This window comes from Argentina silus, assembly GCF_951799395.1.
Source record: "Argentina silus genome assembly, chromosome: 5".
NCBI lineage: Eukaryota > Metazoa > Chordata > Actinopteri > Argentiniformes > Argentinidae > Argentina > Argentina silus.
In genome coordinates, this window is record NC_139659.1 from 10761024 (window position 1) to 10902735 (window position 141712).

Genomic DNA, 141712 nt, shown 5'->3' on the forward strand with positions numbered 1-141712 from the left:
ACATATGTTACATGATGAAGTCATAAAATGTGTCGGGTAATGATATTCATTTTGGACCAATGTGACCATAGGTAGTGTCATTACCTGAATGTTGTTACTGTTATTTATGGGATCTGAACGAAAATCACAGGTTACTGCTTGTTATCTTTACCAGTACAGTCTTTGCAATTATTCATGATGTTCAGTGACTTGTGCTGGAGTATCGTCACTGAAATGCTGTTTTGTTTTTTTACCATTATGGTCTGTTCATACATTTGTACATTATACAGAGATTATTTGACTATGTTGAACATGCATATCGTTGCTATTAAACAGTGTTTCAAAAGCTGTGTGGTGGTGCAACAATCATTTCGCTTTCACAACTAACTAGTTCCAACTGCTCTTAACCATTTTTATGTGTTGTCAAATGACACAGCGGTTTGCAGATAGCGATCCAAAATGCAAATTGTTTTACCATCTGCTTTAATTTCCATATAAAAACAGATACAAAGATGGTGGGACAGACAACCACGACACATGGTTCTTACACAACAAAAAGCACACATGGTTTGACATGGGAACTAGAGTTGAAAAGTTGTAAAAGTTCAGACCACAGCTTATGAAGGCAGAGTAAAGATTCAATTCAACAGCATTGCTATGAGGCAGAATAACTATATAATTAAAACAGTTCAGCTAGCAGGACATGCTGTAATAACGTATCCTCATACAATTCAGTGACAAATCAACCAGGGACGGACTGGGACCACAAAAAACTGATCAACACAACAATGACCTGGTCACCACTACAATGGCACAGATTTGCAGAGTAGGCCTGTCTCCTCACAGCATGCTTCAATCCGTCACTGAACAAAACACGTTCACACAGAAGCCAAAATGATCATCATTAGTAGACGCCATTGTATGTATAGTCAGAATACGATACATACATGCCAGTCAGTTTGCCATTGGTCTGTAGTCTCTCCTGAGGTATCTGCCCCTCACCTTTTCTTTCCTTATGATTTACTTTTTAAGTCATTTTTTTCTCCCCCAAAACTGTGGTAAAGAGTCAAAGCTGTGTGATATAACCACCCCATTCCCTAACTGAGGTATTGAATCTGTCAATCTCGTTTGGTCTCTCTCCTCACTGTGGTGTACGGTGAGTCTGCTGTTTAGTCTACCTCACTGTCATCAACCTCCAAGCTGACGTAAGTCAACTATGAACCCCTTGCTCGCTGTAGAGAGGAGTCCAGGCTGTGTGTCAGCTGTAGCTGAAGGCTCTCCTCACTGTGGTATAGAGTCCAGGTTCTCTTTGAGTTTGCGTGTCATGCTAGGGATCAGGTTGACATGGTCGTCCACACAGCTGCCCACACAGCTCTCCATCAGGGCTCGCACAGCTGGCTCCTTGGCTCCAGAGTCAAACAGGTCCTTAGCCTTGTCATTACAGTGCATGGTGCACCTAGTCAGCCGATCCTGGGTAAAGGCACAATTTGTCAATGTTACAAACTTCTGCAATACTAGGTGCTTGTTTGTGACAGTCCAAAATGGTGAGAAATGCTGATAAAGATGAGCAGCCCTAAAATGTAACACTTTATTAGTAGAATCATCATTAAGGGATTTGAGAACATTTGAGTTTATTGATACCTCAAAACACAATCTGAACACACACCTGAAATTTCTCTAATTCATTGGTCACCAGTCCTTGAGCCTGTGCCAGAGGGGTGTGACAGCGCTCGATACAATGGTGCACCTGAGACATCGAGTCCGTGGAGCGATCACAGCACTCAGCACTGCACTTGAACATGCGACCCTGGTTACACATGCACAGAAGAGGTCACTTGACAAGTTGCCACCAGATATTGTTGTTGTTCAGATGATAGACTGTGCAAACATTGGAAAGATCTGTGGCTTGCAATGAATGAGTGATTTCTAAAATAAGTATGTCCATAACGAATATGTACAACTACACTCCAGTTGCAGGTACATGTACACTTACTTGCATCTTGCGAATGTGGTCCCGTTCTAAACTCTGCACCATTTCTTCGATCGAAGTCTGCACACGAGATTGATGCGCTTCAGCCATCTCGAAGGTTGATCTCACTCTCAGCAGCACAGATATTCAAGCAAAGAATTGCTTGAATGCAACAATATTTGTTTTGACTAAAGTGTACTATATGCACTATATCCACTAGAATTACATACAATGTGTTATTGCTAGATTCAAAACCTTCTTGTATTACTGAATCAAAGTAAGGTCACCTCGACGAAAAGCATGCTTCATGGTAATAACGTCAGCTACGTCATTTCCTGGCCTTGTTCCGTGTTGGCTACGTCTGTCAAAATTCCGGTTCCGGTCGTTTTCACGGTTGCAGCGCGAAGTCTGCCCCGAAAACACTTTGAACTTTACTCAGCGACTCTTGTATTCCTTTCTCACAGACTCCCTTCGACTAACCTACTAGGTAGCTGTCCAAGTAAGTGAAACATGTACCTAGTTTTAAAGGTAGTGATAAACTCGTTGTAAAACTTTCTTCTGAACTCCTGAATTCTTCAACTCAACTTACTTTTGAAACGGTGAGCACTACCACTGCACAGCACGGGTTGATATTAGTAATATAAAATATGCTATGACCGATTTATGGATACCTGACTACGTTTAATGTGTTGGTCAATCCCATTTTTTGGCATAGTAATTGAGTGACATTACTACACAGTAGGCTACACTTTTGGTACAGTTCCTGCTCAATGGGTCATGGGTAAATTTTTCAGTTGTGACTAGCCTGCTTGATTATGTGAAGAATCATACCAAAGTGACATGTTGATGAATGAACTGAATGTGTCATATCTTTTTCTTCTCGTCATTGAATGATTGTCTTCACAGATGTCCAAGCCTGTAACGAATTGAATGCCAATGATGATTCTGAGAAACCTGTCAATCAGGACACTCCTGTTCTTGGGGCTATGTCAAGCTGGACGGCGGAGTCTAGCCTCCGCTCCAGAACTCAGAGATCCACCCAAAAAGATAGGTAAACCCACCATAGTCCTCATTCCACTGCATGTGTCAATGGCATTATCTAGTCAGTGGTGTGTGGCTACATGTTGACGTGGCATCAAATGCACAGCTTAGGCAGGACTAATGCATCAATTTTTAAAGGTTATTTTTTGAGTGGGTCAGTCCCACTCTGTTATATTTTTCATTGAATAGAGATAGTGAAGAAAGACAGGAAAGTAAGGAGGAGAGGGTATGTCAGTAGGGCATGGGCCGGATTCTAACCCATGCCGACATGGGCACATGTGTGCACTGTAGGCCATGGTGCTAGACCATTGGACCACCCCAGGACACATGCATCAGCTTTTTAGAGAGATGTGCATGAACCAACATTGATTATTCTATAAGATATGTCATCTCTTGGATTTCAGGTGACATTTAGCTTTGTTTTCTCATTTTCAGCTGTGGTTGGAGCCGGCATCGGTGGGACAGCAACTGCTTACTTCCTGAGACAGGAATTTGGAGCAGGGGTGAAGATTGATGTGTTTGAGCCGGGCACCATTGGGGGGCGGCTGGCCACAGAGAAGATCGGAGAGTACGACTATGAAACGGGAGGTGCAGTGATCCATCCCCTGAACCTGCACATGAAGCACTTCATTGACAAATTAGGTGAGACACATCAAATCAAAATCAAATCACATTTTATTTGTCAAGTACATCTCATACAGTCGTAATTGACAGTGAAATGCTTTGGGATGCTGCTCCTCACTCAACGACAACAGTTCAGCAACAATCAACAAGTTAACACTAAGAGTAATACAAAAAAGTGACAATAGTACTTGTGCAAATAATATGCAATAATATTATGGAATTCTATTCCATAATAGCTTTTTCTCAGATACTGTCATACACAGGCATACACTAATTTGCTTATATAGCATGAACAGAGTGATTTAGTTGAGACCAACACATTAGATATAACTAAATACATCACCTCTCTCCATTCCCCATGTTTCTCCCAGGTCTTTCTCAGAGGCGAGACCTCCCTTCCAAGATGGCCATCTTTGATGGGAAGGAGCTCACCTTTGAAGAGAGTGACTGGTTTTTTGTGAACTTCCTGCGCTTACTCTGGCGATACGGGTTCAACTTCCTTCGCATGCAGATGTGGGTGGAAAGTGTTCTGGACAAGTTCATGAGGTGAGTCTATACTTTAATCAAATAAGTTCAAACTTACACAGCCTTTTAGTATGAAAGATGAATATCATTGCAGAGAGAATACTGTTCACTTTCCTTATTTATTGGGAGGGGGTTTTTGTGTTTATTTTTCGTTTTTTTTCTAGGATTTACCAGTACCAGCAGTTTGGCTACTCCTTCTCCAGTGTGGAAAAGCTCCTTCATGCTATGGGTGGTGACGGTTTCCTGACACTCGCCAATCAGACACTGGAGGAGGCCATGTTGGGGGAGGGGTTTTCCCAGAGCTTCCTCAATGACATTGTAGCACCTGTCACTCGTGTAAACTATGGTCAAAGTGTTCGTATCAATGGCTTTGTTGGTGAGTTTGTGGGTAATGAGGCGGACAATCGTTTTGTTTCCGTAGATCGTCAGTCCTGTTTATTTGCAGCGCATCGACATTCAGCTGTGTGTGTCTGAAACAGTAGTTTAGATCTATTTTCTCCTTTCTAGGGGCAGTGTCTCTAGCAGGGGCAGACCCAGGCTTGTGGGCAGTGGATGGGGGTAACAGAAGGGTGTGCTCAGGGCTCTTGTACAACAGCAAGGCTGAGCTTATCCCAGCCAGAGTCACTGCCATCTCTGTCAAGCTGCGGCCATCCAAGTCAGGTACATTATGAACGCATACTGTAGATAATTGTGACATGAATCTTCAGAATAGCCTACTACACACCCTTCTCTCTCCTCTTTCTCTGGTTAGGTAACACACTCAGTTTTTATGAGGTGAACTACGTCGGGGAGTCTGGTTCCGCACACTCCCTGTATGACATTGTGATTGTGGCCACACCTCTCCACCAGGGCAAGTCTGACATCACCTTTGCGGGCTTCTCCCCGCCCATCCCCTCTCATTACCCTGGGCGCTACCACCAGACTGTGACCACTATGGTCCATGGCCTCCTGAACGTGTCCTACCTGGGGACCTCGGAGAAGCCCACGCACTTCAGAGTGTCAGACGTACTCACCACTGACAGCAAGGGCTCCGTCATCAATAGCCTGAGCTCCATCGACCCGGTGCACATCCCACCAGGTTACACGCGGCCCCCGGCCAGCGAGAGCAAAGTGTGGAAGGTGTTCTCCCCCCAGCCTCTGTCCCAGGAGCAGCTCCAGCACATGTTCCTGTCCCGGGACTTTGTCTCTGAGACACGGTGGCTGGCGTACCCCTCGTATAACCCACCCCACCGCAGGACCCCGCCGTTCATCCTGCATGAGCGCATGTACTACCTGAATGCTGTGGAGTGGGCGGCCAGCGCCATGGAGATGAGCGCCATCTCAGCCAGGAACCTGGCGCTGCTGGCACACCACCGCTGGCACAGCCAGGGGGGCAAGATTGACCAGGAAGACCTGCATACCCGCCTGAGGGGAGAACTGTGAGGGGGGCGGAGGGAGGGAGGGATAGCGGGTTAAAAAGAGGAAATGAGGAGTATGAGCAATAATACTAGTCGTAGATATTCCACACTGAAACACTCCTGTCTGGTGAATTCTAATCTAGGGTGGGTTGTACTCATGATTATCATCTTAACACTAAAGATAAACCCACTATTTTTTTTTTATAGAAAAAGTCAACTTGCATAATACATCACCAGCAACATTAGATCTTTTAAAGTCTTTGAGAAAATGTGGAACAAGGTGATATTGTACTGTGCTAGAATATAATGATCACTGTGACACCAGCATGGTAAACTATGCTGTACTGCAGGGTAAAAGTACAACTCTTGTTTAGTGGATGTACTGTACGGGTCTTGAACAAACTACAAAACCTTGGTTTGTAATAGATTAGAGCTCAGTGTTCATAGCGTTGTAATCTAGATGGCGCTACACCTAACTTTCTGTCGTTAGAAATGAGCACCAAATATATTTGGATAATGCACCTTGTGACTGATGTCCTCAGATATACTGTCTGTATACTGGATCCATTTCCACGTGTCCCTGCTGTATTGCAGGGTTTCTACCTCTGGGGTAGTTTTTGTTTGTCTAAAAAAATGAAGTATATCTTCAATGACTAATTGATAGTTGCAATGAAAGGATGGTATTTGATTGACAAATTGGCCAACTGATAATCAAGTGATTATCAATCATTGAACAAACCCATTAGGTCCTGTGCTTTTAACACTTTTTTTATTTATTAAAATTCGAAATATAATGTTAGCCATTAGGGACTACCTATTCGCACTGATCCTTTGATGTCATTTGAAAATGTTTTGTGGTCTTTCTTACCACATTTTAAAACTGCTATAGTGCCTTTAAAATGACTAAGCAATACGTCTTTATTTCTACTAATAGAAAATATTTTGTGTGTCTTTGTTGTCTGAGATGAGAAAGTCTTCCACTGGGACCAAACTTGGATTTATGATTAGAACACAAAGTACATTGTTTATAAGTATCCTTCAGGCGGATTTGAACAAAGACAAGATCATCTTCTAGCCTGGGAGATAAATGTGTATTCCCTCTCTCACCTGTCTAGAACTGCTGTGATAACATAGTTGAATCAGCCTTTCTAATGCACATTTAGATGTTTTAGGGTTTCTATAAGGTTTTCAAGAGTTTGTTAATTATGTGGTAGATGTACTGTACAACCATATAGATGGTGCACTTTAATTGAGAGAATATTGTTGAATTAACACCAAAGTCACTAATGTTAGATTACTAGAGAAAGGTTAGTTTGAGCCTTGAGAACTGTTTTGACATTTAATAATGACAGCATTTGTAAAACTGGTATTTGGAATCAGCATTTGTAACTGGGATGTCTTTTGCCTCTTTTGACATGGTTTTCAGGAAATAATGTAAAACCTTCAATCATGTTGTCATCCATGAATGGGAGACTTTTTGAAATGTATGTTTACAATCTTAATAAAATGGGTGACAAAAATGGCAATTGTGATTTCCTCAGGCTACTATTTTGTACTGTTGAGAATGGTGCTACTTAATATGGTACTTAGTATATATATATATATATATATATATATATATATTGCAGACACATTGTGTGCACATTGTTTGCATATATGCAAATAGCCATACCTGTGTCCTTCTTTTCAACAAACCAGACATTTGCCTACAGTGCAGATAAGAACATTTAACCTCTGCCACAGGTCAAGTTGTAAGATGACACAGATGTATCAACGGTATTTCAAGAGATGACCAAGAAGTTCAGGACTCATACACACATTCACAGTTACAAAACAAAATGGGAGCGAAACTGAACGTTGTGTACCAAAAATGACATCAGATCATTGTGCACAGTGGATGAATTGTCTCCTAGACTGTTGTCTCCTAGACAACAGTCTGCCCCCCACATTAGAACACAGTGTCAAAGATGCAAAGTAAAACAACCATTTTTATCCCAGAGAGGAAATGAACATTGCTTTTGACAACACTGGCAGACCGTCCCTCGTCCCCCCCAGACCCCTCCTTTCCAAACACACACCAGCACCCCAAATAAAGGGCCATCTGACAGAGGAACCGACAATGGGTGGCATTCACGCCCAGTATAATGACACGTCTGTGTTGTGCCCGGGATGTGCCACCCAGCTGCCCTCAGGTAGGGAGAGACAATGGTACCACAGCCGCCTGTCCATGCAAAGCATGTGATGACAGTGAATGTATAAGAAGCCACTCGGTGACAAAAACACAACACACAGTTTGGACTGACACCTAGCACCTTCTAAAGCCAGCCAGGGAGCCAAGATGAGAGTCCAAGTGCCCATATTTCTCTTTCTCGCTGCGGCAGGATTTCATACTGGTAAGATAATTGAATGACATGACATTACATATTAATTTTTGTAATTTCAACAATTTTAAGAGCCATTGTTTGCTTTATACTTCTCCAAGACTGCTGGTGGACTGTACCGTAGTGAGCATAGTGAGTTCGATGCTGTTTTGTAGATGGAGATTTTATTTTATTTTAAGGGTTGACACAGGTTGCAATATTGTTTTGATTAGTATCCTCATGGGAATTGGTGAAGTACATTTCGTACATAAAGCTTTTGACTGTTTTTATTTGTGCTTTTATTAGTTATGTGTTGAAGCTATACATTGGTTGCCGTTTGTTGCTTCATATCAGTCATACAGAAGAGAGAAATCAAACTGGGATGTTGCATCCTAATGCAGATCCAATTTTGCAAGATCAATATAAAAATGCATCAGGTAATAATAATACCTGTATTACTGTAGTAATAATAATACCTGTATTACTGTAGTAATAATAATACCTGTATTACTGTAGGCAACCTACTTTATCACTCAACAAGAGGAAAATAGTTTGACTTGGTCTACTGAAACAGTCTGACTAATAAATGTCCATGGTTTTTGTAATTATTATGAATATAATAATGAAATAAGTGTGGATTAATCTGACATAATTAATTACTTGTGACATCCTCAGCTCTCACCGCATCCCTGGAATCTGCAGAGAAAGAAGACACATTTGCTGAGGAAGGTAAGAAAGGTCATTCATGATGATGATGATGATGATGATGATGATGATGATGATGATGATGTGGTGGTGGTGGTGGTGGTGGTTTGCATCACTGACAACTCGTGCTACTTAATTCTAAAACTCTCTCACCCTCTTTCCAGTGGGGGAGCTTAGCGCACTGCAAAAGAGAGGTAAGATAACCACAATAATCTCTTTAAAACTATTATCTTTCATCATACTTTCAATTTAAAATGCAAAACATCATATAGCAGTATCAGCGTTCATAGTCCTTTTATAACACTACAGATACAATGGTAGTTTACACTGGAATGTCTCTCAGCCTTTTGCTCCATGAACAGTACTTTGCATATTATTTACTTCCTCATTTGACTGAACGTATCTCCCCCTGCCTGCAGTAGTTATCTTCCCTACAGTAGTACGACTGCTCATTGCACTCATGTTTGCATTAAGCAAAAACATTCTCCGCCCTCTCCTCTCTGTTCTCAGATCAGATGGAGTTTGAAGCAGCTCAAATGAATGGTAAGGGTGGAATGCAGTGACCACAGGCCAAAGGCTCAGGGCCATGATCTTTTAAGGGCCTGAATGGTCTCTATGTCCAAACAGGTATTGAGTTGGTTCAGTGGTGTTCTTCTCCCAGGTAGAATGACAAATTGACATTAACTGAAATAAATTGACATTAACTGAAATAAATTGACATAATGCAACATAATGCAACATTAACGATATGTACATTTCCGTCCATCTACAGAGGATCAGGACAGGGAAGATGTCCGCTACTTGGGTAAGAGAATCATTACAAGTTATTAAAAATGATGTTGTTATAATTTGATTTATTAGGTTCATCAGGGTTGTCATTATGGACATTTTTCATCTTTTAATTGTTCTTTTATAGAGGCTGTTCAAGATGAACATACAGATGGTAAGAAGTCTGCAATAATACATTCATTAATTTGACTATTTATATTGATATAAATAAAAATGTGAGCTACTTATATTATTGCACTCATATCCACATACAATATTACTCATATAAAATAAACTTAACAGAGAAAGAAAATGCAGCTGTCGAAGAAGAAGAAGATGACACTGGTAAGGGAATATTGCATGCCATGTATGACAAAACACAGAAAAAACATTGGTTACTGACTGCACATGTGATGTTTACATCTTTACAATGTAAGATTATTTAATGTGTTCATGTTATTTTCCAGTAGAGGGAGACATAAACGTGGAGGCAGACCATGAGGGTAGGGAACGGTTGAACATGTTTCAAATACACACCTCTAGATGGCATTCAAGTGTTTTTAGACACATGGATTGTGTCTTCATAGCAGTCAATGTACTGCATTAATGGTTATTAAGTTCATTATGATCAAAATTATATATATATATATATATAGATTCATTCAGCAACATATGTCATATTCTCCTATTCCAACAGAATCAGAATCAGATTCAGAATCTGAGTCTCATGAGGACATAAGTGAGTACAATGGCTCTCCAAATGTGTTTATTCTCCCTATTCAGAAACTTAAAGTATAGAAAGAAACATTGTATCCTATGTCATTCCTATGTCAAAATTTACATTTTAATTTCCTAACTTGTTTCCTAATTTTTCATAGGTATGAGGCAAAAGCGTGGTAAGCATTCCTTCCAATGTGTTGGAGAGTCTCACACAGGCAGTGTTGCATAACCAGTTAAAAACACCAAATGACACATGATATGTAATAAATTGTGTTATTGTGAAGAGTTAGATTTATGCTCATAATTGTTTTTGGTGCAATACCACACAATTGAAAATAAAAACACCACACGAAATTATCACACAACGCACATTAAACAACGCCCATTATTCACTCACTCCAAGATTGTGTTTTCAATAATCTTAATAATTCTGTTCCTTTTTAGAGCATCATGAGGCTGAGGACATGGGCAATTTAGGTATGATACATGATACATACAAGTCTTGTACCTTTTGATTACAGTAAAACACTAGTAGAAAGATTTCATAATGTTGTCGTCGTCCCCACCTTTTTCTTTTCACAGATGAGCTCATTGAGGACTTAGCCACAGATGAAGGTGATCATTCCTAGAATGTCTTCCCTATTACATAACATAATAGGGAAGAAGACTTTGTCCTAGACCACGAGTCACTGTTTGTCACTAGCAAAGTGTGTGTGTGTGTGTGTGTGTGTGTGTGTGTGTGTGTGTGTGTGTGTGTGTGTGTGTGTGTGCGTGTGTGTCTGTCTGTGTGTCTGTCTGTGTGTGGCTTGTTTAGGTGATTTATCCGTCATAAGTCTGTCCAGTGAAACATGAATATACTTTTACAACACAGTAAACACAAATAACTTCCCTTTCTACAGTTGTATAACAGCTGTTGGTTAGGTAACTAACTTCATCCAGAAAGTAAACAACATATTTTATGACACTCAAGCTATTTGTGCATTGTAAAAAGCAATCATGACTGAGAACATGAACACCACTTGTGTAATTGTTGTACAGTTAACAATCTACATTACGGAAAATTGCTTATTTTATGAACTATGCCAGTCACTGTAAAAAAACAAGTGAATGTTATGTCTGTTGTCAAACACATTTCTTTTCAGGTCAAATGTTCTTTATGGGTTTATGAGCAAAAACATCCCATAATGCATCTTAACATAAGATAATAGCCAGAAGACTTTGTCCTAGACCACAAGACACTCTTTGTGTCACTACCGAAGAGAAACTATTTGATTCTCTGTCATCAACTCCCAGGTTTTACAGCATGGCTTCCAGTTCACAGGCAACATATGATTGTTTGTGTGAATGTTGGACCCTCTAGTATTTGAGTGTATCTAGGACAGAAATCCAGGGCACTCAAAGACGCCTCTCCCCAGGTGCTCATTGTGCTTGATTTATACTGTATCATCTGCTCATGCTATTTTTGGACTCCAAGATGCACTGTTCCTTTCCTACCCAGCTAGGAAAGTCAAGAGAAGGTATATTTTGGACAAACTCAATCGAACCAAGGTTGCTAGTATTCAAGGTCATGTGCAGTCTTTCTTTAGCCTCTGTGCACTGATTACTCAGAATCAATTCATATAAGGGTATGGAAAAAAAGCAATTTAATGTGGCACATCACAACTATGCGATCCAATTTATGGGGTTCACCTATGCAAGAGGATGCACTTTGCTTGCTACTCTATGGGCAAAAGGCCCTTAGGTTCTAAATCAGTGGTAGACCTATACACACCCTCTACGCACAAGAGTGAGTCAGCTCACATGTTGGAGGCCAAGAGGTGAGAGGTGATACTGCCTTGGGAGCCTTAGGAGAGTAGTCATGCATCCATGTGTGTGTGAGATGAACCCTAAAAGGATGCATTGTCTTTTCCTGCGTCACAGCTGTGGTGGAGTGAGTCTGTGAGGGCATCGTTTGAGAGGGAGGCGGAGCATGCAGACATATCCACCTACCATTACAGGACCTGAGGAACATTGTGTAGCGGAACAGTTTACTGTCAATAAAGAGGAAATATTTCACCAGTCTACATCACAGCTGTGTGACTGTAATTTATGGTTGGTTATGGTTATTACAAGTGCTGTGATTTATGTATTGTGTCCCTTTCCTATCATCATACACCATAGGTAAACATAGAAAAGAAGACAATGAAAACAGAGGGGTAGGTTTCGATTTTTATTTTATTTTTTATTTATTTTTTTCTCTCTCCCAGTCCAGTCTCAGTGGACATGGGAGTGTATGCTGTCTGTGCAGAACAACAAACCAGTCTTTTCTTTGGTACCTAAAAAAAAGGAATTAAGGCAACTACAGCATCTATAGGTCTAATTGCGTTTAGTACTGCAGCTCAATAGCCACTATTGGATGGGATCCTAGCGGCGGTCTAGGCCCCCCCTCATTCCAACAACAGCGCATCTAGGGCAAGGTCCACACCACACAACCCAGGTCCAAAACAACTCCAGGTTTAGGGTTCTACTCTGCCTCACACCAATTTCATCAACCGGATACCAGAACTCATATCACTGAGGTTAGCAAGAGCAACCCAACAGCGTATGCAAGACAGTATACATTCCACAGAGCAAAAATACAGGGAAGTAGCTGTTAGAATTTTGCAAGTTGGAATTGCAAAACAAATAAACTAAAGGCTTGAGCAGAACTAACGCATTACACCGCCTAGTTTGATGCAATCAAGTTTTACAGGAAATTTAAGGTCTGGTTTCATTTGAGATTTTCCCAGCATTAACCAACATTCGACCAATAATTTTGTTCAGATCTACCTCAGTGTGTTCAGGTAGAGGTCTGTAAGCATAGAGAATGTAGACTCAGAAGAGATACAGTACTGATGAAAGGTAGACGGTGTCGTCCTCAACGTTTTATAATGATCCCTTTAAAACCATTTGACTTTAACCACGAGGACACGGCTTACTGAGGATTACTGGGGAGGTTTTCGCCCGTTGTAGCCAAGCAAACCTCCCATTAAAATAATAATGATTGGTTCTTCTCATTCATGTAAGCCCTATTTAGTAAGGTGAGAGGCTAGGGGCTGGTTTCACAGACAAGGCTTAAGCCTAGTCCTACACTAAAAAGCATCCTCACTGGCAATTTGCCATTGAAAATGTGACTTAGTCCAGGACTAGGCGTAAGCCTTGCCTGGGAAACCGGTCGTAGGTATCCTAGAGACACCAACTCTGCACTCATAACAAAAGCATATGGCAGAAAGAATCAGAGAGGGTCAAATCCACACCCAGGTGTAGCTTATTCATGTTGAGCCTGTCCCGCTACAGAACGTAGTTAGTTAAACTAGAGAACATGTGATAAAAAGTCATTTTAATTCTGTAGTAGATTAAGAAAAAGAAAAAAATCTCAAAGGGATCATTTTAACATGTTGAGAAAGCTGAGGCCTGATCAGCCCAGAGAGGGCTTGCAGCCAACTCCAATATGCTTGTTTTTTTTCTTCCATTTTTGATATGCTTCTCTTCAGTCCAAAGGTTCTGTTTATTGGCAACGCCATAAACTGAGTTTTATCATGAAAAGGCAGGGGCACTAATCCTCCTCCTAAATTCACGGGGAATACAAGGTGATCAGATCCAACACACAATTCTTAAATGATTAGTGACAAGAGACACGCAAACACTCACATCCTCGACAATGGCATTTAAAGTCGGAAAACCACACCAATAACCTCGCTTTGCACCTACAAAATACTGTTTTCTCTAGGTTACTTTCAGCATGTGTTATCTATGACTGGAGAAATACATCTGTCAATATATGCTAATACTGCATTGTAGTTGTTCTTTTGTCATCCTAACTTGTAAAATAAGATTAAAAAACATGAACATGGTTGTATGTACATAATTACAATAAAAAAATGGAAGTAGTGGAGTATCAGAAAAAAGAACTCATTTGGTTGATGTTTTTTTGATTAGATATTTACAGAATCATGAGCATTGAAAAAGCAAAAAAAAAAAAAAAAAAAAAAAATACAGCAAAGTCAGAAAAAACAGTGACAAAGAACACAAATGTTCCCATTGGAAGTGATCTGGCGCAGAAACAGAACAAACACAACCATTAATTAAGGTTGAGAATGACACAGCCAAGAACCACAGGCCCATATCACAAGTCCTTTTTTTCTTTTTTTTTTCCTCATTATAAAAAACACATCTCTTCTTTTTTATGCATTTTTTTTTCCTTCGGGTATGTTGCCTAGGGGCGAACGGTTTACGTCTCCGCCCTCCACCCTGCCTCCCCTCTTCTCCCTTCTCTTCTGGTGTGAGCTGGCACGTTCTCTCTCCTCCCCTGCGTTGGGGTGCCAGCCAGGGCTCACAGGATGACATAGGTGAAGATAGCCATGATACCAGCGCTGATCAGGCCAGAGATGGGCACCGTCACGAACCACGCCATGAAGATGTTACGGAACAGACGCCAGTCCACAGCCTTCTTGGAGCGCAGCCAGCCAACCGCTACCACGGAACCCACCTGGCAACCAACACACACACGCGATTAACTGTCTCACTTGTCATTATCCTCCACCTGAGAGTCATGACAGAGCATGACCCATTAAGAGGGCATGGCCAACTCTGCTCTGAGGAAATTCATCAATACAGTTGTGAAGCAAAGTGTTAAAAGGTAAAAACACAGAACTTTCCAGAATGTTTGTTGTGAACATAGGGATTTTCAGTTCTTCAAATGAAAAGTAGAAGTTCCAACTTGTTCTACTTTTCAAGTATAAAATCGGACATCCTCCTGTTTACTGCACCGTTCTTTTCCCATTACGCAGCCCCCCTCCCCTCCCCTCCATGTCTCCAGAGTCTAGACCACAGAGCCTGCCTAGCTTACCTTGCAGTGGGTGGTAGAGACAGGCAGGCCAATGTTGGAGGCAACCACAACGGTCAAGGCTGAGGCGAGTTCAATGCTGAAACCACTGCAGGGGAAAATAAAAATCAGACTTGTTGAGTCACTGTGTGGTCCTGTGTGGTTGTGTGTGTGTCCATCTAGGGATATTGTGTAGTCTGGTCTCATTTTTGAGATCTGTAATGTCTGGGGAGGATGTGGTTCTCTTTAGTCAAACAGCGCTTGAATGCAGAAAAGTAATAAACTAAGGAGAAGCAGTACTGGGATAGTCTGGTACCTTGAGGGGGTGATGGGGGTGAGGTCCTTGCCCATGGTTTGGATCACTCTGCGACCCCAAACCCAGAGCCCAGCGCAGATGCCCACTCCTCCGTACAGCAGCAGCCAGATGGGTGTGGGGGTGTTGGAGGTCACTGAGCCACTCTGGTACACCAACCACAGAGCTACTAAGGGGCCAATCGCATTACTGCAAGAGGAGGAAGAGATGGGGTTAACTTCAATAAGAATTCAACCCAACTAGTCACAAATACCAGATCAACCACTGTTGACAGACAACCAACCCTCTTTAGAAAGCATGCAAATGACCGATGCTAACTGACCTCTACGAAGGGACATACCTGACGTCATTGCCTCCGTGAGCAAAGGAGCCGAAGCAGGCAGTGAGAATTTGGAGGAACTGGAAGAGTGAGGAGACCTCAGGACGGTCGCGGTCCAACCTGTCATCCTCCAGGGAGCTGTGGCTGCTGCCTGCATCCTCCTCCACCATCTCCAGGGTCACCTCGCCCTCCCCCAGGCCCTCGGGAGCCCCGTGCTCGGCCACGGCGTTGCAGTAGCTGGTGTAGCTGTCCATGCGGACGCGCTTCCTCTCCTGACTCCCCGCGCCCGAGGCCTTGTCGCTGTCCTCGCTGGCGCGGAACTCGCCCTCCTTGTGCCGGTACTCACCGTGCATGCCGATGATGGCCATGGTGTAGGAGGTGTAGCTGTTGTTGCGGTGGATGGGCCGGTCGCCTGCCTCTCCCATGCAGTCGCCCACCTTGGCCAGATGGAGCTTGTGCAGCAGGTCCTTGTAGAGGCCAGAGTCCTTGTGCACCGTGTGGTACTGGCTATAACCGTTGCTGGGGACATGGGCCGGCCCATTGCTGAACTGGACCTGACTGTTGAACTGGACTTGATTGTTGATCTGGACCTGTTTGGCGACTGAAGAACAAAAAAAAAGACAAGAAGGTTTCGTTGTCAGGGAATGACACAATTCAGGGAAAGTTCTGTTCTTGCTGTGTGTGTAGGAGGAAGGCTGACCAACATCATTCATGGAATATTTGACGCCCTTTCCTCACGATTCCCAACCCGCCAACCGAGGCAGACTAAACTCCCCATGACTCACACTTACCACTGCCGTTGCCGTTCTCACAGTCCTTGGCGTCCTTGTTGTCGACATCATCAGAATCTCCAATGTCAAAGGTCACCCTGCGCTCCTCAGGGGGAGGTTGGGGCTGAGAGTGTGTGTCCTCTTCGGCAGGGGAGGCAGGGGAAGGAGGTGTAGAAGGCTCCTCGGGAACAGGCTTCAGGATTGGACAGTGAGCCTCTCTCAACTCCCTCTTCTCCATCAGGGGGCTCTCAGAGGGGCTGGAAGACTTCATATCTCCTGGAAGGAGAGAGGGAGAAAGAAGGTGGGTTAGACTACCTGGGTCGTGTCGACTGTATAGCGAGGTAACATGAGTAAGCACATATGGTTCTTATAAAACCACAGCACTGGGGCGTAACAAGAATTGCATTCCCGGACCATACGAAAGTATGTCCAATTCACTGAGAGCAAGTCAAAGTGTTCACAAGAGCGAATAAATGGATTATGACCTCATGACAGCATATTGGCACTGTACTGGCGGTTAATCCTTTACATGCATCCGTCACATGTAGACAGTCAAAGTCTGAATGTGAACAGGTCTAACCACATCTTTGTGTGGCGTCAAACCAGTTGATACTCAATGCAAACAAACATTCTGCCGCGTGATAATACTAAGGACAGTTTGGTCTTCCAGCCAGTTGACATGATTGCATCATCAAAACTGGTTCAGACAGGAGGGGTCGGTGTGCTAGCTGCTAGCAGTGTATTTTCAGCTGGAGCCACGTCAACTGTCGGCATTGCTTGAGTCACCCACAGCTTTGACACCATGATGCAGTGCCAACTCAATGTCAACCTTAAGTCAGCCCAAGACTATTTTAGTCAAGGAGGTAAAGGCCAATTAGTGGATCACTATGACCCAAATAGGTTGCCTGTGTCTGCCAGTCTAGGTCAGCCACAAACAGACCGTGTCAGTCCAGATTGACCTCAACAACCTGGTATTTACCTTCCTAAAAGAGACACAGTCAGGTGCTTCTGTCAAAGTCAAGAAATTGTTCATTATTGAAGTGATCTACGGGCTTAATAAATGGGCTTAGTTTTAATCCTGTAGCACCATGTGATAGGGCACAGTTCTGGAGTTTAATAGGTAGTCCCAAAAACTCAAACAAGCCAAAAGAAAAACGATGACAATTACTTTTCTCAGCACAATGTTGTGGCGCTTAGATTTATTGACACTTAAATCTGACTCATATTCAACAACCAAGACTTTTTTGGTAAGCTTAAAGAGTGAAGGGGTAGTTAGGCCAAATAAAACACTTCCACATCAAGCAGATGCTTTCATGTTTAACAGCCTCATTTAAATCCTTATTCCGTCTGATGGATTAGATTAAACCCTTGGCTCGAGACGTTTGGAGCCACACATACATTATTACTAAAATCCCTCAAACACTTGGCACTTTGCTCAGTGGCTCATTTAAGGGACCAACTATCTAGCAGTGACCCATGAAACTGCTTTTCCAGGTATTACCATAGCATCTCAGGCTACATCTTAACAGTCCCTCCTAAAGACCTCTTCACCCCCACTACAAGTTTCTCTCCTGTTGTTGAATTAAAAAAAATAAAATAATAATCCTTCTTCTAGCATTGTGACTGCCTATGGCCCCTGGTCTGAGCATTGATTACTTTATCTTATGATGACTGATGGATAGATGATTCACTTACTTAAACAAATTTATTTGTTGTAAGTCGCTTTGGATAAAGGCATCTGCTAAATGCCATAAATGTAAATCTCTAACTAGGGGAAAGAGCACCTCTGAAAATAATATGGGCGAAAGATGAATTAGCATATTATAGAACTGCCCTAATTGGCACATGGTACACGAGGACAGAGGAAAAAACAAAAAAAAACAAGATACTTACGTTCAATTTTCTTCTTGAGGCGCGGGCAGACAACGAACCAGACCAGCAGTGCGGTCAGCACAGCGCAGCCCAGGGAGACGAGCAGCGTGCCCCACCATGGGATTTTATCAAAGCCCAGCACTGGAGGAGCCACAGGGTTCCGCAGAGAGACACGTGGGAAATAGGAGGAAAGGGAGTTTTGAAAACAAGGCAGCAGGCGCTACCTTTCTACAGGTATACAGTATAGAGGACAACAAGCACTGAGAGAGTGGATATTCCATCTGGGGCTTTATCCATAGTCGCCATTGAATTACAGCTGGGAAATAGTCTCAATTTAAACAATGTTAATTCACATATACAAAGTAAAAATTGTTTTAGGTTTATCATGATACAGAAATATTGTAATCATCATAACTAGGCTATACATTTTCTACTGGAACATGAATGAGACTGGCAAATAATCAAATAAAAGGGTAAATTGCCCAAATAATTTGAATGCTACTTAAATGAATCTCTACCTTAACATTTTCCATGGAAATATGGCGATCATGAGTACATCTTCCCTGTCAACACTAGCTACAGAGATGAGGAACTACAAACAAGTGGCAAATGTCCTTGTCAAATATGGTGGGCATGTGTGACTGTGCCCCCGTAGATGAAGTTATGCAACGCCTTTAGGGTGAGAGGAGTGTGTGAATGACCAGGGATGTTGCAGTGCCCCCCCCCCCCCCCCCTCGTGTGTCCACCATCTGCACAAGGACAGGCAGTGCCTTAAAAAGTTAGGTGAGCAGGCTGAAAAAAAAAAAGAAAGAGAAAAAAAAAAAAGAAGGTGCCTTCACTTTTACTTGAGTGTCCGCTGTAGCATGAAGGGCACCCGCTTGCCAAGACTGCGGTACCAATGTGTGTGTGTCACCGCAGTGTTGTGTGCTGGCAGGGATAAGGGACCATTACAGATTGTATCCTTGGGGAAGAACCACCACAGACATGCAGTGGGGAAGATCAGCATGTCAGCAATGTGGTCAGGGAATTGTTTTTAATAAAAAAGAAGAAGAAAAAAAAAAAAAGAAATTCTCACTAAGACTGCGGTGACCTTGGCCACACAATAAAAAGAAGCCCTACTATAGGCTGGGATGTGAAAAACAAACAAAAAGGAAATGAAGGCTAGGGCTCAAGAGATAACGATGTCTCGGCTGTGGAGCTTGCTGAAGGGCAGAGTCCACAGTGCTCCCTCCCGGGTACAGACTCACCCGCACATGCGGCTGCAGGAGACTGCACATCAGCGATGTGTATTTAGTTACGCAACACACATCCACCCCCTCCAGGAAGGGAGAGGCAAGGCAGACAAGTGGAGGAGAGAAGTGGAGACAGGAAAGGGGCCGTTCAAGTTTTTTTTTTTTTTCCTTAGGACAGCTGGGCCTTCTTTCAATAGAATAACAAAGTGGCAGTGGGACATCCCAAAACAGGTGCGACCAGACACCAGATGGGCGGGGACAGGATAGGAATTGGGTGTCAAATTAGGAGTGGGCAAAAATAAGCTACCCCTGAAAAGGAGAGATAATGGGGTCTGTGTATTCAGGATGTGCTGAGGGATATGTATATGTAGACAGTAAGTGTTGATAACCTCATAGGGGGGGGGGGGGGGGGTCACATCTCTAGAGACAATGAGGGGCAAAAAAAAGAAAAAAGCTAGCGATGGGCTAGGCGTGTTATAAACACACCCACACAAAAGGGGCGAGTCTACACCACAGCACGCAGTGGGATGAATGAGAGAGTGCTCAGGAAGTGGAATTTAACCACGGCTGCGTTCCAAACCCCTCCCTGTAACCTCTGTATCCCGTGGCCTATATTACACAATAACATAGTTTGTTGTTTTTTTCCTGACTGCAGTTCAGCACCATTCCTCATGGCAGTGACAGTTAAATGACGGTTTATGACTCATTATTGGTCGAGAAGGGTTTGTTGTTTTGGCCAATTATCTCCTTTATTGTCCATGCGTCACTGTTACCACCAGTAGTTAAAAAGGTATAAACTGTATATGAACTTCTGACTAAACTGAATTTCCCCCAATTCAAGCCACTACAAAATCCTTATCTTTTATAAATGCTTATCCTTTCCTGACAAGACACCTTACACGACTAGACCTTGCCTACCAATCAAAACATCCAGCATGTTCTACTCTGTAGTCTTACACAACCTAATTACATACTGTGTAGAGATACAGTATAAATTCAATGCCCAATAAGCCATTTCATATCTACTCTGACACGACGTTGGCCTCCGCTTACTGCATCTCAAAGTGACAGTGCATGCGTCGACAATGTACCGTCAGATTTTGAATGTCATATCGCTGGCATGTTGTGTAGATTCATGGGTCAGTCTAATAACCAGTTAATCTCTGCTGTGTGATCAGTCGTTTCCATTTCCCTGATTGTTTGGTGTCCCCTAAGCAACCAATGCCACCCGCTGTTTGTTTTTCAAAGGGGAACCCAAGCAGAAAATGTGCATTCTAGCTAAAGCGTACTGAAACACACCGATGAGGGAGGGTGAGGGTGTTATTCTCAGAACCGATGGTAGTCTGAAAGGCATAAAGGCACATGGGGATAGGAAAGGTCATGAGACAGACCAGTTTTTTCTTTTTACAAATAAAGAAAACTATTCTCAATGTGCTGTTGGTCTCAACGTGCTGTAGCTCCAGGGGACGAGTATTTGCTTGGTCGGTTACACAAATCAAATGTGGACTAAATGTTGTCATGGGAGCTGGTGACACAGCCCTTTTCTCTGTTGGTAAAGCCTTTCTCTGGTCCTTTCTTCCATAGTACAGTTTCTGAATGACCAAACTGAGCTTTTTTTGGGGGGGGGGGGGGGGTTGGGGTTGGGTGATTTACAAGCTGTTGAACTTCCAAATGTTGGTGGGTCTCATGTGTAAATGATCCACTTTGACCTCTGAATTCCCACATTCATTTTTCACCCGTGCTGACTTGATCTCTGGCTGGAGCGTATACTGGTACAGGAATGTTCTGCCAGATGCCTGTGTGCTTTCACACCACCACGTTTAAGTAAAGCCAGAGAAACAGGGAGTTCTAAAACTGAGGACCAAATGTACAGTCCTTGACTCCGCCTCCCACTGCACCCAAGGCAGTTAATGGGACTGCATTACCAGATCAGTCACCACTAAAAAACACTGTTATGCAACTCGCCAAATTCAGGCAGCTATAAGACCAAGACTCTACCTTTCATCTTCACTATCCATTTAGAGTCCTGTATCTACCAGAGCCCCATCCATCTCAGAACAAAAGACTCCCTCATGAGAGGAGACAGCTGATACCTGTTCTGAAATAGTATAACCCACTTAGATATCTTGCACCTAGATGAACTGTACCAAAAGAGGAAAATGGGGGGAAGGGGCTGAAGTCCTCCTGCCTTGCTTAAAATGTGCCATCCAGCCACTTATGACATCAGGAAGTAATTCCTTAAGTGTGGCCAGAGATCAGGATTATCCTTGTATTAAGCTGGCTCTATTACGGCCAGAAGCAAAGGTCTAAAATAGTGTGCCTGACTGTGTGTGGCGATCTCAATGTGCATTGGTACAGTATACGTCAATATCTTGTTCCCGCTCTAAATCACTCCCTGATCTCTGCTCAGTTTTCCGTGGGTGGGAACAGCCGATAGCTTTTGAAATGGCAGCAGGAGTGAGATCTCTTCATCGAGGCACCCGACAGTAAGAGGTCCCCCATGTACAGCACCCTCACATCTAGGTGAGAGTCACACAACTGTACGGTCTATGATTGACTACGCAGAGCCTCTGCTGTGAGCACATGTGCGCTCTCCTCTCTCTCTCTCTCTCTCTCTCTCTCTCTGTGTGTGTGTGTGTGTGTGTTCTGGTGTGCGTGTACGCACATCAGTGCATATCTGGTCATACTCTGGCCTGTAGCCTTCATTTAATGGCCCAGGCCAGTTGACTTCTTGAATTGTTCGGCCCTGCAGGTAGAAGAAAACAAAGGAGCAAAAGTAGCTCATTTAATAGGGTTTCAAAACTAAGAAGAACAACAAAGTACTTTTGAGCATGACATTTTTTTTTAACATATGCAGTGCTTACAATGCAACTAGTGACACTGTGACAAATTATGGCCATTGCAGTTAACACTCCCTCTTTACTTCATTTTTTCCTCCTCCGTGTGGGAAAGGGGGCAGACATTGACGTCAAGAATAAAGAGAAATCTTATTTCCATGTCCCTGTTGTGCTCCTCTCTGCAATTTCATTCCGGTTATGACCCACATAGAACCACACTCGAGAAAGCCCCAAACACATCAGGTTAAAATAACAGGCCTTGTCTGAGGAACAGTAAACACAGTCTGGTTCAGTCTGGAATAAGTGTGGGCATCCGGCTGGCTGAGGGAGCAGTTTATTTTAAGCCGTGGCTGCAAGCAGGCATGCAAGGTGGAGGGAACAGGTCAATGATACTCACTTGGAGCTCCAGTGTACATGATGGAGAACAGGTTGATCCCCATGGTGATGGCATAGAAGACCGGCAGGGCCTTCAGTCCGTTAGGCACTGGGTCTTTCTACCAAGGACAAATACAAAAGCAGAGCAGTCAGAAACACCTTGCCCACACTGTGATACATAGTCACCCCATTGTACTGTCAAGCTTATGTTTGATGGCAGAATAGGGGGTGTGACAGTAAATTTGATCTGACATTATGGCTGTGATTACACTAATGATTGGTTACCTCTTCCAAGGGAACAGAGTGGCTTTATCCTTTGTTTTATAATGACCTTGTTTTGATGTCTGGGATGTAATTTATGATCGGGAACATACTCAAAAGTTTTTTCTTTTGTTTTCTTTCTTTTTCTCTCTCTTTTTTTTTTTTTTTTTTTACAAGTCTAAAAGGATGTCTTTGATAGGAGTCAGCTTACCTTGTGCAAGATGAACATGCGTACAAAGTAGAAGACGACACCTGACATGATGCCAGACAGAAGAGGAGAGAGGAACCAGGAGGCGACTGTGGAGATAAAAACAATTAGCATGGCACAGTAGCAGCTATTTCCATTATAGCTCTGTTCCAGAGCAACACACCAAGTGCTTGCGCCAGAGAAATGGGAAACCAAGGGATTCATTGAGTAATTACTTCCTGTTTGCCACTTTCCCATTAACATTGTCCTGCATAGCAGCTGTATCAGGAAGCAATTGCTTGTCAAGTCTCTCCATTTGAACTTGTAGTGCTGGCACACACTGGCTCGCTCGGAGGCATGACAATGTAAAACACGGCTCTGGAACATGACCATTTGCATTACTTGTACAAACATTTCAAACCAAAAATAAACGCCATAGGAACAATAGCTGTTCATCCAATTCGGACAATGGGGGATCTCTCCCAAGTAAGCTTTGGTCAATAGAAGCTGCTGACTCACCGATTCGGAGGAGCTCCAGCCACCTCACCCCTTGACTACCTCTGGCAACAAGAGAGAAGCCAATGGTAGCCCCCACAATGCAGTGAGTTCCAGAGATGGGCAGCTTGAGAAAGGAGGCGAACAGCTGCCACACCGCAGAACCTAAAGGCAGAATCATTCATTCGTTAGGGTAAAATGTCATGCGGACATCTTTAACTCCCCAAAAACAGACAAAGTTATGTTTTAGAAAGCAATACCAAAGAAATACCCAATTTTCAATAAATGCACATTGACCCTAGAACAGTCCCAAAACAAAATCAAAACCACTCACCAAACATGGCACTGACAGACCCAGCCATGAGCACATGTTCGGAGCCGTTGTACATGCTCACGTCGATGATGCCAGTGCGGATAGTCTCGCTAACCTTGGCCCCAAGGAGCACGGAGCCCACTGTCTCAAACACAGTGGCGAGGATGCAGGCCTGCCGCAAGGTGACCACTCCAGAGCCAACTGCCGTACCAAAGGAGTTGGCAACGTCATTGGCTCCCACGGAGAAGGCAAGGATGAAGGCAATGACAAAGCCAAGGATCAGCAGCCACATGTACTCTGTTAGCGGGCCCTGGGTGGCAAGGCCTATGGTGGTTACCACCATTGTTACGGTGGCTACAGTTGCTGAAACCATTGTGCGTGATTTGTTTTTCTCTAGTAATGGATGATTTGCGTCACAATCTTTAAGGGAAAGTATCAAAATAGATTTGTAACTTTCAAAGCAGCTAAATTAAATAAGAGGTATCAATGTTAAACAATAACTTATCTTCTTCAGACCCTTACCCAATAGGGTTTTTAGGGTTAACTGTGTGCAAATATGCTATGTTCCTGATTGAACAGCAATAGTTATGGTAAAGAAAAGTATAGAATGTGGGCGTATTGCTATCCTGTAATTGTACTCGTTTTGTAGTTTCTTTGGCTCTGAGCTATCAGGCAGACTGAACAGACACCCATTGTGCAACAGTTACTCGAGGTGAATGGCAGTACATCCTGGAGAGAGAGAGAGAGAGAGAGACACACACAGACAGACACCTTTGTTACATAACCGTTTCTAATCTAAAACAAACTCAATTGTTTCCTCCCATGCTTGAGGAACACATTAATCCAGATAAAACATTAAATCGGCAAACATTTGTTCAAAACCGCCAGGACAACAAATGATGGATTCAGAGACTGGAGAGAGGGTCAGCTGATGGCCAATTTATTGTTGTTAGTTACAGGCTTGGGAGCAACGAAAGTGAAAATCCATAGTCAACATGACTCCGCACGCATTGCATGCTGGCAAATGACAAAGCAGCAATTATGGCTGTTACATTTGTAGAAAAAGAATCCCTCCAATCCACTCTCTCTACTAGTCCTTTATCATAAAAAAAAAGTGGAAGTAGCAGTACATTTCCGTAAGTCTCCAGACAACGCCCATCGAATAACTTGCTCTGTCGATGGCATCATAATTAATCGCCTACACACAGTTCAGATGGTATTTAGTTCATTTTGAATTAATGTGTAGCTCGATATGTCGGCGAGCAAACTTCACTGCATGTCACGTTGTGTAAATGTGGACCCCACTGGTCCGCCTGAAAAGATTAGCCAATGAAGGAGGCCATTTTGGGGGGATGTCGCATCATGAAGCTAGCACTCGAGACATCAAAGCTAGAGAGATTTAGATAACAGGTCATCATAGTAAGCATATACGACCATATTTTACAACATTGTCACTGTTGGCAGTGATGCCTGACATGAACTGACAATGTTTACCGAGCAAGCTAGAGCCGGCCCCATCTAATAGAGCTAGTAGAGATATGAGCACGTGTCGTCATTCATTCAATGACAATGATGCCTCCCACCGTGGCATCTAGCTACGGAGTTCACAGAGGCAACTTCCTCAACACCAAGAAATCAAATCAAGCAAGCTAATCACAATTAAATATACGTAACAACCGTATAGTCGAATAAAACATGTTGTTCCTAGATGAACACGGACAATTTCATAACACAAGAGACATAATATTCTGGGAGTGGGCGCGAGTCATGTTTACGTAATCGCTAGAAACATTTGATAATTATTCAACTAGTAGGCTAACATTATAATATCACTAAGTAGACTTTGGAATTAACGTATTCTTAGTTTATTCTACCAAATGTAGTAAGCTAGTTAGATGGTAACCTAACGCTTGAAAGCTGACAGGGTTCGACTAATCCCTGGAACGAAAACGTTGCATGACATGTTCTATGCAGGGCTGTGTGTAGGTATGGTATTAGATGTGAATAACTTTCAGAAATGTATGTACCGATCAGAAACCGCCAGTAGAAAAATAATTTAGGAACGGTAAACAATAATAAAAAAAGACCCCAATCGCTCGATTCCATTCCAGGAACTACACAGACCCCACAACTGACAGTGCGAATGCCGGAAAAAAAAACGGCTCAAATTTTACTAGCACTTGAAACAAAACAACATGACAATGAAACAAACTAACTAACACAATTAAAATGAAAGTATCAACAATATTTCATAACTTACCACACGTCGTAATGTTGACAATGAAGAGCGACTACTAGCAGAATTTTAGCCCGCGCACGACACAGCGCGGGATCAGGAAACAGCTCGCTTAGCTCGCTTGAAAATATATTTTAGCAACAAAAATAAATCAACGAGTAGTCTTGATGTTCCGTCTAGTGATATGTTTTATCTCGAGGTAACAAGTCGGACAATCTGCTATCAGAATGTTCAGAAATATCTAGTTTGAATGGATCACGACCTGTGACGGCACTTGCGTAAAATTTGCCGGTAGGAGGATGCTGCTCGTCTTTATGAGAATCGGTACTCTCAGTACTCAGTAGATGGGTGGTGCTTTGGCCATCAGCGTCATACCCCGCCCCCACACAATATGCACATACAATGTACCGTCATGATTCATTGATGACAAATCTGCTACTTTATTGCACTTTCGTGGCACAAAAGAACACTTCACAGCCATAGCTAGGTCCTATATTCCTCATATGATGCATGTCACACATTGTAAAGAACAAAAGATACACCTGACATGTGCAGTAAACGAGCCAACTCAACTAAACTCAGCTAAAAAAAACAAAAAAACCGTATATTGTATTTTTAGGGTAAGGGTTAGGTCAGTTACTACAACAATACAACGAATGACGAAAGTTCAGTCAGTCACATCAAATACGATGACATAAGAGTCGGACAGTGAGACGGGATAACACATTATGGGGCAAAACATTGATCGTGTTTGAGAGTATCAATTTTGAGCAGTTTCTGAACAGCGCCATTCAATACCTGTTGCACGAGGGGTTGTGTGTATGTCTGACTTGGTAAAACATTTCGCCTGCTTGAGATGTACGAGAGCCCCACAGTCACTTCTCACCGATTGCTTCTCACACACTGCATGGAGCAGCAAGTGTCTTCAGGGGCACTTTTCATGACCAATCAGAAATGTTTTCTTGACAAGTGTGCTTGAATCAGGAAAAGCCCTATATGCAGCAATGTGTAGAGTGTGGTATGATCATTATGGTATTTCAGGGATCTATTGATTGCACATATGTTCAGTTGATGGCTGTGTTATGTGGTGATTATTCAAGGATAATTCATAGGAGGTTTATTGAGGATGTCTATAGGTGTCATGTTGTCACTGCCATGTTTTCAGAATTGCACTCCATTGTCCAATTTTAGACTGCACAGATACACTGCCTCTGCCTTTTCTCGCCTAGCCTCGCCTGGATTCTAGTCGGGTTACATTTTGAAGTCAAACAAGCTCGCTCTCTGCCAGTACTGCTGGGCTTCTGCTGTAACAGCGCTTTGGTTGTTGAACGCCATCTGGCGGACTTAAAATCATATCGGCAAATATGTCGTTTTCGTGCTCAAAATGGTCTCATTTTGTTTTTACTATTTTAAAGTGCATGCATGTTTTTTATTTATTTAAAAAAAAAAAAAGGTTAATTATGTTCTTTTGAATTCAGCCATATATTCATAATGATTTATAGCTAACTTATAAAATAGGCGAGGCGCTTGCATAGTCTACTTTTCACCTTTCTTGTGGTCCTTTCAAAGCAGAACATCTCAACCCATCTTTGTCTCAACTTAACTTGCTTGTGCACGAGCAGCTAACCTGGGGATAGACAAGAAGCAGCGCCTATGAAAATTGCACTGTAATAACCAGTGACCAATGAGAAATGTGTTTTTCAATCAAGGAGGGACTCCCGACTGGGCGTGAGGTGTGCGGGCTGCCTGTCAGGTCAACTAGCTACAATGAGTGCGTCCAAAAACCTAAGGCACGGGGTTAAAAGTACGATGTAAGTGCTGAGCTAGTGAACTAATAATTGAGCCAAGGGAATATATTCGAATTTATAGGGATACAGTACTGCACATAGATCGCAAATTGTCATGATTGTTGTCGCCCTAGCATTGTCTGTCTGTTGGTAACACTCAGGTAGCTGCTCAATGTTGGTTGGATCTCGTGCTCTTACGCTGCGATTTGGGTAAGCTAGTTTAGCTAATGTCAAACAAGTTTGATTATGAACCATGAACGTTCATAGTTTGTTGTGTCTGTAGAACTATATGCATTACAGTTACATTATATCAATTACAATTTAGCTAATTGTGTGGACTAAGTGCGCTCTATATTGTTGTTGGCTAGCTTATACTAGTAGGGAATGAGACGGATTTGTATGCACATGATGCATCATGACTGTTATTAGTTAATTAGTTTGTTATATTTTCCCAATGGCAGCGTTAGCCATCTACTTTATGACATTGCAAACCCCCTGTTAAATATCAAAACTGCGCTTGACTCAAACTCAAAGCAACTTGCTACCCAGTGCCATCATTTCTACCACGCGCTGTTCTTCAGATTTTCAGCAGTTGCTCAACCAGTAAAGTCAGATTACGACCACCAGTTAAGTTACATATAGCGCGTGAAGCGTGAGATCTTCTTGCTCCATTGGTGGCTAGATATATATCATTCAAGTATAGCGATTGAACTTGCTCTCGCATAACCAGCAGCATGTTTCAGTCTATGCAACGGCGTCAGATCTGTGAGATCAGTGTGCGTGCTGTAAGGTTTCAAAGCAACCGTACAGTCTCGAGAGAAGGTATTGGCAAGGACAATGGCAAATCTGGAACCACCGGATGGATGGGCCGACGTATGGGCCTGTTGTTGTCATGGCTCCAGCGATCAGGGGTGGGCACGAGTGAAACGGTTGGGTCTGGCAAGAAGAAGCAAGGGTTGCTGTCGATCTTAGCCAACCATTGTAGTTTTGTGACCGGACAGAGGCTCAGACGCGCTTATCAGATTGGAGAGCTTTACTCAAACCTGTACTCCGAGCGAACCAGGTGGACAATAGTGGGAAGCATATGGCGCCGACTCCAGAGCAAGCAGGCCCCATCGGGGAAGCTGGTGGCGGCTCTGGCCGGTGTCTTTATGTGGGAGGATGCGAAGATACGAGATGAAGAACTGCGCAGGTATATGATGGTGCTAGCAATAATGTATGAGGCTCCTGAAAAACACATTTATGTTTTTAATGATGTGCCACATTACACACACTGTGATTCGTCCTTGTTTACATATTATGCAGGTTTGCAATGTGACCTTGCTCAGTAAGGTGTTTAATATGATTTAGTATGAGGCTTGTGCTAAGGTCTGTATGCCTGCTTCCTTTCCTAGGTGTGGACTTGAGCTGCAGTCATTAGAGGTCGTGAAGAATATCAATGCTTCCTCAGAGAAGATGGTGGGGCAGGTGGAGGAAGGCTGGGAGGTTGTTATGGAGAAGAAGAACTTCAGAGTGTGGAGGCGGCCCATCCCAGGCAGTCACTTGTGTGAATACAGAGGTCAGTCAGTCTGCATTCCTACATTCTAAGCCATGCATACACAGGTAGAACTATACTCTTACTGTGTTATGCAGTACTTTCTCCATGAGGACATCCGGCTTCTCTAGACATCTTGATGTTATGCTTTTACGCTCTTTCACCTCATACTGTTATTGATCAAAATCTACGTCATCATTAATACCTTCTTTCTCTTCACCTTTTTACAGTTCTTGGCTCTTACAACGATGTTACCCCAAGACAGTTCTTCAATGTTCAGGTAATAAGCGAGCTTCCTGTGTAAAACAACTGGACTTGGTGTGATAGTAAACCCAAGTTAAAGTGATTAAAGTAATTGAGGACACAAGTGATATAAAACTTGTGTCCTCAATTAATGGGATGTCAGATTCTGTTCTACTCAATTGTTGTGTGCAAGCACCTTTCATCTCTAAGTGATTTGTGTGCTAGTGTGTGTGTATTTAGCATTAGACATGTTTCATGTACTGAGGCCACCTTTGCATACGAGTGTTGGCTTATCTCTTGTTTCAGCATGTTCACTCAACTGACCTTGCTAAAGCCTCAAGGTTTGCGTTGGAAGTATGTAGCCCTACAGCATGTGTACTGTCTGTCATGCGTGTGGTATATTTAGCTTCAGCTTCTCTTGTCTCACACTCTGCCCTTTGCCCCAGTTGGACACGGAGTACAGAAAGAAGTGGGATGCTTTGGTTATCAAGCTTGAGGTGGTGGACAGGGATGTCAACACTGGCTCTGAAGTCGTACACTGGGCTACACATTTCCCTGTAAGTTTCTACCCTCTGCCAATACAGATTAGAAATGCAGAAATTGTACATATCATTGTGCAAAATGCATATCATTGTGTGTAGTAGAATTTGAATGTGGGGAACTCTGGCTCTCTATTAGTGATCTCTCTCTCTCTGATATTAAAAGATCAATTCTAAATTTTTGTGAGTGCAGCATATGCTTGCAGTGCTCAAATGGTTCAATTTGATTTCTGAATATATGGGTTTTAACAAGTCATTGAGGCCCTGACCTAGTTATATTCTGTTAAGACAAATGGTTGTTTCCCTGAATGGTTTGTGGCAGCAATTAATCACTCCTATACTTCCTGTTATACTGTATTTAACATGTGGTTCTTGGTGAGTGGTTTGATATGTTGGTTTGTCTTTTCACAGTATCCTTTGTACTCAAGGGACTATGTTTACGTGCGTCGCTATGATGTTGACATGGAGAATAACCTGATGGTCTTGGTCTCCAGGTGAGTGTCCAGTAGTCTTAAAGCCTTTTCTGAATCAGGGCGTAAGAGTATAGCCGTTTTTATTTCCAGGGGTTATTGGAAATGATTAACCATCTCTTTTCCTCTTTTCTCCTCCCTCCCCATTCCGTTTTTTCCTTCGGTGTCATTTAGAGCGGTTCAGCATCCCGGAGTCCCAGAAACTCAGGACTTTGTCAGAGTCCAATCATACCAGTCTAAGATGGTCATCCGCCCCCACAAGTCCTTTGATGAAGTGAGTGGAGGATATCATTTGTCTTCGTCAACACAGAGCAGGCTTTTCCTATCTGTTGGTTTGTGTGCAACCATTGCGTGGTGAACAGTACTTAACCTTGTCATGTTGTCCTGCTTTACAGAATGGATTTGATTACCTGCTGACCTACAGTGACGACCCTCAGACGGTCTTTCCCCGGTACTGTGTGAGCTGGATGGTGTCCAGCGGTGAGTTCTCTTCCTCATATTTCACTTCACTATTTTTTTCGATCTCTGTGATTGATTGTGTGTAAAAGCACCTTTCAAAGGACTTGGGCTACATTTTTATTAATTCATAGTGCATTTACATGCCCATATATGGAATCATATACATTTTATAGAATTTTATTTTGGATCGCACAATAGGTCAGGGATAGTTCTTTAGCCTGAGGTAGCTGGGCTGCAGAGCTAGTTATTGTCTGTCTGCTGGTTCAACATGACCAACATCGGCATTGTGGTTCAGGCTTTGTTTGCTGCCTATAATTCTGTGACCATTGAACATATGACTAGTTTTATGTGGTTGTATGTCTATATATTATCTCCTGGTCACCAAGCTTTTCTCCCCTCCTTCATAGGCATGCCTGATTTCCTGGAGAAGCTGCATTCTGCAGCACTGAGGGCCAGGAACCTAGAAGTAGGCATCTACGACTACGTAGGGGTCATAAAGCCCAAAGACAGCAAACACCAGCCCAGCACAGACCGCCTTGGAGGGGACAACACGCGCACCGGGGGCCCTGGGCAGATCTACGCCTGAGGAATTGTGTCTTTTCAGACAGGGGCTCAACAAGAGCATTTGAGCCCTCTGGAGAAAAGACTCCCATTTTGCTGCCGGGAAGTTGCCATTGGTGGTGCCCGCCTTGCCACTACTTGTGTGCTAGCCAGCCGACCTCCTGAGGGTAAACATGTCCCTCATGCCTCCTTTTGCAAATAGAAACTGCACCAATGAACACCGAAGACTGAGCCAAATGCTTCCCCTATTGTAGATGCTGTTGCCAAAGCATTGTTTCTCTCCATCCACCATTTCTTTGTGTCCCTTGTCTGTCCACATCAGCACTGCAATATCTGTCTGTGAAGGCTTATATTGAAATAGTTCATAATAAATAAATAATATCTATGAATTAAGAGTTCTGCAAAACAACATGCAGTGATATCAGGAACTTTATTAACAGGATTTGGAGCTGGATGCCTGGCATATTGACCTCCACAGATGAGTGAAAGGGCTTCTGTGGTCTCTAATTCACATTTTGGTGATGGAATGCTTTTTTTGCTCTCTGCAGAGCTGAGGTTTCTTACTCTGTCTGTCACGCCTTGTCGTTGTGAGTGTTTTAAGCTGCCAGGTCACTTCAAACAGCCTTCAGAAGATGACCACTCCTCCTGTCCACAGGGGACATTGTGTCTTAGGGCAACTGCAGAATCCTCAGCAACTATGGTACAAAATGCTCTTTTTTTTTCATTTTTTTTTCAGTTTCCCCTCCACTTGTTGATGTTCAAATGCCCTTACCAGAAAAGCTATCAGCATGTGTCCTTGTGCCACCTCATAAGATAACAACTATCTGCATTTCAAGGGAGTGGGTGATATGACTGATTAAACTGTGTTTCTTACTCTGGTACAACATCAGGATCATTTATGGAACACGTTATTAACAGATTGCACTATAGTTTGTACTACAGAAGACGTAGAAGTTAGTGTTTGCTAAATTGTTACTGTACATTCACAGTAAGATGTACCTAACTAGTAGTGCAAGACTTTTGCTATTACTGATACAATTTGGAAGGCACAGATTTTCTAACATGTACCCTTTACATCCATTTGTGTATATATTTCAAATATCTTATGATGGCATTTTCTGGTTTTGTTTTTGAGTCTTGAGTGTTGATAGGTAAGAATACCACGTGCTCTGTGGGAAATATATAAACAATGAGAAAGCTCTATGTTTACAGCCCAACAATCTGGCACAAACAACGTCACACCTATTTGTGTATGCAAAACAAAAAGTGTTATTACTTATATTGGTTAAATCAGACATTCTTCTTTGAAAGTTGTCTTTAAAAGGCTATGAAAACAGATTTTTGGTCGTAATGATCCACTAATAGAAATGTTTAAATTCCTCTTAAGTTGCATAGCAAAGATTGCATTTAAATTGGTTCAACTATGAGTAATTTTTTTGTAGTTCATTGGGTCCCGCATGTATTATGTAACTTACTCCTATGAAGTCCAATTTGTGTATAATCCTTGTGTGTTTCTTGCTCTGTAAGTACTTATTCTATCATCAGTATATTACTGTTTGTAAGTGTAAAAGAAATACAGAATGCCTCTAGTTGTTCTTGACCTCCGTCTCGATGGTCAGTAGATATGCTATGAGATATGTGGAAAGCATATGATTTTTGGCTTCTGTATTGGAATAATTGTTTGCAATGTTTGAGAATGTTCAGCTTGCGAATGTTACACATTCTGGTGTGCTTTCACTTATTCTTCAAGGCACCTGAGTCATCTGCAGTACCCCACAGTGGTGTGTCCAATAGCTCTTTTTTCAACAAGCAGTCTCACAAATGTTTCCAATGCTGAATTCTTCAGAAACTGTGTGAAAATATCAATAGAAAATGTATTATTTAGTGCAACCAAGGAAGATGTCGGTTGTACAGTAATTGGTGGTTTAATGTGGAAATGTTGAAATGAAGCAACTAATCAAACACAATAAACCAATTTTAAATAAAGTCGGTGTTGTTTTGCTTATTTTGTCGATGCTTTATTAAAATTTTAACTGTGACAGGTGCTTTATGAGAGACAATATTCTTATTCTCCCAGGTGGCTGAGACAGGTATGACCAGGGCATCATCAATATGTAAATGTGACATAACACCACCCACAGTGAATGTGCAGTGTGTTCAGATGAAGTATAGCCTGACCCATTATAGAACACAGTCTGTTATTCCAACACTACCACTCAATCACGTCCTTAGCAAGGTCATATTCCCCAGACTAAAAAGATCTGGGCTGTGTTCCAGTTCATAGGGATAATCCTGATTCCTGATGAGTAGAACTTTTTGGGGATGCACAGACAACAGAGTCAACAATTTTTTTGATTTTCCCGCAATCCTCACTCTACTCTACCAATGACTGTTGAGAAGACTTGATCCATTTCCTGTATGGTGTACACCTGTTGTGGTTCCCTACGGTTACACCCAAGTTGCATGTCACTTCGAATTCTCCCGAGTCCCACAAAACATCAAGGGTGAGTTCCAATCGTGGAGTTATTCCCTGAGCATGCCACTGCACTGGGTATTCAGCCATTTTAAGGGAGATTCCAATCCATAGGGAATTAAGATGTTGAGTTTAGTGGGTGAATTAAGATCCTGTCGGAGAAGGATCATGGTTAATTCGATTTTAGAGGGAAAACACATTTCCTCATTGTGACCATATGACAAGACACGGTTCAGAAAATGTGTTTTAGTTATGCTGGATAAGCTGTCATCCTCTAAGCAAACCCAGTTAGTATATACCTTAAAACAATAGCCATTTTATGATACATCCCTTAATCATAAGAAACATGGTTTGGGCACATTTGTATGACCTTTAAATATTAGATAATATTGACATTAGAAGCTGGCTATGTACTGTATATTTTGAAGAATATTGGGGAAACTATTTCTATCATCCATTTATGAAGCAAAGCGTTAGTTCAATCAGGGCACTCTAGTTCAACGTCGCAGCTGTCCATGAGGAGACAGGACAGCTGGTTCACACGTATGCAAAAACACCATCACATGTTCAAGGGACACGTATACGTTTCCTCCATAGCATCCAACAGTTATGACCCACCACCCCCAGCCTCCACCCACTTGGTTGCTCTGTATGTAGCCTGCCGGGGGGGGGGGGGGGGGGGGGGGGGTTGACAAGTCATGTGCTCCCTGCCATATTGTATACTTGTATGTTGTGGTTGTTTTACTCCAGGCAGGGAGCTCTACAGAGCGGAGCCATCCAATTATGCCAAGCTTAAATGTATTACCATTTTCATGCAAGAAATATTTATGGACTGACTGAAACATTAGATAATACAGCTCTTTGATTCTGCCAAGATTGTATCAAATTTCTCCAACACCACAAAATTGGATAGAAAGACAGCTGAATAAATGTGAAAGCATGCCCACTATACTGTATTTATGTATGTTGGACTGCAGGTTAATGTATACTGTACAATGTACATTTGTGCCAAATGTGATACAGTACATGCATGTCTCAGCAATATGACTCTCAGAGGCTAAGTGTCCACCGTCTTAATTGAGTACTCTGATATTGTAACATTTGACCTCTATTGGTTGAAATTAAGTGCGAGCACTTACAGTAATTGATTGTGTCTACAAATCAGCCACATTGCAGCCAGCCAGCCTGCAGAAAACCACAAAACTGCTTCATCCACAACAATTAGACAAAACCCATAACCCCCCCCTAGAGTCCCATAAGTCTTCATCTCCTTTTGTTCCATCCAACCCCCCTCCATTCAACACACTGACATATTGATATAGGTAATTCACTCTCTCTTTTTAGAATAATTTATTGGGAAACAATATCAATGAAAATGAGAATATGTTCTCAGTCAACTTACCTGGTAAAATAAGGGTTAAAAAGAACAAATACAAAATCACACTGGTCACACATATTGGAAGTGAACCCCCCTCCACCCCAGAATTATTCCTGTCATCCCCTTCCTTCGAATCTGAATAACAAGGAGTCATGGTCAAAATGTGCTAAGATATGTCCTTAGGAAAATCATGCATAAGCATAACATTGTGGGCTTTGGACAGTGACCTTTGATCTCTCACTTCAGCTCCACCACTTCTACATTAACAAAATTGATATTTAGACAAATTTGACATACCTCTTTTCACTGAATATCAATTTCAATTCCAAGTATAGCCTGCACTTATATGGGTTCTAAACATGCTAATAAGATGGGGTCCCTAGTCCAATTTAGAGATTACACTGGAGTGACATTCGAAGACAGGAGAGGAGTGCTCACAAGCCTCCAAAGTACTTGGCAGAACCATGGACAGGAAAAGCACTGCATGGTTAGATCAAGCACAATGGTGTCCTGGGCAAAAACACACAGCGGGGGTGATGTTCAAGACATGATACAGCATCCTAAATCTGGTCGGTTTAGGTCTAGATGGTGGTGTGGTGAATCTCAAATATCTACCTATATGAAAAGAACCCTAAAAAAGTACATTTGGATCACTTTTAAAAGGCATGCTGAAAGGCTATGCTGGTCTGCTCATCATGGATGGCTATGGTCATCAGTTGTAGAATCTGGAAAGAAACTTTTAGCAGCTGGCATAAGCTATTTCTTGACGCTTTGGTCCTCGAATAAGTCAATTTTCAATCCAGGACACCTCCACGGCTCCACGGCATTGATAGCCCAGTAGGAGATATGTTGGTGGTCCATTGGCATAAGGGAGGAGCTGCAGACCTGGACTGTGGAAGTGACACCGCCTTACACACTGTTGAGGCGGGGGGGGGAAGTGTTTGCGATACAGTGCGGCTAGGGACATCTGCAAAATTAAAAAAAAAAGATTAGTCATAGGTCACACTCTCACTGCGGGGAAAAGCGGGCTCCGCCCTTCCTGCGCACAAACTGCGACAAACCCCGCCCTCCCGTCCTTCACACCCAAACCAACCAGCCACCTTTGTACAAAATTTACTCACCAAACATTAAACATTTCCTAAAAACCCCAACATGAATAACTATAAGCAAAAAGGAAGGGGTTGTTAGTGAAATCACATTGTCCAATGTGTTTTTACAGACAATCAATGGAAATGAAGTTTGGATGGAATGATGGTCATCTTGTTAGACAACATCAATATCTCCTAAAGAGGACAAGCTCTTTGGTCCTGTATCTAATAGGCAAAGAACATTCAATGTTCAAGGGCAAAGATTGGCTTGGGATGGTAGACGCAATCATATCACTATGGTCCATCTGCAGATATTTGCCATCTTATCAGACCAAAGACACAACCGACTCTGACATTGTGGTGTTATCGGTCGCTGAACACAAAGTCAGGATCCAGACAGAGACTGGACCTGTGAGGACAGCCCCATCAGTGGGTTTGACAATCTTGTTACCTCCATTCTTTTCCATATCCCCGGGGATATCTTATTGAAATGGGAAGGATGGAGTGGTGATAATCAACTTAGAGCTCTAGCAACTAAACCACTTTGTGTGATGAAATGAGACAATTATGCATACATAGGAGAGTGATCAAGAACTAGAAGGGTGACCAAGAAGAGAGTGAGAAATGAGATTGGTAATGCATTCGTTTTGTAGACAACTAGTGGGAAAATGGAACATGGAAGGTTGATGTGTTCAGAGAAAATGGAGAGAGTTTTGTCGTTGTGGGAGATGTTTCAGATGACAAAGTATGCTTGGTGGGATGGTATGTTTTTCACGAATGGACGCATGATTTCATTCATGCTGTCTTACCTTACTTCCGTAGATTTTTGTTGATTTCTCAATGGTTTAATTTACATTTTTCTAGGTGCCCTAAACTAAGGGTCTTTCACTTAACTGATAGTTATATTCATCTTAACTGTAAACCCTATCAATCTATCAGATAAAGTATAATTTCTCACCCTCCATCCACTGGACTTTCATGAAAAATCTGTCCTCTTCCACTCAAGGCACGATGATAAAACTAAAATCTAAAACAATTGTTAACTCAGGGATACCATGGACCAAGGGTCATACAAACTGTCTGAAGAAAATATCAAGACGATAAAGCAAACATGAAATTTAAAACACTCAGAATTGTTGTCATACATCACCCAAAATGTCACTGAAGCACTCCAACTGGTGTCTCTGGAAAGTCTCACCCTTCAAGTGTGTCTATCCATGCATAGACCCACTCTCTCCATCTCTTGGTCCCAGAGCCGATGGTGAGACGCCCAACTTGGTAAGGTAGAGGTGAGGGTGGTGAGGGAGAGCGGGTGCTCAGAGGTGGGTGTCTCTAGTCTTCCGGCTGGCTCAACTGGAGACAGACTGTCCTGACTGCATCTCCTCCAACACCCCCCAAGGCCCTACCCCCTGCCCCTCCTTCAAGTTAGGAGGGGTTGGTGATTTTCTCTTGGGATAGGTGGACTGGCGTGAAGGACTTGGGCACGGTGGGATTGGATGTTGGATGGGGAGTTTGGGGGGGGGTCTGGTTCCGCATTTCATAAATATTAATACAGAGTCCTCCCTCTCCGAAGGGGCAGATTCTTTAATTTCGTTAGAGGGGGAAGTGCTTTATTCACTTAATGGCTTTTATTAGTGCCCGGTCTTCAACTCTTTCATTAGCTAAAGTGCTGCTATAATTTACAGGGGGAGGGGGGGTGGGGGGGGGTGGGGGGATGGTGTCCGAGGACCGTTGCTCCTGCCGCTGCTGGCCAACAGTGCTCTAAACCTTTGCAGCTTTTCACTGAAAGAATAGGCTTTCTCTCTAAAAAAAGACTGCAGCCTATCTCTAACATCCCAATACGCTCTCTAGATAAAGTCCTTTTCGTACCATTAAGAGGTTTGTTATGGAAAGTGTTGAGGGCAAATGCCAGGTGTCCCTTTATGTGCCAGATTTGTCCTTCATTGAAACATCAGTGAAATTGAGAAGGGTACTCTTACAAGTACGCCCATTACGCATTGTGTTAATGACGATTTGGCTAGATCTGTAATCACAATGTCAAATCCCCTAGAAGAAAAATGAGAACAATTATTTTTTCATTATTGTAAATGGAGTAAACTTCAGCATTTCTGTGATTTCAGAAATGCTACAGCACAATGGACAAATCACTGCCTTTCCTATGTCTAACAAGACAGAATAAAACAATTAAACACATTCTCATATGAACAAATTATTCATTTTTATGCCTTTTTTCATTTTGTGAGGTCTAAAAAGCAATGGTAAAGTATACAATGGCATATTGCTATATTCTAAAATGTGCCTAAATCATGTTGTAAAAAGCAGTTTGAAAAATGTTGGTCAGATGATACTTTGTCAGATGCGTTCTTTAAGGAGAAATCTCCTCTGATTGAAATATAACATTTTCTGTGATCCCTTAATAATTTACCAGAAGAATGTCCTGGGCATCATTCACAGCTAAAATAGCGTGTCTTCTCTGCAACTGCTAACATGTGGCTATTGTATGGATACAAAATGGCTGATCCATTTGATCCAGCTGGTTGCAACACATTGGCACATAATGCGTACAAACCATAGTGCTTCAAGATCTGATGAAATGCTATTCACTGCTGTCAGTTATGGGTAGTTCTGAACAGCTGGGGTAGAATGTCCCCAGACTGTGTCTGAGTGAATGAACTGATTAACCTGAGTGACCGTCCATGCTGGAGAAAGGGGGGTGGGGTGGCAGCCTGAGTGAATGCCTGTATCATCAATGTCATATAAATCAGAATGGTGGACAGGCCTTTCAAATAAAGCCTTTGCATTTGGCACAGTGAGACAGACTTTGAATAACCAATGTCTCATCCCAGGGTATTTCTGCACATCTTGGGGAGAAGGAGCAGGGCGCACATCCATGTAACCGCTTCCAGGGACATGATTTGATGGTGTATTATTTCATATGACCCCACTCTCACCAGACAGCTATTGATATAGCATTACATTAAATGGTCTTTTTTTAAACAAAAATGTGTGTTATCAAGCTATATCCTTCACTATTCAAATAAAATAATCCAACAAAATGAATTTGAATGTAATTAATGCGATACAATGCATGTTACAATAAAATGGAAATAGAAATAGCACATTAGTAGAAGCTCTAGCACAATAAAACCACACAATGAAGAAAATAAAAACAGAATAAAAAAAAACATACAAGTAAAAAGGTGACAGAGGCAGCTAGTCATTTTTATATGAGGTTTTTATTGATTTTAATTTATTTTTCGATAGATGATGTGAGACCTTGCATTGGATAAGGGAGGGAGTTTTAATGCAACTTTGACATTCATATTTTTTCATTTTCAAATTCCAACATAAAATTGAGAACCACAAGACATAGATGCTCTCGCGGATAGGCTTTTTACATTTTTTTAGATGAGCAGTAGAGTATTCCATTTGATGAACGGGCCATGCGATGAATTAGTCCTTTTTACTTCTTCACCAGCTGGATAACATCCTCGTCGTCCATGACATGGTCTTTACCCACCTTCTGGGGATTGTGTTTCACCGAGGATCCCCACACTAGCGCACTGCAAGGAGGAGGGGGAATGTTAGAGAGCAGCATCTGCAGCAATGTGTCATTTGTGTGGGTGTGTGTGGGTGTGTGTGTGTGTGGGTGTGTGTGTGCACTTACCATCCTAGGGTAAATCAATTGGAAATATTGCACCGTGTACATACAGATCTTAAATCCATATATCAAGCAGGGTTGGTGGATAATTCGAATTTTAATTCACTTAATACAAGAATTAAACATAGCCTATTGTTTTCCTATAGGTTTTTTCAAATGATGAATTTTAATTGTAATCCCAACCCTGATATCAAAGCTTGAGAGAACCAAAACAGGACAAATCAATCATAAAAGCACAATCGCTGAGCTGTTTAAGTAGTTCGATTGATTGATTACAAGTCCGTCCTTGAAAATCCATGTGAGGAGCAACATATTAGCAGAAAGAGCCATTAGAGTATGATATCGAACTTACTATTTGAACTCTTTCATGAGGTTTTTGTGAATCTTTAGGCAGAAGTCCTCTACAGAAGTATACTGATCAGGAAGCACGACTGGCGATGTGTAATCTGGTAGCTGGCCTTTAGGTTTGGTGTATCTGGAGAGGGGGGGAACACATTCAAATCAGTCAATATGGGATAAATACACACTTAGGCCTATCTATATATATAACAATTGTGTGTGTAATATGGATTCCACTTTGTTCAAAGTCTCATAAACCCTCTGCAGGCTTCCTAGAAGGAATACTTGAACTCCTTCAGCCCTCTCTAGGGACAGTTGGCTCTAGTACCACTTACATGCGCACTAGCTGTAGGTAGTCCCACATCTTTTCCAGCAGGTCATCAAAGTTCCAGCGGTGGTGGGCTGAGATGGGCACGCAGTGGGGCACCTTGTAGATGATCTCCAGCTCCTCGATGGAGATCTGGTCGATTTTGTTGAGCACATAAATGACGGGAATGTACACCCTGGCAGTGGCGGAGGGGAAACAAACAGTTACGTTCGTGGTCTGTAGGGGGAGATGTAGCTCAGATGGAATGGGCAAAGATTCGAGAGCGAGGAGAGGTAACCCAGCCACTTACCGGTTTCCCTCCACCACATCGATGAGGTCATCAGCGGTGGAGTCGCTGCGCAGGGTGATGTCAGCATTGTGGATCTTATACTCAGCCAGGATGCTCTTCACTGCGTCAGCATCCAGCTCACTCTGTGCACACTAAAGACAGAGAGAACAAGACAGAATATTAACACGTGACAGTTGTTGAGCAATGGGGAGGGCCAAGACTACTACTACTTATAACCAACCTCCACAGATAGACAGAGAGAGAGAGAGAGAGAGAGAGAGAGAGAGAGAGAGAGAGAGAGAAAGAGAGAAACAAAATGGAGGTGTATCTGTTGTATGGGAATGACATACCGTGGCGGTGAAGTTGATACCTCCTTTGTCCTTCTTCTTGAAGCCGATGTTGGGCGGCTGCTTGTTGAGGCGGATGCCGAAGCCCTCCAGCTCGTGCTCGATCAGCTTCTTATGGCCGAGGGGCTTCAGCACATCCAGGACTATTAGGATCAGGTTGCAGGTTCGGGCCACTGAAGGGAGGGAGGGAGGGAGAGAGAGAGAGTGAAACCACAGGCATATACAGACAGGCGGGAGGATATCAGACCACCACACCACTGACACATTTACAGCTCTGCATGGAGATAGTGGCCACATCACCTGACACTAAACCTCTGCCTTAACGCGGGGCTTTGTGTACGAGTGTGACATTGCAAAACCTGGGAGCGTGTGTCTGTATTCTAAACGATGGTTTGCGTGTACACGAGAGAGCATTTGAACGTTACGATGCTTCCCTGTCGGTACTCACCTGCTATAACCTGCCGCCCTCGACCCTTGCCATCCTTGGCCCCCTCAATGATTCCTGGGAGATCCAGGAGCTGGAAACACAACGGCAGAATAAGCATCCCAACAGATGACATTGAAGAAATAATGACACAGCTAAAATCACAAGTGGCGACTCAATTCCCTGTTCTCACTTATTACGGATCATTCAGGTGCAGTGTGGGGTGCCTCGTCGTACCTGAATTTTGGCACCCTTGTAGCGAATCACTCCTGGAACTGTGGTGAGGGTGGTGAACTCATACGCGGCCACCTCAGAGTACACACCTGCCAGGTTACTGAGCAAAGTAGACTTGCCCACCGAGGGGAACCCCACAAACCCGATACGGGCGTCACCTGTTTTTGCCACATCAAAACCTAAAAATAAAGCAAAGACAAACATGTCAATTACAATATGAACTTCTACTGCTCAACATGTCACAACAATTCCCACTGTCACTGTCCCAGTCCCACTGAGTTGATGTCAGAGTGTTGTTGCTACTGGTTCTTAATCAGGCTACTCAATCGCAGCATTACTTAGTGCAAGGCTGTTTGTCTGAATCAAAACATGCTGAGGAACAAAGTACATCAGTCAAGTCTCACCTTCCCCCGGGCCTCCTCCCCCGCCGCCCTTTGGTGTGATGAGTTCTCTCCTCAATTTAGCCAGACGTGCTTTTAGCAGCCCCAAGTGGTTGGATGTGGCCTTGTTCTTCTGTGTCCGAGCCATCTGTCAAACAGAGAGATAGATGCTTTCAGTTCATTCATCTTTTACACAACACCGATCAAGTCTGACATGAAGCGTCAACCATCCATCTTTAAAGGGGCAATCTGGGATTCGAAAAATAACAAAGCGGTCACCCCGTCTTTTTTTTGTTAAACGGGGATAGTCCTGGATGCAAGGACTGACCATCCATGAGATTAAAAAGAAAGTTTTAACCATTTTATGGAGCTATACAGCTATACAGTTTGTTTACAATTACAAAAAATAGAGTAAAACAAGCTTAATTAATTTGAAAGTAAAAAGAAATATGTACCAATCACAGATTTCGCCTTTACAGCAGGTGCAAGTGATAAGATACATGACACACCATCTTAAAAGACCCTATTAAACATCAATACCAGAATGACTGTCTACACAACGTCCTACTATTCCATTTTTTTTGTTAAACTTGAGAAAGTTTGGACGATAATCATAACCTTCTTACAATTCAATATACTATATTACACAGATCCTCAAAGCATAGATGAATAATGACAACTTGGCTATCATCAGTCATATCTACTCTATGCAGATGATTGACTCCTATGAGGATTTTGTGGAACTGACAACTCAGCATTCACCAATAACTACACCAGCTACCTATGGCCGTAAGAGTAGGGGTCTGACTTTTAGGAGACACCAATGTGCACAGACCTAGCATGTAGCTATGTCCATGATATGATTTACACTAGTACAAGACGAATTGGAATATGCTATTAGCTACTGTGTTAAAACCTATACCTACACCTACTAGCCAGCTAAAGCCAATAACTCGTACCGGTTTAGAGTCGGCCTCTCATCGACAACATGTTATGTTACAAGTTGTTATTAAAACAGAAAGTTGTAACTCAAGTGAAACTACACACTAACTTGCTAGCAAAATGACATGGCCTGGGTAGCTTAACTATACAGCTACCTAGCTACCGGTAGTTAGCTTGCTATCTGCCACACAGCAATTTAAGCGCTAGTGCCAAGCTAAAACGTGACAGATTACTAGCTAGCTAACATTCATGTAGCGTTAACTTACCTCGGACTCAATTTCTGCTATTTTGGCGAGTAAACTCATTTTGTAGGTGGTCCTTGGATATTATCCCTTAGAACGATGAAACTATATTGATTGTAAAGTTGTTAAGTTGTTCAAAATGTACCCAGCAAGCACACAAGGCTAACGCTAACACTCATGCTTCGAGCTGAACCTGTGGCTGAGGTTTGTCGGTTCTCGCGAGAGACAGTGGCTTGGTAACTTCCGAGACTTTGGCGCCCTCTACTGGAATTAAGTTGTTTGCTGACATGATGTGCATATTTGTTGCAGAAATTCTGCATAGGCTGCTTATGTTGCTCAAATCCAACATTCTAAATTACCTGGAGTTTTGGGGGATTTAAATAGAATCAATGGGATGTGTTGTTCAGAGAGAAGCTTTATAACAGCTCTTTGTATTTGACACACACACACACACACACACACACACACACACACACACACACACACACACACACACACACACACACACACACACACACACACACACTTTGCCCAATTGGTAAGCACAAGCATCTGATAAATATTTTCATTTTATTGTTTTATATTTCGTTCGCATACAGTACATAATCTCTCAAAAAATTGTCTATGTTGCTGAAATTTCTGGATTGACTGCCAATGTTTTAAGATCTGAAACCAAAATAGTACATCCAACACTGTAGTTGGATTTGAGCTTTTGGTTGGTTGGGCAAGGTCATTGCAGCAAGTTAAATAGATGAGTGACCACCAGGTGAATGGTACACTTGTCTAACATCTGAGATCCTTGAAGAGGGTGCATATTGCCAAAATGTGCATAAAAGGTGTAGGTTTACCTTTCCCTTTACGGCTGTTGCTGTTGTAGCCAAGCTATTGCTGTTTAAAACAAAAATGCAAAGCTTTATTGACAATAAAAACATATCATCTTGCCCAAATTAGAGCTTTTCACACAACACATTCTTTAGCTTGGCCCAGGGATAAGAAAATGCTGTGTAAAAATCAATTTAGAATATTTCCACATCAATATGTGAAAGATTCCTTTTTGCAGTTTTACATTCGACTTCTCAACCTGATAACAGCCACACATTTAGTGTGGTAAATTATCAGGCCCCGTCCTCCAAACAAGATTGCTATATACATTCTTCCTCAACCAGCAATGTTTATTGTACTATAATTGTCTATGATGCTGGAAGAGATAAGTCAAACTTGTTCTGGAGGACACAATTATTTTAGAAACTAGAGAGGCCAGATCATGGTGGGGTTTATGGGAAACATAGTCTCTTAGCCCAGGTCCTGTAGGTATATACTGAATGATATGCTAAATATGCTGAATCTTGTCTCAACCAATTCCATGTAATATCTACAGTGTCCCCCCTTTAGCATTTGCTTGTAAGACTTGTGTGAAAGACATAAGTTGTAGGAGGTGTGCTTGTCCTCATGAAAATATAAAAATATGCATTTTCATTTAAAAGCTATTGTTCCTGTGAGTTATTGGTTCGCATCCACCTATTGTTGCTCAGTTGAGGCAATGACCAGCATAAATAGCATAGGCCTCCAGGACATGGGTTAAGTCACATTGAGTAAAGAGCAGTGTGTTTGTGATCATTGAAAATCACTGTTTCTGTTGCTTTGTAGTTTGAGGTCTCTTTGTGGTAAACAGCACTAGGGCATTGACTTGAGGCATCCGCACTAACCCAAACCCAATTAATTGAGCATTGACTATAAACCCATGCCCAAACATCTAAAATAGTTCTTCTTTTAAGGAGCAACACAAATGTATATCATACGTTAGTCAGCATTGAAGTGCATTGATTAAAAAGTAAGTGCAAGTACAGATTCAGATGCATTCATTTTGATAACAGGATTAAATTGTTTGCAATGTGGCCCCAAAAATAGTCATTCTACAGGGGCACTCTGCAAAAGAAAAACACTATAGTTGATGCTGTTTCTAACCTAAAAGATATATGCTTTTTTCCATGTATTTCAAGCTCTATGGTAACACTGAGTGTCAGTGTGTAGGAGCATTCGTGCTGCCATCTGTCTTCTGTTCAGTCATGTCCATCATATATAACACTTTTTCCTCAATAAAAAGTATTATTGTAATGCTTGCTGGTTAACATGTCCCACAGTTGCTCAGCTTGCTTTGACGAACACAGCATCTGAGTCAAGCCAGCAGCAGCACAAAGTCAGTGAGAAGCACTATTTTAGTGCAATATTTTCACACCAGGTAACCTTGCTGTCCTAAAACTGGCTACTTCTGCATAGAGACGGAGTATAGTTCTTACCACAGCCCCATTGAAAGGCCTAATAGTTTTTACTGAGGAAAGCATCACTTTCTATGGTCAGGTCACCAGAGCAAGGATAACAACATCTTTTGAGGTAATAAAAAACAAACAAACAGCATGGAGTTATCCTTTAAAATGCATTGTCCCGGTCCCTTGGATTCTGTCATCAGAATTTGGATAATACTTATTGAAACCATAAGGCTTTACAATAAATGCAACTTGGCCATATGATGGCAAAAGTCTTCTGCGGAGGTTCTCCCCTCGGACTCTAACTGCTCTCAGAGGAGGTGGGCGGCGCCGTGGAAGAAGACCTCCGTCGGGACACTGACTGCGAGCGCTCGGGGCTGTGTTTGTCGTACGGCTGGAGCTGCACCTCAAGGAAGTCTCTGTGCTGCTGGCTGATGACCTGGCTGATGAGGCCAGGGAGGGCCTGCAGGTTCCCCAGCAGAGTCTCCAGCTTGGTTTCCAGGAGTGCGATCCTTTTCTCCATGTCCTCTCCTCTCTCATTCAGGTCTGAGATCAGGTCATACATGATGTTCTGAGTCTGGAGGCGGGGGGAGAGACGATGTCAGAGTCAGAGATGGAGGGAGACAGAGACAGCTGAGGGCGATGATGTGTAGAGGTAATGTAATACTGATGATGTGTAGAGGTAATGTAATAGTGATGATGTGTAGAGGTAATGTAATAGTGATGATGTGTAGAGGTAATGTAATAGTTCTCCCTTTTGAGAAATGAAGTTGTCTGATAGAAACTGACAGAAGCATGAAATTGCTATGAATAAAATAAAATAAAAAAATAAAAATTATTCTAAGTAACTATCTTATTTGACAAATGTGCGTGTATACTGTAGTCATTCTACAGGCTATAATTCTGCCCTGCTGGATCCTCCAAAAAAAACTCACAGTCTGTAGAAAATCCCAGACAAAAGTTCTGTATGTGAGAGTGTGGGGAAGGGAAGAGAGATCGATGGGGAGGACGGTCTTGAAGTGCCCTCCAATATTAAAAAAATATGGAATATTTACTCTGACAAAATGAGGCTGTTAGATCTGCCCAGCTGATCAACAATTACATTAAATATAACAGCTCAGAGCTGTTTATGCAGATTGGCCAGACATTTCATCATGACAACAAACACTGAACGATGCAGAAGATCAGCATAATCAAACCAAAGAAAATACTAATTAATAACATGGAAAAATAGGTGCTAATTGTGTTGTATACACACTTATTAACTTTTGCTCTTTAAAGTAAATAGTTTTTCCCTTGAGACATGACATGTTATCAAACACTGTGAGACATCCACTTGGGAGTAGGGTGGGGAGTGAGTGGGTTGCTGCTGTGTGCTATGGTATTATTCAGCTGTAGAGTAATCACTGGCAGCCTGGAGGCAATGCTATCCATCACTTACGTACCTTGTCTTATTCGCATTTGTGGCAGGAATAATGGGCTTGGTTGCTTGTTTGAATCACAGTGATCCACTGAGGGCCAAAACAACACTGACAGCTATTTAAACTACAACTGGGGCAGATGGCGTTTCACTGTGTTGCATCACTAACATCAACACTCATAGATACCTGTGATGTTTCAAACAATGTTACAGAGGGATGGTTTTCTGAGGATGAACAATGAATTCAGAATGTACAGTATATGTTAAGTACCTTTATTATACTGGGTATCTTGATAGTGCATGAAATGAGGAATCAAATGTATAGTGGAAAGACACACAGATGAGTTTACCTCATCAGTTAATCATGAAATGATGAAACAGGAATGCCTGTATGCTGATGACATAACACACTGTGGAAGAGCTGCCGGCCAGAACTCAGTGGGGAGTTATTAGTGAACAAGTATAGTGAACGGAGGCACAGAAATGCTTGGGTAAGCATAAATGCCTGTACTGAATATTGTGAGTCTGAATATTGATACTACTACTACTGTCACCAAAACCACAAGCACAAGCAAGAAAGAATGGTGGAGAATTCCATTGTGATTGTATTTCCCAGTATAATATTCTACATTATATTGCCTTACATTATAGTGCATTGCTTGCAAACATATCAAAAGGCTTACTGTATTTCATTTATGCTAGGTTGAGTGAGTGCATGCTTTGTGTTGCACCTAAAAATATATGTTAAATACCACAATTGTAGAGAAACACTGATATCAGAGGGATTTCATATAGCTTTGCAGAGGCTATGTAGCTGCCAAGATATTTTAAGCCCCATTATACAGCTCTATCTATCCACTGGGACCATGTACTGGGATGATTAATGCTATACTGCCCTCTGATGGCGAGAGGCACTTGTGACAATGATTGAAGATGGGTATGAGTCATCTTCCCTAATGTCACACCCTCTCTGTTTCACAGCACAGGGTGGTTGGGTGATATTAACTAGTCTTTCATGACATCGTGGCCTCTGACTGATTTGACCTTGATTTGATCTCTCTCTCTCTCTCTCTCTCTCTCTCTCTCTCTCTCTCTCTCTCTCTCTCTTTCCCTGTCTCCACTTCTGGCTGAATCATCACATCACAGCGTGTCTCCCTTCCTAGGTTACTTTGTTTCTGCTGCGTCAGGTTGGCGTAGAGCCTGGTCTTTCCCTAAGGTTTCTCTATTTCTTTTTAGTGCATCACAAGATAACCATGAACAAAAACGATCTGCTTAAACAAAGCAATGTGTCCCTACTCATCCAGGGTATGTTCATCTTCATACAGTACATCTTTACCCAAATACTGAAGAGATAGATACTTTGTAAAGGCAAATAAAATATAGTTTGACTTACCTATCAGGGTAGGAAACATGATCTCACATACTAATATGCTACTGCTATGACTGAATCATATTTCCCACCAATTTTGAGACTTCACCCAGTTCAAGGAGTGGAAATATAATGTTGTTTCTTGTTTTGTTTCCGTGTTTACTAAGCAATAACCTCATTTGTGAGAGACCTATCCTATGACATGACATTGGTAAGAGATGTAGTTCAGAAACTGCAACATAGAGAGAACAGGTTGGGATAAATTGGATCACACAAAAACATTCCATGATAGTGGGACAGCCATGTCCTGTACACAGTACACAGCTGGCCCTATTAAAACGCCTGTCTGTTTATTTGACACCTGTAGACTTTGTTTATATGTGAAAAGGTGTTACTGGTTCACCTAATTAGCTCACATCACATGCATACAATTCAATAATTCAAAGCAAAACAAGTAGCCTAGATCAATAATACAATAAAGACCAAAAATAAACAGAATATGTGACAATTGTCAGCCTAGCTTACCTTAGCAAGGTCCACTAGTGAGTTTGCTTGGTCATTCAGCTTGCGTTGCTCCATTTTAACACTTCTCAATCTGAACACAAGACCATTCAAAACCCCATACAAGTAGCTGATCAGTAAAAATAGGCTTGACAAATCTGTGCACACACAAGGCATACACATGAAGAGCACTCCTAGGACATGCACAGGATGTGTGTAGAGAATGCAGGGATTGCAGGGATCAGTTTGATTGGTTGAGCTGCATGCAAGTAGAGACCACAGAGGGGAGGAAGCTGCCAGCAAAGAGAATGAGCCCATCACTAAATCCTCTGGCCTGAACCGGACAATAACAATATTCTGCATACTGGAGAAGGGTTCAACTGGCTGGATTTGGATCTTACAGAATTCTAAGGTATAAGCAGTTGTATAAATATTCATACAAACTGTTAAATTGCTGCTTAATATTTCATCCTAAGACAAGGGAGAGGTTGCCCTGTTTGACTAGTGAATTATTGAATCTTTCAAAAGGCCACAGATATTTCAAACATGTTTCTATTTAAATTCTCAAGATGCAAAAACACTTTAAGTTACTCAGTGAAAGTAAATGGCCGCACAAACGTGGATAGCAATTAATTTGTCAAAAAAGTGGCCGAAAACATAAATGCAGTAGAATTATCATAAAATAAAAAGATGATTACAGTTTACCAGCACAATATACATGTACAACTGGTTTAGCATATCTGTGTGAGAGTACGCCTAATAAAAGAGAATATACTGCAAGTTTTTTCATATCAAATCTCATTCATGATGATTGTGTTACTGACATTTATATGCTTCATAGTGGAAATCTTATCCAGTAGGCATAAAGCCTCCACCAGACCAGTTGAAAACACAAAAATTCACTTCAAGACACTTGAAGAGCCTGAGTGAAATTAGTCACTTTCGTTCATCCATACAGCTTGCTTTAATAATTCACATCTCCTGTTTAGTTAAGCTACTAAAGCAAGGCTTTTTCATCCACACTCTCTGGGGGGGGACAGTGTCTCTGGCCAAAACAGCAACTGTACAGGACTTTGGACCACGCTTGAGTTCTCGACATACTGTATCCTGGTGCTGTTTTACTGCAATCACCCATGCATACTAAATAATTGTGGAACCAATACACAGAGCTGGAAGAAGGACATAGCCCTGTTTTTCTGTCTGATAAAACCCAATGCTCTCAGACTAATTGAAGCAACTGATTCGATGGGCGTTCAGTTAACGGCTCTAATTGGACTGTGTGAATTTGATGGCACACAGTACTGGAGATCCACGGGGAGAATATTAGGCTCCTTTAGGGACTCTCTGCTGATTGGCCCAGATCCATCCATTCTCATGCAATGGAGCACCATTGTTAGGCATTCCGTACACAGGCAGAGATATGAAGGTAAGATGATAGGTTAGATCAACAGGGGGCGCCACTTGAGCCACTCAAGGACGCTACAGGCAAAGGAGGATGCCTATTACAGCGACACAGAAGCTGAGTGTTTCAGAAAGAGGCAGATTCTAAAACAAGTAGCCAAAATCATTGCAACAAAAAAAAAAGTGCACTTTTATTGTTCAAATAATCTGGCAAGATGAAAGGAAACAGAAGGTAATTTGGAGATGGTAAAATATATTAGAGAATCATCATATATCTTTGCAGTGGAGATGTAAGACCTGTCAGAATTCTGCATTTCACGGTTGGATGACCAATAGCTGTCAAATGGTGTTGATGAACAGGGAAGGCGGAGGTCCGAATCTGAACATAACCTGCCCCCATCATACTCAATATTCTCTGTCCCTCTGTGATTCAGTGTTCAGAGTCCTAGTTTTCAATAGGGTGCCTGTGTGCTTTGCTATTCATCAGGGGAAAAACAGCTACGCTAAGCTTTTCAATGCCCCTTTCAATCCGTTAAGGCAATCTGAATAGTGCTGCACCATAGATTTTTTCAGGCTGCTCTCTTTGTCATGACCCCAGTTTACCTCGCTGTGGGAGGAATGATGCTAATTTTTCTTTCGCCTAATGGACAGTGAACAGGGCCCTCTGCGGTCTGTCTCTGCCTTCCACTGGCTGTCCTGAACTACTGGGATTTGTGCTGAGCACCAGCATGAGCCTTGCGCTGTGTCAGTTATAGCGCAGTGTCTCGGGCCAAAATCACGAAGGGGGCTCCGAGAGCTTTGCTCTGACCTTCCCCTCTGAGGTTGTGTCCCTGTTTCACACTTACTCTTTGACTGAGCCACTGAGCCAACAGCCAGGCACGTGCAGCCTGTCCTGCTTCCTTCCTTCCTTCCTTCCTTCCTTCCTTCCTTCCTACACATCCCTCCTTCGCAGCAGGGGATTGTGAAACTCTGCTGCTAAGGGTAATGTCATTCTACGGAGGACAATCAGTATGCTTTCCAAAACAAAACAAAAATCCTCTCATCTCCATAAACATATTGTGAGACATCTGATTGCATACATGCACCATGCTAGTTGTAGTCAAATGCATAACGCCATCGTCTCCCTAAAATCTGTCAATTCTGCTGGCAACCTGTGATGGAAATACATACTTAACCACTGTCCGTGTCGCTACGAGTCATCCAAGAGAGAAATGGAGGAAATGCGGTTGCAAATGTAGTTACAGGCGCAACAATGGTTCCATAAGCCGAAAGATGACCCCCTGGCCCTGGTTGAGGTGAAGAAGACTGATAGGAGTTGTAAACCTGACCTGACAGATACATGATATACTGTGGTTGTAGCAGGCCTCTCTCTGCTCAGGAGCACTAGTGGTCATCCTTCGGTTCATGAAAGCACAGTTCATTGGAGTTTAATCAGTGGCTTTCTGATTAAAGATCAAATTTTCATCACATTCATGCAACAATGGAAAAAGAAAAACACCCTCCGTCACCGATAATTGAAATTCATGTAAGGAAGAACGGAAACGTTTACTATGTGTGTGGCCTCTCACTAATGAGGTGGTGAAGGTGCTTGCATTGTTCGTTAAGTTGGCCATTGTGTAATGCTCTGAAAGACATAAAGTAGTGCTGAATTGATTGTGTTGTCTTGCTTTCACAAAAGATGCCATGCTGGGTGGCAGCAGTACTGCATTACATTCATCATGCTGATCATGGAATATTCTAAATGAGAAATCCTGAAAACTGTCTATAAGTGATTCCATGTAAGATTGTTGATATATGTTATATATGATGGTATTATGAATTTCACTTATCAAATGAGGAAGTGTAATTTTTAGTCACATCATTGAGTTAAAAGACAAGCTCTCATTTGCATGCACACAACATGTCTGTAAGCTACATGTGAGGCGAAGACTTACTTTCGAGCTCTATTGCATTGTGTCGACACAAACAGGAACAAAAGGAAACATAAAATAGACAAATGAATTATTACAACATCAGAGAAACGTGTCCAGATGGCAGGATCAGTCTCCTCAGGCCCCGGTACTGCAACCCTCATCCCACGCCTGCCTCTCTGAATAACAGCAAGAGCACTTTAAAAACTATCTGAATATTAATATCAAATCGTTAACATGGTCATTATCATCAGCAGCAGGGCCCCACCTCTTAGCTCCGCCCCTTAGGGCCTCACCTCAAGCCACCATGAATAGCAACGTAATCACCTGGTGAACTTTGTCAAATTCCAAAATTCTGGTTATAGCCTTGCTACACTCTCAAATTCTTATCCTAATCCCGCCCCACAGACTGGCCTATCTTTTCAGGCATGCAGTAAGACGGGCCAACCTTCCTCAGAAAACCAATGACCAGATAGCTGTGACTGACACGTCCTCTAACATTTACCTGGGTTTTGTCCAGAGCTGGGCAAAAGCCTCACTTGACCTGTTCTTACCTGTTCACCCCCCAGACCCGTCTCTGACACAATCTTTGGCAGTGAAGGATTACTCGAAAATTTTACGCCCTCTCAGCTGATCCAGCTCAGACCAGAGGAAGTAATATTTTCAGCTGATGTTTACAACTGCCTCAGGACAGGTCACTGACCCCTGACTGACCCCTCTTCAATCCTCTACTTGAGGAACAGGCTCGCTCCAGGGCAAACCCTCTCTGCGACCACTGACCAAAAACACACTATTCATCACAGCCCACACCCGGAGTTGAACCCTGTGGCTGGGGCCACGGGCATCACTTAACACACACCAGGGTTTTTTCTACAAACAGATCCACGCCCTCGTCATATGGCATACTGAGTCTATAAGAGGGGAAATGGACATGATCACCATGCCGTGTATTTGTCCTTGGCTGCAGAGAGAACTGCAAGGGTCATTTTACAATTTAATCGGGTTCTTTATAGATTGTGCCAAAGCTCCGAGGGTTTTCCATTATTAGCTTGTCCTAGAGACGGGAAGGTTGACATGGAATGCTGTCATTAACACAAATAGCCTGAATACAGCAATAAAGTACCCAATAACCCTGACAGAGTAACTATGACCAATGCCTATAAAACAACACTATTTTGGATGGGGGTTGCAGCAGCAGCCAATACTCTCTATCTAGGATCCCTTTAAAAATATAAAAGTAATCTAAACCCCTAATGTCTATATGACAAAAAAGGCACGTTCAATAGAATCATGAGCAAATTAAAGTTGCACATAGGAGAACATCACACAGACCCGTTAACAGACATAAACACATAAAAATACATAAAACATAAAATAACAAACAGTGAAAATTTCCCTTGAGCATGTGTATATAATCAATCTGATCATGTTACTGGGGAAACCAAACTTGATCTCAAAAACATGAAAAGAGTTTGTATGATTGTCGGTTGCTTGAAAGAAAAGGAAGTAACTGGGGTGCTTGAAAGAAGGCTCTGCTACACCAAGTGAGGAGAACACTAAAATCAATACAGTTTTAGAGACAGAGAGCACTTGAGACTTCCCTAGAGACTACCTAAGAGACTACCTGACAGGGAACTGTTTGATCCTCTAGTTGAGAAGGAAAAACACAGATGTGTAGGTCCTAAGGTCAGTCTGACATCTGACTCAAACTTCAGGTACACAAGGACTCTAAGAGTCATCTTGACATGCCATAGAACTGGCAGTTCCTTACAACATGGTGATGCAAGCAAAAGAGAGAGAGCGAGAGCGAGAGAGAGAGAGAGAGAGAGAGAGAGAGAGAGAGAGAGCGAGAGAGCGAGAGAGAGAGAGCGAGCGAGAGCGAGTGAGAGCGAGAGAGGTTTTCTGTAACTGCTGAGAGGACAGGAGTGTGAAAATACTCCCCAACAGTTTTTCATGAATAGTTTAGAATGTGGTAAAAAAGGATAGGCCCACCCCAATACATCTGTCATGGTTTGCAGTTGCTTTGACAATGTCTGTTATTCAATACTGTATGTTATTAAATTACACAACCAGTAATTTTTAGCAGATAAATCATCAAGACCTGGGAAAGATCTCTGAGTCATATTGATGATTCTCATTAGAGGTTAGTTTCATAAATGAGTCTGCTGTTGCGAAATGCAAGTTGTTCTTGATGATTGATATTCCATCTTTTTCCCATCTTAAATGGCATTGATTGAAAATAATTGGTTGCATTAATTTAACATACAGAAGTGAGCAGGTATGTAGTAGCAGTATTTTCAGACATTACATGGTAAAAATGTATAATTACTTGTTTGTATCTTTGAGACAGAATACAAGCCACAAGGCACCATATTACCAGGTAGTTACCAATTGTGTTGACTTATTCGAAATAAGCACCAGACTATTACCACACAATTGCCAAAATACCAATGTGTTGTAAAATAAAGTGCTACCGCTTTGTGACACATTATTTGCTCTCAACCCACTAACAGCACGATATTACAACATATCATTTAACAGTTACTGTAGCTTCCTAACTTACATTAATCTTTCTATCAAACGATACCTTTAATGTGAGTGACTTTGGTGAATAGTGCAGAGAAAAGTCCCTACAGTAAGAAGACAATAAAAAACAGAAGAAGCCATTTCCACTGGCATTTAGATATACCACGATAGAGGTTGCGGAGTGCTTCCACTTGTGTTTACACAATCGTCAAAGAGGGCCCTGCAGACTCATTTTACAAATCAATAATTGTAGCTGCCAATATATTGAAAACAAAAATTAGGGACAAAAGAAAGATCAAGTCAAAATTGTTGTGCTGTTCATAAAACATTTCGCTACAGGTGTCAAACAATTCAGATTTCAGGTTTGTATTTCTCTCCCATCTCTCATTTGGGAGAAACGTTCTGTGAAACTATCAGGATGATATCAGGATGACATCATTCGTATTGTTCACCAAGCTGGTTTAGCAGGGATGGTACCTACTGATGAATGGCTTGGAGGAATTTCCTCTGGTGCTTCCTGACTCTGGCATGGTCCATCTTCCTCACCAGTTTGGTGTTCTTGTAGATGAGCCACGTCTCCCTGAGTACATTCGCAGCTGTGTTTTTAACCTGAAACACAAGAACAGGGTTAGAAGTAATGTTTCCTAAAAGATACACAACAAAGTTCAATTGCTAATTGCTTACCTCAAATGTTTTGCTTGAGTGTTGACTGTTTGGTTATCATATACCAATGATATAATATCAATGTATTTCCTAATGAAACCACAAGATCCTTAGTTTTAGGCTTACAAACTTTGGCAAAATAATCATATGCTCATAGGCTTTGGGAGGTGTGGCCCTTTTTTGACCAATGATATTATCTATGGGGATTATTTCTGACTACCGTATTTAGGGGACCCTTTTCAACCATCCTTGGCATTCCTGAATTGCAAACCACAATAAGGAAATGGAATAACCGAGGCTATAAAACATGTTTTAATCTAAAACCCTATGTGAGTAAAGAGTATTCACGTACTCTTTTTGTCAGCTGGGTGTCCATCATAAAATTATGAACATGTTTTTCAGCTTTGGTTAATTCCAGTTTCTTTGCAACCACAGCTACCACCAAGGCAGTGCAGCCAGCACCCTGGGAAATAACACAAACAAACAGGCATGGTTATAGACGTTGCTTTTTTCCTGAGCTTTTCTTTCACTGGAATAATGATAGCAAATAATAGCAAATAATACCATCAACAAAAACAAAAGGGTCTTTCAAAGTTTCTCACATCAATATCCTCTGAATATGAAATTGTCTGGACTGCCACAAGACAGATTCATAAAAGAAGTCTTGACAGGTCAAAAGATATTCAGAGGAAGAGATTGAAAGATATGACCTCATAAAAAGCTCTGCTAGAAAACGTAGTATAATGATAATTTAATATAATTTCTGAAATGTTGCTCACCATAATACCAGTCAGGAGACAGACTCCTTTCCCACAGTAAGTGTTGGGGACCATGTCCCCATATCCAATGGTTAGAAAAGTGATTGAGATCAACCACATGGCTCCTAGAAAGTTGCTAGTTATGTCCAGGTTGTCATGGTATCTGGAATAGAAAGGTAAAGCATCAGTTTGCCAAATGTATTATACATCCATCCCATGTCTTATTCTTGTAGACATACAGTATTTCTTCTCTTATCTGACACAAACTCCAAATGAGCAGTTCAGGTTAGATCAGCAGATCAAAATTCTGGTTCTAAAAAATGGCTATAATGTTGAATCATCTGGCAAGAGATTAAAAACAAGCTATGTTTACCCTGCCCTTGACATTGCCAAGCAGGGGCTCCGCATTAAAAGCAAAACTGAAAAAATACATGTTGTTGGGGATTAGGCCACTACTGTACACCTGGATGCTGCCCACACGCACAATGAGGTAACAACTGCTTGCCCAGCAAACCATTCAAGCCTTATTTATGTTTCATGCAGTGCAGTGCAACATAGCATGAGAAGGGCAGCTCTGAGCACCTCTCACACGCTCGCACGGTCCAGGCGGCGATGATCCACAGCGAGATGGTGAAGACCAGCAGCACGGTGCCGGGGCAGATGGTCATGAGGGTCTTCATGACGAAGCGTGTGTTGAAGTTGATCTTGTTGAGGGCGCCGATGCTGCGGGATGAGGCGTCGGTGAAGAGTTTGCTGTGGAGGAGCATGACCCGGGCGATGAGGTACAGCCGCAGGAACATGGGGATGGAGAGGATGATGTCAACGTCTGCGTCCGTCTTGGACGGCGCGTAGGAGAAGGCCAGGCGTGCTGTCCAGGTGAAGGTGTAGTTCCCTGGGATGGGGTGGATGGCACACACCAGGATCTCCAGGCAGATGAAGAAGATGCGCTCGTAGGTCATGGCTATCCTCCAGTCGTCTGCTGCATTGTCCACCATAAATAACTGAAACGGTGATGGAGACAATAAGACAGATGGAGGTTAATAAATACAAATAGCAGCCTTGCATTTTAATCATGCTGACAGGAGAGAATACACTGGGAAACACTTTAACCCATTACTACACTCCAATTGCCGATACACCAGTGTCACTTGCCAATGGCATTTACTGTGCTATATCTGCGTTAAGATACTACTTTTCAGAATGGATGACTGTTGTTCAGTGATTCCGTTTACTAAATGATTTAAAGGCAACAGACTCATCACAAAATCTGGAGCCGAATTCTTTGGGATCTTGCATATGGTGAGCATTTTCATCTTCAAAGCAATTATACTAATGAGAACATCTGCCACCTCCCACATTAGCATATAGGTCTCTAACTGCCTGGGCACACAGACCAGAAGGTAGGGCCTTACACTGGGGGGGTTCTAGGTGGACCTTTTCACTGCCCCTAATCAATCTCTTGTACCTACCTCCTCTTCGTCTACCACCTCGTTCTCACTACCACCTCCACGACCCCTGCCTCTTTTTATCCTCTTATGTCACCTCATCTCTCTCACTTCAATCTAGAGTTATCCACCATTCCCAGGATTGATTGCTCAGTGTTCCCATCCTGAACTAATGCCTCAGCCCACTACTTCAAGAGCCACCCCTCAGTGTCATTCCACTGGCTATGTGCTTATGATCTACCAGATAGACCGCCTCTATCTCCACAAATGGCCTCCCCTTCCTCCTCTCACCCTTATAAATATTCCATTGCATCACGGAATGAATGCAATCGAGCCACGTTAGCTTTCCTCCACAGTTGTCAAATCATTCCCCTCTCTGACACGCAATGCCGATAGTCCTCCATGGCAGCTCGCTCCCCAGGCACTCAATCACCTCAAGGTCCTCCAATTGTATACGGGCCGTCAATACTGGTGGTAAATATTTCACGAAATGTCGCTGTCAGCACATTTCCAGAGAGCTTTCTGGTAGGCTAAATCCACCGTGGCCATTGAATATAAGGGGGGAAAACTGCAAATTACTGAATCTGTCCCATGATCCTCTTTGGTTAAATTAAATCAAACTGTGCCTAGAGACACCTGCTCCTCTAGTGTGAGGGTTAAGATTATGCAAATGTATTTTTGGCCTCTCTTTTGACAACTTATGCCTGGTTATGTTTGTGTACGATGCAGTATGTGCTTCCAGTGGCTGCTGTCTATCCCACATACTGTAGTACTGGTTGGAACCACTGAAGAAGAATAAAAGAACAATGAAATATTCAGGATCAATCAATCTAAAACAAGGGGGAAGGAAGTCCCATATATATATCTGAATAATTAAAAGTTCTATGTTTCTGACTGATATGGTAACACATTTGGCTGAAAATGTGATGTATTAAAATACATCACATTTTCAGCCAAATGTGTTACTATATCAGTCAAAAAAATAGAACTTTTAATTATTCAGATATCTCCACGAGCACAAAAACTTTTGTATTTTCAACGTCCAAAGAAAGCTCAAGGACATCCTGAAAATAACAAACGTACACCTCCTGGAAATTGCGCTAGTGCCACCCACGCCACAGACACACACACGTCACAGACACACACACGCACGCTGCACATTCTGAAGCCCTTCATTCCCACAGACACACACACGCACGCTGCACATTCTGCAGCCCTTCATTCCCACAGACACACACACGCACGCTGCACATTCTACAGCCCTTCATTCCCACAGACACACACACGCATGCTGCACATTCTACAGCCCTTCATTCCCACAGACACACACACGCACGCTGCACATTCTACAGCCCTTCATTCCCACAGACACACACACGCACGCTGCACATTCTACAGCCCTTCATTCCCACAGACACACACACACACACACACACACACACACACACACACACACACACACACACACACACACATGCTGCACATTCTACAGCCCTTCATTCCCACAGACACACACACACTGCACATTCTACAGCCCTTCATTCCCACAGACACACACACACGCTACACATTCTACAGACCTTCATTCCCACAGACACACTGACAGTACAGCCACCCACACCACATTGCCACACAAAGGATATTCCATCTAGAACATCAAGGCACATTCATTAAAGCTAGCCCACAAGTCAAACATGCCCACCAACACAAGATGTTGGAAACATTCCTTTGAGATTCAGGTCCATGATGACATGATTGCATCTCCTGCAATTCCTGCAGATTTGTCAGGTGCACTTTCAAGCTGTGAATCTCCCGTTCTACCACATACCAAAGGTGTTCTATTGGATTCAGATCCGGTGACTGGGAAGGCCACTGAAGAACATTGAACTTATTGTCATGTTCATGAAACCAGTTTGAGACGACTTTTGCTTTGTGACATGGTGCATTATCATGCTGGAAGTAGCCATTAGAAGATGGGTAAATTGTGGCTATGAAGGGATGCACATGGTCAGCAACAATACTCAAATAGGCGGTGGCATTCAAGTGACGATTGATTGGTGTTAATGGGCCCAAAGTGTGCCAAGAAAACATTCCCCACACCATTACACCACCTCCACCATGAGAAGGTATACAGGTGTTGCTAATAAAGTGCTCGGTGAGTGTATGTGTTGATTACAAATTCTTAATTTTAAGTTTCCTAATAGTAAGCATTAAATCACTTCAGCAATCAATCACTTGCCTTTTCACTTCAGTCAGAATCTTCATTGTCTGAAGCAAATAATGTAATAGCATTCTCTCATGAGGCAAAGGAAAAGGTAAAGGCAAGGGGAGGTCAGGGGATCTTATCTTTTTGATGCCCTCAGGGGACCTCAGCCTTCTGCTCCTCCATTGCCTTTCTTTGGGACGTCATTCTTTTGATATATATATATATATATATATCATATATCATATATATATATATATATATATAAACTATAAACATCCATCACTGCTTACATACAGGACAGCATTGTAATACAAACAGATACAAACAGACAATAGAATCTAAGATGAGCGACCTACATCTAATTAGTTGTCTACAGCTACTGTGGTTCCACTATACAACACACAGCCCACACAGCAGCTGCAGCCCATTCATTCATCAAAACACTACACTGAGAGTTTTCCCCCACAAAGAAAGATCATCTTAGAACTAAAGAGCTTGTTGCTCACATCAAATATAAAGTAACATGTTCTGTAGTAGCCCCTTCAAGGCACTGACATCTGTCAGAGATGCTGTAACATTAACCAAGCTCTCTGTTGGTTTAGCCCTGCTTGTTAAGCTTTCCAAGGGAGTGTAACTTAGACATGGAAACACAAGCTGTTACTCTACTATGTGACAGACGGTATCTTACTCACAAAGCTCAGCCTTAAAAAACAGCCAAAACACATTATCTACCCTATTGTCTGCACAGAGCACAAAGCTTCCATTTTACATTTGAGACCACAACCTCCTGTCACAAAGGTACGCGTTTACAAACTTCGTCGCTTGAAAACAATGTTATTAAACATTTACAAGCGTGTTACATAAGGAAAGCCTACTTGGTGGGTAAAAGCAATTATGGTAATGGCTGACCTGAAATACAATACTCAAGAGCTCTTTACCTTTGAGCATCAAATATTCCATGCCAGTGGCAGAACCACTAGTTATGAGGGAGAGAGGGAGGAACTTACAGTACATCTGCAGCAGATAACCTGGAATTATGTATGTAGCATGGCATGAGGGACGGCCATGTCTCTCTTTATAGCACATCACATGCACATGATTGATTTCTTGCCCAATTTACATTTTGCTGGAATCTTAAAAAAAAAGAAAAGCTCAGACTGATCCATGGCCTATTAAATAGGATGCCACAGAGGGCTCAGAGTCCTAGAATAGGAGCTGTTGATGAGCTAAAAATCTCTTTGGTCATTTGGCTCAAATCCTGCAGGACTGAGAGTCATTTTAACCACACACGTGCAGGTACACGCACACACACACACGCACGCACGCACGCACACACGCGCGCGCGCACACACACACGCGCGGCCACACACACACACCCACGCACACACACTGTCAAAAGAATGACGTCCCAAGGAAAGGCAATGGAGGAGCAGAAGGCTGAGGTCCCCTGAGGGCATCAAAAAGATAAGATCCCCTGACCTCCCCTTGCCTTTACCTTTTCCTTTGCCTCATGAGAGAATGCTATTACATTATTTGCTTCAGACAATGAAGATTCTGACTGAAGTGAAAAGGCAAGTGATTGATTGCTGAAGTGATTTAATGCTTACTATTAGGAAACTTAAAATTAAGAATTTGTAATCAACACATACACTCACTGAGCACTTTATTAGCAACACCTGTATACCTTCTCATGGTGGAGGTGGTGTAATGGTGTGGGGAATGTTTTCTTGGCACACTTTGGGCCCGTTAACACCAATCAATCGTCACTTGAATGCCACAGCCTATTTGAGTATTGTTGCTGACCATGTGCATCCCTTCATGGCCACAATTTACCCATCTTCTAATGGCTACTTCCAGCATGATAATGCACCATGTCACAAAGCAAAAGTCATCTCAAACTGGTTTCATGAACATCACAATGAGTTCAGTGTTCTTCAGTGGCCTTCTCAGTCACCGGATCTGAATCCAATAGAACACCTTTGGGATGTGATAGAACGGGTGATTCACAGCTTGAAAGTGCACCTGATAAATCTGCAGGAATTGCGTGATGCAATCATGTCATCATGGACCAGAATCTCAAAGGAATGTTTCCAACATCTTGTGGAATCAATGCCACGAAGAATTGAGGCTGTTTTGAAAGCAAAGGGAGGCCCTACCCAGTATTAGTATAGTGTTCCTAATAAAGTGTTCAGTGAGTGTACATACAACATATGTGATAATCAGTGAATTTAAGAGTCCTATAATCAATGTATACAACCTGTAGTGTGTTGAACAGTAGTTAAAGGTTGTTATGACTCTATGTCGAAACTATAATCAGAAGTAGGGAAGTCTGCTTGTGTCTTGAGTAACAGGAAACAGTCTGTGGAGTCAGCAGGAAACACATTGCGAAGTCAGCAGGACGAGGACCCAAAATACTAGCACAAACATATCGAGAGTCTAAGAACTCGTGATTTGTCTGAGACCTCATGATTTGTAATAGACCTTGTGTTATGTTGTTAGGACCAAATAGGAGACTTGTGGTGGACTGTAATGAACACCAATGGAAAGTGATTTCAATGAACATATGAGTGAGAGTAAGAATCTGAAGGGTGAATACTTGTGTGATGTATGTAACTGGGGGACTAGCTCTCCTAAGTGGAGTGAGAAACCTTCTTCTTGGATAATGTGAAAAGTTAGGATGAAGCATGCATCAAGGCTCTAATAGGTCGCTCTAATAGACAACTCAACAATTCCCTGGAGCGAAAGAATACTCGCACCTAAATATACTGGCAACCATACTGTATCCTGCTACCAGGACACAACGGGTTGCAGCCAAGGGGGCAGCGGGGAAGACACCGGGATGTAGGTGGTCAGAGGCTAGACGAATTGTCTATAGAATTATTCTATAGAATCTTGGGAACGGTAACCCTTCCCGGCTACAGAACTAACCTGTAAGACAGAGGGCTGATCTGGGGCCTTGTACTGGGCTTACTGGGAGACAACACAAAAAAAAAATTCTTGGAGAGAGAGAGAGAGCAGTGTAGATGTGGATACGCATGATGTCCTACAAGCCAAGCCTCTGCAGTGCACAATGATCTTTGGAAACAGAGCAACCAGAGCAACCGATTCACTCTTTAAATACAGCCTCCTGGCACAGTCCACAGGCTGCTCTCAGATGGACTGGTCATCTGATGGACACAAACACTGTTTAATCATTAAGGGAGCATTCCTCTGCTCATCATGAGAAAGTTGCTCTCAGGGTGAGCCTGGTGTCACGGTGGTGACATTTTCTTCCCCAGACGACACAATTAAATGTTTCCCGAGGTCATGCCTTTCCTCATTGTCTCTGGCTATCTCTCTTGGCCATGAATTGTGGTTCTCTGCAGGAGCTCACCCACGTCGGGTGCTGCCTGGGTTGGTTACTGGTTTCAGTATGCTCAATATAAGTAATGGAGTCCAGCTCAATATTTAATCTGTGTAATGTGGAGATGGGAACATATATCTTGTCACTGGGTAAGAAATCGCTCAATCTCATTAGTGAATTAGGTTGAGAGGTTCAGCCCAATTAGAAATTAATGCAATGGTTTATTTATGATATCAAAGTGAGCCACTAAGAGGCCACTTTGCTGAGTAAATCTCAAGTTGTAGGTTACATTTGCTTTTGCATTCAAAATCAAGTCCTACACAATTACATATATTTTCTATATGTAACATTAAATTCCACTCACATAAATGAATACTACAATTAATTAAATTGCCTCTTGAGTGCTGCAGCTGCTTGTAACATGCCCATCATAATGTATCAATAATAAAACATCAATGTTTCAGATCATATATACTGTGATAGTGATAGTAAACATGATCAATTAATTATCATTTGAATTCTCATCCCGTTCGAAGGCAGTATGTCTGCCCTTGAAAGCCTGTTTGTTCAGTGAAAACATTGAGGTCACCAGCCAGCAGTGGTTATCTGACTCCAGTCAGGCGTCTCAGGTAAAGGACAGATTTCACTGTGAGAAATGCAGAGCATCTCCTGCAGTTACACAGTGTCTCTGACACACACACACGCACATGTGCACACGCGTGCAGACGCGCGCGCACACACACACACACACACACACACACACACACACACACACACACGCGCGCACACCACGATACACACCCAGTATGGATGAGGCTGTGACTTCCTTCAGACAGCTGGGAGGCAAGATGGTCTCTCATCAAACACTAAAGCTGTAGCATCTAATTTCTCTCTCTCCAAGATCGGTGAAAGGGCAGCTTGTTAGTGCATTTCAGCACTACAAGATACACTATTCTTTTAAAAACATTGCAAAGTGCATACTCATCTGAAAGCATTGTCTTTTAGTTTTGATTAGAAAATCTCAGCAGAACTGTCCTCATACAGGACGTGCAGAGTAATTGCAATGGCATTTACATGTATGCCTCTTGGCAAAGTAACAGTAATGCAAGGTGAACAGTGTTATTCACTGTCTTCCTGGGACAATGATGAACTCATCAAAATATTAGTGGAGAGGGCAATCGAACATGCTCAGAGCATTTCTCTCTAGCTCCTTTAAATCTTTGTCAATGACAAATCAAAGTCAGAGTAACACCACATCATCTAAGCTTTCAGGTTCCATTCACACAGAACTCTCCACAGTTGCCCTTCTAACACAGCAAACAAAACACAGAAGTCTTCTTCTGATACTTTAGATTGCCAGCTGTCAACAAGACACCATGGGGTCTGTATCATTCATGCCTAGAATACAGTGGGCAGTATTAATTGCAAAAAATACGCACTCAACAAGATTTGTTGTATGTTGACAATCTGTACGCGTGAATATAACAGACAACACAGCTTCTAGTTTGAGGGAGGGATTTGGAGGGATAATGTCTCTGAATCTTGAGACATCTCTGAGAAGATGGAGAGAAATCCTATGTGCTTGATGCACCATGTCACCAATCACTGCCATCTTATGCTGAAGATGTGTCCCTATAGCCTCTTTATGACAGCTACTATAGTGGCCACGAGCTGTCCTTAGGCTGACCTAGGGATATCTCAGTCATTGTGAAGAGGGAAACTAAAGGGAAGCTAAGTAAATGCCTATGCACACTGTCAAAGCGCCCTTAAAAAGTGAGCAAGTCAAGTCTTCTCCATGCAGTTTGGACAAGTGACTCACTGTGGAGAGTGCAGGAGCCTCTCTTCATTTTGAACGATGCATCTTTATTTGACAGGCATCTGTGAGTACATACGGATGTGCATGCATAATCTATTTTACCGAGGCTGGGCTGGAAATAACCCATCTTCAGAGAAGGATAAGGTGCACTCTTGTTGTAGAAATGGGAATACAGTACTACTGCCAATACTACTGTACAACGTAATACTTCTACCTGTATCACTACTTATATAGCTGCAAGCAGCAAGAAAGGTGTAAATACTGCCATCAACCAGGACGACAATGACAAGTAGGGTTCAATAAAGCCACAGACAGCAATAACAGTGGATATGAAGTTTGAGTGAATGTCACTAACCAAGGTGAACAGGGTGAGAATGCCTTTATTGAGTCCTGCTCCAGTATGAATGAGACTGTGGAGGATCTGGAAATCTTATAACCTCAATATGTGTTTCAACCATATACATGTTGCATAAATATATTCATATCGCAATCCATTTGTTTGGGAGTTAAAGTCATAATTCATATGGACAGCCAACAATCTTAGCTTTCTTGGACTGTTTTCATCATTGTAATAGTAAGTCAATCATTCACAATACTGCACTCTCTTTGATGTGTCCACATTTTTTTTTTGAGGACGCAAGAATGGATCTGAATCTGAATGGATGTCTAGTTTGCTAAGAGATGTGAAACAGTTTGTTAAATAAAAGATACACAGAGACCTGAAACGTACACATGTAAGAATGGAAATTATTCCCGCATGCAAGCTTACAATATACACTTGATCATGTAAACAGCTATAGAGAACCATTTGCTGAGGAAATGAAAATGGTTTTGTTATGTATCAAAATATGGTAATGATCTGTATGCATTTCTATCATCTCTTACAAAGAAAGCTTTACAGTAGGCCATTTCAAAGGGAGACACATTTTACTGTTGAGCTATTTCAATGATTGATATCCCTCTGGGACCTGTAACTCCTAAATATAACAGAGAGGCTAATGAATACAGGCCGTTGCAATTCAACAATGTGAAAGATAATGAACTAGCAGTCGATTCAGACATTGTATTCCTCAAGTTAAACAATACTGTAGGACTATTATACGTTGTGAATTTTACTTAGAAATTGAACTCAATTGACAAAAATGGTAGTCATGAAGAAAAGTATTCGATATTTCATATAATTGAGTAACACAAGTAACTTTCATATTAGACTGTCCAGATTTCCCTTGCACATCATTTTATATCGTCATGATGTTTTTTCCATGTGTCTTACAATAGTGTTAGAAAATGCCTGGATGGCTTTTATGTTCTCTAGCGGTAGAATACATTTACATAACAAAAGTGCAATATTGAACTCAATTGTAGTCATGAGGAAAAGTATTCATTATTTAATCTAATTGAGTAACACAAGTAACTTTCATATTAGACTGTCCAGGTTTCCCTTGCACATCATTTGTATAGCCTCATGAGGTTTTGTCTATGTGTCTTACAAGACAGTATTTGAAAAGATCTGGCTTGCCTTTACATTTTCTAGCTGTAAAAGAAAAGCACATTAGAAAGGTACAGTAGTTTAATGACCATGGTCTCCCCCACCAAGGTTCAAGAAAATGCTTGAGGTAGCCAAATATAGCTCTCACTTGCATGGAGCAGCACCAGCTGCATAATAGGTTTCTGACAATAGTGTAATATATGTCCACCTTGCAAAGACCAACTGACGCAAGGTCATAAAATTGAGTTTTGTCCAAGTACTGTTAATAGGGAATGCAGAATGCTTTCTTGAGAAATAAAGTAAGTGGCACTTTCATGGTGAAAAATTTGATTTGCCCATAACAGTAATATGTTGTTACTAAGTCACTTATTATACAAGTATGTAGTTATGTTTAGTCAAACTACAATGAAGTAACGCGTTGTGTTCATGTGTTCATTAAATCCCAATTATTACGGTGTTTTGATGTTTATGTATTATGTTTTTACGAAAATAACAGATACACAAGAACGTAATTTGTGTTAATGAATGGAAATGAAACTATAACATAAACGGACTGAAATACACGGATGTGTTACACTGCATGCGCGTTACTGTAGTTTACAGTATGGGTCAACATGTCATGAAAAGGATTTAATGCCATAATTAGATCATGTCACCCATGAAGGATAAAATGAACTTGATTTGAAAATAATCCAGTTAATTCCCGAGTAATTCCATTCAGTCAAAACAGTTAAGTCGGAGGAGCACATCAATGTCTATGATACAATTATTCATCGCGAAAGAAGAGAACACTTTCAGCAAAGCAGCTTACTGTCACACTACCAGCCTATCGGCAGCAGTAGGCCTATACCTGTTCAAATTAGTGTTATTATCAACAAGTGTAGTAATACTGTTCTAAACAGTATCACCTCTCTAGTGATGTCTAGAATTAAGCACTTTGGAAAAAATAGAATATTACCTGAATCTCCCTTGCGTGGTATATGATAATCAGACCCAGAAGAATGATGGTAGAAAGGCTTATCAGGCATTTAAGAGCTAATGAATACAAAGACTCCTGGATAAGAGAGAAAGAACACAATAGTAATATAACAACACAATGAACACATATCTTGAAACAATCTTCAAATAAGTAGACTTCCAAACGGTAATAACACTCCTCATTAAAACTGATATATTGACTGAATATTGCATTTTCCATAGACAGTATTTTTTACAAATATTATTCATACGAAAAACCCATATTATGGATGTATGGGATAGGCTGCCATGTGTCACATTGTTTGTGAGGCCACCTGGATTCAATGTAACCTATCCTGCCATGTGTTACGGTTGATCGCATACGAACTTCATGTCTTTACAATAGTCTAAATAGACTATGTGTAATGCAAACAATGTGAACATATTATTATAGTTTTGAGGCACTTTAAAAAAAACAACCCAAAAAACTTGTGCTTATTACTTGTCCACTGAACATGCCAGTATATTAATTCCAACCTAGATGTGGACCTGCACGGCACAGGATTGAGTTACGCACCTTTCCATAGGCTCCCCAGGAGAGTTCTGTCTCTATAACCATAACAACGATCCCAAACATCCCAAAGATCAAAGCATAGTCGCTGAGACGCTTCCTTTTCTCAAACAAGGCCCTTCTATGTCCAAGCTTTTGCCCAATGTTCTGATTCTTCTTTTTACCCGATTTACTGCCACTGTTGTGGCTACATCCACCTCCTCCGTCTCCCGATGCATAAGGCATCAGGGTGGTCGAATTGTTCTCCGGCTTAGATACTAAGGTGTCCGACGCATCTGCGGTAGAGATTGGTTGTAAAGGCTGGGACTCAGAATCAAACTCATGCATGTTTCTGCGGGACGAGCTCAAGTTGCTCAGCGGCCGCATTACGCCGCCGTTGTATCTGCAGCTGCTCATGGCTATTTCATTATAGGAGTTACTCTCTTTGTGGCTGCTGCCCGGGCTGCCCCGCTGCCGATTGTGACACTGCTGATGCTGATGATGATGATGTCTGGATGAACTACCATGACTAGAGGGCGTGAACTCACAAACGCTAAACTGACAACCTTGCCTCGAAGACGTTACGGATGGTGTCCTTAAAGTTCTGACAGTGGTCGGTGACGTCCCGCGAAAAACGAGGCTTTTTCTTGCATCGCAGGTACAGTTATTGAAGGTGCAGCATTGGTCGCGCTGCTCAGTGAACCGTTCCTCTCGTCCGCAGTAGTGCTGGTACTTACAGTGCTGGAACTGCTGCTCTTGAAAGAAATCGTTCTGCAACTGCAATGGGGTTTCCATGTCAGTGCTGCTGTTTAAAGCAGCAGTCGGGTAGCACCTCGCACCCGCCGAAGGGCGTTGTGGTAGGTATGGGAGGATACATACGCTGCAAGAATAGACCCATTTCGGCTCCTGTAGAATGAAAGAGATGCCTATGATTGGACAGACAGGACCAAAACAACTGGCTTGACGTCATTAAAAAAGGTTTCAACATCTTTTCGAATATTCATCTAAAGAGAGTCGCATGTCAGTAGACCATATATACATAGTCTACTGATGTAGAACAAGTAGAACAACATAAGAGGAAAATCCAATTGCATTGACAATTAGGGTTTTCTATCCACATCATAAGTCTACTGCCCCTCTAACCCACAGACCAGATTTGCTGTAGGCCTATTTCAATCAGATGCAAACAGCTTACTCATTTAAAATACAGTAGCCTAAATAATTATAAAGTATAACAAATACAAAATAGAGCATTGCAGCATTTGGATGGATATGTTTTAATTTTCGAATACATAATTTGCAAACATTTGCGATTACAGTATTTGCAATTCGTTTGGATAACATGGATTTATAGGCTGTTTGAACATAGTGCAAAATAATATGGCTCTTCATGGGAGATGGGTTATATAGTCTATGTTCCATCTGTACATCGAACAAAACAGCCTGACAAACAGTATTTAGAGCATTTAGAATATAGCTTCAACCTCATACTGTATCTCAGATGTAGACCTATGTTGTGATGAGCCGTTTTGTTCGATTCACAGAGATGCCTTTGCCTTTAATCTCTTTAAAGAAAAAATACTTTGATACCAAATACAACAGATGAAGTGAAATTTAACAGATGAAGTGATTTAAATTGGCAACACCACACTAACTGAGGTGATGAAAATCTAAACTTGAATAACTGATTGGTAGGCCTAGAGGATGTCAACAATGAACCAGTCCAATATTTGAAAAAGACTGGGGGGTTTTCCACTCCCCTTATATTTTCATCGACAACAGCTCAGTTTTAACGACAGATGACTAATGATGTTCATGTTTTGATGCCATGCACACATGATGTGGCATTCTCGATTTGCATTGTGAAGATCAGATTATATAAGATATGACTCTTATCTGGATCCAAGCATACATGTAAAATAAAATGCCTTCTCATCTTTAGCTTTACATGTTTAACAACATAACGATTTTACATTAACGATTTTACGCATTTACATTAAAGTCGTTTCATCAAATAGATAATGATAGTTTTCAAGGTGAGCTTATTCCAGATAATGGTTGAATAGAAGTGTTCTATGTTTTTATTTATAAAAAAAACCCATTGCATATTGTGCATTATTCTATCAATCGACAACCCACAGTGCGTTGCTGACTTGCCGATTGATTCACTGAAGAGGCTGATTTCATTCACAACTGGATCTGTTAGTGTTCATCAATGGTCACAGATCATGTGACTAGCACCCAGACTCAGGGGGGTGAGTCTAAGTGAGTCCAGTCCACGTTTCAAACCTCAGATTGATGTAGACGCTGGTGGCTGTTATTAATGGAGTGGAGGAGTTATGTCACCCGGAGGAAATATAGGCAACTGCTCGAAATTGAGCATCTGGGGAGCCATAAAGCAAAAGGCTGAACCCAATCATCCACATGTCTCGGTGCTGCAGCAGCAACCAATTTGGTTTTTAGCACTGCAATAGAGTAAGCTATGTAGGCTTCATTTCTATACTGTAGATGGTGCCTTTCTTCTAAATCATCCTTCGTCTTCTAAAATTGTAATTTTCTTAATCACTCTTGTCTGTCTGGCTATAGGATATAATGCAAAATTAATAAATAATTAATTCTCCTCAAAATATGCGGAGGGCTTCATCACCTCATCTTCATCATGTTACTACAAGCCTGTGGTCTTCTGTGGCTCAGTTGGTATAGCATGGCGCTAACAACGCTTAGGTTGTGGGTTTGATTCCTGCTGGGACCATATATACTGAAATGTATGCACTCACTGCAATGTAAGTCGCTTTGGATAAAAGCGTCAGCTAAATGGCATATACAAGCCTTGATGTGTATCAGGAGGGAACTGTCCAAGGTGCCGGTTCATTTTTCAATTACCGCCCCTTTAAATGATTTCTTTTGCACAAGATCGCAATGCGCACTCGCCTTTGATAGGCTAGAACACCTACCCTACGTCACCACGTGCGCTAGCTCTCTCGACCGGAAGCAAAGTTGCCGGGCTGTTGTTCTAATTATGGCAGATAAATGCACATTTACGTGATTATATGTAGCAAAGCGTTCTAGACATGTGTGTCTCTAGTCCGTTAAAAAGGAGGCTCGGTGTCGTCAACTTTGTGTCTGCGGGTCAGACGTTGAATTAGCAAGCAAATCGATTCATGTGCGCTGGCTATCTGTGCGCTAATGCTAGCTAAATCCCATTTAGAACATCACATCTGTAGCAAGCAAGCAAGCTAAGCTACCTATTGACTAAATCGGAGATAGTTGAGTTAGGTCTTGGCACAGAGAGTGTTGTGAACCTATAACGCTAACAACGTAGCAAACTTAGTTTGTGATGGTTCCTGCTGTAGATCTTCAGCTGTCTTCACTCACCTCGAGCTGGTGTGTGGCTCTCACGAAAGAGGAGATTAAATTCTTTAATGTAGACACGCTTTGTAGACAGCGTGCTTGCTAGCTGGCTGTTAACTTTTTACTTGGCTTGCATGGACTGAGGAAGCGTCAAAAACAATGAGGAATAGAAAAAGATTGATCAAACATAACGTGGACTCTGTCCCGGAGCAGCAAAAACATGGTAATCTAATGTCCCTTTGCACCTACCCGGAAATCTCTCGCTGTCTGCAATTTTGGAATTTAGTCACACTTATTCAAGGAGATGAATCCATTGATGGATTTAAAGTGTGTGCAACAGTGAATGCCAAAATTCATTAGATGTACTGTGTATACAGTTCGGATCTAAGACAACACCAATTCCCAATCAATGCAATTTTGTATGATAAGAACAAATAAAATGAATGCATCATGCAAATGATCTTTTGCTTGCAGACACTGTCGTTCCGGAGACACCTGAGCCCAAGCGGCCCCCAGGGCCTAGCTCAACGAGGGAGACTGTGGTACTGGACACTGACTCAGACTCAGATGTTGAGATTTCAGGATCCTCCATGATGTCAGAGAAGTGAGCTCTATTTATCTTCATAGTGCTTTCCAAAATGTAAAGGGTGCAAGTAACTGAACTAAATAAAGTATAAATCTGTCCTCACCACTATAGGTTGTACAATAGTTCCCAAGTCTCAACTGTCACATCCACAGTTCACATGGCAAAATCCTTCCTCTAATCTGCGCCGCAAACAGTGAACACACTGATTACATTGGAGCCAATACATTTTTACAAAAAAATAAGTCAGTTGATTAGTACTCAATTATAATGACGCAGTTTAATCCATGGAAAATAATCAGGGCGGGGGTGTCACAGCTGTTTAATGTATGCTCTCCTGCAGAAGAGAAGAAAGGAGTCCAAAAAAGCAGCCAGTGAGAGATGAAGTGATTGTGCTGTCAGATGAGGAGGAGGGAGAGGCAGGAATGTCAGCTGCACTACAGACAAATGGGGGGCCTTTGTTGAAGGTAGGTCTATATCGAACAAGCTGCCTGCCTGCTATAAATCACTAGGGTCACTAAGGAAAAACTCTGACACTAACAGTGGAAATCTTGCGCCATGCAATGTCTTGCAGGGGACCAAAACCATAAGTGAGCTACCCAAAAGGATACCCGATGGTGAAGGTAAGGATTCTTTAATCACCTCCTTTGAAACACTTTGCATGATGATATTTGCAATGGATTAAACTGTATGTGTATTATGTATTATTGTAAACTGTGTGTATGCAGGGCTCCCTTGTAAAAGAGACCTTGGTCTCAATGGGACTCCCTGCTAAAATAAAGGTTGAATATAATCCCAGAATGATGCAATCAATACAAATGAACCCAATTTAATCTGCTGTGTCATGCTTTATGGCCAGCTCTTAGACATTGATATGTGGCACTGGGAGATTAAACCCTATATTTTTCTTAAGCCCGTAAAAGGAGACTAGAGGTGTGTGAGAGCACTCAGGAGAGTGGGGCCTCTAACTCCAGTAAGAAGCCAGCCCTCCACCAAGATTCAGTGGTGAGTTCACCTGTCTTCACTCCTGTCCCTCGCTAGACTCTCTGACACCGCGATCCCTTATTGGTTTACACGAGACATGTGAGTCATCTGTGTTGAGCTGGTGATTTACTGAAGCAATTTGGCTTAAGTGCCTCGCTCAAGGGCACGACGTCAATGTGCCCCACCTGGGGTTTTCAACCTTCAGGTTAGCAGTTTATTTCCCTGACCAGGATGATGTACTGCCACCCAGTCAGTTCATTTCTTAGTTGTCATCTCTAATATAGAGAAAGGCATGCTTTCATAGGGAGGGGTTCACACTCTAATTGGCATGTCAGCCATGGGAATTCACACACAAGTGTGTGTTCTCTATCTTTATCAGACGGATGATTCTGAGGACGAGGGTCCAGAGCCCAGCTGGAAGAGCCAGGAGGACATGGTGAAGAGACTGCTGAAGAAGTTTCCTGGCCTGATCAAGGAGGTGTGACGTCTCCACTGGTTATACAATCCCACTGTGGTTAGAATGCCACAGTGTGTGTTCTATGTCATATTTCACCACCTCACCACAAAACATGTCTGGAATGTTAGCGGTTGTGCCTCAGTATGTCTGGAAGTCACGTGGGTTGCATGGTATAACTATACAAACACAAGGTAAAAGTTTTTTTTTGTCTTCAGCTATAGTTGTTTCTTCCTGCACACAGGAGCTTAGAGAGGTGCTTCTTCAGCATGATTGGCACTTTGAGGACACCTTAGAAGCACTGCGCATGTTTTCAGGACAGGGTGAGTTTTGTTTCAAGGTGGTGTGTGTGTGTGTGTGTGTGTGTGTGTGTGTGTGTGTGTGTGTGTGTGTGTGTGTGTGTGAGTGTGTGAGTGTGTGAGTGTGTGAGTGTGTGAGTGTGTGAGTGTGTGAGAGAGAGAGAGAGAGAGAGAGAGAGAGAGAGAGAGAGAGAGAGAGAGAGAGAGAGAGAGAGAGAGAGAGAGAGAGAGAGAGAGAGAGAGAGAGAGAGAGAGAGAGAGAGAGAGAGAGAGACCGTGACTGAATCAGTTTATGCACAACAACAAAAACGGCCACTATTTTTAAAGCGCTTAAGTCACTTGCTGTTGCAGACCAAAGATTCCTCAGAACAGCGTAGAGTATATCCTGCAGACTGACTCTGTTTCTTCTTTCAGAGGATGGGTCAAGTGAAGGAGACACCCAATCATCTCCTGCCCCCGACCCTTCTCCAGCAGCTAGTTCATCGCCCCAGCCTTCAGCACGACAAGCAGCCCCAGCAGACAACCCCTCCAGCGGGTCCCCATCACTACCTCACCAGCTGGCGAAAGGCACCAGAAATAGGATGACTAAAGGACTGGAGAGAAGGAACAGGCAGAGACGGAGGCCTCGAGAGTCAGGCACCAGCTCTGAGGACGAGGGCAGTGACTTTGAGAAGTCTGATAGGCCTGTGGAGCTGGACTCAGACAGCTCTGCTTCAGATCAGGAGGAGAGGACAATGACGACTGTGAAGGACCAGATCCTGAGGTTCTTCCAAGAGGCGTCGCTGGATGAACTGTCTCTCATCTCCGGCTGCTCTGTGAAGAAGGCCCAGAAGATTGTCGAGCTGCGGCCATTTAAGGAATGGCAGGATTTGGTCAGTCACATGATCTCCCCCAGCACACACACACACACACACACACACACACACTTCTGTGTGATTCTAAATTAATTTGTGTGTGCACATACTCCCAGATGGATGTTTTCCACAGCAGGAACGGCCTCTCCTTAGAACTGGTGCCGGGGTGCCGAGTGCTCCTGAAGGAACGGGAGGTGGTGTGTAGCCTCATGACCGAGTGTGACAGGATCTCCGACAAAATGATGAGGGACGTGACACACGTGGTGGAGAGGAGCGAAAGCTCCATGAAGCAGCCCTCGATCCTCAACAGCAAGTGGGTTTGGCTCATACGTGTACATCAGGTGTCGATACCATTCCTCATTCCATTCCATGCATTACAATGAGCATGTCCTACGATTTCTACCCCCACCAGCCTCCACTGGTGTACATAGGCATTCACATGACTGTATATAGTGTTGTATTTTTTATCAGTGAATGTACTGGGTTATTATGACCTCCAGGCTCCAGTTGAAGCCTTACCAGCTGGTTGGTCTGAATTGGTTGATTCTGCTGCACCAGAACAAGCTGAGTGGAATTCTTGCTGATGAAATGGTGAGTTTATCCTCTGAAGAACACCACTACTTGCAACTGACAAGTCCCCAGTAGTGCATCTCCACTCCTCACCTGACACTCAGTGCTGTATTCAGAGCAGTTCAGTGTTCAGAAGTTTATCTTTGTGTCGTGACTCTTCCCCAGTTTCTGAAGAGGTAGAGTATTTGTAATGCACCCCCTCCCCTCCTGTCTCTCACTGGCAGGGTTTGGGGAAGACCATCCAGGCCATCGCCTTCCTAGCCAGCCTGTACCAGGAGGGCAATGCAGGCCCTCATCTCCTCACTGTGCCCTCCTCCACACTGGGTGAGCCCTGATGGGAGTACAGTGGACCAAGGACACCCAATGATGCTACTCATAGATCTGACTAGATAAAAGAAGAGGGCACAAATGCACACTATTTAGACTTGTTATCGTTATTCTTGTTGTTGTTGTTATGTTATTAACTGACTTTGTTTCTCTGTGGCAGATAACTGGGTCCGGGAGCTGAATCTATGGTGTCCCAGCCTCAAAGTCATGGTGTACTATGGTGGGTGAGAAAGTCTCCTGATGGTGAATAATATGCCATTCTAGCATAGCTATCTTGGCTCCTGCTTTATCCTGGTTTCCTGGTTTATTAGATTTTTTCATAGACTGGAGCCCGTTGATTTAGAGATTACCTCTAAGTGACAGGATTACTCAGTGTAGATTCAGTGTAGATGGTCCTATTTGCATTATATGAAATCATGCCTTTTCCCATCCATATTACTCATGTCTGTATTGCCTGATTGAAGTGGGATGTGTGTGTGTATGTTTAGGGTCTCAACAGGAACGTAGGTACCTTCGCTATGACATTCTGGACAAACGGGTAAACTACAACGTCATCATCTCCACGTGAGTACAAAACCCAAGAATAACTCTTAACTCAGTTCTGGTGCTATTTCGGCTTAAGGCTCTAGCTTAGCGAGACCACTTTTAAAAGACTACACCGAACTGCACTTCAGTCCAGTAGTCTACAGATTAATATCCTACTGTGTCCACAACTGTGCGCCTTTGAGCAAGCCACTTAGCACTAAGTACCCCTGGAAATATCCAGCTGAATTAGTGGAGAACTGGTAAAAACCATGAGCCGTGTAAGTCACCCCAGCTGTGCGTCTGCTAACACTCCAATAATGATAATATATTCAGCGTTTGACTGAACCTGAAAAGGTTCTTGTAAACTGAACCTGTGAGTCATTTATTATTAATGGTAATCAAGCGTTGCCATGCCTCGCAGACTACTTCTGAGGACCTTGTGTATTTGGCATGGCTCCTTTAGTTGGTGTGTCTCTGCTGCCAGGTACACCCTGACCATCGGCAACGACAGCGACCGCAGTCTCTTCCGCAAGCTCAAGCTGGAGTACGCCGTGTTTGACGAGGGACACATGCTGAAGAACATGAACTCACTGCGCTACCGCCACCTCATGGCCATCAATGTCAGTGCAGGGGGGCAACCGGGGGTCTCTTTTCCTCTCCACTTTGATTGGCTGGCTACCTTTGTTGATAACGGGCACTATTGATTAGGACCAACAATGATTTTTAGATAAGTATCTACTCACCTTGTACCTAGTCCTGCCCGAACAATTAATTTCCCTCTCCTGTGTGAACCTCTCTATGTCTCCACACATACACAAACAAACCCACACATTCACCAATCCTCCCTCCTTAAAAAGTGTATTATGACACCCTGTGTGCACTACACAGATCTTTAATCTTCTATTTGATTTGTTCTCAGGCAAAGCATCGTCTGCTCCTGACGGGGACCCCACTGCAGAACAACCTCCTGGAGCTGATGTCTCTGCTCAACTTCATCATGCCCAACATGTTCTCCAGCAGCACCTCGCAGATCTCCAAGATGTTCTCCATGGTAAGGCTAGAACAGAACATTATAGCTTCAATCAAAAGCATTTTGACCGAATGTACTGTACTGTATGTTCACATGTGCTGATACAAGCCCAAATTATATAGAGCTTAACTCACCGACTGCCAAAGAATTATGGAACACTCACCACCTAGAGTGCCAAGTGATTTATGTGATATTTACCCAGCAGCAGTACTTTGACAGGCTACAAAATGAAGCATCGTAATTTATGCTTTTTTGGTGAATAAAGTCACCCTTGGCACTCTAGAATGTTGATAATTTGGGCGACTTTATTCACCCTCGGTACTGAAAGAGTTGAAATAGACTGTGACGGACCTCCTCTCTGACGACAACAACTTTATTTCCCATCAGAAATCTTCGGAGGAGCAGAGCACCTTTGAGTTGGAGAGGATCGCTCATGCCAAACTCATCATGAAACCTTTCATCCTCAGACGCATCAAGACTGAGGTATGGAGCAGCTTGGTGTAAACTCATTACACCTGATATGGTTACTTGGCGTAGTGCAGAGACAGTGACACAAAAACTGTACTTTACTTCATACTCAATAGACGTGTATTTATCATTTTGAAGGAAATGCTCTGTGGTCTGTACACTATTTCTATGTTTTGAGCTTTAGAATGCTGTATTGTTGGTGTGGATTTCTGGAAAGAAGTGACTGTATCTGACCCTCATGTCCCTCTCAGGTGCTGAATCAGCTCCCAGCCAAAGAGGAGAATGTGGAGTATTGTGCCATGAGTGAGAAGCAGCAGCAGCTCTACAATGCCTTGCTTCAGAAAATGAAGGGATCCACCAGCGGAGAGAGTATGTCAGGGCTTTTGGGTTAAAGCAACACAAGTTGAATTTTGAAGCGAAGCAAATACAGATTTTGTGACATGAAAATGGGAGATTCTTTGATGAACTGATTTACTGAATCCATATCTAATTTGCCCGTTTGCTCTCCTCAGAGCGGGAACTGACCAATGTGATGATGCAACTGAGGAAGATGGCCAATCACCCTCTGCTTCACCGGCAATACTACACCAGCACCAAACTGGTGGCTATGAGTCGACTCATGCTCAAGGTCTGACCTGGACCCTGCTGAAGTAATACTCGTCTTGCAAGCATATGAAAATGTTAGGGTTTGTTACTACAACTGTTAAGGACAGCTCAGCTCCCTCTGGTACCACTATGACAGGTATCACTATAGTTACTGCTGGTGTCTTGGTGCTTTCTCTGCTATTACAACATCAACTGCTGTTGATGGCACTGCTGAAAGCAGAAGGCACTGCAAAGCATATTTTATTACAGTAGTTAGCTGGCAAACCCCTGATTCTTCAGACTCAGTTTGGCCTTTGACCTCCCCCCAGGAGCCGACCCACCGTGACGCAGACCCGATGCTGATCCAGGAGGACATGGAGGTCATGTCGGACTTTGAGCTGCACCGGCTCTGTCTGCAGCATCTCTCCATAACGGACTATCAGCTGACCACAGACCTGCTGCTGGACTCAGGAAAACTCACCCTGCTCACCCAGCTACTGGCCTCTCTCAAAAATAAGGCAAGAGAATTGAAGAGGCTCTTGAGTACACACACACACACACACACACACACACACACACATACACGAACGCATAGCAGAGGACACTATTCCTCTTTGTCATCCAACCTATACCCCTATAATTTCCTTCTCCCCCCTAGGGTTCATAAAACTAGTCACCCTTTCACTCCTTGTCCCTCCATCTTTGTCTGATGCTGCGTCTTTCCCTGCTCTCATTTACAATCAATCTCTAGAATCTCTTTCTGTCACTTTTCCCCTCCCCTAATGCAGTCAACCACATCTCTATATTTCTCTCTCTCTCTCTCTCTCTCTCTCTCTCTCTCTACCTCTCCCTCTCTCCCTCCCCCATACCTTCTGGATCCCCTATGTCCTCTACTAAAGTCACCATGTCCCTGTCCTTCTCTCTCTCTTAGGGGGATAGGGTGGTCCTCTTCAGCCAGTTCACCAGGATGCTGGACATTTTGGAGGTGTTCCTGAGACACCATAGTCATCGCTACATACGATTGGATGGCTCTACACCAATGTCTGACAGGTTGGCTTTTGTCTTTTAAAGCAGTGTGTACTCGGTACTCTGTTCAGACCCTTGCAGGGCATTTAGGACAATCCAGTGGCAGAGACTATTTCAACTGGATTTACCGTTCTGTTCCATGAGTGTCTGTAAGAGGAGATGGATCCAAACAAGTACAGCCATCAACTCAGTCATATTTCATTGAGCTGTTAATTCAAGACCTAATAGGATCTGACAGGTCCTTGTCATTTACGAATGGACTAATAGCTTGCACTGAAAGCTGCCATAGTCTGGATTTTTCAAGGACTCACTCAGTATGCTTGTGTAATGCAAAATGGAACAGTTCATCACACATTGAAGTCTGGTTCTGTATTAGTTTGATTTATGAACAGAAATATCCAAAAGTGACAATGTGAATCCTGACAGACACTAATGGATCGATCACCTTTCAACTTGTTCGTTCTCTTTGTAGAATTGTACTTATTGACCAGTTCAACACAGACCTGGACATCTTTGTGTTCTTGCTGTCTACAAAGGCAGGAGGCCTGGGCATTAACCTGACCTCAGCAAACGTGGTCATCCTGCATGACATTGACAGCAACCCCTACAATGACAAGCAGGCGGAGGACCGCTGTCACCGGGTCGGACAGACCAGGTCAGTGGAGGGGGGACGACGACAATGGATGACAGAGAGAGAAGATGCGTGTACACTAGTACCTTGGGGATGATATCTGGGCTTATTTTTTGGCTTGTTGTGTGCTCTCACTGTGTGTGGTGTGTGTGCGTGGACTCACTGTATATGGCCTTTCCCTAAATTCTGCTATCCCCACCCCATGTTTTAGGACGGTGAAGGTAGTCAAGCTGATCAGTAAGGACTCCATCGAGGACAGCATGCTCCTCATTGGTCAGAAGAAACTCAAACTGGAGCAAGACATGACTACCCCTCAGGAGGGTAAGCTATTTTCTCCTACTTCTACCTCACATACTCACATGATGAATCTTTGACAAGCTGCAAGTTTCATTTGACAATTTAAAACGAGGTGTATTTCCTTTTGTCAGGAGATGAGGACTCGATACCAGATGACATGGCCTCTTTGCTGAAAGTGTCACTGGGGCTATGAGATCTCCCTCCATCATCGGGACACCACACGCAACAGGAGTTTGAGGTGTCCTCATCATTTGCACAATGAACACGTATTGATGTAGTAGCTAGGGACGCCATCTTTTCTGTCTGGAATCACATGTGTTCCCCCTCAGCCTCCATATAGTGCCAGACTGTCAAGGTTACCAGAGATGGTGTTCATTCATATACTGTTAACCTGAATTTGTACTGTAAAAAGCCTGATTTCTGAAATGTACATTTTGTGTGTAGCCAATGTAAGAATACTTTCTTAATTGCCTTGTTTTTTTCTTTTTTTTTCTTTAATTGTCACAACAATTTTTCAAATAAAATAGTCTCTCATATTTGAAATTGACACATTTGTGTGGCATGGGTTTTTAATTTATTCTTTCAATTGAATTTGTGCATAAACGTCTTATTGCACAGATGGTGCTGTGACTGAAATGAGCAAACAACAGACTGGGGCCTCTACGGTCTGGCTACGCTGCGCAACTGCATTGTAGCAATGATGTGTCTGAACAGAGCCAAAGATTCGAATCGTGCGCGCGCGGAGAGTTGAAGGAAAAGAAACATTCACACACACACACACACACACAGCTGTTTTCATCTAGCTCTAAGTCTAGCTAGGAAGATACTGTAAGTGAAGTCCATATGATGTGCATATGAACTCGACTCCACCAAGTAACTAATAACGTTGTGTAAGTTACAGGCCATTTTAAAACGTGAACATTTGTCTTTGCATTTCGGGCGAGCCTTACCAGAATCAATTAGAAGTAGCTAGCTACGTTGCTAACGTAGGCTAACGTCTAAACATGTCCACTTGTCTACTCTTTCAGAAATATGAGTCATTGTGAGCTTGAGGATATTACTCGGCACATAAACGACAGGATTTCAGCCATAAGACGGGTATTGGAGCTGCGGACAATTGGTAATGTCATTGCTAATGATGAAGTACTTGATGGAGTGGGGACTCTGAAGTTCACTAGTGTGTTGACGTTTAGTGTGTCAGTGTGAGTGGCTCCTTCAGGCTTCACTGTGCTGCAGAGTGTGAGATTGAACCTCAGTGAGCCTCAAGCCCCCCCTCAAAATGACATGAATGCATTCTTATAAAGATGTAATGAATCATTTCTCTCCTTTATTGTTCAGTGAAAGATGAAGACAAACATCTCATTCTTAGGAAAATTGGTAAAGATGTCCACGCAATAGATGGACTGCTTGACCAGTTTGAGAAATGTGTTGGCCGCCAAAGGGATCAACTGAAATATTTAAAGGTATTGCATGCGTCCCATTTAGATCGTTGGTGGATCTTTTTCACTTGATTGAAGTGAAAAGGTCATCAGATGCACTCATTTGCAATTGCACTTATGTTTATGTGAATTTTGATTTGCTGGAAAGTTCTCCCCATAATACCCTTGTGGATAACTGTGACAATTGCCATTTATTTGTGCCACAGGAACTTGAGGAGTTCTTCCAGGAGGATGTTCAGGATGGGCAACACCTCAGGGATAACATGCCCACACACATGCCTAGGAAGGGACAGCCAGCATTGATGTATGGATTCAGTATTAGGAGTCTGTGTCTGTGCCATGTTGGGAGTTGTCATAGATGGGTGAACCCAATGAGTAGACTGTCTGACATGTTGATTGTTAATTTATTATGTTATATTTTGCCTCCCAGTGGAAGTGGCACTGCCTTGATTCAGAATTCAGAGATACAACCAGCCCAGCACCCCAAGAAGGCCCAGAAGAACCAGATCAGAGAAATGGAATTCATCACCATGCCAGAGTTTGAGACCATCCCTCAGTGAGTACCACTCAGCAGCACTCAAACCATATACTGTATAACAGACTGAGTTTTGTTCTTTTGGGAAAAAGTGAATGTGTTTACAGCATTTACTTTAGAGACAGTTTTGATGGCTTGTGTGTTGTAAGATATCCCCTTTCTCTCTCTCTCTTTCCACACACACACACACACACACACACACACACACTCACACACTCACACTCCTCTCAGGTACATGAAAGGCCGTACAACATATGACCAGCTCAACGCTGTTGTGAAAAACCTAAACCAAGCCATAATGGGAAAGTACAAGATCCTGCACCAGCCAGTGAAGAACCTGAATAACGCCACTCGCAAACTTCATCAGCGCTTTAAGGACGAGGAGACCAAGGATACAAAAGGTATCTTTTTGTGACTACTCTACTGAAGTACCACTCTTGATAATGTAGGCTCCTTGGCTTGTGTATGACACACAGCAGGGTTGATCGTTTATATTGATGCAGTAGTATCGGTTGAATCATTCAGTAAATACTGTGTAGATTGTGGAAGTTGTGGAATAGGAGAACTGACTATAAACCAAAGTTCTTAAAGGTAGACTCTGGGATATGACGCCACTCCTGTGAAAACAGAGCAACTTTCAGAGCAACAATCAAATGCAGTATATTGTAGTGAACGAACACGTTCACTGTTGTTTCACTGCCCTTCACTTTCACTTTCTTTCTTTCCATGTCCCTCGGTTTCTTCTTTTTTGGTTCCACTTCCCCCCCGAAAACTAGCCTAAAGGAAAGCGTGGCCTAACCCTAACCAAAGATATTTGAATTCTATCAGAGACGAGCTCACGACTGCACAACAAAACCTTTGATGCATGGGCTCTGTCGCAACACACTCTGTTCTCTAGTCTGTTGCATCTCCGTCTTTGAAAGTCTCTGGTAGCGTCGCCCCGCTCGTTTTTGATGTCACATCCCAGAGTCCCTTTAAATATGTTACATGATTGAGGCTGGTGTCCACGCAGGCTGGCTGGCTTCTAGTGTCTCAGCACTACTCATTTCCTCCCAGAAAGTGCCTCTAATCCAGACAGTGTTGTTTTAAAAGCACTTTGTCGATGATACACTGATCACAACCTGCATACCAATACAAGCAAACTCATCACCCAATGTCGCTTGTCTTTGGTTTCCCCTACAGGTCAGTTTTTTGTGGTAGAGGCGGACATTGTGGAGTTCACCCAGACGAAGGTGGACAAGCGTTTCCAGGGGATCCTGAACATGCTGCGTCACTGCCAGCGGCTGCGTGAGCTGAGGGGGGGACGTATCACACGTTACATCCTACTGTAAAGGGGCAACATGGGGTAACATGGGGCAAATTGTCACAACTTGATGACCCTGGGTTGTCTTTGCTAGCATGATCAGCAACAACAACAGGACAGCAGGCAAATTGATGGAGGGAGAGGGTTCGCAGAAAGATCTCCTTCTATGGACAGTGGTCGTGGTGTACAAGAACAGCACTTTCACCTGTATACAATTATTTCTGTGGGATTTGTTGGGGGGAAAGCATTTGAACACAGTATGTCATGTAACATGGCTTTTAATTCAGATGTTACTGAATTAGACAATTGAATAATTCAGGTGATGATCAAGTTGACTGTCAGTAACCTATGTATTGTATGTGGGAATAAAGACTAATTTTTTTTAATAAAGGTTGATTGACTGATTATCATATACTATGTCATGGTGTTGCAACAACTTCTGAGTTTTTGGAATCCTTTTCTTGTGCATCAGGCAGCAGAGCAAGTTCATGCTCCGGGTGGAACGGAGTGTTCTGAACAACAAGAGTTTTCCATCAGCTTTTGTAGTATTCTACCACTTTGATCTATCATCCAGTCTGAAGCAGTGTACGAATCATTAACATCTCCATGCCATGTCACACTCAGCTTGATCACTCACCATCACTTGGTGTGATGGAAACATGTTCCAAATGATTGGCCTGATTTGCCTGTTTCCAGACAGTCTAATATGAGTCTTATCTTGTAGAGTTAATGTAAAGCCAAATAGGTGCTGTAAAATATTATCTGCAATCTTGTCATTTTGAGATAGCTGTGAAAGTTAATATTTCAATTTCACAATTGCCAGTTATACATTTACATTCCAGTTTAGTCAGTTTTGTCCTCATTCTAGACATAACAGCAGCAAAAATCGAGCCATGTCCCATGCCATAGCGATTCTGGTAAGTGGATGTATTTAAGTGATTATACTATATTTTAAAATTCTAAATTCTCTGATTTACATTTTTTGACAGATAAATGACTGCAAACAAATTACCAGTGGGACATTCTTGTTTAAAAATGTTATTACTCAAATCATGCTCCCTCTTTTCTATGCAGTTAGAGAGCCCTGTTCTTATTGCAGCCATTTTTATCACTGGGATCGGTGGGACATTCCAGTATGGCTTCCAAATATCTGTCTTGACTTCACCTTCCTCTGTGAGTTGATCCACTTCAAAAGTATTGATGTGGAAAAAAGCAGACCACCATTTGAATGCCAAGAGATTGATGTTGCCCTGCAAAACAAGTCTACATCATTGTGTCAGCTGCTAATGATTCAGGGCTATTTGATTAATCACTACATAGTAAAACAAATCAATCTCCAGTTGGTTAAAAAAAAAAATGTGGGAAGTGAGAGAAGGACTGAAATTGGTAAATTATTGACTGACACACTTTCACTGCTGTGCATGAGGTCATACTCCTGGTGTTTGTAGTTCATTAAGGAGCTGGTGAATACCACATGTGTGCAGCGGTATAGCCTCCCCCTGGAGGAGCGGCAGATCACTCTCATCTGGTCCTTCATAGTCTCTATCTTCTGCATCGGGGGTCTTCTGGGGTCCTTGTGTGCCGGACCACTCACCTCCACATACGGGAGGTAAGGACCAGCATGTCATAGTGGGAAGCATTGCATTGTAGTAGCCTTTGGGTGGGCAAAGGGAGGCCAATTCTGGCCAAGGCTTTTGTACTCTCATTTGAAAGTATGTTGTATGTAAGTAGCACGTTGATATTCTGTCACCACACCACTCTACTGTCTGTCCCTCTCAGAAAGAGATGTCTGCTTTTGAACAACGTTGTGTCTATCACCGGAGCTGTGATGATGCTGCTGAGCAAAATGGCCACGTCTTTTGAGATGATCATGGTTGGACGTTTCCTCTATGGCATCAATGCAGGTGAGCTCAAGACAGTATGGTCTGTCACTCTGGGTATGACACAACAGAAAACAATCTATTCCGATGAATCATAATACTTGAATTGAGTATGCCACTCTAGAGGCATATTCCTATGAAACTGTGTCTGTGATACACAGTGTGTGTCCCCCCCACCCACCCTTTGTGTTGTGTAGGGGTCAGCCTCAGTGTTCACACCATGTACCTGGTGGAATGTGCCCCCAAGAGGCTGCGAGGGATGGTGGGCGTGTCTGTTGCCACTTTTGTTTCCATGGGGAAGTTTTCTGGTCAGCTTCTTGGGCTCAGGTGAGGTACCTGGGTCAGGTGTCAGCAGAGATGGTTTTACACTACGGACAGTCAAACCTTTTAAATATTTATTTTTTTACACTGAAATGCAAGTGTTGTCTGTGGGCCCATGTCTGCTTTTGTTGTGGGTTGTATTTATTGGAGGTGGCCCTCTTTTTAACCTGTTTAACACACTAAACAGGTAAGGACACAGCGTATGTCATTGTCCTTACAGTGAGTTGTTGGGGACAGAGGAGAGGTGGCACTGGTTGTTGGGCTTCAGTGGTGCGACTGCCCTGCTCCAGCTCCTCACCCTGCCCTTCCTCCCTGAGTCGCCCCGTTACCTGCTGCTGGATCGTGGTGACCGCCAGGGCTGTGAGAAAGGTACGCTCTAGGGTGTAGCTGCAGTAGACAATTTACAGATAATAGGGTTTGCGTAAAGAAAGCTACCTTACCGAGGATGTATTGTTGTGTAATGTATTAGAAGAGGTCAGCGACCTCAATACCAGTGTCACTATCGCTTGTAGATGACCTATGCTCCTCACAGAGTAAATATCATATATCACCATCATTGTACTGAAAAATGTATGCACTGCAATGTAAGTCGCTTTGGATAAAAGTGTCAGCTAAATGGCATATATTATTACTATAATACCTGTCTTTCTTGTCTATCCTTCATGTCTTTTGTTTCCCCTCCCCCTGTAGCCATCTGCAGGCTGTGGGGGGGCAGCAGAGACCACAGTGCAGAGGTGGAGGAGATGCTGGTGGAGCATGCTGCCCAGAAGGGGGTCCGCAGCCACACAGTGATGGAGCTGATCCTGGACCGGGCCATGCGCTGGCAGCTCTTCACTGTTCTCGTCACCTTCACAACGCTCCAGCTCTGTGGCATCAACGCTGTGAGTGACGCTCGCTCACATGACCCCTATAAGTCTGATGTGCTGACAGTTGGAATTTTGAATTTTTGAATTTTTTTCAACAGATGGAATTTTTTATGATTGACCTTGTATGATATACACTGAACAAGCCTACAACAGCATGGTTTTGTGTCACTTTCTGTACTCTCTTCATTGTATATGTAATTGTCTGGAGTTTGATTATTTTTGTTAATTTGTTAATCAGTTTTAATTGATGAGGTCTGATGCGAACCACAACCCTCTTTTACCTAGTTCACTGCATCTCTGTGTAAAGAGACTTTGTTTGTCTGCCCTACAGGTTTACCTTTATTCATTTGAAGTGTTTCGTGAGGCAGGGATCCCCGTCCACCAGCTGCGTCAGGTTGCCTTGGGAACGGGTCTATGTGAGATCTGTACCTCTGTGGCGTGTGTGAGTCCTCCTGTATTTCACCACAGCTCTCTGTATAACCCATTATACTGGAGGTCATATGTTCCGGTGCAACAGAGGGGCATTATGAACAACTTCTCAGTGTAATATCCACATAATACTAAGGCTGTCTAGAGATTAATGCATTAAAGGCCACTGTGCAGGCGTCTGTCTTTTGATGTGTCTCCCTGGGGCATTTTATAGGTCTTTGGTTAAGAGGAGGGGCTTGTCGACAGGATTCTAACTATGCTCAGGCTGTCGTCACAATGAAAAGCTTACCTGTGTCTGTTGAGAGTCTGAAAATCCACAGGGCTCAGGATCCCCACCTTTACATGTGTTTAGTCATCATGACACTGCCTGTCATTATGCACTAATAGTGCCCCCCTGTGGCTTGTTAATTGTGTGCACCTGGTGCAGTTGACGGTGAACAGTCTTAACTGTGAAACTCTTCTACCTTCAATGTTGCCCTTCTTCTTTTTCGCGTCATAGGTCATGGTAATCGAGAGCACAGGGAAGAGGCTGCTCCTCTTCAGGGGTTATATATGCATGGCAGCCACTCTGGGTCTCCTGACACTTACTCTCTACTTGCAGGTAAGCCACACCACACCCTATTGCAACACACAGTCGGTTATTGGGTTCATAGTTTGTTAATAACACACGCTTGGAATGCTCTGCAACTTTATAGTTTCATTATGATTCTGGTTTACAGAATCAATAGCTCATAAAAAAACCCACACCCTGTTGTGTTCTTCCTCAGAAACATGTCTCCTGGATGCCGTACTGCAGTATGGTTCTCATCTTTATCTTCATCTTCATCTTCTCCAGTGGACCAGGTGGGTCTTGTCCCTTTGAATGAGAACTACTCAGCCAACCTTCAGTGTGATCAATTACTATTAAACGTTCTTGACAAACCTCACAAGTGATCATTGATTTCATATGTAATGCAATGCAGTGGTCCCATTATCTCTTGAAATTAATCACACCATCTGGACATGTTTGTTCATATATGTACTGTAACTTTACATGTTCTAATCCCTCCCATGTATTTGGCCCCCTAGCTGGAGTGACAGCTCCTCTGCCAGGTGAAATCTTCACTCAACCCTACAAATCAGCAGGGTTCACCATTGCCTGCACCCTCAACTGGATAGGCCTGTTTCTCCTGGGGATGCTCTTCCCTCTCATAGTGGTGAGCAGATCCACCTGTAATGCTACACATGTTGCACCTGTACTCACTTCTACTGAGATATATACTGTTTGTTCAAATCAATCAGACCAACATGTTCTGCATCCTGGAAAAAGCTATAAAAAAATACATTAATTCATTTGCATAGAATCCTGAAATTATAGACGATGCTTTGAATGAGTTTGATTCATGACTGAGTCATAAATGTAGGTTTTACAAATCTTTTTTATTTGGATTGTAATGGCACCACACACACACACACACACACACACACACACACACACACACACACACACACTCAAAGAAAATGTGTCTTTTCATTGCAGGAACATTTAGACTACTTGTGTTTCCTCATCTTCTTAAGCTTCTGTTTCCTCTCCGGAGTCTTTGTGTGGTATAACGTTCCAGAGACCAAGAACCGGACAGTCCTGGAGATCACTGCTGAGTTTAAGAGGATGCACCCCAAACATGAACTCTCAGGAGAGGGTAAACCCAGGCAGCTAGAATCCAGTGAAATACAGATATGCAGGACCACTATACTCTGAAAGCTGATATTGCCTTTTTGCTTCTTCATATTGAAATGTAAATATAGCATAAACATAAGTATTGGTTGGTTTGAAAACGAGTACGAAGCAAAATCATTATTGCTGATGTATTTGGGACCGGCTACAGTGATCCAAATAATGAACTGCCTGTGGCCTCAGCAGTTTGCCATTATAAAAATTACTTGCTTATTGTTATAGTGTGCTTTTCCTGTTTAAAGATTGATTACAACCTAACTGTGTGCATTACATTGACATTGTAAAAACTCCTCTGCAATTAAGATTTGCTCAACACCCAAGCCATTTCCTGTTTGCAGTCGCTTTAATGGTAAATCATTAGTTTTTTACTTTGAAATATTAAAACATGGATCGTGAGTACAGGCTGAGGACATTGTTGAGCCTCTAGGCCCAATGTAAATGTGATTCGTTTGTTTAGTATTTGTCACCAAGCCCAGGTGTCTGACGTTATCCACAAGGTGAACAAACAGAAGGGAGGGTACACCCTGTCATAAAATCAGTACACATAAACAGGACCTATTTCTGCCACATATATTAAAGATTTTTATATCTCATTTCACTTGGCAGTTTTATTGACCTGGACTCATTCCATTAATAACTGCTTCATGCACCCAGAGCCAGGCTCCACGCCTTTGGAACTCTCTTCCTGACAATCTGAGGGCTGTTCAGACCATTATGGCTTTTAAAGCACTATTAGGGCTTTTGACCTAACCGTCCTCCTAGATCTTGATTGCTGCTTTTATGATATGGTTATATATATATATATATATTTGAGGTTGTACTTGTATAATGAAAAGCGCGTTATAAATGTAATACATTATTATTGTTATTATTATTATTATTATTATTACTATTATTGTTATTATTGTTATCAGAATTATGAGGCAACTCCAGTATGTTTACTGTAATCCTATTGTATTGTGGAAAGACATGATATTAAAAACGGTTGTCTTCAATGTCTTAAATAAACATGATACAAAAAAATGATGCCTTAGGCTGTATCTCGAATAAACATGATATTAAAAACTGTTGTCTTAAATGTCTAGCTTTGTTCAGGTCCCAGTTAAGGAGTAGGCTATGCTGCTATACTATCAGAAAACTTGGGGCAAGAGCGTGTTCCCCTCCGCGTCTGTGCGCCTCTGATAACATAATCTCCGTGTTCAAAGCAAGTTTCCAGTTCGTCGTGCGTGTGACCATTTCATAGACAAGAGAGGGATGCGTATGCCCGCACCCACTGAGCTACGACGTTTTAAGAGAGGGGTTGGTTACTGACGACAGCAAGGGGGAAGCCTTTACGCGCAGTATCTGCGTAATTTTGCAACTTTTTAACGCCTCTTCAGTTACTGTTGAGGTGGTGACAACAAGGCTGTGGAACACTGAGATCTGATATGGGTAGCCTTTCTACAGAGGCAGAAACAGCAACTACCATGGAGTCCACTCGGATGTTGAATGATCAGTCTAATATTAAGTTGGACACAGACCCGAACTTTCCGTCGGATTTGCTCTTGGGGAAAAGGGACTATCATCACAAGTGAGTTGAGATATATGGCATATACTGTAGTAATTATCACACACACGGAGGGTATAGAGACAAACAATTTCAAGAAGCCCCAACCTAAGACAGTGCTTAATCAGCAATATTGACTTCATAGATGTGTGCGTGCATCTTATACAGGTGGGTATGCAGTACATTTTAAGGCCATATATACTGTATATATACAGTGCATTCAGAAAGTATTCAGACCCCTTCACTTTTGCCACATTATGTTATGTTACAGCCTTATTTTAAAATTGATTCAATTCATTTTTTTCCTCATCAGTCTACTCACAATACCCCGTAATGACAAAGTGAAAATAGGTTTTTAGAAATGTTTGCTAATTTATAAAAAAAACAAAAACTGAAATATCACATTTACATAAGTATTCAGACCCTTTGCTATGACACTCGAAAGTGAGCTCAGGTGCATCCTGTTTCCATTGATCATCCTTGAGATGCACACACCTGTCTATATAATGTTCCACAGTTGACAGTGCATGTCAGAGCAAAAACCAGGCCATGAGGTCGAAAGAATTGTCCGTAGACCTCCGACACAGGATTGTGTCGAGGCACAGATCTGGGGACGGGTACTGCGGTATTGAAGGTCCCCAAGAACACAGTAGCCTCCATCATTCTTAAATGGAAGACGTTTGGAAGCACCAAGACCTAGAGCGGGGGGGAGAAGGGCCATCGTCAGGGAGGTGACCAAGAACCCAATGATCACTCTGACAGAGCTCCAGAGTTCCTCTGTGGAGATGGGAGAACCTTCCAGAAGGACAACCATCTTTGCAGCACTCCACCAATCAGGCCTTTATGGTAGAGTGGCCAGGCAGAAGCCATTCCTCAGTAAAAAAGCACATGACAGAGGCACCGAAAGAACTCTCAGACCATGAGAAACAAGATTCTCTGGTCTGATGAAACCAAGATTGAACTCTATGGTCTGAATGCCAAGTGTCACATCTGGAGGAAACCAGGCACCACTCATCACCTGGCCAATACCGTCCCTAAGGATCGAGGGAAAGATGAACAAAGCAAAGTACAGAGAGATCCTTGATGAAAACCTGCTCCAGAGCGCTCAGGACCTCAGACTGGGGCGAAGGTTCACCTTCCAATAGGACGACCCTAAACACACAGCCAAGACAATGCAGGAGTGGCTTCGGGACAAGTGTCTAAATGTCCTTGAGTGGCCCAGCCAGAGCCTGGACTTGAACCTGATCGAACATCTCTGGAGAGACCTGAAAATAGCTGTGCAGAGCTCAACCTGACAGAGCTTGAGAGGATCTGCAGTGAAGAATGGGAGACACTCCCTAAATACAGGTGTGCCAAGCTTGTAGCGTCATACCCAAAAAGACTTGAGGCTGTAATTGCTGCCAAAGGTGCTTTAACAAAGTACAGAGTAAAGGGTCTGAATACTTATGTAAATGTGAGTTTTTTATTTTTAATAAATTAGCAAACATTTCAAAAAACCTGTTTTGGCTTTGTCATTATGGGGTATTGTGTGTAGATTGATGAGGGATGGCAGATATAAAACTGGCTCCGATTGGTGGACAAAGTGGAATAGGAATGAAGGTGTGTCAGACCAGGTGTGGCCCTCATAAGTTTTATTTGCCTTACGTATAGAGTATAATAAAACGCTTAATGATTCAGACAAAACATGGCACATATCCGAATCATGTTGATCAGCTATAATTCTAGGTGATCACATCGCATGCCATAGTGTTTTCAACACTTGATGGAGAGATATACTCATTGGGATGACAACAAACTTAGATTTCATATTCAGAGTGTCTTGGTGTATATCACACACACACTTATGAGCACCAATATCTTCCCACACCAGATAAATACTGCTTAATGTTAGGTAGTTACTGTCAGGGTTCAGAGGTTGCTTCTAACCACACTCCCACCATCAGCTGTCTCCTCCCGTTGCTCCCAGGGCAAACCTTTCTTACCTCATGTGAGGCTTCTCTCCAACAACACACTGCCAGAATAGGAGCCATCAGGTGAATTATTAACAGCAACCTTATATGTTTGAACTGGCTGATATTGGCAGGAGCTGGGGACTGGGGACAGGCTGTTGGGGGTGAGGTATAGGCCACTCTGACAGGAGGAAGATGGGCCTCTCTCCCAGGGTGTTAGTGATAGAGGCTCCATATCACATCTCCGTACCAACAGACGATGGTATAGCAATCTGATCCTCAAAAGTTGACCATTATGTCTATACCACTGGTTGTCCATTCATTTTCCTTTGTTCTACAACAGACTAGTTGTCATTACATAGATAACACTGCATTTATGTAAAGCTGCTGGTCAAGACCAGAGACTGCAAAGGGAGAGTGAGGTCTATAGGGACCTGTAGGACCAGACAGCATTCTGATGCGACACCAGGCCCTGCAAAGGAAGATCCCACGCAAAGCATATGTCAAGTAGGGGATCAGTGTCCTCAATGAGAGCATCTCGAAACAAGATACGTTAACTGTGGTCCAAAGAGGGACAGTGCCAAGCCTTGGGCATCAGTGTCAGCGGTACAGCCTCCATCCAAACATGTCTTCACCTCAAACGAACCCCCTCTTGATTGACGTGGCTATCTGAGTGTGTCTTACGTCATTTTGGCCGAATTGATGACAGATGCTAATGAACTGATAAGACTGAGGCTGTAATGACATGATGTACGGACGTAGTACTACAACCAGCAGGACTGACTGATTAAAAAAACATATTCTTTGATGATTGGTCTTCAAGACTGTAGTGGGTAAGGCCTATCCAAATTAGACCTGCCTATTGAGCCCCAGTGAATAAACTGCCATGTCTGTGACATACAGTACTTTTTTTTTATTTATTTTTTTACTATAAATGGCTTTGATAAATAGAATAACTCACATAATTAGCCGGTTAGAGGAAAGTTGAGTTAGTTTGTCAGAATGGCTGAGGTCTAATCTTGAGTCAGATTTAGAGTCACGAATAGCCCAAGCTATTCATCCTTCATTATATTATTCTTACCCTGTTGACAAGATCCAACAAGCCCTATCTTATACCTGCTTCTCCTCAAATAATTGGTCTCCAGATTATCTCCCAAAGGAGGTGCAATGGTCATGTTTTCCTTTGATTGCAGGGTGTTTGTCAATAGAAGCCTGACACTGGAAAACATCAAATGCTATGGTTTTGACATGGACTACACGTTGGCAAGTAAGTTCACACAGTACCACAACAGTATAGTTGACCTTTGCACTGAATGCTCTGATTCTAGTGAAGTCAATGTTGATTTCAGCTGATGACCCACTATATTCTGTCATAATTGGACTGTGAAAAGCGTTGTACAGTAAGCCTATGATATGTCAGCACATGATGTGCAGTGCCAGAAACTACAGAGGCAATGGAAACTGTTGTATTGCCGACTTTTAGAACAAATAAGATAATTATAAAGCATCTAACAACTAAATGTAAACATTCTATCAGTGACAGTAATTGCATTTTCCCTTACTGTTGACCTCTCTCAGGATGTAACTAATGCTTTCTTTGTCTCTGTGTAGTGTACAAGTCTCCTGACTATGAGGCTCTGGGGTTTGAGCTGCTTAGAGACAGGCTTGTGTCTATAGGCTATCCCCATGAGCTGCTGCGCTACATGTACGACCCTACCTTCCCCACTCGGTGAGTTCACTATCTCCCATGCACATCATTTACACACTACGCTACGAGGTAGTAAACTCTCTTACTCACTAAGTAAATGTGCCGTGGCTCCACACTTTATAGGTTTGTAACCAGCACTGACATCACACACGTCACAAGTTTCAAGTTCCAAGTTTATTTGTTACGTCTCATACACGAGTGCAGGGAGTAACATTCTTGGGCTCGGTTCCTTGGCATTGCAGCATACAATATACAAATGATACAAATAATACAAATACGCAGTAGTGCAATGAGGTAAGGACAAAACAATAAGTGACATAGTACAAGATAAGTGAGACAAGACAATAAGTGTAGACTCAGGATGGGACTCTTCACTGCTATGGACTTTTCTTATTAAAATGACCCCATCTCTCAAACTATTCATTTTAAGGTTATTTGTCGCTACAGTATGTGAATTCTATTTTCTGTATCCCCGACCCAGGGGAACACTATGCTGGCGATACATCAGACGTTTTATCGTTTCATCAGTACAAACAAACCTCCCACTGTTATATTTTCCCCAAAGGTCTCGCAACAGCAGAATGACAAGAATGGTCAGAGCAGAGGAGAGATAAGGAGCCTACTACCTGTGATAAGAGATAGCACAAATCTAAAAAAGAAAAAATAATTATCTTCTTGTCCTCTATCCCTGCCACCTCTCGCTGCTCATCTACGTAATCCTATATTCACCCTTCTCTTCTCCTCTATTCACCCCTCTCTCTTCTCCACTATTTCACCCCAACCTCTCCTCCTCTCCCCAGTGGCCTGGTGTTTGACACCATGTATGGGAACCTGCTGAAGGTGGACTCCAATGGAAACATCCTGCTCTGCACTCATGGGTTGTCCTTCCTCAAAAAGTAAGTGTATGTGTTAGTGTGTTGAAGATCAATGGTGTACATCTTATTTAGAAACATATGAGGCAGTGTTTTGCATAGGGATGGCTGTGTGTGATTGTGTAACAGGATGTCCTTAGGTCAACACTGAGAGCACATCTGCACAATCACTTTACAATGTCCTCCAGGCAGGGGAACAGGAGAATGTCACACATGCATGCACACACACTTATTCACACACACACACACACACACACACACACACACACACACACACACACACACACACACACACACACACACACACACACACACACACACACACACACACACACACACACACGGTTCACATGCAACTATTTTAAAATGCTCACAGTTCAAATGCCATTTTTTCCCGAAAACCCCCATTTATCAAACTTATTTTCATAACAGGTTCTTGTCCCTCTGCAATTTTTGTTACCCTGTCTTTGTTACATTTTCTTAGAGGAAAATTGAAAACTGTAACTGTGTGTTTCTGCTGTGTGAGAGAGTTTGTGAAAACATGTGTAGCAGAGTTAAGCTGCGTGAAGTATCTATCTGAGGTTTGGTAATAGGTTCAATAAAAATGTCAGAGTTGTTTGAAGATTGTTGTCGCGGGTGCATGGGATGGATGGACAGAGATTAAAAAAGAAGAGTAGGTTATGAGAGGACATGGGGGTGGTCTGTCCTCTTCTAACAGTGCACCTTTGGTCTTGAAAACCAGAGGTGCCTTATCTCGACCTCCACAAGACCCAACTGTGCACATCTGTGTGTGTTTTTCCCTGTACAATATTCAGCACATCTTTAAAAAAAAGTTGTGTGAGAACATCCCTAAATTTATGACGTATTGTGATAACTTAGGGAACATGGACATGGACAGCTTTTTGGAAAACAAATTGGACGCAGAAATAGCAGCACACAACAGAATCCTTGACACTTCTATTGGCTTCTGACAGTGATGTAACCAGCTCACAAATATTAGAACTATATTTATATTCAGCACCTGGTGCCATCGGATTTGGGAGTGAATGCCTGTGTGTTCGTTTGTGTTTATTATTATTATTCTGACAGTTTATTATGTGTTCATATTTTGGTTTATTGACAGTTGCATGTACCATGTGTGCATCTGGTGTTTACATCTTGAGTTAGTGTGTGAAGTTGCAATGATAGACTAGTAATCATGTTTTAGTTGGACACTGTATAGAGGACACTTGAAAGACCTGCCCCTCCTCCATCCATTCATAAATCAGGCTTTAGATGCCTGTGGGATTCCCTACCAGCAGGCTGAGCCAGGGAGAGGCTCCGGTTCCTGTTCAAATCCACTCACTCTCCACTTCATCCCTGCGTCTCTCACTCTCACAGCCAGGCGTAATGTTGCTTCAATGGACAATTTCAATATACAGTATGACTGTGTCTCCAAGTCATGCCCGAACAACAATAGACAACATATGAAAGCACAAATGCCTGTTTAGTATGACTTATCACACGGAAATGCTAACAGCTGTTTGGTGTTACTAATGAGGTCAGCTGAGTTGAGCTTGCAGGACTGTGTTAGTTTGCTCTCAATTTAAGTTTCAGTGTTTAGTGTACATTATTTAAGTACAGCCTGAGTAGGACTGTGACAACTCATTTCTGTATGAAGTTAAGTCTTTTGATGAGCGTATGTTCATGTGCATAGATCCAATAGTCATTGTTTCTGTTTATGTATGATTGATTACAGAGTCTGTATGTCAACTCTGTACTGTATGTGTGTATGAGGTAATGTTAGGGTCGGTGCTAGGTCTAGGGCTGGGGTTAGGAGTAGGACTGAAGCTAGGTTTAGGGTTAGGGCTGGATTTAGGGGTAGGCTGGAGCTAGGCCTAGGCTTAGAGCTGGAGCTAGGGTAGGGTTAGGGCTAGAGTTAGGGCTAGGGATGGAGTTAGGGCTAGGGCTGGAGTTAGGGCTAGGCCTAGGGTTAGGGTTGGAGCTACTGTAGGCTTAGGGTTAGGGTAGCAGACTTAACATCTGAACCTGTCTTACTGTCCCTCTTCATAGGGAAGACATCCAGGAGTACTATCCCAACATGTTCATTCAGAGAGGCAACACTGACCGCTTCTATATCCTCAACACTCTCTTCAACCTCTCAGGTACAGTACATACACTTAACATTCAACTTTACTCAGTGGTAATAGTGTTGCTTTATCTGTTAGTGAACGTACAAGTCTTACACAAGTCTCAAACCTGGCTCTCTATCATACTGCTAAGAACATAGCTCTCTTGCTCATCCTACAGAGACATACCTGTATGCCTGCCTTGTGGAACTCTTCACCAGATGCTCCAGATACACAAAGTAAGTGCATCCTTTCTTCTTTCCCTTAGTCCTCTTGCCCCCCATCCCCCTCTTTTTCTGTTGGGTTGTGAGAGTCATTCAGGCAAACACAGTGCCCTGCGTAAGTAATGGGACAGTGAAGCATTTTCTCTTCTTTTGGCTCTACACTCGAAAGGTTTGGATTTTAAATCAAACAATTACTATGAGGTACTCTCAGCTATGATGATGGTATTTGTGTACATATTGGTTTCACCATTCAGAAATTACAACACTTTTTATGTATAGTCTCCCTATTTTAGGATGGAAGCCAATATGTACACCAATACCATCAAATAAAAGCTGATAATCTCTACTTTAACCTTATAGTAATTGTTCGATTTCAAGTCAGTGTGTAGAGCCAAAAGAAGAAAAAATCCTTCACTGTCCCATGACTTATGCAGGGCACTGTAGATAGACTTATTTCTCTACTGTTTTTTTTTACCTGTCCATTTTTTTCCAGCTGTCAGCAAGGCTACAAACATGGTGACTTGTTCATGTCATTCAGAAGTATGTTCCAGGATGTGCGAGATGCCATGGACTATGTTCATGATACGGTTAGCAAAAGCATATTTTAGCATTGTAACTGCCAATAGCCCCTGGTCCTAGCATAAATTATTTTTTCTTGATGACTGATAGATAGATGATTTACTTACTTAGACAAATGTATTTGTTGTAAGTTGCTTTGGATAAAGGCGTCTGCTAAATGCCATAAATGTACATGTAAATGTAAACGCAAAAGACTGGTTCTATCCTTTCAGTGCTCTCTGTTGACACACTTCATTAGCAGACCTGTGGACATGAATGTTTTCTGATTTGACACACACACACACACACACACACACACACACACACACACACACACACACACACACACATGCACACAAACTGTACACTTGAACCCACTCAAACACATGTTGAAATACTGTACAATTGTGTTATACCATTTGTGTTACAGGGCTGTCTGAAGGACAGAACTCTAAAGAATTTGGAGAAGTATGTAGTCAAAGATGTGAGTATGGTTATACAGTCTATGTTATCAAAATAGCTGAAAACATGATTAATGAAATGACTTAGAGGAAGTGACACTGTCCTTTACTTCCTTCCCTACAGCCTAACCTCCCTGTGCTTCTGAGTAGGATTAAGGAGGTGGCCAAAGTGTTCCTGGCCACCAACAGTGACTACAACTACACTGAGGTGAGCTGCTAAGGTTAATGTTATGCTAACTGCCCATTCTTGTACAGAGCCACACTAACAAAACACAAACACAGGGCTCATTGTAATGCATGGGATGGAATGACAAATGGTATCAAACATGTCTTTGATACCATTCCTCATTCCATCCCATGCATTACAATGAGCCCGTCCTCCAATTTCTGCCTCCACCAGCCTCCTCTGATGTAGACAGAGGTGTGATGCCTATGACACTGCTGATGTTCATACTGATGGTTCATCTTCGTTCTCTTCCACAGGCTATCATGGAATACTTGTTTGATAATCCCCAAGGTTCCAAGGTAAGAGAAGGTTAGGGTTAGGGTTAGGGATAGAGTCTACTAGGTTCAAATGAAGGAAAAAAGCATGGATTAACTGTTGTGAGCTTTTTTGAGTCCAAAATGTGTCGTTGCCAAATCAAATTGTGTTGGCTGAATTTTTCACAACACAATTTTAAGAAAAACTATATATGTCATTCAGGTGTTTTGGGCTTTAACATGATTACTCTCCCTGGCCCTTCACTGTAGTCTGGCAACTCAAAGAGATTGTGGCGCCCCTACTTTGACCTTGTTGTCGTGGATACGAGGAAACCACTGTTCTTTGCAGAGGGTACTGTGCTGAGGCAAGTGGACACGGTAAGGACGACCTTTGACCCCATCATTACAATTGTGTATTGAGAGGATACCATGAAACACCACAGTACATTCACGGTTGGGTCTATCCTACCTTAACACAGAACACAGGGAAGCTACGCATTGGGACATACACCGGAGACCTCCAGCATGGAACTGTCTATTCTGGAGGTGAGAAAATGTTTTTTTTGTACATGAAAAAAGAGAGAAGATGAATACAGTTGAGAGAAAGAGAGAGGTGTGTGTGTGCATGTGTGCAGGTATCCTCTCTTATTTTCTGTCTCTTCCCTGACTCCTCCCCCCAGGCTCCTCAGACATTGTGTGTGACCTGCTGGGTGTGAAGGGGAAGGACATCCTGTATGTGGGGGACCACATCTTTGGGGACATCCTGAAGTCTAAGAAGCGACAGGGCTGGAAGACTTTCCTGGTGGTGCCTGAGCTAGCCAAGGAGCTGGAGGTGTGGACAGAGAAGAGCCGTAAGTAGGACAACCTCCTTGTGACGTGACCATAGCAGCTAGCAGCAATTGAAGCCATGGTTGTGATGAGTTTCTCTCTTGCCCCTCAAGATCTCTTTGAAGAGCTGAAGCGTCTTGATGTCTTTTTGGCTGAGCTTTACAAGTGAGTGTGCTTTTTTTTTCTGCACCCATACTGCTCTTTGTTTTCCATATATACACTTTCGGTGACTCTCTCAGCTATCACATTTGTCAGAGCTGTGCTTGATCTTCTCAGCTTGACTGGTCGGAATTTCTCTGTCCCCTCAGGCACTTGGACAGTGGGAGTCAAGAGCGCCCAGACATCAGTGCCATTCAGACCAGGATGAAGGTGATCACACTTCTCTCTTAGAAATGGTCTAGCACCTTGACACACATCCACCATCCACTTATGTGTGTGTGTGTGTGTGTGTGTGTGTGTGTGCGTGTGTGTGCGTGTGTGTGTGTGTGTGTGTCTGTGTGCCGTGTGTGTGTGTGTGTGTGTGTGTGTGTGTGTGTGTGTACGAGCGTGCATGTGTGTATGCGTGCGTGCATGTGAAGAGGTGTGTGTGTGTGTGTGTGTGTGTGTTTGTGTTTTCTCCAATCATATTCATACTGTATGTTACCATACAATAATTACACTTTAGTCTGGTTTGGATGATGTATTTCCCAACATGCTAACTGTGTTGTTGTGGTGTACTTTATGTCCTATGTGTGGAAGGTGGTGACCTACAGAATGGACATGTCCTATGGGCAGATGGGCAGCCTGTTGCGGAGTGGCTCCAGACAGACTCTGTTTGCCAGCCAGCTCATGCGCTACGCTGACCTATACTCTTCCTCCTGCATCAATCTGCTTTACTACCCCTTCAGTTACCTGTTCAGGGCCCCGCCTGTGCTGGTGAGTCACCCCCCCCCCCCAAAAAAATAAAAAAATAAAAATGCTTGAGAGTAAAATGAGTCTCACCTACTGATATCTCCAATGTTTTTTGTTTAACTTCCCGTAATCCTTTATTAATTTATGATCTTTGTCAGATGCCCCATGAGTCCTCTGTGGATCCTTATCCCGTTGACTTTCCCATGCCAGAGTTTTCTGTAGCTAACCATGTCCACAGGATAGCTGAAGCTAAGGTAGGTCTGTGTTATCAATTCTTTGAGCAATCTCAGATTTACGCACATGCTTTAATTTACTGGATGTCTATCTGTTAGAATAGACATTGTGAATCCTACTTAAAGCCATAAAATGAAGTGAATATTTATGTTATTTATGTTATCTATATCGTCTATGTCCCAGATGAATTAACATCAAACCTATCACCTCTCATTTCAAGGCAACACAGCAGACCTGAGAGACACGTGAGGATGTATCAATACATTTTATCCCTTTGAAAATGACTTTTCCTCTGATGAAGATGGCTGCTTTTACGTGTGTTACAAATGTACGTCCATTCCAATGACAATGTGACTGGCAATTCCATTTTCTTTTTTTACACAGCAAAATCTAAGATGAATTACTTGCACCACCTGCTGGACTAGAATGTAACTAGTATTTAATCTAGAGTTCACTCCTGCAATTACCCCTTCACTACGGTGTAAAAGTGTATTGTGAATGTGTTAATAAAATACAGTACAGTAAAACGTGGATAAAGACTGGTGGTTACTGTATATATGAGGGGATGTTTGTCTTAATCTGTTTTTGTGTGTATTCATCTATTTCATAGCCTGTATTGTAAGCCATAGGCAATAATGCTTTAGTTGTTTAAATGCTGGTATATAATGTTTTCATGTTAACTTATGATTATTTAACAACAAAAAACAACACATTGTGACCATACCTGAAATGTCAATGTTTGGGGTAAATGATTGGCTCATGTAAGTTATGGTCAATGCTAATATAGCTCCTCCGTTATTTTGTGGTGGTTATTACATAGATGGATTATAAAAGAGATGAAACAACGAGTCAGTAAAAGTATTGCTTTATCTTTAAGTCCTCGATGTAATTTCACAAGTAGCATATGTAATTAGTTGTTTGTAATAAAAATGCATCCAAAGATAACAAGTCCAAAACAGTACTTCTCCTTTCTGTTAGTGTTGATACACAATTATAAAGTCATTTCGGCATATTTCAAGTAGGTGTAGTTACGTCCTCTGCCCAGCTGATGGCATCAACTTGCTATTCTGTGCAACACGCTTGCAGGCAGTCCAATGGGTGATGTGGAATTTTCATCACCCGACACTTGGGAGCATGGCCTCATGTCCATCATTCATTCCCCACTCATTTCAACAATAACAGTGATTTAAGACGTTTTTCCATCGAGAGAGCTGTAATTTTGAGAGATGAAGTCAACAACAAAATCGAATGAAACGGATTATCTATTGAAGCCAGGTGAATAATGCAAACGTGTTTTACTAGATGTTTTTTTTTCGTTGCATCTTCCTCTTACAAAACGGCATCTGATTACCCTAATTCGATTTCTACATTAAATATTCTCATAAATAGGGCCGTATTGGTTTGGTATATATATAACCTCATGAGCTAAGCAATTTAACCGTAACACACACCTTTATTTATTAAGTCGGGCCTATATGCAATTTCCTCGTAGATAATCTTCCCCAAATGCAGGTCATAAGCCAATTTATATTAGGAATTTGCCCTGTTCTAATCAATATAATGATTTACAATAATGGTAATGACTTTCCAGATGAAACCAATAGCCGACGACGATACCTTTATGCAATCAAAGAGGTGGCCCCAAGGATGTCGGCCAGGTCACGTTCGGGTGCACGGGCGCGTCACATGGGTGTTAACTTCGCCCACTTTCACTTATTTCGACCTCTCTTTACAATGTTTCATAATTTCAAGTAAAATAATGGAAACAATGATCGCATAAGAGGCTTTATTTGATGGCATTTCTAAACGAGAAAAACATGTTTCTGGAAAATATGGCCCTCATTTATTAGGTAAGATTACATGCATAGATGATTCTTTTTTAAATTAATTAAAACGGTTACCAATTCCTTATTCCTTATGGAGTACAATAAAGACCAATAAAACCTTGAAGCAAATAATACTGTATCTTTATTTACAGTACATGTATACAGTTTAGGACTAGCTAGTCTCATAAACTATAGTATGACACAATAAATCAGACTTTTAAAGACAGAGCAGTGCACTATTAATAGGCTAATTTATCAACTGGATAAAACTATAACTTATTTTAATTCTATAATTTAGCCTACCCTATGTAAACATCCTTCCAACAAATTCACCAACAGGGAACTCTGAACTCTTAAACCACTTTATTTGAAAAACACATAAAACACAGGCATGTGAAAACATTCAACTTATACATACTTAACTTAATATTCAAGAATACATGAGTTTGGGTTTTCCTGTGAAAAGTAGTACACTGTCTCCTACAGCCTTTTGAGTCCTCCTTGACATATAATTAGCTCATTAACTTATATTCTCTGCTGTTAACAGAGTGCAATAGGGCTTGTCTGAACCACACAACGTGGTGCTCAAAGGCACTGACCTGTTGGATTCAGCTGCAGGACACTCAGTGCTCTATCCAGTCAGATATGACTGCAGACGCACCACCGTCCCCCATTCCACACATTCCAGGATTTCCCAGAAAGCATTGCAAGCAAGCCTCAACAAGTCACATTCTTCACTCTGGGGGAATTTCGCACAGTCAAGTGGCTGAGATTTGCTCCGCCTTACAAGCACTGCCTTTCCTTCAATGCACAATCAGATGAATAAATCTATTATCTTGTCCCTTTAACCAATATAGTCACTTTTGTAAATAACTATCTTTATCTTTGGACAGACTCAGAAGAAATAGCTGCAGAAACATCAAATAGACTTGAGTGTCTTTATTTGATATTAAACTATGGCATAAGCCAAAGTGTGTGTACATGGGAACAGAGATTCTAACAAAATAACAAAACAAAATACACAGGTGGAAAATAGGCTACTCCTTACCTCACCTAACATTTTTCTTTTAATTGTTAATAAATTATTCAGTCTCCCACTGAAGGTGAATTTCACAGTACAGTCTATTCTATTCTACCTCTCTATCACTACATATGAATACACAATACATACATGAGAGTTGGATTCAATTCTAATGATTTTAAGACAGAATTGTCTCCTAGCTGGCAATCATCACAACAAAACTCTCTCACTCGGACTGATCCTTTTAAGGGCTCACATATGTGGCACACACAGCACAGGAGCCCTCCATGAGACCCCATCCCAACTCACCCCATCCCCCACCATACATAGAACAGGACCTGCCTCCCCGCATTCCTCCCAAACCTCCCCTCCCCCACTGACCTGCCTGCCACCACAGAGGATGCTCAAAAACATACTCAAGTCAACTCTCCCTTATTTTGGCTTTTTTCACTGTTACTAAACGGTTATTACACCAGGGTACACTGCAGGATACTTTAACTGCCAATAGGCTGTACTACATAAAGCCAGATTAAGTAATTCCTAATGTACATTTTAATACTCATAAAGAGAGATATTTCTAGAAATATCCAAAATCTATAAACAACATACATCTACATAGAAATAGGTATACCCTTTAGTTCTGCTCGTGGCTTGATTTGAACAAGATTGACACATGGTCAGTAAGGATTGTGTGAAAGAGTTTGACATCTGTTTTTTTTCCTTCAAAATTGATCATCTGATCTGGGATTTAACATTAGGGCTAGGTGGAAAACAGATTTTAGCCAACATACTCCAATGTGGATATGGGACTGGGACTAAATGCAGTCCTCTATACCTTTCTATAATTCTGCCTGTCCTAAACTCCCCTCTATGACCCCGTGCCTATAGTTCATAGAGAGTTAATAAGAGGCCAGAACATCTACTATTGATTTATGAATGATTCTGTCAGTGTTTCTAATCCACTAAAATCAAGGGAATTAAAAATCGCCCCTGTCTCTCCCATCATCCCCTTGCCACCAATTCAGAGAGAGCTGAGGCCAAATGCTATGACAATACTATTGCACTGCTAGAATGGATGGTACAGTAGTGCAACATTGTCAAAGCAGCTGACCTCAGCATGTGTCAGCACGTGGACAAGGGGACAGACATTCTCCATTGCCAACAGAACAGAACGTGTAAAAGACCTAAAACACATTTACATAGGAAGCAATGTGTAGCTTTTCTCTCAATAGTTTGGACACTACTGAGATGATGACTTTTAGGCAGCCTTGAAATGGATGGTGGATTCAAACTGAGACGTTAAACAGATACTACATTGGTCTCTTTTATAACAGTTTAAACAATAACAGCTGCAAGAGGCTCATTTGACACTGAACATAAGGATCCATAATATCATCTGAATAGATCATCAAGTCATGCCATTTCATGGGCACAGTACTACAATATCTATGCTCACAGAAAGTAAGAGGCCCACATATCCACCCTTCAGAAACACCATAAAGAGCCTGAATCTTCAAAAAGATGTTATTACGGAGCATGATATTTTAGTGTTGCTCAAGCCTCACACACACCCACCAGCACATGTGTAGGCCCCTCATATTTATTGCCTGTCAGACTCAGAGGGGTGAGAGGTTAAGGCAATAGAGGGAGGTGTGGGTCTCCGTTTCATCAGCCAATGCCCTTTTAATATTGCACTGCTTATCTCAATACCCAGTAGTACAACAGAAAAAGGGCAATGGACAACAACATGGACACCATCAGCCTCTCTGAAGTCAGGGCTTTATACTCCAATCCGCTTGTTCCGCCATGACAGACATGGCTAATCATCTCTGATCTTTACTTCACTCAGGAGTCAAAGATCCTTTCAGAGTTGCAAGACAGTTGTTCTCTCCACATAAAATCATGAGGAGCAATTTAACTATAAAAGCTGGTTATAGTTGTAGTAAAAACTATACTTTTATGCTTAATTGAAACTCACAAAACTTAAACTGAAAACACAAAAAGATCTTCAGTTAACACAATGCAGCCCTGGAAATGCAGCAAAGGGAAATAATCATAGATATGACCTTCTATACAAAATTGTTCACACAGCTTAGCAAAGGTTACCTGCCCACTTATACAATTTACACATGCAAGTCGTGATAGTTGAAAAGGAACAGTTGAAGCACTTCTAATGTCAAACTAGAGAATAATAATTTGCTCTTTAATAATAATAAAACAAACACTTTATATAATATATTTAGCCTACATTCTTTGATAAAAGCTATTGGAACTATACTATGCAAAATATTTGCTCACTCTCAAATGGCAAAAGTGGGGATTTCCCAGATGCAAATACTATTCTTCTCAATTGAAGCAAATGCATTCTGTCTGAGTACAGGCAATATGGGTGACATTTAACTCATTTTCATAGTGGATAGCGTTAATCGAAACGTAATATTTACATTTCTATCTTATCAAATTAATTTGTTAACTTTTCCCAAAAGCTTACCTCAACAATCAGTCCGCCATTACGTTTTGAAGTATCTACTGTGCAACAAAAAATAAACTCAGAGGGTATTTAATATGGTTATACATCGAAAAATAACATTATAGCCAGTTTTTCTTCCGGAAAAACTTTTGAACGCAAGTTGTGGTAGCCTAATTCATCTTGGTCATGCACTACTACAATGTATCAGATTAGTCGCTCAACTAAGCAAGCCCATTTAAGAAACAGACCCAGTCCAATTATTTGGGTTATTATACATTAATAAAACCAAATTATGGCTAGAATGTGTACAAATAATGCACATGTTTTGGTCGCAAAGTAAGGTAATGCACAATTGCAGAATTCTGGTGAAGAATTCTACTCTTCGAGAGAGCACAATTGTGCAGTCCAGGCTCACTGTTTGTCTACAAAATTATCAGTAGCAGGATTGAATTTAATCGCAAACCATTCCTGCCAACTCCTTTACTAGGCAGACGACTTGTTAGATTGAATAGGCCTGTAGCCTCGCAATACATCGTGAATGTTCCCAATTCTCATTAGGATACTTGATACAACAAATGAATATACCAGATGCGTTTTCCTTAGTAGCCTAATAAATGCCGCTTTCTAGGAAATCACACTGCTCAAATCTTGAGGAGAGGGAGATCTTCCTTGCCCAGTCTTTCAAGGAAGATCCTGATATGCATGAGAAATGACGACCCCCTCTTGATGTCCTCTTCCCTTAATTATTTTAAATAAGCCTTTGATCACCCCATCTACCCTTCCAAAACTTCCCAGTTTCGCCCTGAGCTCCCGCCATTTCCGCCCAATGCTACTCACAAACACAGAGGACCCCCCAAATTCATGAATGGTACCTAGCCAAGGGAGGGACAATCCGTTAGGCAAAAAATGAAAAGAAGGAAAAGTTGATCAAAAATACAGAAACCAGGCCCCACTATGAGCCACACTTATTGGTCCGCTACATTTGGAATTCCCCTCGTCATTTCCAACTGCATAAGTATAAATTAATATCAGTCGCGCTTGTTGATAAAATTGCAAATCTTTCATGCACAACCGCACGGCCTCCCAGATCCAGACTCCATCTTTGACTACTTGACATTCAGAGCCTGCCGGAGCAAATTCCTCGTTTGCATGCCTCCTACCGATTGGCCTCTTCTTGCGCTAGTCTTTGCCGTATGATAAGCCATTGGTTAAGTTTCGGGGTGTTCAACATTTCTATCGGTTCCAGGATTGGTTACACGCAAGGGAGCGCCACGGCATACAACGAATGCATGATTAACTATCTTCCATTCACAAATTTCTCATCATTACTTTTCAGTGTGCTGTTACTTTTATCCTGTTTATTCACTGTTGCGTGCCAAATTTGCTATCAATATAGTACGCAATGATTATAACATTATTATCACACGTTTCTAACCATAATGGTTATTAATATGGTTCTGGTTGTGGTTTTGATTGTGCATATCACCATTATTACTAGGCAATACCACAATAAGAGGTCAGACACAAATCTAAAGGCTATAGCTTTTTTTTTAAAACCACATCTAAAAAGCTATAGCCTACATGTTGTTATTTGTCATGAGGACTAGCTATAGAGCAGTGCAGGGACTATATTTTTCATAGACACTAAATTGTACGCTCATCCAACTGCCCAAATTATGATTAAGCTCCTATACTAGACACCTGACTTTCACTAGCTTCCTTTGGCACACCACTGAAACAGGCAAATCATCTAATTATTAGTGCTTCAGAACACTTCAAAGATTTTAGACTGTGAACTTTAAAAAAATGATAAAGAAAGAAGTGTTTAATATCGACTGTATGAATTGTAACATGAAGTGGACATACAGCTGAGTTTGAGCTTTGGGCTCACATTTTGGACTGGACCAGTGGGGGCGGTCCTGAACCCAAAGCTTTGATTGACGCATGGAGGAGAGTAGCGGTCTGTGAAATCTGGCATTCCTGGCCAGGGGAGATGAAATAATGGTATTGTCCAGGGGGAGAGGGCCCACTTTTCAGACCCCCCCTGCCCCCCACCCCCTACCCTACCCCACTCTGAAGGGATCTGATTGTGCAGCCAATCGGCAAAAAATGTTTGATGTAAGGCGGGGCATGATGAATTCAGTGGGGTACAAAGATTTAAAGGAGGGATGCCCTTCTCTCTCTCTTTCTCTTTCTCTCTCTTTCTCTCTTTCTCTCTCTCTCTCTCTCTCTCTCTCTCTCTCTCTCTCTCTCTTCATAGTGCTTAAAGCAGTGACAAAAGTCTCTTCATCAACTCTTCTTAATTTGACAGTGGTTCTGATCATTTCACACAGTGTATTCTATGCAGAAGTCTAAGGGGAACATACATTATAACAAACATGAACATAGCTCTCAATATGGACTTCAAGAATTTGCTAAATATATCACCCACTCACTCACTCACTCACTCACTCACTCAAAGAGCTCAGCATAGCCACATATTCTCTAACTCTGGTAGTTTCATTACAAACTGTAATTTTCAAGGTTTCATTGATCTGAACAATTTAAGGAGCAGCAAGCATACTCTTGACTTTTCATTAGTTGTGTTAGAATGGCAAGTTATTTACATTTCCATTACAAGTTATTCTCTAGACCTCATGTAGTGTATGGATGGGTTCTCTTGTCAAGCCCTGACACAGACCAAGTCTCTAGGATTCAGTTGTGTGTTCAAATGTAAAGATTATGATATGATCAACTGGTGAATCTGAATTTAAAATTCTGAAAACAAGAGAAGCAAGGAGCTAATGAGAAACAATGACCTAATGAGAAAATGCTTGAAATGAAAAGTGTTCGAATTTGATTGATTTTCAGCTGTGATTAACACACAAAACATGTGACCAAACAAAATGTTCAATGGATGACTTTCAATTTAAGCAATTCTATCTGATACTGCTATATCTGATTAATAACCAACCATATCCCTAACCCAGATGTAAACCAGAAGGGGAAATAAAAGTATCAAATGGGATGGTAAATTAGGGGGAACAATTTATGGATGCCTAAGTGGGACTTTTATGGAACATTCTGCATTGAATTTTATTTGAATAACTTCAGTTCTTTGAGAGTGGAATTGTACAGATATGACCATGAGTAGAGATGAGAGAATCAAATGAGCTCAAACTTGGATATATATAGACAAAACTTTAAAAGTTGCAGAATTTCATAAGATAATTATCATAACATAAGACAACATAATTACACACTTCTGAAGTGTCCAGAGAGGCAACCACAACCTTAAAATGGTATAAAAAGTGATTATATGATTATACTATAAACAGCTATTTTATCCTCTGGTGAGTGGCTTTTCCCAGCTCCCCAAGCACGACTTCTCTGGACAAGTTTGTCCAATGAGGGCCTGGCACTGTCCTGGCTTGGAACTATCAAAACCAAACATAGAATTTACAATTTGTAGTGTATTACCTTCAAGAGAAGTTTACTTCTAGATTTACTTTACTTATAAACCATTGACATTTGTTTAATTACTTAATACACAACTTAAATCATTGCAAGCACTTAGGTTGAAGTATATGTTCTTCCGTCTAAATAATTCAAAGTAAACCAACTTAAAAAAAAATGTAGAAAAGATAAATGTATCCAATATTCAAATCAATCTAATTGAAATAATAATCAAATTGTAAAGATAAATGTAACATTGCTTTTTATTTGATTATCATTATTATAATTACCATTACGACTGTGATTGTCTATATTGTCATAATAGGTATTACATTTGAAAACCATGCAGTTTAAGGAAACAAAGAAAATATTAAAACCATTTAGTCTAATTATCTGACTTACACCAAATGAAAGTAAACTGTAGACTACATTTTAATTGAAATAGTCTTACATAAAGACTATTTCAAACACCCATGTCTGATCATATATGCTTAGCACTTTATTGAAATCTAAAAAAAAACTAAATATGAATTAATGTTGATCAGATTCATGTGATTGGAGCTAAATGTTTTTATGTGTTCAACAAGACTTCTTCAAAATATACTTCAAGAAATAATTAAATAATTTAGGCAACTTCAAAAGAATGAAAAGATGTTTGTTCTCTTAGTGGAAATACAAATGCAGTTATTTGAAAAGGAAAATTCTTCCCAAAATAAGAGATGCAAATTACAATATATTCACAGAAAAACATGATAACGAAAAAAGTGTTTCCCAACATCATGTTAGAGAAGAATTCAAAGGTTTTGAGAGGTGAATTATCACAAATGCTCTCTGAAAAATAACCAAAAGGCTTTCATTGTAATATTTTATATGCAGGACGTCAATGTAACTAATTGATATGTTATTGAATTCACTATTTAAACAATGTATACAAGACAATTAAATTTTCTCTCTTAATCAGAAATTCAGACATTGGAAATGCAAACAAACAGTTGTGTAAACATCTTCTTAAGAATGTAGCCATGCTTGTTTAAATACATGCTACTGATCAGTTAACTGTAGACTACATTGCAAATATTTTCAAAGTGTCTGTTTTCAAAGTATTCAAATAGAGTTTGCAAACAACAAGAAGTGGTTTAAAAATGTTTTTAGCTTTATCCCATGTGAACACTTTGATCCGTTGACTATATGCTGAAATACACTCTGACAATTATAGTAATTGATGTATTTGTAAGAGAAGTAAAAAAACAACAACATCAAAACAAATAATTGAACAGCATGCTTTGAAAGTGTTAATTCTTTAAATCTTAATGGGGGGGAAATTATTCATGCCTTGATTCTAAATTGTTGACTGTGAGGTGTCGTGGGGGACTGAGAGAAGCCTTTTAAACATGGGAGTTATTGTTCTCTCTTTCTCCAAACTCCCTTCCTCCTAAAACGTACCTCCCTTCTTCCTCTGCCCTTTAACCTCTCCCAACCCCCATCCCACCATCTCACGTCTCTCTTCAGATTTCCTCTCATCAGGAGTGGGCCAAACAACTGTGATGGATAGTCATTGATAATTTCCCACCCAAAAACGTTAATGGATCTGTTTTTGGGGTGTGTGTATGTGGGAGGTGTGGGGGTAGTGCGTGAGTTCTTCCCCTCATCTTTTTTCACAGAGATGTATACCCCACTTTGAGCAGCCAGCCCCTGTGCACCCTGTCTCTTCCACAGAAGGCTCCCCCCCCCCCCCCCCGCTCCCCTCAATCTATCGACTGCATGCATGACATTCCAGCTGTGTGGGTGGCACTGCCTTTTACAGCATCTCCAACAGTACACAGGGTTTCACATCTCGTATGATTCTATCTTAACACATTGTCACCAGACACTTGGTTGGATTGTATTCAAGGTTCACACCTTAGCCAGTGAAGTTTGATTCGAGGTGTTCATTCAGTGTTGTTAAAAATGCTGAATGTTCATAAAACTCTTGGTGCAATCAACAAAAAGAATTGCTGATGTCCATTCTAAATAATTGTCAATATACAGCACATGTTTTTACCATGAATGCATTTCTGTTATTTTTAAATATTGAAGCCCATCACACTTATCTACCTTTCATACAGTAGCAAAAGATGACCAATGACAGTATCTTCATGTAATGTAATTCTACTAATGGAAATGATGCTCACGTAATCAATATTGATGTTATATGTAACTCTTTCACTGGAATGCTGAAATATGTGGAATAAATATATGTGGATAAAAAGGTATAAACCAATCACTTATCGATTGTTGAGGATCAACATAGAATTTACACACACACACACACACACACACACACACACACACACACACATATATATATATATATATATATATATATATATATATGTAGTTTAAAAAGCACACTCAAAAACTACAGCTCTCCGGCACACAAGATTGTTTTTCTTTCTACCGGGTGACTTTTTGGAGCAGAGTCGAAAGGATGAAAACTCCATTAAACCCCATTAACTGAACTTCAGAGGAATTCCTCACTTTACATGCGGAATGCACTTTGGGTCAAAGGGCAAAGGGCCAGAGGGGAATCCACCCGCGCCCGGGCAAGCAAGCCTTATTTAAACAAGCCCGGAATTCCAGGGTGGAAGAGGGGAGGGAAGGGAGGTGAGGGAGGGAGGAGGGAAGAAACCTCTTTGCTATTAGCATGGGTGTGAACACTTTTTACAGTACCTGAGATTACAGGGGTTAACTCATGTGTTACCCAATGATAAAGATACTTCTTCTGAAATGATGTAAAATTATTACTTTGAATTTGATCAAGTATGATTTAGTTCGTCAATATGTTTTTCTTTTGTTATCATATAAGATTCAGAGTGGGTGTCAAACGCCTTACTTTAAGATTTTGAAATTCATAATTTGGCTAATGTGGGTAATGTTATGGAACATACACAGTAAACGGAGTCATCATGTCATCATGTCTGTCTCCAGTGGTTGGCTAGCTTTTAGGTCTCCCAGTCATCTGCCTGTCTGTCCTGAAGGTAATGAAACATGAAAGGGACTAAAGAGCCCTATATTCCAAAGGTGGGTTGACTTCTAATTTTTTTAGGACCCTCAACTAGCCTAACAGTCTCACAGATGACATGCTACAATCCCCATAGCCCCGGTGGAATCCTGCCCAGCTCAGGGGCACTGAGCTGGAGACTAACCATTGGATGCTCTGGCCAATAAGTGAAGAGGGGTGGACCCTGGAAATTCAACAGCCCCTCTCACTCTCTCTCTCTCTCTCTCTCTGCCTTGACCTCATTGACCCTCCCCCACCCCCAGCGTCCTGGAAGCCCTCTCCCTGCCCCCTACCACCTCTCCGTCTCTCAATCTGTTCTCTCTTCATTGAGCCAGACACCACCTTCCCCTCTTCTCCCATGTATCAATTGGTATAGAATTCCTAGCAATATTTGGTAGCCGAGGTTGCCTTTTAATTCATAAGTGTTTAGTAAATGGGACTGATCATTGATGGAGCTGGGCAGGATGGTGCTGTTTATATTGTGAGGCTCTATTACTTCCACTTTGATATTTATCCCAATACACAATCCCTAGATGAGCTACATAGTTCACGTGACTATGTTTGATAGTTCCAGCTGTTTAGATTACTTATGCAGTAATACATACTGTATTGAACATGTAATTTCAGCCAGGGGACTATAATGATACAGTAGACATGTCTACCTATGATTCAATCTCATATGTGTTGAATCCAACCCCCAAAGGAGTATCAGTCGGTGTCTGTTGGATTTTGGCTTCAATAATCCAAACCACATCAGTTGACAGACAGTTTTTCCCGAATGCCTTCCCAGTTAGATAGCCCAGTGTGAGGGAAACTTTGTGTTTTTGCTTCCCATCTTTGCTCCAGTAGCCTTTTACACGGTTCTCTATATAAATTCCTGACTCAGCATCTTTGGTGCGACACCAGGCAGCCATTTTCCCACAGAGGCTGAACAGGCTCCTCCATGGTACAGGATTCCACCATTCCTTTGAATTTCACTGTGTCGGTGTCTCTGATTGATCAAGCCCAGACATGGAATACAGAGCATCGAACCGCATTTACAATACAGTACAGCATAAAACTCACTAATTGTGTCAATGTTTCTCAGGCCAAATAGCATAAATGATTTGATTTACCTCTTAAAGATAAGCAGCTCAAAACATACCTTCCACTTCACAGACTAAGCAATGTCTTAAAAAGAATGTATATACTGTAGACACGTTCAGTCGGTTTAGCGTGAGAATAATAAGCACTATAATGTACTTTCTTTTTGCAAATAAAGGGTCCCAATATTTAACCTCTTAAACAATGATCTTGTAGGACCATAAACATATTCTGTGTGAAGTACCGTGTACATAAGTGAGTTGTGTTGGATACACATAGGCTATATGCTATGTGGATGAGGGATCTGAGTGCTCAGCAAGCTTCCTCACATTTAGACTTCTACCCTACCTCTAGTACCTGACTGAGGGTATTTTCACACTTGGTCCCTTTCAGTCAGTTTTCGTGAACTAGCGGTTCGCCCACATTTTCAGGGTATTTTCACATATACAGTACCAGTGAAAAGTTTGGACACACCTTGCCAAGAGTGTGCAAAGCTGTCATCAAAGCAAAAGGTGGCTACTTTGAAGAATCTAAAATATAAAACATATTCTGGTTTGTTTAACACTTTTTTGTTTACTACATAATTCCATGTGTGTTCCTTCATAGTTTGGATGTCTTCAATATTAATCTACAATGTAGAAAATAATAAAAATGAAGAAAAACCATTGAATGAGAAAGTGTGTCCAAACTTTTGACTGGTACTGTCGTCATTTTTAAAAGAACTAAACTTTTTAAGTGATCCAAGAGGTGATAATAAAGGACGATAACTCTTTGTATTCACACTGCCCTTCTGATTGAATGACAGCTTCATTAGCTTTCTTGCTGGTCCATTTCAGCAGTGATGGGGTCTCAGTCCACTTTGCTTTCACAGCGCCATCTTTCATTGGAACTCAATGCCAATTAACTGCTTTGCACCTTGGGTAACTGCACATTGAACAGCACCGCAGACCTAATGTAAACTGACCTCAGGTCACCTCCTGAGATGGTCTCAGTTTGGTTCACTTCAGAGGGGTTCAGTTGGAGCATTCATATATGCTTAGCGAACTGCTCTGAGTTCACAAAAATTGGCTGAAAGGGACAAAGTGTGAAAGTTCCCTGAAATGGACCAGCAATAGAATTGAGTCCTCATTCAAACGGAGAGCAGTGTGCATACAAATGTAACTGACAGCATATAAATTTTTTCACTTCACTTGTGAAAATATCCTTAGACTGTGTTGCCACCAAGTGGCACATCATGGAAATACACTTGCATCTCCCATCAATGTATGGGTTCAGAACACTAGGAACATATACCGTCTTTGATATGTTGTTCAACACTTATGAAATTATTTGGTCTCATCATCAACTAATATATCTTATCTATATGATGGATAATGAGATTAGTTTTTGACAAATGAGGTGAAGTAAATATATAAAAATCCCCTCACTTCCTAGTCTACTGCATGTGAGTTCGCATGTAATTAACTAAACTATCAATGTCCTATGTCTTATAAAATATGTGGGTGAGAATGTATTTCTGAAAAGGCCTATTAAAAGAGCTCATTTCAATACCTTCCTGCCCTGAATAACGAATAAAGCACAGGCTTTATTGACCATTTTCCTATTACTAACCCTCACCAATATGACCTTGGGCTTGCAAAGTGTTATTTTGGTAGTGGAAAAAGTTTAAAGATGTTTCGATAGATAGATAGATTTGCTGGGTAGTTGAAAGAAAGTGAGATTCTTATGATGGTAGCGGATGAAGTTACAGATGGTTTGGTTGGTTGGTTGGATGGATGGAATGTTGGATAGATAGATAGATAGATAGGATGAGACAGGGGTACTTCAGTGGAGTGGGTAGAGAGTTTTAAAAGTTTAATGGGTATCAGAGAGCTTTTATCAGGGTTGAGGATGATTTTCTGGGTAGTTGCAAGAAAGTGAGATAGGTTGCTTGATTGAATGGATGGATGAATGAATAGACGAAACAAGATGATGGATAGATGAGAGAGGGGAGGTATGGAAAGATCAAAACAATTAAGAGGTTGATCAGTATGGGTTATACTGAGTGAAGCAGTTGTGAATGGTGTGAAAGGAAGAAAGGATGATGCTAGGTAGTTGAAAGGTTATATAGATATAACCTTTCAGATAGTTGGAGACAGTAGGTTAGATATAGTTTGTTAGAAGGTCATAGATAGATAGATAGGATGAGCCTTGGGTAGTTCAGTGGAGTGGTTGAGAGTGGTAGAGTTGGTTGGGTGTGATGTTCAGTGGGGTAGAACTGGTACCAAGAGAGTGCATTGTTGTGTAATCATTCTAAGAATGTGTTCTGCAGGTCTCCTGTTGTTTTTATTCAAGAGCTGTGAAAGTTCAATAGCAGTTGCAGTAACAATGGGGGTCTCAGAATGGTGGCCCAAATCAACATCCCGCCATTACAAAAAGCGTAAGTATAAAAGGTATGAGTTTGAAAAATATAAATGTAAGCAACTCAAGTTAGACCTCTCTGCATGTTTTAAAGTTGGAATGGTGTGAATAGCTTAAAAGCTGTAGGAGTACCATACCGACAAATCAGAAGAACTGGAATAATAATAATAATAATAATAATAAAGTATGAGAAATAACAATAGTTGGACTTGCTGAAGCAAGCCCACTAATAAGAGACAGACACAGACATGGTACAGTTAGAGTCATGTTTATTTACAGCAGAATCCTGACTGAATGGGGGGGGAAGAAGGGATAGGAGAGGGGAGCAGGGAGCAGGGAGGGGGTTAAAGGAGACAAAATGTTTTAGATTCAGCTCTTCAGGATCCATGTTTCACTACACAGTTCTTAATTTATTTATTCAACTTTTTATACAGAATCCATTCAGCTGTAATGTCAACGCACCAACAGAGCTCCACCCCTCTGCTGGAGGGGAGGATAGGAGGAAAGAAAAGTATAAAATGGAAAAACCTAAATCTACAGCACTAAGAAAAAAAATGGAAAAACAAACAAACAATACAAACAAGGGGATAAAAAGGAAGCGATCTTTCATAAAAAATGAAAACATCTTATTTTTTTTTTCAATTGTTATCACCATGATCGTCATCAGTATTTTTGTTTTTTTGTTTTTTTTTGTTTAAACTTGCCATGTCCATAGAGAGGCAGAGGGACAGGGATGGGGTTGTCGTGGTTACATGATGTCCATGATGCTTGGGCCGTCAGACTGTGGGGCTGTCTGTGTCCCACATTGACAGTGTTCAGGTAACGTCCAGCCCAAGTGAAATTGGGGGCTGACGTGCCTCAAAAATCCATGTGGGTCAGAGCTGTTCAGAGTCCTTGCGACCCATGGCCTTTGTCCATTTGACCTTCCTCTTTGCGACCTTGCTCGCAAACTCAGTGCCTTGGGTTTGGGGCAGCATGAGAGTCTTGGAGCGGCGGTTGCCTTGTTAATGCAGTCTGAGGAATGACACAAACTGTACACTTGACATGCAAGGCCAGAGAACAAACATAAAAATAAAACTGGTAAAAAAAACAAAACAACCCAAGACAGGAAGCCAGCAAACTGTGATCTTCCATGCATGTCTCCCCCTCAAACACACACACACACACACACACACACCACACACACACACACACTTACTTCCAGTATCTTTTAAGCAGTGGATGAAGTGACCATCCAAAATGTCCAAAAAACTGTTGGGTACTAAACCTGACAGACTAAACCTAGCTATGGTTCATATTAACTTCTCAGGGTCCACTGATTATCTTTTATTTAAAAAAAAAAGGTAATGCTATACGATGAGGCTCACACTCTCACACACTCACACACACACACACACACACACACACACAATGGCACATGCCGAGGGTTTTCCCAATGTCCATTCTGTCTCTCAGGGGTGGGTGGGGGTGGGGGGGGGGGGGTGTCCCATCGACACCCAGCGCAGAATTATCAAACCACAATTTCTCATTGTCAATGTTTTTACCAGTCCTTGTTCTAAAATTAAAACATGAAATAACACAACCTCTCATTCCACTCTCTCATACACACACACTCCCTCCCTCTCTCTCATACACATTCACACACACTCTCTCTGTCACACACACAAAATACCCCAAATACATGTGTACACATATATACAAAGAGAGATGTGTCCCCCTGGCAGGGACACATTCACAATTTATAATGCATCATTTCTGTATATGCCAAGAATAAAATCTTTCTAAATAAAATACATGTTTCTGTGAGGGGGGCAGCAAATGAAATGATGGGGAGTTTGTTAGAGGGGGGGTGGGGTGTAGTGGAAAGAGAGGTTACAGGGACATGGGCGGGGAGATGGAGGGCAGAGAGACGGAGGGAGAGACTGAACCGTCCTTCTCCTCTCCTGTGTAAGATGCAGGTCCTGTGCTATGATGTCATTCTCCTGCGTGGGGGAGGCAGCAGCAGCTCCACCTCTTCTCCTCCGCGGTCCGTTTGAAATGCTTCCAGAATAATAACAACAATAATCATAACCTTGATGACGACGCTAAAAAAAAAAAAAAAATCCCCAGTCACGTCCCACAACCATTAGTCCACATAGGGGGAGGCCTGGCCTTTAAGTCCGGCAGAGTCAGTGAGATACAGAGATGAAAGGGCGAAAGGGGTGGGGGGGGTAGTAAGACAGAGAGAGAAAGAGAGAAAGAAAGAAAGAAAGAGATAGAAAGGAGAAGGAAAGAGGCCTGAAAAAATGGAATGGGCCATGGGAAGGGAGTGGAACCAATAAAAGGAGGGATGGAAAAGTAGGAGAGAGAGAGAGAGAGAGAGAGAGGGGAAAGCTAAATATAATAAGGAGGTAGAGGAGGGGGAACACAGAAAGGATGTGAGAAGAGGAAGAGATGGAGGGAAAGAGGAAGCAGAGAGAGAGAGAAAGAGGAAACAGAAAATAAAAAGGAGTTGTGTCTGGCGATGAGGCCCACACACTGGAGTCCGTCTGAGGGCTGAGGGCTGCTCTGAGGATGGGTGGAAAGTATGAACAAGTGATGAGGAGGCGACCATGGCCTCTCTTCAGTGTGCGCTCCCTCTCCCTCTCTCTCTTTCTCAAGGTAGGGGTTCCTGGGCCTCCTCCCGCTGGCTGTGTATCCCAGGGTGCATCATACCTCCAGGAAGCGGGAGCTGGTGGCCTTGGTGTGAAAAGGCTCTGACCACATGCGCCGCAGGTCCCCCTGTACAGGACAGGACACACCAGGGGTTAGAGTCACTAAACGGCTACAATAGCTGTTAGACCAGGGGTTAGACTCCCTTAACCTCAACCACTTCATTCACATCCTGAGCTATTACATCTGGTCACTGGTCCTTGTGTCCTCTTGGCCTTTATTCTGGGTAACCTCTGGGGAGGGGGGGACTGATGCCTCCTTCCCACACTGCACATGATCAGTCTCTCTCCCTCTCAGTGTCCAACGTTCCTGACAAACACACTTCAACTCAACTCACCCGCACCCCCCCTCCCAGCCCTTCCCATCCCATCCCACCTCCTCCCCCCCAGCGTGCATACCTTCAGGTAGGCCATGGTGAGCAGAGGCAGCAGGGTGAAGGGCACTAGGTAGAGCAGGGCCGGCTGTGCCGCGCGGTGGATCCTGGAGGCCACGGTGGCTGTCAGGAGGCCTGGGAAAGAAAGAGAGAGAGAGACAACATCACAATCACTACACAGCACAGTAGAGAAGTCAAAACCTCCAGTAGTAGTATGACAGTGTACCAATTCTTGCTGATACAAACAAGATACCAAAATCCCTCCCAAGAGACTAGTGGATCAGCGCCTGGAGGGCTGAGGTTCTACAAGCTCAGAGTTAACCTAGCCCACATGGGAGCCGGGACATTCTGTCCATCTCTCCTCTCCGGTCTGTCCATCCTTACCCACAAAGTATCCGACGAGGGTGCAGTGGAAGTAGGACACACGCTGCATGCGCCCCGGCATGCTCGGGCCCGTCCCGTCCGTGCTCGCCTGCTTCTTGTAGTTGTCGTAACGCAGCACGAAGCACAGCAGCAGCCCCGGCATCACGATGTCCCCGATCCCTAGCATGGAGAAGTGACTCCCCGTGGAACTGAGGTGGGAAAGAGGGAAGAGAGAGAGAGATCAGAGATAAAAGGATAAAAGAAACAAGGGCAAAGGAGGACAGGAAGAAAATACAGACAAGCAAGACAAGAAGAAGGGCAGGATGCAGGGGGGGAGGGAGAGAAAGCTCAGATTTCATATGAAAGGCAGAGGTTCATCAATAGAGTTCTAGTGTAAGGGAGAGTTCTACTAAGCCTGTGGCGTACCTGGGGAAGACCAGCTTGCCGGGGAGGGACAGGCGGGGGACGTCGCGGCCCATGCCTGGGCCCAGGTGGAGCTTCCGGGACAGCACATCTAAGGGGTTGTCAGCCGGTTGGGTGGCCACCTTCACCATCACGTTACTGTTGAAGATGTAGGCTGAAAAGAACACCTGGAGCAGAGGGGGAGATGGGGGGGTGAGGGGTGTGTGTGAGATATCCACTGAGCCTGGTAGCCATCTCAGACAACTGTCCAGTTTGTTGTGACCATAGTCGTAGAGTGTATCTATCCATCTGTGTCCATCTTTGTGGTTGTTACACAGAGCTTTACACGTGGTTAGAACAGGAGAACATCTGCTAGGCTTCACAGCGAGCAGGGAGAATAACAAGAAAGCTCCACTGTCCTACTAGCACAGAAATGTCACACTCCATCTCGGCTAACTACTGTTCCTGAACCCCGGTCCACCTCAATTAACCCCAGGACTCTGGAATACAGCACGGCGGCTTCACCAGCGGTTTGACATTGTATAAAAAGTTTTGTTTGGTGTCGGGTGACTCATGGCTCTGTGCTTGAGTGGTCGTATTTGGGTCAATCAGTCAGGAGACGGTCAGGATAGGGGGGGGGGGTGTTCTTACCCAGAACACGTCATAGATGAGCAGGCCGGAGAGCAGCAGGCAAGACACCTTCAGACTGGGCAGCCGCACGAAGGCAATCATGGCCACACACAGGCCCATGGCCAGAGCTGAGGAAAGAGAGACATGTATGAACACACAGTATGTGGGCAAAAGTACACACAGCTTGGAGAGAGAGAGAGAGAGAAGGGGAGAGAGACAAAGACACACATACTAAAAAAAAGATTCAGCCCCCTGTGGCAGACAATCTGACATGCACTGCTCCCTCTCACACGCCAAACATAACACAGTGACGCACCATCCATGAGCAGCCAGTGTCCAGTCAGCACCCAGATGAGCACCAGCAAGACAGAGAGGGAGAAGGAGAGGAGCTCAGCCAGAGTGAAGCGCCCACAGCAACCAAATGAAATCCTGTAGGGAGAGACAAGAGGGCTTTATACACTGTGACTGACTCACACACACACACACACACACACACACACACACACACACACACACACACACACACACAGGAGAAAAACTATTTCCACAAGTTGATATGAGGTACAAATGGGGGTCAGTTGCAAAATTTGGTTTGCGTGTTCAAACAAGGGTGTCTAAGTTGAATAACTCAGAATACACCAATTAATTTCAGACTGCTTGGCTCGTCAGAAATAGATGGACATTTTTTTTTTTTTTTTAAATATATTTCGCCACGGGTTATATGGATAATTAATGGACGTTTGATAGCCAAGCCACTCAGACGGCTTGACATGTGAAGCGACGTGCTGCTATGCATTTCTAATATCCTATTGATGAGGCTGCGGATGCAAGCCAATGAATCTGTGAGGTCTCTGGAGTGAATGAAAGGGTTGTTTGCATATGCTGTGGAATCATTATTGGGATTTTGCTATTTCTGGTACACAAGTGACGACAGTCACACACATCGATTCACATGGCATTATGTAGATTCATGACAGAGAGAGAGAGAGAGAGAGAGGGAGGGAGGGAGGGAGGGAGCAAGAGAGAGATAAGATTGAAAGTACAAAGAAGGAAGACAAAGATTAGAGAGAGAGAGAGAGAGAGAAAGCAAGGGAGAGACCGGGAGCAAGCGAGCGCGAGAGAGAGAGCGAGGGAAGAGAGGAAGACAAGCGTTGTAGCGTAATGCACATAGTTTCCTTACTTGTTCTGTGGGGAGCAGGGTCTGGTCACATACTGGCACATTGGCAACAGGAGGAATGCAAATGCAATTGTCGCAAGAACTGTGGAAGAGGTGGAGGAAGAGGAAGAGCAGTGAGGGAGACAGAGTGATAATGATGACAGACTGCTTGTTTCAATCCAGGGGGCTTTAGTCAGTGAAACGCTGGCAGGTCATAATCGTCACTGTAATTAATCTCTCCAATGATCACTGTAAATCCACCAGTGGAAGGATTTTTTCTCCAAAATCCACCAGTGGAAGGATTTTTCGTTTCCTCAAAGTATGATAACCTGGACTTTGAATCACTGAACTGGAGTATCTAATATGATGTTCTAATAAAACAACCAAATTCACCTCTATTTGACTTTAGTTCAAAGATAGGGCAAAAATATTGCTTCACTACATCCCACCTGTGACATTCTGGTGCATGTAGTGTGTGTGTGTGTGTGTGTGTGTGTGTGATGGATACCTGCAGTGCAGATGGTGAAGACCACCTGGACAGAGTCGAAGAAGAAGAACATTACGAGCAGAGACACGGAGGCTCCTATGGGCAGGAACAGGGCCTGTGTGGAGTCTATGGTCTGGATACCTGCAAGAGAGCACAACAACACAACAAGTGAAAATGCTCAAATGCACATGGAAAGCAAGCACACACACACACACACACACACACACACACACACACACACACACACACTTCTGCAATTGTGTGTGGTGTGTGAACACCAGCAAACACACACACACACACACACACACACACACACACGGAATCCACTGCATCATAACTTGTAAACAAAAGAAAAACACACGCTCTGTATGTCTTATGTCTCACCAAATATGTGAGACTCACTGTTGTTTGTGTTGCCATTGAATGACGGCGTAGGGTTACCATCCTTATCCTTCTCCTGATTCTCACAGTCCATGTTTAATGATCTTCATAGGGAGAGAGGGAGGGAGAGAGAGAGGATGACTCTGTAATACTACTAACCTCTCTCTCACACATACACACGTATACAACTTATTTGATGCAAATTCAACATATGTCCTCACTGTGTGGATGTTAAGAAAACAACAAAGCGTGACAACCCCAGTGACCAGTGTTAGTCTCCCATCTGTGATGTCACAGATGTGGGCACGGCAGGTCACACTCACCTAAAGCTGCCATAGACGATGAGGAGGATGGAGATGAGGAAGGTGGACACCTGGCTGGAGTCGACGAGGGAGTACGCCCTAGAGAGAGAAAGAGAGATAGAGAGAGTTAGTTCAGATGCTCACTCCTTGTTTTCCCCCACCGTCACTGCAATGGATGACACTCTGAAAGGGCACAGACTTGACAAGAGCAACACACCATATTGTAGGCCTGGTCTTCCTGTCTGAACAAACGTTTACATACTCAAAAGATGTCAGACATGAGAGCACTGACCCAGTGTACTAAGACACCACGAGCTACACATAGCGTAGAGTGTTTGATACCATTCCATGCATTACAATGAGCCCGTCCTCTGATTTCTACCTACGCCAGCCTCCACTGCACAGCCTACTACAAAAGAGCATCTAGGGCAGGTTAATATGACAGAAGAGGTGTTTGGGTAATGCCTCCACTGACAACAAAAACAACTTGACATTTATGTCAACTGAATCATTGATATGATATCATTGATTAACATACTATTGAGCTGAGAGACATGATATTGTTTAGAAACCACATTCCTAAATCGGCGTCTCATCAGAGAATAGCTTTCCTTGATGCCCAGCCATTGTTAAGCCTTTCTCAAGAGAAGACATTTCTCAGCACCGGTCATCATCACATGCTCCATACATAGGCCTGAGTTGGCCTGATTGTGTTCGGATCCGGCTGACCACCTAGAGAGGTGGACGAGCTCACATTGTATTCCAATTTCTATCTAGTCTAGACACAAGGCCTGCAGCCTATTAAATACAGTTAGGAGAGAACATAATTCTGACATAATGTGGGGACGGGAGATTGCTAAGAGGCTCATTTTTGAATTATTAATACCAAGTCTGGACGCACACTGTGATTGGATTGTGATCTGATCATCACATTCGGATAACAGTCTGAGTCAAGTGTAGACGAGACCTTAAAGCTCCTTAAGCCTTGACCAGGGGTACCCAAGTATTTCATTTGTGAAGACTGGTAGCAACACAGCAAACCGGTAAATGTCTCAGAGACACTCAATTGGTAAGCTGACAAACAGGAAGGATTATCTGTGACTATCTGTGCTTTTGGTAGGAGAGCTGCTTTTAATCTTTCAGACTAGTCTGGCAGCCAGACGCCTCCTATCCCAAAGATACGCCTCGGTAGGAGAACTTGTACATACTCTCACGAATGTACAGAAACCATACTAACGACGCACATGTTCACAAAACTGTGGGACAAGTCAACACACAGGGAAAACTAAATACTGATCTATTAGTGGGAGAATGGGATGTTGTAGGCTTATTTCTCAGCGGTGGATATGAAGGTGGGGTGAGATGTAGAATTCCCGACTAGGCCTTCTCGGGTATGTGTAAACCCTCCTTTATCACAGGTTGTAATGAATTCTTATTGTTTACATTAAAGGTGAGACCCAGACGCGAGAGTCGCAGACGCGAGACTGATGGTTTCATAAGAGAACTAACAGTGTACTTGTGGTTTTATAGGCTAAGCACAAACAACAAACCTAAGTACAACAAGGAGCTTAGCTTGGATCGAGTGCCATACTAAGTCCATCATATATATCACAGTTAGGCTAAGCCGAGGCCTATTGTTTAAATGATGATGCGATAGCTGCCTCCCTGAGTGTGTGAGAGAGCTAGAGGTTTCCAATGCAGCTTTCACTTATTACCTTTTCTCAAGGATAACTTACATTGAGAATATAGTCTGAAGTATCTAGAAACTAGGGGCACACTCTGGGAAACAGAAACAGCTAACGATGTAGGGGAGTATCTGCTATCCATGTTGTAGGACAGCATCTGCTTATCTTCTTCCACAGAGCATGTAACTGCCTATAGTGTCAAATCAGATGTGTCTTACATAGAATTCCTATATGTACACAGGCACATTTCAGGGGCAAGCACCACGATGGTCTTGGAGAAGTCCCATCTTCAGTTCAAAGATGCAGGTTTGACCTGTGGTCCTGACCTCTAGTCTCTCCTCTCCCTCTCCAGCCAGGGGTGTGGAATGTAGTCTAGAGGTTAAGAAGAACCACCCCCAAATTTAACAGTTTTGCCTGTTCATTACCATGCACCCTGTCGCCTGGAGTAACACAGCACTTAGGTCTGCACTCCAGCTCCCCAAATTACACCCCAAAGTGTTAGGAGGCACACAGACCAGTATAATTGACACTACTTATGAGATGTGGAGCGTGAACTCAGAGGATAAGACATGTCATCACTATCACGGCATGCACTGGGCTATAAGCTAATGGATTGCTCTTTTAACACAAATTCTCTCTCAGACATGCCAAAGTGAAACTCTCCTCACCCTATAGGTGGGCCCAACTGACATCTCCATTTCAAGTCAAAGTGTGAGATAAAACTGGTGGTTAAAATAACTACTGGCCTGGACGATTGAGATCAAAGGGGAAAAGTAAGCTGCAAAATATACCTCAAGTGAGTCCTTTAACAGAATCCTGTTACAGTTTTAACCTCAATTGGACAAACCCTGCCTGCCTCACCAGTTTTTGTTCCCTTTTATGCTGATAGCAAATCAGCCCTGGCAATTATATCAAAGGCTTTTTTTTCTTACGACACCTCTTCTCATTTCAGTGCTTACAGCCCTACCATACAGGAATTCAATTCACAGGTAAATAATGTCACACTTGTTAATTCCGAAGAGAAAAGCGTGAATCTCCAATCCGTCTTCATTCATTGCTTCATTCAGTAATACAGAAATGACAAGAAGCCTAGCAGGAGGGCTATCATGTAGTATTGTAGTTCCCAGTTGAAACAGGACACCGGGACAATGCCAGCTACACCTCGGAAATGTGGCCTGGTCCTGGCAGTCCCATAAAGATGTGTTTCTAATGGCTGCAAACAACTGACTCGCCAGGCTTAATTTTTAGTCAAATGTATCCTTGACTTCACAAGTCTAGCCTATACTTTTACAATGATATAACTGTTACCAAGGTCTCAGAAGTTCCTCATAGTTAGGCAAAGTGTTACACTCCAAAGGCAAAGTAACATTAACATGGACCTTCTGTCTTGGTGGTATATATATCTTTGGTCTATATCCTTTAGCTAAAGATGCGTTAGGATATCCTAACGTTACTCCCTTGGCAAACACCAAGTTCAATGGCAGCCAAATTTGAGATGGAAAAATACATAATGTGATAGTAATACTAAACAGACTGGTATCTTTGAATAATTAACATTCAAATTAACCTAGAATGTGAGAGGTGGATAATTCAAAATGTCCAATCTAAGCCAAGATTCTGCATTGAAATGTAAAAAGATTTTTGCTGCTTTAGATTCAACTCAGATCCAATTAAACACTTTTTGTTTCAAGTGATTGCCATGTCTCCAGTGCTTAGAGACACATAGCCTATGCAAAACAAGTTGAATGTTTTTACTATGGCATCGTCAACATAGCAGACTGATTTTCTCTAGGCTAGGCCTACACTTCATTCAGCTACTAAAATTGATCCATCTGAATTCTTCGCACATAAGGCTCTGTGACATGGATGAGATAAATAAATTGAACATTTAAAAAAACAAATACAATCCTGTATTGTTGAGGCCTGGATGGCAGCCCAAAATGCCATAAGACTTCCTTGTCAGTTGGGAAACAAGTTTTCAATAACAATTCCAAAAGCGTCCTCCACCAAGCCAAAGGCATGCATGCCTGGCCACTGAGGGCTAGACCAGGCGACCAGGAAGACTTGGTTTCACAAACGTTACCATAGCGAGGTGTGGTTGGTTTTGAAAATGAATGTTGCTACTCGTCGAGGCCTCTATGCCAAAAAAATATATAATCTTAGTATGTCCCTACACCTCTTTCAACGGGATAGCCCAGAACTGAGACAGATTTCACATTTCTGATGACAGAGACAAGTAAAATATGGCTGCAGGGTTAGGCTACATCTTCACCAAAAACTGAACATGTTCAATGCAGAGTACGATGTTACGTAAATTACAGCATGTTGTTATAAAGGGTTAGCATAACTATCCATAGGCAGTCGTCATCATCATCAACCATATAGGCTAACAATCCCTGCCTCCTTATGTCAGCTACATAAGGTAACGAGGTAAATGTAAAATAATGAGGTAAATGTAAAATGACGGTGCTATGCTCTTCACTTCAGACATTAGGCCTACACTGACATGTGTTCTTTCCACTCTTCTCAAAATTGATCCCTTGATCACATTCTGGGATAAAGCTTTTACAATGGGGGATCATTCTATGAAAATATCATTATCAAGTCCTGGCTAAGAAAACTCACACTGAAATTCAAGGCAGTCAACTCTTAAGTGCTAAAATCTAATCTAACCTAATCTAAGTGTTATTTTAGGCCACGGGTTTGAATCATTTAACCATTTAATCCATGTGGCTCTACACATCAATTTACATCACTGAAATGCACATTTTAGAAGATAGTGGTATTTTGTTACCTGTGCTTTGATTACCTGGGACACAAGTATTCACTCAATTGTGGGTTTTGGTTTGACAGGGTCACTGCAGATACATTTGAATGCCTGACAGGCGTTATTGTGAGGGGATTGGCCCCTCTATTTTCTAAATATTGGTCAGCAAAATGTGTCTATAGCATGGGCCAAATAAAAAGCTCAAGACACTATTGAAAACAAGTAAAAACACTATTGAAATAGATATTTACATATATACCCAGTATAACTGCAACTGATAGTATAACTGCTGCTGTTGATTTTGCGAAAATAGAAAATAACAGACCTGCAATGTATGAACAAAGAGATATGGCATCACTTCATGATGCAAATACTTGTTTTCAAAACAAAATGCGTGCACCGTAACACATTGACAGTGCCATTATGGTCAACAACAACAAGAATGGGATAATTATTATGATTGGCCATTTCATTCCGTCTACATAGCTAGCTACCAAGATCGTTCATTAGGTCAATCGAGATTACTGGGCCAGTTAGCTAGCTAACTGTCTGTGTAGCTGGCTAGCTGATGGGCTATCTTCTAGCTGCGCACTTACGAACATTAATTGTTAATAGATTAAAGTGGATTTATCGATTACAACGGTAATTCCCCACATATATAACTAAAACACGCTGTATACCAGCAATATGTCAAGATGACAATGATGTTAGCTAAGGTCTGATATTAATATATCTAGCGCATGACAGGTCTTTCCGCTAGCTAAGATGGCTAGCTATGGTCTTTGTTTTGTGCCACTTGCTAAAGAGATGTGGCCAAATATCTACATTTTTAACATTGAAATTAGACGCTGACACGTGGTCAACCTAACCTTAAAACCCAATACTAGTAAACTGTCAGTCGGCAAAAAAAACCATTAGCTGGTTCGCTATATCCACATTCAACCTTACGCAAACCATTCAAGTCAATGCATTGCCACCATCATTGGAAATGGCTAGCTAGCCAGTAACGATTGCTAGCTAGCTAGTAGTAGTAGCTTGGACAAGCTAACAACACGAAATTACCATCTCTTTCACAGCAAAATAGAAAATGATTTATAAAAGGGCAGGCCACTTAATGTGCATCAGAACATGAACCATGACATTCATCGATCAAATCAAGCTGGTAAGCTTGCCAGGTCGCGCAATACAATGCCTATGCGCACTCACCAAGAACCGTAGCCCTGCTCCGCCATGTCGCCGACGACAACAGTCAGTGTGGCGGTGGGTTCGGCGACTGTAGCACAGATTCGGGTCCCTGTAACAAAGCGGTGGGGCCTGGTGGAGAAGATTTCGGCCTTTGCTTCAAGATTAGTCTTTTTAACAGATACTATTTGATAACAACATGGCGATGTATTCCAGCCCTCAGCTAGCAATCACTAGCTGAATAGCTTGTAAATCGAAATGACAATGATGGTTTGCTAGATGGCCAAGACAAAGCACCCCGAGAAAAACTCTTATTTCGTCAGTTTGGCGAGTGTCCTGCCGTCTCACGGCCCCCCAAGCAGGCCCGGTCTCAATTGATGCTACACTCGCTGTAAATCCATATTTAGGGGTGTTTTCTTGAGTCTATATTCAGATATTCCTGAAGTCTGCACCCTCGGTTGTAATGGAAGCCGCGCAGATAGCTTTGTTTTCTATGGCGAGAGACTCACGGGAACGCGCAATATCGCTCTTGCTGGAGAGGTTGGTTTACAAGTAACGTGTGTGCACTGAAGTGCAATGAAAACGCTTTAACTGACTTCTCTCACTAGTTGGCAGTGTTGCAGCCGCGGAGGTGTCACGTGACAAACTTATAATTTTATTTGGCATTTTTAAAGGCATCTATTTCAATTGAAATTACAATTGAGCCCATCAAAACATCCAAACCATGAGTCTACTACATCTAAAACCACCACATCATAAAACATTATTCCAGTCGTGGACTCCCCCCCCTCCCCCCCACACACACAAACACACACATCAATTGATTGCACGGTCAAAGAGAGCGCCCCCGCAGTGATGTGGGCGCATCATGGGCGCATCATCCCTTTTTGCGTCTGTGATGAGCAGCCATAGGCCTTGTATGATTAGCTTCGAAACGTTGACAAATCCAAAAAATAAGACTAAAGACCTGCTATAATTCATGAATAATAATAATAGTAATAATAATAAAGGCATACCCATTGTGATATTGTATGGAATTGTAATATCATATAATGGGCTCTAAAAGGTATAGGCCACAACAGGACACACATATGATGGAAGCTGTCTTTCTAGATGGAAGTGGAGGTAGATGGGGATCAGGGATTCCCAATCCCCAATGAGTATCTTTTTGGGATTACCAAAATCTGCAAGGAGCTGCTGTTCCTAAAGATTATACGCAATCTGTTCCTGCCTACACGACCGCAGATTTAAGGACAAGAGCTGCATCCTTTCACAAGATCACTTCACTTTACCTACCGTTCATTGTGTTTTGTGTATGTGTGTTTATTATAGGTTGGATGTTAATTGTAAAACCCTTCCACAAATGTACCTAATTCAAGGTTTGAATGTGTGTGGCGGAGAGGCAGTTGGAGACAGAATGGAACGAGCATTGGGGAGGGATAGTGGTTGTTGTAGTCCTTGTTTTAGAATTTTAGCTTTTCAGCTGTTTGGGTATCAGCCATCTTATTCACACTCTCTCTCCCCTGTGTCGAGTGCCAATCATGCCAATGCTATCCTGATATGTTAATTTAGCAAGGACAGGGGCATTGATGCAACACATTTGATGAAGGTATGGCTCAGAGGCCTTTGTATCGCATCAGCAATTAAAACATGAGACTACATTATCAATAGCTCAAACACATCGATGAGAAATCCACTGTCAGTCTTCAACCTTTATGTGAAAGAATAAGGGTATCTGTTAAATAAATCATTTTTTTAACTACCAAAATCTAAACATGTTTGTATTCATTGGAGCAATGCTTTCAGTGTTTTTTTTTGTCTTTAGCCAGATCAGATGTTCAAGGAAGTACAAGGTCATGTAAGACTGCTTTACTTGTATGAGCATTATGTGCACCATGGTTTGTAGTTCATAATTATTCTATGAAGCCTCTTATTTCACCCTCATAAACTCGACAGCTTTTCGGGGAGATAATACATTAGGCCTCATTAGGATATCTGTGTGAATGGGCTAGCTTACAGTCAGTGATAACAGGGAGACAATGGACAATGGATTTAGCTACACATTGCCTGTACATAGCCTATGTTTTATGCCTAATTGTGTACATCCAAAATACCATTATTTATCACTATTGATAAGAGTTTTATTACACTCATTACATGTACACCTTCACATTGCATCTCGGACTACACTAACTTCTGTGTGGAGAACACCGTGCCTACTAGGAGGGTGAGGTGTTTTCCCAACAACAAGTTTTGGATTAGAAGTGACCTAAAGGTTTTCCTCAATGACAAGAAGAGAGCCTTCAGGTCTGGTGACAAGGAAGAACTGAAGTGGGTGCAGAGGGAGCTCAAGGAGAAGCTGAAGGAGAGCAGGGACACCTACAGGCGGAAGATGGAGGACAGCCTGCAGGACAACAACACAAGAGAGGTGTGGAGCAGCGTGAGGAATATCACTGGCTACAAGCAGTCTAATGACCCTCAAGTGGCTGGAGATCTGGACAGGGCCAACGAGTTGAACCAGTTCTTCAACAGGTTTGACTCGGGGGCTCTTCACTCCATCCTCCTTCTCCTTCTCCTCCCCCCAGCTCCTCCAGCCCTGCTCAGCTACCGGACCAGCCCCCCTCCCCTCCCCCTGCCCTGTCTGGACCCATTCACACCTCCAACCTACTCCTTTGTCCCATCCAGTACCCTCTCCCTTCCCTCTCCCTCTCCAGCCCCTCTGACTCCATTCACACCTCCCCTCCATTCCCCTCCTCCTCCAGCCCCACCATTTCCTCACTTCACAACTCACCCCCCATCATTCTGCTCCCCGACACCACTGCCACAGCCAACGACCCCCCTACCACCCCCCACTCCAGTGTCTTCATCAGTACGGCTAAGGTGAAGAGAGAGCTGGGCCCTGACGGTGTGAGCCCGAAGGTGCTGAAAGTCTGCACGGACCAGCTGTGTGGAGTACTCCAGTACCTCTTTAACCTAAGCCTCAGTCTGAAAAAGGTCCCATCAATGTGGAAAATATCTTGCCTGGTACCGGTACCAAAGAAAAGGAACCCCAGTGTTCTGAATGATTATACATCATGAAGACCATGGAAAGACTGGTGTTAGCACACATGAGGCCCCTGGTGAAGACATCCTTGGACCCCCTACAGTTTGCCTACCAGGCAGACATTGGTGTGGATGATGCCATCATCTACCTGCTACACCGAGCTCACTAGATAAGGCTGGCAGCACTGTGAGTGTCATGTTCTTTGACTTCTCCAGTGCATTTAACACCACACAGCCCTTACTACTTGCGGATAAACTGCTGAAAGTGCAGATGGACTCCCCCATTGTTTCCTGGATTACGAACTACCTGACCAGCAGGCCACAGTTTGTACGGCTGTAGGGATATGTGTCGGACTGGGTGGTGAGCAGTACTGGCGCCCCCCAGGGGACAGTTCTGGCTCCCTTCCTCTTCACCCTCTATACCTCAGACTTCAGGCACAACACAGATACTTGCCATCTGCAGAAGTTCTCGGACGATTCTGCTATTGTGGGATGTGTCAGTGGAGGCCAGGAGACAGAGTACAAAGGATTGGTGGACAGTTTTGTTGAGTGGTGTGAGCAGAACCCCCTACTCAACATCAGCAAGACAAAGGAGATGGTGGTGGACTTTAGGAGGACTAGGGTCCCCCTGTCTCCTGTTTCCATCCAGGGAGAGGAGGTGGTCCAGAGCTACAAGTACCTGGGGGTGCACCTGGACAATAAACTGGACTGGACTGGCAACACAGATGTCCTGTACAAGAGGGGCCAAAGCCGGCTTTATTTCCTGAGGAGGCTCAGGTCCTTTGGCGTATGCTGAACATATTACCAGTCAGTGTTGGCAAGCGCAGTGCTGTATGCGGTGGTATGCAGGAGGGGCAGCATCAAGGAAGGCTATCTATCTATCTATCTATCTATCTATCTATCTATCTATCTATCTATGTACAGTAGACTGGTAATAAAAGTTAAATAATGTTGTTATTGTTGTTAAGTGTGTATTTACACTCTGCAGTTAAGTGATTAAGACAAGTTGGAAATAGTTATCACAAATCCAGAGGTACATACATGTTGCGTTCTTGTGCTAGTGTAATGTTTAATGATGAGAGGGTTGGAGGAGGCAGAAGTCATGTTTCTGCTCAGGTGTGATGTTTTAAGAATGAAGAAGGTATAGTGCTGACTGGTGCTGTGATGGTTCATGTATGAGAGACAAAGGTGTGATGTGTAAAGGAGAAGAAAAGCACAGATGTTTTTTTTATGGTAAATTTTGTGTTAATTTACAACGGCTTATATATGACAGTGCATTTCTAAATATATTAATAAATATATGGAGTGCATTATCATATTAGGCCACTAGGTGTCGGGCTAGACATTCAAGCAACGGTGGAGCAGCTCTCAAATCGGAGGAGGAGGGGGGGATGTAGTTATATTACCGTAATCCAGATCCACAAGAGGGATTTTCACCTAAAACACCCCTGTTGACCATCCCCCATCAATCGACTTGCATCCTCACCTCCTAAACAACGATAAATACATTGACAATGCCATGAAGCTAGGGGAAGAGGGCGAGGCACAACAATGATAGTATTCTTCATGTGTTACTGTATCTACCTGTTTGTCTGATCCTCTATTCACCTTGTATGCATTAGTGTTTGTCGTAAGGAAGAGAGAGAGATGGAGAGAGAGAGAGAGAGAGAGAGAGAGAGAGAGAGATGCGCCTGCTGTTAGATGTTATCTAGGTCAACAGGGGGAGTGCTCATTCTCTGATGCACGCCTGCGTACCAAATCTGTGATTGAACATTCTGTAACTCAGGCCTACCACCCACTGCCTTTACTCCCATTGTCTCATTCCTGCTCAGATACCCACACCTCACCACCACATCTGCCCTCTCACCAATGACATAGGCTCCCCTACTTTTGTTAAAGAATGATGGCTCTCTTCCATCTTATAAAGACTCTCCCATGCACGCACGCACACATGTACAGAAACACAGGTTTATGATAGGGGACAGGGCTCTAACTGACAGGGAACTAAGGTGATCAAATGGTGTCGCTACATCAATTTAATAATCATAACGAACACTGTCCTCTTTTTTGTCAGAGGAAATGAGCATTGGTTTCAGATAGCAATCGAATTCTGTGATGCTCCTAGCGTAGATAGATAGATAGAGAGAGAGAAAGAGAGAGAGAGAGAAAGAGAGAGAGAGAGAGAGAGGAAGATAGATAGAGAGAGTTGCAGGTCATATCAGATGTTGCACATCCTGTACACAGCTGGGCCACGCTAATGCTCAGTCGCTCTGGCTGATTCAAAGCACCTGATTACATTGCTGAACTGATTAAAATGGGGTCTGAGCACAGTGTCAGTATTGTTGTGGATGGCAGAGAGCTCCAGCCCGCCAGTCATGTGGAGCAACGGGAAACCCTCCGCTGGGTCCCATGTTCTTCTGTCTGCTATGCAATCATTGTACCTGCATTCTTACACCCATGAACCCTGACTCTTGTGAATCCTTCCCCCAAACATAGTCTTTTGCGTCATCAGAAGACATGCTTTACAACCTGCATGTTTTGGTGCGTCACAGGATTGGAAAGATTGAATTTGTACGTGTCGACAACAGGCATGAGTCCTGTACATACTCGGAAAAAAAACATATAGTACATTGTATTTTCCATGTGATTGCCGGTATGACATAAAGATGGCAACATTTTGAACTGTGATTCAGTTTTCCCACTGTGTATTATTGGGGTAATGTGGGATTGATACTTCCATTTTTTTTAACTTTTAAATTAATGAGAATTCCTGAAGAATATAATTTAGAAATCCCTTAGTTCAATTGTCTTACCCCATCAAAACCCCAAAGTATAAGTATAAGCTACTATAATTATAGTATAAACAGCTTATAGCTTCAAAACATGGTTGTAGTTCTGTCTATGAATTTGACAGTAGTTACATTTCTCCAGCCCCTCAGCTGTTTGACAAAAAATATGGTGGGGTGATCGCTTTGCTGTTGTTTGAATCCCAGATTGCCCCTTTAACATTTGAACTTTTCAGACCTGGAACTATAAATGGTTTCCACAGAGAACTATTTTCATGAAACTGAAAGGAAAGTAAAAATGTAAGTTCTATGTGCTTATAAAGTCTCTCTGAGCGGTGCTTGTACAGTCGCATGCCAAACAATCCAAAGGGCTGGCGTGTGGTTGTCAAGGCGGAAGCCGTTTGACACAGCATACTACGCGCTGTGCCGTACACAAAGGCTTTGCTAGATGTCCTTAGCCACCTGACCTTTACAGGAGGCCAGGTTTCCTGTTCGTGTCAAATTTGTGCCACCTTACCCAGCGGGTGTTAGGTGACATCCCTGTCACACAAACAGGTATTATCCCTGGCTGTGCCACACAATACCGAACAACCAGTGACAGGGATGCAACATTGACTCCTCAGGACTCCAACAACAGAAGCAGGCGTGGCCATACGTTTTCTCAGACACAGTATACTACTGTACATCTAAGTCACTCTTCCAAGATGGATCCTCACGTGGAACAGTGCACATTTTACAGAGCGAAATAGAGTTACGAGTTATCATCATCACTGGTGGTGCGGTCCTGCCTGTAGCTAGTGGTGGTGGCAGGCGGGGACTCGGTGTGTCTCCCTCAGGGTGAGCTGGGGGTGTGACTCCTGTTTGGAGCTCCTCAGCTGGGCTCCAGGGTTCTGTGGGATCTGGGTGAGCTGACACTGGTACCGCGCCGGATATGAGAGCCTGATCAAAGCTGCCCCGTTCCGCCTGACCGATTTTCACAGGATTAAGGATTAGGGAGACAGGAAGCTGAGAGAGGCACAGAGACAGTCTGAGAGAGAAAGGGCGAGGCAGAGGTGAGGGAGAAAAAGAGTAAGCGGGACAGAGAGGTCGAGACGGAAGGAGAGAGAAGGAGAGAAAGGGATCGGGAGAGAGGGTCATGAGCCACTGGCAGAGAGAGAGAGAGAGAGAGAGAGAGAGAGAGAGAGAGAAAGAGAGAGACTCAATCACTATTATGAGTCAGTGGTACTTCAAGTACTCATTTGGACTGACATGTGCATCTGTCAGGGCCGCACTGAGGATGGAGTCATGACTAAGAGGTTGTTCAAAAACAGTATTTCAATGGCAGTAAGATTGGTAAATTTGTGTTTAGGTAAGCTTATCAGTTGTAAAATGGTTTCATAGGTTAATATGTACAAAAAGATAAGTTATTAGATATTAGTTATGTGCAGTGTTATCATCATCCGGCAGCTATGCCATTGATCTTGTGTGGTCATTATTTTCTGCTGCCTTTACTTTTTTTTGTACTTGAGCTGGGTGTGGAGATGATACTATCATAAGTCATGGCATATTTTCTGAACTTTATGTTGCATGAATTTTAATTTCCCGGTGATGTACTGTGTCTTGAGAGTGATTTCCTGTGTAAGATCAGATTGGGCTGATGTTTCTGTAAAAAAAGCAGATGTCAGCTTTCGTATTTGCACAGACTTTCTCATTCTCTCTCACTCACTAAGAAGGACACATTGTGAAAACACCAAAGAGGAGTAGTTAACAGCAAATCAGTGGCAGCCATTTTGTCTCAACAGAATCATCATCATAGCCATTGCCCTGAAACCAGGCTAAACTATAGAACTGTCTTTTCTTGGTCTTAAGTTTAAGGTCTTATTCCTTCATTTATTTAAATGTTCTTTACCCTATATTCTCCTTAATATTCCCCAGTAAAAATAACAGGTATTCGTACTTCGTTCGATGCATCATTAACCTGGCCCACTATGTCAGATCAGCTGTTTGTGTAAATGTAGGGCACTTATGTATTCAAATCCCATTAGGTAAAACACAAGATGGTATTCAAGCATGAGTGATCGGGTGCTGTAGTAAGTGAGAGAGTTCTGGTTAAAGTTTCATACAATAGTGGCAATGAATTAGGTCAGGGAGACATTGTTTTCTGATGAGGCAACTTCGCAACTTCAGTGAGAGGCCAGCAACTCTCTGGTTGCCAGCTCACACCCCTTCCTGTCAGCTTTAGGATTCGAACCGGAAACCTGCCGCCTCTCTAACCTCAAGGTTACCACCGCCCCCTTAAAGTAGTCCATACTAGTAGTAGTCCATACAGTAGTCCATACTATAACTTGGAAAGTCCACAGTAAAATAATTAATTTAATCTCAGTGTCAAACTATGGATAAGAGTACCAGTGTGTTCCTCGACCTTTTGGTTTCGCATTTTCCTTTTATGAGGTAGTTACTTCTTTGGGGAATATTAAAGGTTATTTTTTGGAGTGGGGCAGTCCCACTCGCCTATTTTTAAAGTTTTTTATATAGACCACTAGACCACCCCACTCCGTGGTGCTAGACCACTAGACCACCCCACTCCGTGGTGCTAGACCACTGGACCACCCCACTCCGTGGTGCTAGACCACTGGACCACCCCACTCCCTGGTGCTAGACCACTGGACCACCCCACTCCGTGGTGCTAGACCGCTGGACCACCCCGGGCCACTTCTCTGGAGAATTTGGAGGGAAGACGACAGGGGGGGGGGGGCTTCCTTAACCCTTTCTCTCTTTTAAACTCAAAACAGACAGATTACCAGGGGGATTAAAAGGAAGATGAAACTCCTCAATTCCAGTCTTCCCTACAGGTTGAGAGTGTGAAAGACAGACAGGCCATCTGATAAGATCAAGTAATGGTGCTAGCTCATTAATGTTTCATAAATCAGTGCCAACTGAGAGAGGCTGGGGGACAATGGCAGGCTTCCGGTCCCCCTCACACTACCTGGCTGTCAGGGAGGATTAGCAGGGCTGGGTGAGGGGTCGGGGGAGTCAGAGATGTCTACCCCCCACAAGATGTGCTCTTCCACCTTGCATCCAGTATAGTGAATTCATGTATTGAGAACAGGATTGATGTCCTCACAATATTACAGGAGAGGTCCCCACCACCACACCCCCAGCAATCTGATACTGGCCGGGGTGTGTGTGTGTGTGTGTGTGCGCGTGCGTTTGTTTGTGTCTCTGCGTGTAGTGGAGAGTCTTCTTACACACACAGCCTGCATTCTTAATGATAGACATGTAATCTACGTCATGTGGTGGCTTCAGTGCTACAACCTGCCTGTGGATGTTGCCTTGCTGTGGGCATCAAGGCCTGTTTCACACACCCATCATTCATCCTTAAGATAGATAGAAGGTGAGGAGAACACAGGAAGCACCACCCGTTCACACCCCATAGTAGGATATATCATTTGTCAGCATATCCATCTATTCTTGAGCCAATAGCAGCACAGGAAGTGGTCCCTCTGTCACAGAAACAGTTGGCACGGAAACAGCACATTACACCATTATCCAATCCCCCTCCCAGTCCCTTGTCGTCATCCCGCCCCTCCCCTCCCTTCCTCTGCTCTCTTCTCCCCTCCCCACTCTGTCCTTCTCGCTCTATCTTGCATGCTACTTCAGCCATCAATGAAATCACAACCAACCCTGCTGTTGACTTGTCAGCAAGCAAGGTTGTGATACCTTGAGAGACACAAAAAACCTGTCCTTTTCCCTTGCTGCACATGAGGGGCCTCTGACTCTACTTATCTCCATGTCTTAAATGTTATACTTTGCACGGCACGGATTAAACAGATAGCGTTCTTCTTGTTGTCGCTATCCTATCTTCAGTTTAGCTCTGTGCCCTTTTTCCTCTTTCTCTGTTTCTCTCATGATTTAATCCTATCCGTTTCCCCCCCCTCTCTCTATCCCTGCTGACTCCTCCCTCAATTTCTCTCCTGCACTCTCTCTCTCTCTCTCTCTCTCTCTCGCGCTCTCTGACACACTCAAACACACGCACGCATACACACACACACACACACGCCCTCCTCCCCCATCGCTGCAGTGTCTCAACTGCCTTGGAGCAAACAAGAGAGGAAATAGAACACAGACAATAATAAGAGAGAGAGAGAAAGAAGGGGATTGAAAGAAAGAGAGAGAGAGAGAGAGAGAGAGAGAAAGGAGAGAGAGAGAGAGAGAGAGAGAGAGAGAGTGAGAGAGAGAGAGAGAGAGAGTACGAGAGAGTGTATGAAAGTGAGAAACATATGAGGATGTTGGAGAAGCAGGACTAAGGGTGGATTGCACACTGCTTTTCTCTCACAGCGTTTGTCTGCAGTATCCCTGGTGAATGGAGGCTGGTCGGTGAACGGTAAGCCTGTCTGTCTTATTTTCTCTCACTACACACCCTTTTTTTTTTCCTTTTTTTTTATCATCATCGCTAGGTTGGCCTCCTTCGGGCACCCTTTGTTTGTCCGGGGGTGGGGTGAGGAGTTTGTGTGAGGTTGTATCCATTATTTGGAGGACCAGGATATTTTTCTCCCTCAGCTCGAGGAAGTGATGTTCAGAGATGGCACCAAGGCAGACTGCTCCTTCAGTTCCTCCTCCTCCATCTATCTCTGTGTAGACTAGGACCGGGGGAGCTGGTGTCTGTATGTCTGTGCGCAGGATTGACTCAACTCTTCCTTGATACATTATTATGCTTATGCCTGTAATCTGTAATACTGGGTTTGTATTGATATTGATACATGGGGAGGATGCATCGAAAGTGTGTGTGTGTGTGTGTGTGTGTGTGTGTGTGTATGTGTGTGTGTGTACGTGTGTGTACGTGTGTGTACGTGTGTGCGCACTGTCCATCCCGTTGACCAACAGAGGGAGAGAGGTGGAAGAGGCTGTGTAAAAGCACTGTCATGTAGGATCGGGTGTGTGTTCGGTGCTCATGACTGGCTGAACAAGACAGTGGATGTGAATGTGCGGTGGGAGGTGCACGCACCCCGCGGAGCTCGGCTCTGCAGGCGCAGGGCAGGACGGACCAATGGTGGCCTTACAGTACACTGGCATTTAATCATTTCTAGCATTTGCCCCTGCAGTGCTCTCCCTCCCCATTCCACATCAACAATAACATCAGCACATTGATCGATAGCAGTGTTGACCTAGGGGATGTGTATTTGTGTGTGTGTTGTGTGCGTGTGCGAGTGTCTGTGTTATGTGTGTGTGTGTGTGTGTGTGTGTGTGTGTGTGTGTGTGTGTGTGCGTGCGGGTAATTCTGAGAAAGTGAGAATGTATGTGTTCACTACTGTACAGTGGCTACAGCACTGAGGGTCATCTGTGACATTTTGTGTCTCTACAATCCATCATATATTTAATGGGGCATTACAGTGGTTTACTGAGGGGGGTTAGAGTGTGTGTGTGTGTGTGTGTGTGTGTGTGCGTGTGCGTGTGTGTGTTTGTGTGTGTGTGAGCGTGTATGTGTGTGTGTGTGTGTGTGTGTGTGTGTGTGTGTGTGTGTGTGTGTGGAGAGTGAGAACCTGCGCAGGGAGGGGTCGAGGGGCCGGGGGGTTTAACAGTGGGGAGGCAGATGGGGCAGAGGGGCGGAGGTTCATGCAGCGGAGAGTGTGAGAGAGAAACAGAGAGATCGGGAAACAGGATGAAAACAGGAGGAAATTAGAAACATTGACAAGACAGCAATTATTTGCTCAACGGAGAGAATAAAATACAGCCAACGTAGAGGCCTTTAGTAATCTAAAAGGCGAAAATGAAAAAAAAAACCCATCATGCTTTGGGAACCTCTGGAGGAACAGAGATAGTGAAATGGATCAGGGGATGTGAGACTAACACCAACCCCTCCCCACCGCATACAAAACCCAACCACACTGCATGATGGGGGTTTTAAGATATAAGCCAAAACGTAGAGAGAATTTAAATGCTCTGACTCTGGTCAATATCAACACTAGCATGCAATGCTAACTTCACTCTGGCTATACTGTATTCATGTTGTGGCTTACTGAGCAGGGTGGATACATCTTGATCTGTTTTCATAAAATATTTGACCAGATTTTTATGACTTTTAAAAACTGTACCTACAAACCAGCACATGATAACATTAAACTGTATTTTCTCTCTTTTCTTATCCTTTAAGACATTGGCTGACAACAGTATAACATTCCCAGTGGTGTTACTATACCACAACATTTAGACATGAAGAACAGAAAGGTCATTATTTATATCTGATTCCACTCTTGCTTCTAGCGCAAATAAGTGAGACTTTTCACATGCTGTAAAATGTCAGTGATATGGGGGCACAGCAACGTTTTAAACTGATAACACTAAAACACTGGTACACTTGAACCGTAGTGATGTCTGATAGGTGTGCCGGCTCCGTGTCAGATCGTTGCCATGTCAACCACAACTCCAGTGTGCCACGGGCAACGTCCACCAAACACAGAACAGGGAAGCTTTGACAACATGCTGCATCACTCCAACAATACACTGTCGCACTTCAAAGGAAAACATCAAACACTCACATATCTGACAAGTCTCTGAAAATAACCACAGAACCTCTGGTCAGAGATCTTAGGAAATATTATCATTTTCACACCTCTGAGATTTCACTTTCAAGTTAACAGCCTAAAGGGCACTCCAATATGATACGGCTTGATAAGTAATGCAATTAGAGTGCTTTAGGAGCCTGCAGTTGGACTGTGAGAGGTTAGGGCAATGTGGCTTAACCCACAACAGTCTGGGGTCACTGATGACCTTGGCAGTAATGATGGATGACAGGGATCAGCTTGTCATATCAAACCAAATCATACGCCTCCATTGTGTGCTCTCTCCAAGGTTTTAATTTTTTTGACACACACAAATTCGTTGTTTATTTGTGGGGACATCCTCAAACTTACACACTCACCTAAGCTTGCCCTGATAGTGTCCTATGCAATGAATATGCATGTCAAAAATATCAATTGGTCTTAAAATACTAGCACAGCGTTCTTTTTAACAGCATCTCTGCCATTGTGCAATACTTTGCAATACCCTGCCAGAAAAGTACCCCCTCAGAACATAAAGACTATAAAAAGCAACAGTTGAACAGAACCTAAGTTGAGTTTGACCTCTGCTCACCCCCTCTGTAGCTTCAGCTCATCGACTCCTTTGTGAGACATAATGGCTTGAGATAGTAGAGAGAGACCTAGCTTTAATGTGACAGTAGCTGCTGTGGCCCCAATATCTTAAGATTGAGAAGGGGATTGGGGTTGCAGTGCCAGGGGAGGCTGGTGGAGGTAGAAATCGGAGAACAAGCTCATTGTGATGCATGGATGGAATGAGGAATGGTATCAAACACGTTCCATGCATTACAACAAGCTCGTCTTCCGATTTCTGCCTCCACCAGCCTCCCCTGGGTTGCACTGTATATTT

General features: G+C 42.6%; 13 protein-coding genes across 22 annotated transcripts in view; 8 read left to right on the plus strand and 5 right to left on the minus strand.

Moving 5' to 3' along the window:
* Nucleotides 1-1256: 1256 nt before the first annotated feature.
* On the minus strand, nt 1257-2253 carry fam136a (family with sequence similarity 136 member A). The gene is made up of 3 exons (XM_083670595.1): nt 1973-2253; nt 1646-1786; nt 1257-1449 (listed from the first exon to the last, which is right to left on the minus strand). Exons 1-3 carry the CDS (start codon nt 2057-2059, stop codon nt 1261-1263), a joined length of 417 nt encoding a protein of 138 aa, XP_083526721.1. The 5' UTR covers nt 2060-2253; the 3' UTR covers nt 1257-1260.
* Nucleotides 2254-2328: 75 nt separating this feature from the next.
* Nucleotides 2329-5560, plus strand: pcyox1 (prenylcysteine oxidase 1; the record flags this gene model as incomplete). Of its 2 annotated transcripts, none has more annotated exons than XM_083670572.1 (7): nt 2329-2447; nt 2855-2999; nt 3425-3631; nt 3985-4159; nt 4303-4514; nt 4646-4798; nt 4890-5560. In XM_083670572.1, exons 2-7 carry the CDS (start codon nt 2879-2881, stop codon nt 5558-5560), a joined length of 1539 nt encoding a protein of 512 aa, XP_083526698.1. In that variant the 5' UTR covers nt 2329-2447; nt 2855-2878. The 2 variants fall into 2 exon arrangements, with proteins under 2 accessions (XP_083526698.1, XP_083526697.1); XM_083670571.1 differs by having other exon boundaries at nt 2339-2547.
* A 2241-nt stretch (nt 5561-7801) lies between these two features.
* On the plus strand, nt 7802-12141 carry LOC310805069 (uncharacterized protein). 2 transcript variants are annotated; one of them, XM_083670593.1, is made up of 13 exons: nt 7802-7928; nt 8571-8624; nt 8765-8794; nt 9111-9143; nt 9373-9405; nt 9517-9543; nt 9672-9713; nt 9836-9871; nt 10066-10107; nt 10247-10264; nt 10533-10565; nt 10671-10703; nt 12009-12141. In XM_083670593.1, exons 1-13 carry the CDS (start codon nt 7874-7876, stop codon nt 12020-12022), a joined length of 450 nt encoding a protein of 149 aa, XP_083526719.1. In that variant the 5' UTR covers nt 7802-7873; the 3' UTR covers nt 12023-12141. The 2 variants fall into 2 exon arrangements, with proteins under 2 accessions (XP_083526719.1, XP_083526720.1); XM_083670594.1 differs by having other exon boundaries at nt 9839-9871.
* A 143-nt stretch (nt 12142-12284) lies between these two features.
* On the minus strand, nt 12285-26381 carry slc20a1b (solute carrier family 20 member 1b). Its single transcript, XM_083670561.1, has 11 exons — nt 26166-26381; nt 23927-24634; nt 23617-23757; nt 23122-23207; nt 22672-22768; nt 18227-18346; nt 16355-16609; nt 15585-16164; nt 15248-15433; nt 14956-15040; nt 12285-14595 (listed from the first exon to the last, which is right to left on the minus strand). Exons 2-11 carry the CDS (start codon nt 24276-24278, stop codon nt 14440-14442), a joined length of 2058 nt encoding a protein of 685 aa, XP_083526687.1. The 5' UTR covers nt 24279-24634; nt 26166-26381; the 3' UTR covers nt 12285-14439.
* A 1544-nt stretch (nt 26382-27925) lies between these two features.
* On the plus strand, nt 27926-33720 carry stard7 (StAR related lipid transfer domain containing 7). The gene is made up of 8 exons (XM_083670576.1): nt 27926-29120; nt 29323-29486; nt 29693-29742; nt 30152-30262; nt 30656-30738; nt 30889-30988; nt 31110-31194; nt 31581-33720. Exons 1-8 carry the CDS (start codon nt 28663-28665, stop codon nt 31757-31759), a joined length of 1230 nt encoding a protein of 409 aa, XP_083526702.1. The 5' UTR covers nt 27926-28662; the 3' UTR covers nt 31760-33720.
* Nucleotides 33721-39896: 6176 nt separating this feature from the next.
* drg1 (developmentally regulated GTP binding protein 1) lies at nt 39897-44036 on the minus strand. Its single transcript, XM_083670582.1, has 9 exons — nt 43863-44036; nt 42679-42802; nt 42278-42453; nt 42065-42134; nt 41620-41789; nt 41291-41421; nt 41009-41176; nt 40687-40809; nt 39897-40236 (listed from the first exon to the last, which is right to left on the minus strand). Exons 1-9 carry the CDS (start codon nt 43899-43901, stop codon nt 40137-40139), a joined length of 1101 nt encoding a protein of 366 aa, XP_083526708.1. The 5' UTR covers nt 43902-44036; the 3' UTR covers nt 39897-40136.
* Nucleotides 44037-46372: 2336 nt separating this feature from the next.
* Nucleotides 46373-69266, minus strand: kcnn2 (potassium calcium-activated channel subfamily N member 2; the record flags this gene model as incomplete). 3 transcript variants are annotated; one of them, XM_083670565.1, is made up of 8 exons in its annotated part: nt 46373-46679; nt 49417-49486; nt 55711-55838; nt 56245-56355; nt 56672-56813; nt 57233-57651; nt 67908-68003; nt 68484-69266. In XM_083670565.1, the coding sequence occupies 8 exons, from the start codon at nt 69249-69251 to the stop codon at nt 46404-46406; spliced, it is 2010 nt and encodes a 669-aa protein (XP_083526691.1). In that variant the 3' UTR covers nt 46373-46403. The 3 variants fall into 3 exon arrangements, with proteins under 3 accessions (XP_083526691.1, XP_083526689.1, XP_083526690.1); XM_083670563.1 differs by having other exon boundaries at nt 67908-68057; nt 68484-69251; XM_083670564.1 differs by having other exon boundaries at nt 67908-68000; nt 68484-68873.
* Nucleotides 69267-71439: 2173 nt separating this feature from the next.
* smarcad1b (SNF2 related chromatin remodeling ATPase with DExD box 1b) lies at nt 71440-80976 on the plus strand. Of its 3 annotated transcripts, none has more exons than XM_083670556.1 (23): nt 71440-72030; nt 72282-72411; nt 72734-72857; nt 72965-73013; nt 73304-73395; nt 73754-73852; nt 74073-74151; nt 74542-74999; nt 75098-75294; nt 75482-75572; nt 75776-75875; nt 76039-76098; nt 76367-76442; nt 76888-77023; nt 77323-77454; nt 77821-77916; nt 78153-78270; nt 78414-78529; nt 78816-79004; nt 79418-79536; nt 79985-80167; nt 80355-80464; nt 80572-80976. In XM_083670556.1, exons 1-23 carry the CDS (start codon nt 71967-71969, stop codon nt 80631-80633), a joined length of 2880 nt encoding a protein of 959 aa, XP_083526682.1. In that variant the 5' UTR covers nt 71440-71966; the 3' UTR covers nt 80634-80976. The 3 variants fall into 3 exon arrangements, 2 of the variants coding, with proteins under 2 accessions (XP_083526682.1, XP_083526683.1); XM_083670557.1 differs by having other exon boundaries at nt 72737-72857; XR_014554227.1 differs by lacking the exon at nt 80572-80976 and having other exon boundaries at nt 80049-80167; nt 80355-80460.
* Nucleotides 80977-81214: 238 nt separating this feature from the next.
* ska1 (spindle and kinetochore associated complex subunit 1) lies at nt 81215-84074 on the plus strand. Its single transcript, XM_083670589.1, has 7 exons — nt 81215-81330; nt 81469-81560; nt 81779-81903; nt 82086-82183; nt 82310-82435; nt 82646-82815; nt 83597-84074. Exons 2-7 carry the CDS (start codon nt 81473-81475, stop codon nt 83743-83745), a joined length of 756 nt encoding a protein of 251 aa, XP_083526715.1. The 5' UTR covers nt 81215-81330; nt 81469-81472; the 3' UTR covers nt 83746-84074.
* Nucleotides 84075-84752: 678 nt separating this feature from the next.
* LOC310804696 (solute carrier family 2, facilitated glucose transporter member 11-like) lies at nt 84753-89239 on the plus strand (the record flags this gene model as incomplete). The annotated part of the gene is made up of 11 exons (XM_083670014.1): nt 84753-84890; nt 85166-85326; nt 85497-85621; nt 85795-85924; nt 86139-86287; nt 86609-86799; nt 87116-87226; nt 87713-87814; nt 87981-88056; nt 88282-88409; nt 88733-89239. The coding sequence occupies 11 exons, from the start codon at nt 84753-84755 to the stop codon at nt 88949-88951; spliced, it is 1530 nt and encodes a 509-aa protein (XP_083526140.1). The 3' UTR covers nt 88952-89239.
* Nucleotides 89240-90227: 988 nt separating this feature from the next.
* On the plus strand, nt 90228-101789 carry nt5c2l1 (5'-nucleotidase, cytosolic II, like 1). 3 transcript variants are annotated; one of them, XM_083670568.1, is made up of 18 exons: nt 90228-90497; nt 93616-93689; nt 94034-94151; nt 94931-95026; nt 97055-97146; nt 97292-97349; nt 97828-97921; nt 98323-98376; nt 98478-98561; nt 98837-98878; nt 99104-99211; nt 99313-99379; nt 99514-99684; nt 99775-99826; nt 99970-100030; nt 100400-100576; nt 100711-100810; nt 101007-101789. In XM_083670568.1, the coding sequence occupies exons 1-18, from the start codon at nt 90355-90357 to the stop codon at nt 101033-101035; spliced, it is 1620 nt and encodes a 539-aa protein (XP_083526694.1). In that variant the 5' UTR covers nt 90228-90354; the 3' UTR covers nt 101036-101789. The 3 variants fall into 3 exon arrangements, with proteins under 3 accessions (XP_083526694.1, XP_083526695.1, XP_083526696.1); XM_083670569.1 differs by having other exon boundaries at nt 100711-100806; XM_083670570.1 differs by lacking the exon at nt 101007-101789 and adding an exon at nt 100970-101003 and having other exon boundaries at nt 100711-100806.
* Nucleotides 101790-116444: 14655 nt separating this feature from the next.
* Nucleotides 116445-129008, minus strand: sppl3 (signal peptide peptidase 3). 2 transcript variants are annotated; one of them, XM_083670581.1, is made up of 11 exons: nt 128505-129008; nt 122868-122945; nt 122566-122648; nt 122185-122304; nt 121701-121779; nt 120837-120949; nt 120542-120648; nt 119915-120078; nt 119510-119697; nt 119151-119260; nt 116445-118821 (listed from the first exon to the last, which is right to left on the minus strand). In XM_083670581.1, exons 1-11 carry the CDS (start codon nt 128528-128530, stop codon nt 118750-118752), a joined length of 1140 nt encoding a protein of 379 aa, XP_083526707.1. In that variant the 5' UTR covers nt 128531-129008; the 3' UTR covers nt 116445-118749. The 2 variants fall into 2 exon arrangements, with proteins under 2 accessions (XP_083526707.1, XP_083526706.1); XM_083670580.1 differs by having other exon boundaries at nt 122548-122648.
* A 9384-nt stretch (nt 129009-138392) lies between these two features.
* The window catches only part of gnaz (guanine nucleotide binding protein (G protein), alpha z polypeptide), a 27178-nt gene continuing 23858 nt past the window's right edge, over nt 138393-141712 (plus strand). Inside the window, exon 1 of the mRNA XM_083670585.1 lies at nt 138393-138671. The gene's annotated coding sequence lies outside the window, so the exon portion shown is untranslated. The remainder of the gene's footprint in view (nt 138672-141712) is intronic.

Bases quoted from the DNA above. Each gene is read 5' to 3' on its own strand.
- fam136a (XM_083670595.1), bottom strand. From the start codon at position 2,059: ATGGCTGAAGCGCATCAATCTCGTGTGCAGACTTCGATCGAAGAAATG. The intron at 1,787-1,972 runs GTAAGTGTACAT...ATGTGTAACCAG, and splicing joins ACCACATTCGCAAGATGCAA to GGTCGCATGTTCAAGTGCAG. The intron at 1,450-1,645 runs GTGTGTGTTCAG...GCCTTTACCCAG, and splicing joins ATGAATTAGAGAAATTTCAG to GATCGGCTGACTAGGTGCAC.
- LOC310805069 (XM_083670593.1), top strand. From the start codon at position 7,874: ATGAGAGTCCAAGTGCCCATATTTCTCTTTCTCGCTGCGGCAGGATTT. The intron at 8,795-9,110 runs GTAAGATAACCA...CTCTGTTCTCAG, and splicing joins TAGCGCACTGCAAAAGAGAG to ATCAGATGGAGTTTGAAGCA. The intron at 9,144-9,372 runs GTAAGGGTGGAA...GTCCATCTACAG, and splicing joins TGAAGCAGCTCAAATGAATG to AGGATCAGGACAGGGAAGAT.
- slc20a1b (XM_083670561.1), bottom strand. From the start codon at position 24,278: ATGGTTTCAGCAACTGTAGCCACCGTAACAATGGTGGTAACCACCATA. The intron at 23,208-23,616 runs GTGAGTCAGCAG...TTATCTCCACAG, and splicing joins GCTGGAGCTCCTCCGAATCG to TCGCCTCCTGGTTCCTCTCT. The intron at 18,347-22,671 runs GTGAGTATCATT...TGGCTCCTCCAG, and splicing joins CATGTACACTGGAGCTCCAA to TGCTGGGCTTTGATAAAATC.
- stard7 (XM_083670576.1), top strand. From the start codon at position 28,663: ATGTTTCAGTCTATGCAACGGCGTCAGATCTGTGAGATCAGTGTGCGT. The intron at 29,121-29,322 runs GTATATGATGGT...TTCCTTTCCTAG, and splicing joins CGAGATGAAGAACTGCGCAG to GTGTGGACTTGAGCTGCAGT. The intron at 30,739-30,888 runs GTGAGTGTCCAG...GGTGTCATTTAG, and splicing joins CTGATGGTCTTGGTCTCCAG to AGCGGTTCAGCATCCCGGAG.
- drg1 (XM_083670582.1), bottom strand. From the start codon at position 43,901: ATGAGTTTACTCGCCAAAATAGCAGAAATTGAGTCCGAG. The intron at 42,454-42,678 runs GTGAGACTTGAC...CTTTATTTTTAG, and splicing joins GGGAGGAGGCCCGGGGGAAG to GTTTTGATGTGGCAAAAACA. The intron at 40,810-41,008 runs GTAAGTGGTACT...CCCCCTCTCCAG, and splicing joins TACCTACAGCTAGTGCGCAT to ATACACCAAACCTAAAGGCC.
- smarcad1b (XM_083670556.1), top strand. From the start codon at position 71,967: ATGAGGAATAGAAAAAGATTGATCAAACATAACGTGGACTCTGTCCCG. The intron at 73,853-74,072 runs GTGTGACGTCTC...TCCTGCACACAG, and splicing joins TTCCTGGCCTGATCAAGGAG to GAGCTTAGAGAGGTGCTTCT. The intron at 77,024-77,322 runs GTCAGTGCAGGG...ATTTGTTCTCAG, and splicing joins GCCACCTCATGGCCATCAAT to GCAAAGCATCGTCTGCTCCT.
- ska1 (XM_083670589.1), top strand. From the start codon at position 81,473: ATGAGTCATTGTGAGCTTGAGGATATTACTCGGCACATAAACGACAGG. The intron at 81,561-81,778 runs GTAATGTCATTG...TTTATTGTTCAG, and splicing joins ATTGGAGCTGCGGACAATTG to TGAAAGATGAAGACAAACAT. The intron at 81,904-82,085 runs GTATTGCATGCG...TTTGTGCCACAG, and splicing joins ATCAACTGAAATATTTAAAG to GAACTTGAGGAGTTCTTCCA.
- nt5c2l1 (XM_083670568.1), top strand. From the start codon at position 90,355: ATGGGTAGCCTTTCTACAGAGGCAGAAACAGCAACTACCATGGAGTCC. The intron at 98,377-98,477 runs GTGAGTATGGTT...CCTTCCCTACAG, and splicing joins AGAAGTATGTAGTCAAAGAT to CCTAACCTCCCTGTGCTTCT. The intron at 99,685-99,774 runs GTAAGTAGGACA...TTGCCCCTCAAG, and splicing joins GGTGTGGACAGAGAAGAGCC to ATCTCTTTGAAGAGCTGAAG.
- sppl3 (XM_083670580.1), bottom strand. From the start codon at position 128,530: ATGGCGGAGCAGGGCTACGGTTCTTG. The intron at 120,950-121,700 runs GTAAGGAAACTA...CTCTCCCTACAG, and splicing joins CCCTGCTCCCCACAGAACAA to GATTTCATTTGGTTGCTGTG. The intron at 119,698-119,914 runs GTACGCCACAGG...TTCCCACCTCAG, and splicing joins GGCAAGCTGGTCTTCCCCAG to TTCCACGGGGAGTCACTTCT.